Genomic DNA, 144,179 nt, shown 5'->3' with positions numbered 1-144,179 from the left:
CCCTTTTTTCAATTGTACAATAAAAGTAATATACCACACAAGCATGGATTAGGCCAGTTTTTAAAAAGGGTGATCGTGGTTGTATCTTTATTTATCGAGGCATATCTATTTTATCTGCGTTCAGCAAAGTCTTTGAATCTGTTATTCGTTTACCTCTTATGGAAATGGTGAAATCGTGGATCATTCCTAATCAGCATGGCTTTATGGCTGGCCGCTCCACCACTACTAATCTTATCGAAATTGTTTCCTCAGCACTCTCAAATTTGGACACTGATTTTAAAGCTGCGTTTGATAAAATCCCCCATTCTCTGCTCATTGCTAAATTCAAGAAACTTGGTTTCTCTCGTTTCTTTCTTGAATGGCTTCAATCATTTCTATCGAATCGATTTTGCTGTGTTAAATTGAATGACGTTTTTTTCTTATGAGTTTCATTGTTCGTCGGGTGTACCCCCCGAGCTCAAATGTGTTGTCTCATAATTATTCATTAAGCCCTGTTATATTAAATCGTGTTGATGTCATTCGTGATCTTAGGGTTCTTCTTGATGCAAAGCTGTCATTCAATCATCATATTGAGCGCACTATTAACCATACCATTAATATTCCGATCTCATTGTACAGTCGTCAATTTGTACGACTTAACAACATGCCCGTCATGGGTTCAAGCCCCAAATAGACCGTGCCGCCATACGTAGGACTGACTATCCTGCTATGGAGGGTAATCCAAAAAAGTCACTGAAAGCCAACCCCACAAGTGGTACAGGCAGGCCTTGACTGACAACGGTTGTTGAGCCAAAAGAAGAAGAAGAAGATTTAACCATGCCAATAGTGTACTTGGAATGATTTGTGCTATGACAAATGATGTGCGTGACCCTATATGCCTTAAAGCCCTTTTCTGCAGCTTAGTCCGCCCTATTTTAGAATACGCTAGCATTGTGTGGTGCCCAGTCAGCTCGGTATGGATTGAAAGCGTTCAACGCAGATTCACCCGTATTGTCATTAGGCGTCTTTTAGGGCATTCGGGTGCTTCTCTTCCCCCTTACCCTGCACGATCGTCGCTCTGCTTCTCAAGCTTTGCTTATCAGCGGTTTGCTTCGGAACGAGATTGATTGTCCTTCACTGCTTAACAGAATACCGCTGTACGCGCCTGCTCGCTTTCATCAACGCCGCGATTTCCTTCAAATTCCATCGAGAAGAACGCTTTATGGCACCAATGATCCGTTTTTTCGATCCCTCCATCGCTTCAACAGTGCCTCTGGTATGTTTGATTTTCATAACCCCCCTCAATCCCTTCGCCCCCTCTTCCTTCAGTTCTTTGACTCCCTTTTTGTTTCCCCATCCTAATTTCTTTCATCTTACTTGTGTTGGCTGTGTTGCAAAATGCTTGTTGTATAGTATATGTTTGTCTAGATAGATTTAAGTATTTGTTTGTGAACATTCGCGAACGTTTCGGATATGATTTTGCGTAGGCTGAATATTTACCGATGTGTTTGAATTTCCAAAGTGCAAGAGAAAGTGTATTCATTATGTTGCCCTATTTATAATTTTTCTATGATTGCCACTCACGCGAGTGGCAACTCACCCGCTACTCATCATTTCCTACCGTGCTCATTCTCACTTGACGAAACTCACTTTCGTCAAGTTATCATTTGACATCCAAGCGAAGCGTCAACAGTTTGTTATGTTTAATTTTAAGTTTAAGTCAGTAAGTTTCCCTATATTTAGCCCTCTGTGGCAGGTATCTAAATCTAAATGTATCTAAGTAAATAAATAAATAAATAATTTAGGGACGCAAACGGCATCCGGAAAAATAATCGAAAGGCCGGCTGTCAAGATAACAGTAATTGACGTATCCGCATGAAAGTGTTTGCAATGTTTACAAACACTGGGGGCCAGTGTTGACGCCGTCAACCGTCAATTCGGATGCAAAGCCTCCTTGCACGGATCACGCGATAGAGGGCGCTGCCGGTCGCTTCGAAATCAATCGGTTTATCGAAAACCGACCAGCGACGGCACGAACCGAAGCCCTTAGGGGGAATGACCGGCGCAGCAGGATGACGTGCAGATTCCTTCGCGCACCCGAGCATACGCACGTGATGTTTTAGCGCCAACTTGTGTATTAGAAATAACCCAAGTAGCAACCGAAGCCTTTTTCTCCCAGTTTCAACCCCCTCATGTCCAAAAACTGCCTTCGCTCACTATTCCTATCCCATTTCTACATTCTACAACGTTTGTTGCGTTCTCGCTCATCAGGGTGTTAGTCAATTCTCTCTTGCCACACGAAGAGAATTCTCCTGCACACTTCGTGTGTTGGATTCTACCCATCCCTGTTGAACACACGTCATTTTCTTTCATCGCACTCATCAGGGTGTTTGCTCTTTTCCATCCAAGCCAAAGAGCGACTTCAGTGTGCTCTGAACCGTGGACGTGAGAGTGTGTGTTTGTGTGCTGCGTGAACTATTTTTCCTGCGTGAAACACTTTCCATACTGCGCCATCCGCGGTGTTCTTTCTGCTTCATCGGAGGACGAATTTTTATCATCTAATTGTTTGGGTAAGTGTCCTTTTCTAAGTGTCTAGTGATATGTGACATTTATTCTAATTCTAATATTATTTTAATATGCAATGTTTTGCACATTACAAGTTTCAGATGTGTGCTGCTACCGCTAGCTGTTCCTCAAACTACTTAAAAAGTGTGACACTTTGTGCACAGGCGTTCTAGTTTCAAATGATCCTCGAGCACAAAGGTAAGTTTGTCACATCTTTAAATGAAGTGTAATCTTTTTAACAAAGTGTGTCTATTAATTGTGTATTTTCATCAACAGTCTTCATACAACACCACTGTTGAGGCGCGCCAAATCTGATGACATCTTTCCTGATCCAAGCAGGCTGAACACGCGCACCACCGCGGGCTCCAGCGTGGTGTGAAGAGGGAAGAAGAAAAGACAGAATTGGAAACAGCCGCACCAGGCTTCCAACCACCGTGTGTGTGTGTATGTAAGTATGTGAGAACACATGTGTGAATCCTCTTGTGGGAACTGCAAAAAGAAGGGAATAAAGAGTGTGAAGCAGCTAGACTGCCGCAACCAAATCAAGAGAGTGAATTCTCATTTCAATCCGAAAAACTGGGAGAGAGTGATGACATGCGAGAGAGAATGAAACTAGAAACACGAGAGAGAACACGAAGCGCTTTCGGGTTTTTTTCGCCTTCGCGCACATTTTGCTTTATGCGCGCGAAAAAGTGAGCCTTGATCAGCGCGATGGCTCCCATACAAAAGCCTTCGGCTTTGCTATCTAGGAAATTATACACGTTTCTAATTTCGGCTAAAATACGTTTTATTGATTTTTGGGTAGAAAGAATCGGTTGCTTCGCAACAGCAACCGCCCAAGCGAGTCAACACGCTCGAAAGTAGCAAGGAAAGTAGAAATGAAGTAGCCTTCTACTTCCCTTCTACTTTTGTTGCTTAAAATCAGAAGAATGTAGAAACATGTGGGTTCCAGGAAAGAGCAAAAAATGAGTTCTTGAGTGTACACACACGCACACGCGACGACTCACGCTTACGTTCTTGTTCTACGCCCCTCCCCCTTCTCACTCGCCCCACAGATCTATTTTTAGATCATCACTCACTTCCATCGACGGCGGTCGACGTGACCGATGTGTGTCGTCGCGTGTGTGTTGTCGATTTGGTCAGAAAAACTTTTTCTTCACACCAAATCTCTGACATAGAGCGTCGGCGTACCGATTGAACCATCGCGACTTTGATCAGTGCGCGTGGTTAAAACGACCTTTTGTATTGTGTTGTACGTAGCGTGCGCGCCAAAATTTTAAGAGTGCGCGGAGAGTGAATGTGGTTTTTGGGGGTGGGGGAATGAGATACAGAGACAAATTTCGCTGCACATTAACACATACATTCTCACTGCACGGGTTGAACTGCGAATGCTCAGTTCTGAGAGAATATACTCGAGCGCTCGCGCATGTGTGCAAGCAAGCGCGGTATAGAGGATAGAGGGAGACAAACGATTATTTTGCTCCAAGCTTTCTACTTTTGTCCCGTTGGGCGTTATGTAATTTTAACATTGTTTCAACACGACAATAAGACTTTCGGAATGAAGGAAATCGTACACAAAATTTCATATTGATGAGATGCACTAAAGACTGGTTGCAATAAATTTATTTAAAGTGTTGCATGCGACTTTGCGATGAGAGAGCATTTGACTTTCGCCAACGCAAAACATGCAATAGAAAGTTTTAAATATAGCGAAACAGCTCCATGAATTTTCACGAGATAGTTTTTTTGTTATGCTTCCCTACCAACATTAAACGGCTTTGAAGGCATTCAAAAAGCATTTAAGGCCTTAGTCGCCTTAGAAGGCGAATAAAGGTTTCAACCGAAACTTTCACGGCTGTAATGGGTTCGCTGTCCGAATAATCCGAATCTACGTAGGCGTGATGTACAGATAGGTGAACGCACTTTTGAAGTCGTCCCAGAATTCACCTATCTTGGGTCAAAGGTCAGCAACGACAACAGTATGGAAGCTGAGTTGCGCGCAAGGATGCTGGCTGCCAACCGGTCATTCTACAGCCTGAAAAAGCAGTTCACCTCAAAGAACCTGTCGCGACGGACGAAGCTGGGACTATATAGCAAGGTCTATTGAGGATAGAGGTCGAATTATAGCTTGTTTCTGGTCTGACATTTTGAATCCTGTTTTGACAGTTCAGTAAGAAAGTGTTTACAAATAATTGCAGCAGATGGGTGCTGTTCTTTTAGCTCGCATTTTTTAGTTAAAATACAGAAAAAACATGTGAAATAATACAAATCGTGCGTATATGTAAAACTGACTATGTGGTTTATTGCTTTAGGTGTTACAAACTAAACTTTTATTTATCGCAATCTTTCCAGCTCCGTGTTACTCGTGCTGATAACTTCATATGCAGCTTCGTGTACATATCTAGCTCCATGTAATCACAGGTCACGGAAACTAACTCCAATAACTTCCAAAAGCTCCAATCCTCAAATCCTGCTCTTATCTCACTTTTTCTTTCTCATTGGCCTGCTTACGATTGAGCCCAGCGCCGTTGAATGGCCGGGACTACTATTATTTTATCAGGAGGCTCGATGCCTTCAGCGTCCATCAATGCAGGCATCCGATCACCGACAGACCTTGCTTAGCCTGATTCCGGATCCACCTAGTACCAAACACAGGACCGACCACTTTCTTGGAGGGCATTACTACGGCATTTTCATTACATGCCCCAGCCATCGTATCATAGGCCCTGACTACCGTTAGGATATCCGATTCACCGTACACCTCAGAAAGCTTAGCATTGTTGATTTGTATGGCATTAGTTATACCTAAAAATTGGAAGCAGTTTGTAATCAGGATAATGGTTTACCTTCCGCAAGAGTGTCAGGAAGCGGTGAATTGTGCCATATGCTTATCATTAACCTCGAAAATTTTACTGACAGCGTATAATGGTTAACAACTGCGCGTAGCTGTAAGTTTATACCGGTTTTATTTATTTTCTAATTTATGATTCCATACGTGGCCACGTTAGGAAGATTTGCCCAGGAAGGAACAAACTGCTTAGATATATTGGCAAAAACTGGTGCGTTTTAGCTCATCTTGAGAATAGGAAAAAAGAAGTATGCAAAATAATGCATTTCTATGAGATACTCATCGTAACCAGTGGCGGATCTACCGGTAGACGGACTAGGCGGTCGCCTGGGGCCCCGCCGATTTAGGGGACCCGTAGTTCTGAAGTCTATAGTATGCCGTATGGACAGAGTAATAGCGGCAATGGCCCCGGAAGGATGGACGTTGTGGCCCCAAGGCTGGCAAATCATTTTCACCTCCCCCCCCCTCCCCCCTCCACTGCCAGCAAATTTTAGAGCCTGTGACTGATTATCGACTGACCCCCTAGAACACCATTTACAATTGACAGGGGGCCTCAACTAGTCTTACCGCCTAGGGCCCCCGACACCCTTAATCCGAGCCACTGATCGTAACACCTTAATTTTGGATCTTCCATTACTTACTTACTTACTCTTTAACAAAATGGTAATTTTTCGGATGAGTGAGTGAGAAAATACAGTTGGTGAACGGGTAAAGTTTCTTGATTGTTTTTGCTTTATTTGTACATTTCAGTGTATTGGTAACACAATGCACTTTCATGCATTAAATAACAATTTAAAAAGTTCTCATGTTTTATTACCGTATTATTCTAAATAATTTCTAATACAGCGGAATACCTTACGTGCTAGCGTTTTTGCATGTTTTAATTCAGTGTTTTACATCAGTGTGAAATCCTTAAATATACTGACAAACCTTAACAAGTGATTTACGATTATAGATCATATTGTTGTTACAAAATGGTTATTTATACATGAAAATGAGGTAATGTGGACTATTTTACATATTTGCTATAATACATTTCAAAATATTACGGGTTATTAAAGCAAAAAATCAATAGTTCATTACAATAATACAGAATAAAAAAAATAATACGTGGAATACGGCAGGTCCGTTCTTATTAAATATAAAAGAGCATATCAGTATTTTCTTACTACAACGATTCATCATGATCTATTTAAATATACCTAATTGAGAACCCCATGAAGACCATTGTAGTGTGATGTAATTAATTCTGGGGCATTGCAGACGATGAAATGAAAGCAAACTAGATCTATTCGGCGTTATGAATCTTCTTGTACATCTTCTAATCTTTTGGGGAGTACGATAGATACGGGCTTAAACACATGACGGGTATGTTCTTGACTGTACCACCAGACTGTCCCAAAAAATGCACGATAAATCACTCATTCAAACATTTACAAGTATTAGGACTGAAACATTGAATCAAAAACCGGTAGCCAATTACAAATAACCAAAAAAAATATTATAAATGGATGCAGATTACTACATAACACAGATTAATAAATAAGCATCACATATGGTAGCCTTCAGAATAAAAAAATGAAGTCTGTTTAATGGATAAAACACAAGGAAAATCTATGTATACGACTACCAACAATTTGATTATACTAACAAACAAATAAATAAATAAATAAATAAATAAATAAATAAATAAATGAATAAATAAATAAAATAATAGATAAAAAGATAATTTACATAAACTAACTAGCAAATATCTTAGTAAATAGTCCAATAAATAATTAAATAAATACTATCGGCATTAACACAACAAAAATAAAACAAATTAATTACATGTCTCATTAATTGATTTACATGAGAATAGATAATGTATAGACTAGTTCAATATTTTTCTCATTTTTTTTGCGCCTTTTCCATGTTGATTTACATGTTTTCGCTTGCTTTTCATGAGATTTTCGGTCCTACTTTTTAAATTAAGGAAGCGCATTCTAACAATCATTCTTTGTTTGGCAAAGGTCCGTATTATTTCGACTGGTAGTTCGCTTATCTGGTTTTGAATATTTTTCGCAATTTTGGCAACAATTTTTTTAGTCTTACTAAAGGTACCATCCGGATGCATTTTTAAGAAATTTTTTTCCATTCGATTACCTAATAATAAAAATGTAGGCGATGGTTCAAACAATCCTCCTGCGGACAAATGTTGCACAAAGGTAGGAGGTTGACTATAACAATGGTCAGTTGTTAATTTAAAAGTTTGGACGCCTAAATCTAATTCTGGATACTTAGTATTATATTTATTAGCTATGTATCCCATTACATATTGCAGTCCATCACTTTCTTGAGCTGATTGCACATTGCAGGTACTACTGACTGTACTTATTAAGTCCGACTCTTGACTACACTCTTCAATTGCTTGGCAGATTTGATTTGTTTTTTCCATGACCGAAATATCTGGAACAGATTGAGGGACATCCGCTACAGAAAAAACTGTTGCAGATAGAAACTCCTCGTGATGCTCATGACTATTCTCTACATCATCATTTTTTAGCTCTGTATGATTTTTCAATGTAGTCGGTGACTTACCAAGAATCATCATTCGGATTCTATACATGCAATGTAATGGAGATGGATGGTCGTGTACGCCTCCGATTTGGCGAAGTTGAGAGAAGAAGTTCTCCAAAACATCCTGATTAAGCTGTAAACAAAAATAAAACATAACATTGGTTGACTGAAATCTTTCACTATTGTTCAATACTAACCTTATAAGTAGAGATATATACGATGCTGTGTTTTTTTCTCATATCTTCGTACAACATTTTTAGCGATGTTATGTGCATCAAAAGAGACTTTTGAAAAACTTGCATCGATTTTTTCCCCAATGCTGTAATGTTTGACATCAGTTCAAACATGTCACTTAATGCTGCTAATTGGTTTTCATTTGCATTAAAAGATTTTTTGTAATGAAGTTTAGCACATGGAGAATATGAGTTAGCTGCACTAAACCACATATCGACTTTCTCTATAAATGAGGCTAACTCTTGTGCATCACAATCATCAGGAAAGTACCTTTGTAATGCAATAGCAGTGGTTCTGGATAAAACTTCGGCCGCTCTTCGAACATTTTGACGTTCTTGAGGAGTCATAACCAAATGATTTTGTGTTAGTTTATGAACGGGAGTTAATTCAGCTGCATTTCTATAAGCTACCAGCTCAAACAATTTATCTGCCTTTATCAACTTATTGTTATATTCAAAACCAGTATCTATCAACCAATTTCTTATTAGTTTTAACAGATGAGGAGCATCAGGAAAAACATATATATTGCACTTCGTTATTGGATGACTGAAAAAAGGATGACAGTAGTCATGAGCACCTAAATCTTTCCAGCATCCAATATTAGATTGGCAATTGTCACTAACTATTGCAACAACGTTTATCTTTATAGCATAAAGACGTTTGATTAATTCAAATAAAATTTCTTTGGTCATTTGTTGGTCAAAACCAATAAAAACTGGCTGCTTCCAATTTTTGAACAATCCTCTTGCCATTACTACTTGTAAATAATTGTGAGGACCGAGAACTTCATCAGAGGCCGGATCATACTCTAAAATTCTATTCACTTTCATTTCATCGAATGACAAAACACATTCCCGATGACACTCCGGCAGATCAACGGTAATGTTTTTTAGCAAATTAATTACATCATTTAAAATTCCTTGCTTGAGGTTCAATGTTCTTCCGTATCGTTGTAGTGTTGAAATTGATGCTGCAGGGAAATTTAAATCATCTCTTAAATACTGATATGCTCTTTTTCCTAAATCACGAAGTGTAAAAAATTTACTTAATTCTGCTTTAGTCCATCTAACTCTTTTACGTTCCTCAGTAATCAGATCTATTTGATTTGATGTAAGCGTATCTTTTAAAACATTTTTCATTCTGGTTGTGAATTCGTTTGGTGATATAGCAACATCTTTAAATTTATTATGATTAGTCTTTAAAAGTTCAATTTCTTTTTGGGATTGTGTAAGTTCTTTGCTGACGATTTCAAGCTGTTTTGATAAAAATGTATTAACCTCTAATAAGTTGTTACATTTCTCTTGTGTTTTTTTAAGAGTTTGATTTAAAAGTTCAATTTCTGTTTCATTTTGTACACAATTTTGGCATTTCGCATGTGTGATATTATCTGATGGTAGATCGTCATCATGATGTTCTACAGATGTATCGATGCGACCCTCGTCCGTTTCAATTTGTTGTACTACATTGTTAGTACTACATTGTTGTACTACATTGTTAGAAGGCTCACGAGCTTGTGATTTTATCACTGACGGGAAAGCTAAATAGAAAAAGGTAAGAATGAAATAATTAACGAATTGAAATATATTTGCCTCATATTTATGTATTTTTTATTTAAGAAATATTTGTTACATTTTATTATATGTGAATAACTGTTATTGTTACAATTAAGCGCTTAAAGTTATGTATAATAGTCTTTGCAGACAAATAGATGATTCAGCAAAATATTACCGTTTCACTTATCTACGTTAATTCCCATCCGTTATTTATCACTTTCGAGCTTAGAATAGTAATATTTCAATCTAAGCTTTTGTTTAGTGCATCATTGAAGAAAAGAGTCTTAAATTATTATAATTTTTACCTTATATTTGACTTATAATAACTTATTATTATTATTATTATTATTATTATTTGTATAATAATTTGTATAGTACCAGTTAAGGAATAAAGCAGGCCACACCATTCATACAAAAGCAATTGATACACACTTATAGAAAAGTAGGTGAATCAAGAATGCATAGCAACTAATCACGCAAAAAGCGACTGTTTATAACTTGTAACTTGTAACCTTCTTTCGCAACGATTACCTTCTTTAACTATGTTTGAAGGCCACTCTGGCGAGCACGAGTTCACAGCTACTACATGGCGACAGTATCCAAAATCAAAGTTACTTCGATGGCATTAGGAAAGGCAAGAATTTATGTAGTTTAAATATGATTTTTTCATTTGCAAATATACTACACAATGGTGCGTAACAAAGTGTGCTTCATAATGAGTCAATAAATAATCTGATACACACAGGAAAACTGAATCAAGTACCAAAAGAAGACAAGAAAATTGAATCAAACCCAAAGCCAACGGCTTCGCGAGGAGTAGTGGGACTGCCACTTGAATCAACTTCCACATTTTCTCTTGCAGAAAAATCGAACAAAAACAAAAACAACGTTTCAAATGGACCTTCTGCTAAGCCTTCTGCTACAATGGAATTGAACAGCAACGATACCGTCATGTATGTTGTATTACTGCATAAGACAATTCATTCGATGGTGAACTGGCGGACAAACCATCGATTACCAAAAATAAATGAATGTATGTGCAGATCTATATGAACATCGAAAAGTATCGCACCGGAGCGATTCACGGCGGAAGCATACACGGTAGGATTTTACGAACAAATCAATCGCAGGATTTTCAAAAGAAGCTCTTTCCTGTAAAACCTGCGTTGAACGGATGTTGGAACTGAAAATAGTACTAAAATCACATAAAGTAAAACAAAACTTCGGATGTGGTGGATGACCTGTAAGAATATATGTTGCGCACATTCTAATGAAGCAACTGGGAACAACGAAGCAAACAAAATTTAAAACGGTAAGGGTTAATGGCACAATTTGAGGAGGAAGTTTGAGAAAGCAAGATGTGTGCAATGATGTAGATCAGTGCTCTCCAACCTTTTTAGGATCGCGGACCACTTGGCTTGAAAATACATTTGCCGCGGCTCACATCTAATGAGTGCATACTTTTTTTTAACTTTACTTAATGTTTTTGATCAAAAATACGTTTAAATCTCATTTCAGATATGCTTGTTGAAAATTTTATAATGATTGTGTACTATAATCCATAGTATTAAGCTTTTCTTTTTAAAAAATAATTCTTTCGTGGACCACGTCTGTTAACGCAACGGACCACAGGTTGGAGACCACTGATGTAGATGATGTATGCAGATCATATTAGTCTTTGCGAATCGTTCACGATAATTAGTCCTGGTTTTAATAATAAACTTGATTATTTACTTTCTGGTTGCTTATCATTGCGTTCCTAATAACTCGTTCAATACTTAAAAGTCGGAGTAACCTTATGGTCTACGAAGGAAAACATGAACTCGATTCGGAGTAAAACATCGACGTTGGGCGAAACGTCGAAGAAACAGCAGCTACATGTATGAACCCTTCAAATTTAGTAACTTTATCAAATGTATGCTTATATTAGTATAGATTAGTGTGGGACATTACATGAAAACTTACCAGACGGCTTAAGCTTTTTTAAAAATTTTCTATTAGCCTTCGAAGGCGAATTGATTAGCTGGTAGTCAGTTTTGTTGAAATGTGCTGAACATAAAATGCTGCTTATCGATGGCACCCAAGCTTCCTCTCGTTGACAAAATTCTACCCATTTGCGTAACAGCGTTGGGTCTGTTGGAAATTTATGAAAAATTACATCCAGACCCATTTTTTTCACTATGTAGCGGCTGTGTTGGCAAAAGGATGCAGCGCAGGTTGACATGATGCACACTGAAATAGCAAACATAAATAAGGCTTGTTGCAGTAAAACACATAATAATCAAAAATTTACCTTTTTAGAAAGCCGTGTGATGTACTTAGATCAATATAAACGATATGCTTTGTACAAATTTAGTGATTTTTCACAACTCTATTGCGCGACACAGATTTACAATGTTTGTTTCTACACGAGTCCACATCCACATGCCGTAGGTCTGAGAACATAAACAACCTCTTACCGAACTGTCAAAATTTTCCCACAGCTGCTTGTCAATTTCAAGGTGTTATAAATGACAAGGTTAAGTTGTTTAGAGCAAAATGACATTTCTCAACTTGACATTTCTCTTCCGGGGGCTCCGGTATAAAAATCGGGGAGGGCTGGTGCGGGGTAATGAAATTTGTATGCAGAGAGTGACAGATGTCCCCCACAATGTCGCCCAGCAAAAGCGATAAAAATCAACCTTCTAAATACATTATCCTTGGTCAATTTACACTGGATGCTTTAACCTCTATCCTCAACTAACCTTGACTCACAACGCTTGATGAAGTTAAGCATGGCATCAAGGAGTTTGATCTCATGCACCGTGAGCTTCTCACTTCCTTCAACTCACTAATGAACAAGCTCAACTCTCATCTTGCCACGCATACTACTACATCGAGTGCTCACCATTCCGCGATTCCTGCTACGCACTCAACGACCACGATTCCAATTGCGGCCTCTAAGCTCACCCATGAAGCTGTTGGTGAGAATCCTTCCAAACGTCGATTGATGGATCGCTCTCCCGACCCATCGCCTACCAATACCGTTACACGCGCTATGCTGTCATCGGGCACAGGGTTGTCCTGCAATAATATTACGACCGTTCCTGAACGCCCACCCCGTACTTGGGTCTTTATCTCCCGTATTGCTCCTGATACTCCGATTGAAGCGATCCGTGAAATGGCCTGTTCCAACATAGGGACAGACGACATCTTGGTATATAGCCTTGTACGACGTGACCGGGATCTTTTTACGCTCTCCTACGTATCTTTTAAAATTGGTGTACCGGATTCGCACCGGGCTATTGCTTTGGCTGCTTCAACCTGGCCTCGCAGGATCTCTTTTACGGAGTTCATCGACCTTAATCCCCGCTCCGTCAATGTTTGGCGACCCACTACTGTAGCATCCCTTGCACCTTCTGCGCCTATTAATCGTGAATCGGATCATCCTTCCTCGCCACCTTCTATCAACCACACGACACAACTGCGAAACGCTGATTTCACTATTTCGCCCGGTCATGGTACTATGAGCTTGCCTTATACGCAGTACTTTCAGCAAGCGTAAACCGGAAGTATTGTTTTTGCTGAGGAGAAAGAATTAGCGATAGTCCAGAAGAAATTATATGCTTTTGTAAAACGAACGCGACGACTTTCCAGATAATTTTACAAGTATATTTATTGCCGAAAGCTTAACCAACGGTGAAACAGTAAAAAAACTTCTGGCTCGTCGTACGGTTAGAATAGAAAAGAGCCGCCGCACTCTGTTTCTTTCCGTACATCCGCCTTATCCTTTCCGTTCGCATTATCCGTGTGTTATCAAGTATCCGTTTATCTTTTACACCGGGCAGTCATCAATACGCGTTATTATTATAACATCGAACAGTTGCCAGACTCGTCGCAACATTCTCCCCTCCAGTGAATTGTCGAATTCACTTTCCCTATGGCTGTACCGGTGTCGTTGCTGTCCCTATCCTAATCTTTTGGTTCCACGTCTGTCTTGTCTGTCCTTTCTCTCGGTTCGATATCCAAGATCGCAATTTTAACGGCGGGTCGTTCTAATAATCCGTTCGCGGTTTGCACTAAAGCTTGCCTTACTTGTCCGTCCTTTGCTTTAGTGGTTTGAATCACGCGCCCCATTGGCCAGCTATTTCGGGGGAGCGTATTATCTACGATCACTACCAAATCTCCTTCTTTAATTGGGCGGCACGGATAAAACCACTTACTCCTCCGAGTGAGTGATGGAAGATACTCGGCGATCCATTTCTTCCAGAATATATCTGCGTAAAGCTGTGCTGTCTTCCACGTGTTTCGTAGCATGCGGGGTGTGTCGTCAAAGTAGATAGGAGGTTTAGACCTGTCGGGGCTTCCAAGAAGAAAGTGGTTTGGCGTCAATGGGGCGTCCATTTCACTGTCGACAGGGATGTGAGTCAAAGGCCTAGAATTGATAATCATTTCTATTTCTGTTAATGTGCTCTGTAGAATGTCATCGGATGGCCTTCTTGGGAGATCGTATGCGGCGAGGACTTTCTTTACCGATTGTATCAATCGTTCCCAGCAACCTCCAAAATGTGGCGCTGCGGGAGGATTGAACACCCACTTGGTTTGTGTACTGTTGAACTCCGTCATAAGCTCATTTTCGTTTACATCTTTCATAGCTTGTTGTAATTCCCGTGATGCTCCAATAAAGTTCGTTCCCCTGTCACTTATAATCTCGAGCGGTGTACCCCTTCGCGCGATGAACCGTCGCACTGCTAGAATACAAGATGATGTAGTTAAGCTGTGTGCAACTTCGATGTGTATACCTCGTGTGGTCATACACGTAAAGAGAACTCCCCAACGCTTCTCTGCGTGACGTCCTACTGTAACGCTTATCGGCCCAAAATAGTCTACACCCGCGTAGGAAAAAGGGCGTTGACAGGGCAGGCGGCTAATCTAGCACGAGGAAGATTACCCATCGGCGGTGGTTCTGGTTGCGCTTTCCGAATCTTGCAGTGTTGACATTCATGGCGAATACGGCTGTATTCAGCCAACAGATGGGAGGTATAAAAACATGATCTCAGCTCATTTATTGCCGTGCTGTGGTTATGATGACGATACCTTCGATGGAAACTATCCAACAGTAGTTTTACTGCATAATGTCGTCTCGGTAAGATGATCGGTTTTTTGGTATCTTCACCAACCCATGTACACTGATCGATTCTTCCCTGCATTCTTACTATCCCGTTCTCGTCCAATGTCGGGTTAAGCTTGTACAATGGACTTGTTTTCGCTAAAATGGACTTATGATGCTTATTTACTTCCGATTTTTCGAGAAGACGTATGTCTTCATGGAATGCTTCTAGCTGAATTTGACGTATCACGGAATTCTCAGCTGCAATAAGTTCGGTTTGGGTGAGTGGACCAGTATCCTTTGATATTCGGCGTGCCTTTCTTTTAAGATTTTCACAAAATCTCCGAACATATGCCATGGCTCTAAGAAGCCGTTCCCAACGCGAAAAACGGTGAAAATTCATGAGGGTTACACTCTGAGAGTGATATTGCAATTGATGGCGTATTTCTTCCAACGTTTCACCTACTGGTTTATTTTCAAAAGCCCATAATTCTTTCGGATTCCAAAGGAATTCTGGACCCCTAAACCAACGGCTGGTAGGACTGAGGTCTGGTGAACGCTGCCACTTCGTCCCGTCATCAGCAACATTTATTTTTGTTGCAATCCAATTCCAATCTCTTAAATCTGTTGTTTCCAGAATCTCACTGACTCTAAATGCTACAAATTGACTGTAGCGTCGATGGTCGGACTTTATCCAACTCATAACATTGCGTGAGTCCGTCCAGATAAACTGTTCTTTTATGTTAATACGATGGGAGCCTCGTATAACATTTGCTAAACGGGCAGCAATCACTGCTGCTTGTAGCTCTAATCGGGGAATTATATTTTAGTGGAGTGGGAGAGATATTTTAGTGGTGCAACACGAGTTTTAGATCCGACTAAGGAACTTTCAATAATCCCATTTTCTTCAAAGCGAAGCTACGCCACCGCTGCCATGCCTGTTTCGCTAGCATCACAAAACACATGAAGCTCAATTTCGTTGCTACTACTCACTGAGGTGGATGACCGATAACATCTTGGGATACTTATGTCTTGTACTGCAGGAAGAACCGATAGCCAGTACTGCCACTTCTCAGCTAATCTTGTTGATATTACTTCAACCCAGGAACTCCCTTCACGCCAGATTTCTTGCAGAATGACCTTTAGATACATAAGAAAATTACCTATCAATCCGAGTGGGTCGTATATCGACATGAGGACCTTGAGAACTTCTCTTTTTGTAGGGGTTTTCTTTTCAATCAAGGACGTAAAGTCTTGCCGGGTTGAGATGTTGAAGACGAATGTATCCTTTGCGGTGTTCCACCACATTCCTAGAACCTTCTCTGGGGTTGCCTCGGTTCCTATTGAGACGAGATTGTTTACAAAATCGCCCTTTAGTAATGCATTCTTCACGTTGTAAGAATTAGTCACCCAGTTTCTTACATTAAATCCTCCTTGTGAGTGTATGAAATGTACCTCTCTGGTCAATCTGATGGCTTCTTCATCGGTTTCAACGCTCGCGAGCATATCGTCAACATAGTGCTCATTCTTAATACATTCCACTGCTCTGGGATATTGGTGCTCGAATCGCTCAGCATTTAAATTTTTAACATAGTGAGCAGTGCTGGGGGAGCACACCGCACCAAAACAATTACTGTTAGAACGTACTGTTGCGGAGGGTCGTCAGGTTCACCATCGTTCCAGAATATTATCTGGCTACGCTGGTCCTGTTGCTTCATTTGTACTTGAAAAAACATTTCCTGAATATCGCCGCAAATTCCAACCTTGAATTCACGAAATTTGTACAATATGGTTTGCAGATTAACTAACAAGTCAGGGCCTGAGACAAGGAACGAGTTTAGGCTCACCCCGTCTGACTCTGCAGCAGCCTCGAATACGATACGTATTTTTCCCGGTTTATTAGGGTTCACCACAGGGAAAATTGGTAAATACCAATCATTTGGATGCCTCTCTAAGGTCTCGTCGGTAGTTAGCTTCCTCAAATAGCCCTTTTGAACGTACTCTCGAAATTTTGTCGTCATTGCAGTGGCTAGTTCTGGGTTTCGCCTCAACTTTTTCACCAGACAGGTATGCCGTTTTAAAGCCATATTTTTACTTTCTGGTAGGTTAATATCATCATACTTCCATAGAAGGCCAGTGTTATATACACCTCCGATATTAAATACACACACATCAAATGTACAGCAACCGGGCTTTACACACCCAAGAGGTACAGCAACCTTGAGTGAAAGATCTAGAGCGGTTGGCGGTCTTGCTATGTGAGAGGAGGTAGAAAAAGGAACAGGGTAGAAGAAAGGCAACGACGAGAAAAGACACACGTGTGAAAACCGAGGAGAAATATAAATTAATTAAAAGCTAACTAACAAAGTCACAACAGTTTGGCGACGAGATAATGAACCCCAACAACGATTCATATGCTGCAGCAACTGCTCCGAAACCCGAAGGAAGGACAAGTGCATCTGTGCCGGCAACGGTACCATCGGTACCGGTTCCACCACCAAACTTTGCCATTGACCCATTTGATAAAAGGAAATCAGAATGGAAGCGATGGGTAGAGAGGCTGGAAACCGCATTCCTGCTATACGGAGTAACAGAGGAACAGATGCAGAAAAACTTCCTTTTGCATTACATGGGTCCGGAAACGTACGACATCATCTGCGATAAAGTTGCTCCGGATTCTCCAAGGAAAAAAACATACGGTGAGATTGTTTCAACCTTAGATCCGTTTTTTAGCCCGAAGCCACATGAAATCGCAGAAAACTACCGTTTCAATTGTCGCCGACAGGGAGACAAAGATGCTGCTGTTGCAGGGAGACAAAGATGAGTATCTGCAGAAGGCGTTGCGGAATCAATTGGTCTTCGGGATTAAACGTGGCGATATCCGTGATCGGCTACTGGAGAAACGGGATCTAACGCTGGACGGAGCACTGGAAATTGCTGTGAGTATGGAGCTCTCGCGGAAGGGAAGAACGGAGATCGAAGGCGGATCTTCTAGACAAGAACTACATGCAGTTCATCAACCGCGAAGAGATAACAAAGGGCCAAATATTGCAAAACAGAATGCTACGGCAACCAGTACTAGTTGTTTTCGTTGTGGAGATAAAACGCACTTAGCAAATGCGTGCAAGCACAAACGCACTGTGTGCTCCTTTTGCAAGCTGCAAGGGCACTTAGCAAAGGTGTGTTTAAAAAAGTCTGCTTCTACTAAAACCGACACACGGCCGATAAGAAAAACCCATGCGGTACACGCAAATTATGCTATTAACCACCAAGGAACAAACAATTTACAGATCCGAGATATTTGTTCGGTGGGGGAGTTTTCGCGCTGTCGGAAATTTATGCTGGACGTTTTGGTCAATGGGAAAAAGATAAATTTTGAAATCGATACCGGTTCGCCCGTCAGTATCATTAATGCTGCACTATATAATATATGCTTCCCTACGACAAAAATGCGTAAAAGTGACACAGAGTTAGTAAGCTATTGCAACACAAGCATCAATGTGTTGGGTATATGCGATGCGTCAGTGACGCTGGATGAGAAAATTCTCAAATTGCCATTATACGTCGTAGAGTCAGAAAAACATCCACTATTGGGTCGAGAATGGCTTAAAGAGATGACGTTGGATTGGAATAGTATATTTTCAAAGAGCGATATTAATACACTTGCTAATTATACAGACTGCACGACTGCTGCTGCTTCTACTTCTTCTTATCGTGCACCCTCTGCATCTTCGGATACGTATACTTCTGCTGCTGCTCCTGCTTCTTCTGATCGTACTAATCCTTCTGCGAGCGGGTCTGCTCCTGTTTTACCGAATAAAGTGGCTACCTTACTGCAACGTTACCCACAAGTATTTGATTCTTGGATTGGTCGAATTTCAAATGTGCAAGCAAACCTTCGCTTAAAGGAAAACGCACAACCGGTGTTTATTAAGGCACGGAAAATACCCTTCAATTTGATGAAAACAGTGGAAGAGGAGCTGAATAAACTTGTGATGGAAGGAGTGCTTACGAAGGTGGATTCCAGCAATTGGGCAACACCTATAGTTCCAGTAAAGAAATCGGGCAACCGAGTTAGGATTTGTGGTGACTACAAACAAACTGTGAACCCTAACCTCGTCGTGGACAAGCACCCACTGCCGACTGTGGACGAATTATTCACTTCCCTTGCTGGAGGAACAAAATTCAGCAAAATCGTCCTCGTCCAAGCGTATTTACAACTAGAAGTCGCGCCTGAAAAGATGCCCGTACCGAAAAATAAGGATGAAGTTCGATAATTTATTGGCTTAATCAATTACTACGGTCGATTCTTTCAAAACCTGAGAACAGTTTTGTATCCTTTAAACAATTTACTAAAAACCGACGTACCGTTTAAGTGGACAAAACAATGCGAAGATTCTTTCAATTAGGTGAAAGAACAGATGCAGTCCGACAATTGTTTGGTACATTATTCGCCTGAATTACCACTACTTCTTGCTACAGATGCTTCACCCTACGGGGTAGGGGCTGTACTTAGCCACGTGTATCCAGATGGTTCAGAAAGGCCAATACAATTTGCATCGCAAATGTTAACACGTGTGCAACAAAAGTACATGCAGGTGGACAAAGAGGCTTACGCCATTGTATTTGGAGTTCGTAAATTCTTCCAATATATATACGGTCGAAGATTTACTTTGCTAACCGATAACCAGGCGATCACAAAAATCTTCGGGGAACATAAAGGTTTACCTGTTATGTCTGCGCTTCGCATGCAACACTATGCTACCTACCTTTAAAGCTTCGACTATGCAATAAAGTTCCGGAAATCCTCTGATCATGCTAACGCCGATGCGTTTTCGACAAATCCTTTGGCCGTTAGTGATCCGGATAACATGATCGAGGAGGCGGATTCAATAGAACTAAATCAGATAGAGACCCTACCCTTGACCGCTGCTGAGCTTGGACAAGCTACTGCTGGAGATAAATCCGTTCAGATACTAATGCAAGGTATTAGACATGGTCAACAGGTAGAAGGAAAAGATCGTTTCGGAATAGAACAAAATGAATTTTCCTTGCAGAAAGGATGTCTCCTTCGAGGAATCCGAGTTTACGTGCCTGCTACTCTTCGGGAACGTGTCCTACAAGAATTACATACTGCTCATTTCGGAGTAACTCGTACTAAATCCTTAGCAAGAGGATTCTGCTGGTGGCTGGGCATCGACAAGGAGCTAGAGGCTATGATAGCCAATTGTGCAGACTGTCAGTCTGTACGTGCCGAACCACCAAAAATGAGCCTACACTGCTGGGAAACACCCAGTGCACCATTCCAGAGGGTTCATGTAGACTATGCGGGTCCGTTCATGGATTCATATTTCTTTATTTACGTAGACGCATACAGCAAGTGGCCTGAAGTGCAAGTCTGCAAGAATACGACTGCAGAGAACACAGTGAACATGTGTCGCGAAATATTTAGCAGATTTGGTATACCATCAGTCCTTGTAAGCGATCATGGAGTCCAGTTCACATCGACTGTATTTGAGCAGTTTCTGAGAATGAATGGCGTTGTACACAAAATGGGAGCGCCATATCACCCCGCCACCAACGGTCAAGCGGAACGTTACGTACAAACCATAAAGCAGAAACTGAAGGCGTTAAAGTGCTATAAATCCCAGCTGAATCAAGAACTGTGCAACATCCTACTTACATACAGGAAAATGATTCACCCATCTACTGGTAAATCGCCGTCAATGCTGGTGTTTGGACGTCAAATTCGCTCGAGACTGGATCTTTTACTATCCAAAAACAATATACCAAACAATCCTGAAATTGCAGTGCGTCAGTTTCGGGATGGTGATAGAGTGCGTGTGAGAGATTTTTTGTCACAGATTAAATGGAAGTTTGGAATCATTGCAGAAAAGGTCGGTAAACTTCGATACACTATACGATTGGACGATGGACGGATCTGGGAACGCCATATCGATCATATAGCTGGGGTCGGCAGTAACCTACGAGGAAAGCAATTGGAAACTTCAAGCGAGGAGGAACTTGCGGAAAGCAACGAGCAACCACACTCCCACCCCACAACGGTTACCCCAGCTACGAACAGAATTTCATTTGAAGATACGGACGGTACTACTACTACAACTATAATGGTACCAGTAGCTGATCCTTTGTACGCTCCGAGTACAGTGCCCAGCAAATCAGCCAATACCAATATAGTACCCAATGTTCGGCGCTCAACTCGTGTTAGTAGACCTCCCAACAGGTTAACGTTTTAGATTGCAACTCTCAAAACTTATCATGAGGAGAAATTTTTTTTTACGAAGGGGAGAAGTGTTATATACACCTCCGATATTAAATACACACACATCAAATGTACAGCAACCGGGCTACACACACGAGAAGAGTTTAATACACCTCAGATGTTTAGATACACACACATCAGATGTACAGCAATCGGGCTTTACACACCCAAGAGGTACAGCAACCTTGAGTGAAAGATCTAGAGCGGTTGGCGGTCTTGCTATGTGAGAGGAGGAAGAAAAAGGAACAGGGTAGAAGAAAGGCAACGACGAGAAAAGACACACGTGTAAAAACCGAGGAGAAATATATATTAATTAAAAGCTAACTAACAAAGTCACAACAGCCAGTTTCAAAGCGAGTGTCTCGTAAGTAAACAGTTTTCTGGAGAATTTTTAAAGCACGCTCTTCCTCAGTTGATCTAACATGTTTAGATGAGTGGTATATTCCGAGCGAGTCCAGTGCAAAGTAATTTTTAAGAGTCTTATCCAGGTCGCCATAACATGAGCAAACGTGGACATTTATATACTCCGGACCATTTCTGCTAGTGGCAATTGATGCTGCACCTGCACAGCTTGGTCCATACACAACCCAGCCGAGGCGAGTTTTGGATGCTGCTGGTTCGTTTTTATTTCCCTCAACCGTTGAAAGTGATCGCGTTAAATGTGAGTTATCCATGCCGATCAAAATACGGGGCACCGCGTTTGTGTACGGTGAAATAGGGAGTCCTTTCAGATAGTTGTATCTAAAACCCATCTTGGATGGATTAAGTGATTGCTCTCATAGTCCAAGTCTTTTCACCGTATGTACGTTATTCATCGAATAAATTGTTGAGTTTAAATCCCGTGAAACCCCGATCACTGCCTTGATTGACTCATCTTCAAACCTACTTTGGTTTCCCGTCCACGATAGACAAAGTGGTTGTGGGGTACCATCGAGCCCTAGTTCTTTGAACAGTTCATGTTCTAAGAAAGTCCCTGATGTACCATCATCAAAGAAGGCAATCACTTCTATAGTTTTCCCTCTACCATGGAGAACCACGGGAACGTACCTAAATAGTACGACTTCGTGTGAGCCTGAGTGAGTATTACAGGTTTCTGCTTGACGTGATACAGGATGATCTATCTCGTCTCGTGACGTCTGAATTTCTTCTTGGTCTTGTGAATTAGGGTGTGTGGTAAGATAGTTAGGGCGATTAATTACCTTGCTTAATGGTGTTGCTGTAGTCTGCGGTGTCCAGTGTAGAAGCGAATTGTAGCGTCTCGAGCATCGATTGATTCCGCAAAATGTTTTCACATGGCAGTGATGAGTATGTTTCAAAAGGCAGATACGGCAGATTCGGTGGGATTTTATCAGATTCCACCTTGAGTTGACGGACATCTTCAAAAAGTTTGCACACTTCTCTAGCTTCGGACAGTTCCCTTCATATCCTCGACAATTTTCTGTAAAGGTCTCACCTGCACCCGCTTCTTTAAAATCATTATTTGTTAAATGAGCGTTACATTGTTCATACTTGCGGTTATTCTGACGATCGGTATTGCTTTTCTGTTGCCCTTCGTAGCTGTTACGATAATTTGTATTTGGCATGTTGTGACCAGGTTCAACTCCCTTGCAGGCTGCCTTGGTAAGTTTCTTCATCCACTCATTAAACTGGCTCAGGGTTGGTTCTCCTAAGGCTTCACACTGGTAAAACCAAGTTAGTTTCACGTTAGCAGGTAGTTTACCCACTATCTCATCTAGTTAAGCGTCGCCATTGAGATACTCCACCAGTCCAGAAGCACCCATTGCTGCGCACAGGGTCCGCACTGCGTATCCATAATCTGCAAGCGATTCGAAATCGTTCGCCTTCGGAGCTGGCATTGCACGAATCTTACTCATGAGAGCCTTAACTATGAGCGCTGGACGTCCATAGCGTTCACGAAGTATCTCGATGGCTTCAGGAACACTCGATGGGTGATAGAGACAACTCTCGACAGCATCAAATGCCTTGCTCTTTAAACACCGTTGAAGACGCAACATATTCTCCTCATCACTGCACATACCGTTCGAATAGTCATAGCTGGCGATGAATACTGACCACTCTTTAGGGTTGCCGGAGAAGCTAGGCAATTCCCAGCTGGTGCAGTGGTGCGCAGACACCTGGCTTTGATTAATGACTTGTTGACCACTGAAGCCGTGCCACGGATGCATATGTTCCTTATCGAGCCGGATATCACTCTGCGAGCCCGAAACGGGCCTCGGGTGATGCGTTTGAAGAAAACGACGCCTTTCTTCTTGCCGAAAACGCTCGCACTGTTCTTCCAGCAATAGTCTCTGTTCAATTCGAAACTGTTCCCATCTTTCGTCGATTCGTCGCAGCTCGTTCTGTAGATTACTCGCCGAACGATCCATATGCACATCACGCTGATCTAAAAATAAACGCGATTCATATGCGCCACGCGCACTTAGGTTTGGATACATAGGATACTCACTCGGTCGCTGAGCGTTTAACGCTCCATTACTTGTGCACGCGTTCCGAGTGTAGGCCTGTGCACGAGGATCAGCATTCAACGTAACGTCCGTCCGAAGGGTAGCTGCTGCACAAGGGACCCGAAGATGTGTTGGTACTCGATGTGCACTGTTTCTCGGATTAATGCCGTCGGGTAGAAGAGTGCTCGATGCTGCCTGATACCCTTGTTGCGTCGATTGCAGACGTTGTTCAGGATGCCCGGCGATTTGACCCGTAAACATTACTTCACTCGAGCGATAATTTCCCGACGCCGTTTGATGCTGTTAGCCGCCACAAGGAGCTCGTGTGCAAGAGTACATTTGCTCATTATGCTGAGCGGTATTCGATGTAAACCCATCCGGATAAGTCGCATGCATTACACGTGGCTCCTGGAACCTAACCTCAACTGGCCGTGCTACTTGTTCCGGACGGTATGCGTGTGGCAAATACGGGTTGCGTAGCCTGGCTTCCATTGTTGAATTAGCATTTGCCTCCGGTAACATATTACCCTCACAAGTTTCAGAGGTATTGTAATTTTCAGGCGGCACACGTAAGTTAATTAAGCTCATCTCGCCAGGTTGAGAAGTGCTATTCGTTGTTAGTGGTGCGTGTTGTTGAGCAAGCCACGTTAAGCCGGGTTGATGAGCACTGACTGCTTTGTCATTTCGAATGGTTGCGTTTAACGCAGGTGGCTCCAAGGGGTTCACATCACCCGGTCGGGTAACACTTGACGCCACATTTTCCGAATGATTTGTGCACGTCGTGCAAGCACTTGCAGCTCTTAGAACGCTCATTTGATGGGCACTCAAAACTGTGTTTGAAACACGCGCGTGAATCCTAACCTCGTCCGGTTGAGAAACACAGATCGCTGCATCAGTCGGGCGGTCGATGTGGGGCACGTGGAAATGTGGAGACTCCTCCAACGTAGCGTTAGAATTCACAGGCATGTTATGATTTGCAGGACATACAACGCTCGTTTGATGGGCACTCGATGCTATTGGTGGAACACACGCGTGAAACCTACAGTATCGGACATTAAGATAGGACCCTTTTTTTTCAATGCACCGTGCACTTGTTTTGCCACGTTACTTGTGTTTGTGTGTGTGTATGTGTGTATGTGTGTGTGTGTATGTGTGTGAGTGTGTGTGTGTGTGTGTATGTGTGTGTGTGTGTGCATGTGTGTGTGTGTGTAGTAGTAGAAAGAGAGTGTGCTTTTTAATGTGTATTAGCAAGTGCGCGGGTTTGTGTCTGAAAAACATAGCTTGCCATGATGTCATATTGCGTTGAAAGTATTCTTATTATGTGTGTTATCATGTGAAACATTGTGCGTTTACACTTGGATAAAAACTAAAGTTTGCATCGACAGCAGCGCTTGTTCCTCGGACGAAAACGCAGGTGTGCTGTTTCATGAATGTGAATGCGACACCGGTGCGAAATGGACACGCGCACAATAGCAATGAACTCGGCATTCCCTCACAGGTGTTTCTCCAGTGCACGCCATTGAAAGGCCTTCGTGCATCTCTGCGTTGCACGTTGTGTGCGAATGGTAAACTTTGTGCGTGCATTGAGCTGGCGCGCAGTTATTCTTTTCAATGGGCGTTTTGTTTCATGAGCGCGGCAGTATTCTTTTCTCGATTTTGAAGGGAAGACGCTTACTCGCGTACTCGTTGATAGTTTTTATCCATGCGATGTTTTTGCTGCTCCAAAACGATGTAATTCATCGCGTATAGAAGTAGAACGCAGGCAGAGCACGGGATCAGCCGTGTCCAAGTTTTTAACCAGTGCGTTCTTGACGGTCCAAGCAAGCAATGTTAGTAACAATGGGTCGAGGTAAACGTTGTACCGATCATCAGCGCCATATGTAAAAGCGAATGGCTGCTGCTGGCATTAAGCGCAAAAGGATCGAGTTCGTAATGGAACGATTGCGCACTTTTGTAGCAAACGCGCTTCGGACAACCGAAACGTGCTTAGACAACTGAAACGCGTTTGGACAACCGAAACGCGCAAGTCAACCGGACGTCCTCAGAAGACCACGGCGAAAGAAGACCGTAACATTGTTAATACATCGAAAACACACTGATCGCGAGGGCGGTGGTCCTGCTTATCACACCAAAAACCTAACCCAAAACACAAAAAAACTACTTACAAATCTATTCGAAACGACCTACTTGTGAAACAAACACACACATCAATACACATTCAAACATACATCCACACACACACACACATGCACACACACATATACACACACACACACACACACACACACACACACACACACACACACACACACACAAACACACATACACACACATACACACACATACACACACACACAAGCACATACAAACCACACATAAACTTGACCCAACGGGTGCACGGTGCGTTAAAAAACCAATGCCCTATCTTTCTGTCCGATACTGTAACCTCGTCTGGTTGAGGAACACTGATTGCCGCATCTGTCGAGAGGTCGTTGCGGAGCGCACGGAGATGCGGTGAATCCTCCAACGTAGCTGTAGAGTTCGCAAGCGGGTTAGACTCGTTTACGAAGCAGCTGTCTACCCGTTGTTCGCCGCCGTTGGGTGGCCGACCCGTCACAAAGACAGACACATCAATTTCACTACGGCGAATCTGCTCTTCACGCGGTACACTTGCCGGTTGTGACATTTTAATTCACAATAGAGTTCGTTTGAAACAATATTTACCAGTGGTTAACACTCTCTGGTTAAACCAGAAGTTTTTTTACAATGTTGCGTTGAGCAACAGTCAAGCGAACGCGACGACTTTCCAGATAATTTTACAAGTATATTTATTGCCGAAAGCTTAACCAACGGTGAAACAGTAAAAAAACTTCTGGCTCGTCGTACGGTTAGAATAGAAAAGAGCCGCCGCACTCTGTTTCTTTCCGTACATCCGCCTTATCCTTTCCGTTCGCATTATCCGTGTGTTATCAAGTATCCGTTTATCTTTTACACCGAGAAGTCATCAATACGCGTTATTATTATAACATCGAACAGTTGCCAGACTCGTCGCAACACGGCTGATCCGGCTGAAGATTCTCATGAACTACCGACTTTACCCGAATTGATGGAAGCTAACCCTGCATCTATTACACACAATCTGTCCGACTCTCTTCCGCCGTTAATAACTTGCAGCGAAAGCACTCCCGGCGCATCTCGCTCTCTCATCCCTTCGATCGATCGACTAAACATCTACTATCAAAACGAAGGAGGAATGCGCACAAAACTAGATGAGTTACGCTTCTCTCTATCTGAGCTTGATATGGATGTGTTGGTGTTAACTGAAACATGGCTCGATGGCTCAATTCCGTCCTCTCTTGTCTCGGATGATGTGTATGTCATCTATAGTTGCAACCGAAATTCTCTCAACAGTAACCGCTGTAGTGGTGGTGGTGTACTCATTGCCTGCTCTTCCGTGCTGAACACGTCAACTCTATCACTGCCGTTCGACTCGCTGGAGTCTGTTTGGACAATTGTTAAGCTTCGAAACCTTGCAATCTATATCGGCGCCGTTTACATCCCACCCGATCTGCGTTCTTCCGAAGAAGTCCTTGACGATTTGCATGGGAGTGTTAGTTTCGTTGCTGGCAAACTTAAACCAAATGATATTATGGTATTACTTGGTGATTTTAATTCACCATGACTCTCCTGGCAACCGTCGGCATCGTGCGTTAATCACTTCATTCCTACTGGCGTATCTCGTGAAAATGTTTCTCTGCTTGATGGAATGTCGGTAAACGGTCTGCTGCAATTATCTGGCATAAAAAATATACGTGGAAGACAATTGGACCTTCTATTTGCCAATGCTGCCTTCTTGGAGCGCTGCTCCCCCGTCATAATTGTTCCCTGTTCCACTCGTCGCGCTAGACAATCATCATCCTGCTCTTGAGACAAATGTGCTACTTGCGCCCTGCATCCTCTCAACGAATACCTACGGCTTGTATGTTCAATTTTAGGAAGCTGGACTACCAAAAGCTTCATCGTATTTTAGTTGATACCGATTGGTCCTTTATCGATGCTGACTGTGACATAAATCAAGCTATAGCTGCGTTTACTAATGTAATCACTTCTGCCTTCCCTTCCTGCTGTTCTTTCCTTAAATCCGCTCCTAATCCTAAGTGGTCGAACAGAGCTTTACGTCTATTAAAATCCGACAAAAACCGCGCTCAACGCGCCTACCGTTTAAATAATACCTTACACCAGGTATGTCAAACTAGCGGCCCACGTGGACAATGAATGCGGCCCGCGAGAATATTTTAAGAAGTGCTGTAAGAACTGCAAACCAAAAATCTCTTCTTACTATTTGTCGAAGTGTATTCAATTTTCCAGAGAAGAACAATCATTGTGTCGCTATATTTTTCTAAATTAACATTAATTTTCCCATATCGTCTAACAAACTTAATCTGCATCTATGTCTAAATTGTAAATTATCGTAATTTAACAAAAGTATTCATAAACAACGGGTTCTTGTTATAAGAAATGAATATACCACCAGAACATTTGGGACTTGGAAATTAGCAAAAACTAATGTTTAAACACGATTTATTACAATTTTTCTCTTGAACTGTCAAAAAATTGCAAGCAAATATTTTTGTTATTCATCCAGCGATGGATAGCTCGGATTGCTTATAAAAAAAACTCGCAACAGGCAGCTAGATTTCCCCTACCTCAGTGAAAAAGTGGGATTGAGCGATATTTTCTAACATAACTGCCGTGCGGGAATGAGACAAATAAAAACTATCCTAAACATTTAAAAAAAAAGACCACAATAAAAACTAACATTGCAAATTTTTAAATAAGATACGATTGCAGATTTTAAGCGAGGAGTACAAAAAGTCAATTTGTTTAGCAATAATGATTTTACAGTATTTTATATAAATATTGAGGAATATTTTTTACTCTCAACTTTGCGACCCGCGAATCACTGAAAATCTGTACTTGCGACCCTCTGATGAATTGAGTTTGACACAGCTGCCTTACACAATCTTTGTGTATATAAATATGCGGCTAATGCTTAGGTCTTACACGCCCTCTGACGTGATATCATGTAATTCAGTCGTTGTAAGCGAAAGCCTAGTAAAATCCGCTTTATCCAAACTTAAAACTTCGTTTTCACCTGGCCCCGATGGCATCCCTGCCTGTGTTTTGAAAAAATGTGGCAATACCCTCACTCCTATTCTTACTCGTCTTTTTTCTCGCTCGCTTAGTGTAGAGAATTTTCCTAGTCAATGGAAACTGGCTTGGCTTGTTCCCATTTATAAGAAAGGTGATCGCACACTAGCATCAAACTACAGAGGCATTTCTATAATTTGTGCGTGTTCTGAAATCCTAGAGTCAATTGTCCATTTATCTGTAACGCCTTGTGTTAAAAATTATATTTCTACGGAACAACACGACTTTATACCCCATCGCTCTGTGTCCACCAACCTAATGTGTTTTTTGTCTTCTCTATATCATAACCTGTCTGTAAGCAAGTAGACACTGTCTATACCGATTTCAAAGCGGCATTTGACAGTATACCTCTATCATTACTTGTTGCTAAACTTCGAAAATTAGGTTTCGGTGGCTCTATATTGGCGTGGTTCCACTCCTGTCTTGAGAATCATTCATATGCAAAATCTGTGGCTCATTCTCTGAATGTTTTCTTAGTTCTTCGGGTGTCCCACAAGGTAGTGTCCTTAGTCCCTTACTGTTCATTCTCTTCCTCAATGACTGTAATTCGATCCTTCCTCCTAACGGCTTCTTGCTATATGCGGATGACGTTAAAATTTTTCTTCCTGTATCTTCTACAGCTGATTGTCTAGTCCTTCAATCCTGGCTCTGTAAATTCTCTACATATTGTGCTTCTAACGGTTTAGTCCTGTGTCCTGAAAAATGTTCTGTCTTGTCTTTCTTCCGATCCTCCACAAGTATAACTCATGCTTATAGTGTCTGTGATGCCCTTATTCCCCGTGCGTCCTTGTCTAAGGATCTTGGCGTCTTCTTTGACCCGAATCTTTCTTTCAAGGAGCACACGGACTATGTCATCAACAAGGTCAACAAAAATCTTAGTTATATTTGTCGCATGTCCACTGAAATTCGTGATCCTTTTTGTCTTAAGTCCCTTTATTGTTGTTGGGTCCGTTCCGTACTAGAATATGCCTATGTCATCTGGTCTCCTGTCCAACTATCTCTGCTCCAAAGGATTGATAGGATCCAGAGACGTTTTACAAGAATCGTATTTCGTAGGTCGCTGGGTCATCACTCTATTCCGCTTCCTTCGTATGACGATAGATGCACACTATTAGGCCTTACCAATTTGGAGCACCGCCTCTCAGTCGCTCAGGCTTCTTTCGTTGCTGGCATATTGCTCAATACGATTGATACTCCTTCACTTCTGTCGCGCTTACATTTGTATGCACCTTGTCGCACCTTACGTTATCGTTTTCGTCTCCAGTTACCTATATGTCGTACACGTTTTGCTCGCAATGAGCCTTTTGTAAGAGCTATGTCTTTTAATAGTACTTCAGATCTGTTCGATTTCAACCTATCCTATCCTGTCTACCGATCCCACCTTCGCTCCTTTTCCGTACCATAAACTCCTTCCAACTCCTTCGTGAATAATTGTATACTATAGTCAGTAAGCACTATTGCTGTTACCCAACATGGCCGAGCAATTAATAAAATAAAAATAAAATAAAAAATAAAATAAAAAATATCGCACCCGGGAATAAAAGCAACAACACAAATGATCTACGAAAGATTCGTTTGGCCTTCCATGCGCAAAGATTGCAAACATTTCGTCACACACTGTTTAGCATGCCAAAAAACTAAAATCATACGTCACAATCACACTCCGATAAATCATATAAACGTACCAGATCACAGATTTTATCACGTTCATATCGACTTAATATGCTCATTACCACCATCAGCAAGGAATCTTTATTGTCTAACAATGATAGACAAATTCACTCGTTGGCCCGAAGCAATCCCACTTCCTAACATGACTGCAGAAACTGGTGGGGGAGGGGGCGGCAGAGGGTGCAACTGCCACCGCGACTTGGCCAAGGATGGAGGAAGGGGAAGGAGGAACAAAACGGTGAAAAATTCGACCGGAATTGCCACAGGAAAGGGAAGGAATAGAACCTGACTGGTTGTTGGACGTGCCGAACTAACCAGGTCGAGGGAGGGGGAGGAAGTGACTGATCGTTGGACTAAGCCGAACTGATCAGGTCGAGGGTGGGAAAAGGAGAGGAAGCGACTGATCGTTGGACTATGCCGAACTGATCGAGTCAAGGTGAGAGGATGAGGAGGGGCCAAGGGGGGAGTGAGCAAATTGACCAACTGCGCCAGAGAGCGCCCAAGAGTGTCCAGCTGTAGCTACTCGCCAAGGACTACCGAAGGATTCTAGGGCTGTGTCGAGTTGAGGATATGAAATAAATTTCGACTCCGAACAATTTGCCTTTTTCTCTCTAATCTCGTTTGGATTTATTTCTGCGCATCCTATGGACTAAACACAGACATGCGCTTCTAGCGATTGTTACATTTGATTACAAGGTTACAAATTACATCATGGCTCCTTATCGAAGGAACAGTGGTAATCTGCCATGATGTTAATTTTCGCATCGATTGGTAGTCCTGCAGGTTGCATATCTGCAGGCGGATATTTGTTACAAATCCAACATCCTGCCACCTAAAATTTCTAAATTTTACTATCGGTTCTATATGGTCTATTTCAGGAATCAGACATATTTTGGTTATGGGTCTAGTCAGTTCCCTTTCTTTGTTAGTCTTGATAGTAACTACCCGAGTGACACCATCCTTTCCTGGATGGATTTTAGTAATCCTAGCGAGCGGCCATCTAGAAGGTGGAACATTGTCTTCATGAACAATAACTAACTGCCCTTCCCTTATTTCATCATTCCCCTTATCGAACCACTTGCTTCGCGTTAGCAAATGCTGCAAGTATTCGGTATGCCAACGTTTCCAAAAACGTTGAAGTTGTTGTTGGATAAGCTGCCAGTGGTTGAGTCGATTGGATGGAATCTGCGAGACGTCAATCGAAGGTAGCAGCTGCATATGGGACCCAGTCAGGAAGTGCCCCGGGGTCAGAGCTGTCAGGTCGGATGGATTGTCGGACATCGGAGTAATAGGGCGCGAGTTGAGACATCCTTCTACCTCCGTCAGTATCGTCATCATATCTTCGAAGGTATACAAAGAGGTGCCCATGGTACGGAGAAGATGGTACTTGGCTGATTTTACGGCTGACTCCCAGAGTCCGCCGAAATGGGGTGCGCGAGGAGGGATAAACGTCCAATCGATGCCACGCTCCAGGGTCCAGGAGTGCATCTTGCGCTGATGTTCATCAGAATGAAGGAGACGATAGAGGTTGTTGAGCTCGTTGGAAGCTCCCTTGAAATTGGTCCCGTTATCCGAATGGAGCTGGGACACCAGACCTCGACGGCCTATCGACGTAAGGCTGCAAGAAAAGCTTCGGTAGTTAAATTGGAGACGAGTTCGATGTGAACTGCCTTTGTTGTAAAACAAATGAAGATAGCTACGAATGCTTTTGTGGGTACCGCTCGACGGTGTGCACCCTTGACAAAAACAGGCCCACAGTAGTCGATGCCGCTTATTGAGAACGGCCTGGAAGCAATCACCCTCGGCGGTGGTAAGTCACCCATGAGTGTGGTAAGCATCTTGGGTTTAGCTCGGAAGCAAGTTAAGCATTGGTGATAAACACGCTTTACCAAATTTCTGCCACCGATGATCCAGTATTGTTGCCGAATTGTATTTAGCATGTGCTGTGGTCCAGCATGGAAATATTTGAGATGATAATAATTGGCTAGCAACACTGAGTAGGGATGTTTGCTTGGTAGAATTATGGGATGTTTTTCGGTTTCGGGGAGAATCAAATGTGTGAGTCGACCTCCGACACGAATGAGGCCATCAGAAGATATGATAGGATTAAACCATTTCATGCAGGACGATGACGATACTGAGAGTCCTGCCTTTAATGCTTTCAGTTCTGCCTTGAAGTGGCTTTCTTGTACTAGACGACATAAATATAAATCAGCTTCTATTATGCTTTGCACTGATAGAAGCTTGCTGGGAGGAATTTGCTTGCGAAGTATTTTGTAATACTGAATCCAGTAGCCAATCATGCGTCTAAGGGTAAATAAAGATGAGTATTTAGTGAATAATTCATGCACTGGTGGCTCAACTGCTACGTGAGCTAGTACGGGTTGCGATCGTCTTTGTTGTTCAGCATCGACGTTTTCTTGTACCGTAGGAATTAATGGCCAAAAATTTTCTGAGCATGGTAGCCAGGTTGAACCCTGCCACCATTTTGTGTCGTTGATTAATTCAGAACCAAAGCAACCGCGAGAAACTAAATCTGCCGGATTGTCGCATCCTGGAATGTGTCGCCAGGAAAATCCTTTGGTCACTTTTTGTATATGAGAGACACGATTTGCGACAAAAGTTTTCCAGCTCTGTGGTGGAGATTGTAACCAGTGATAAACGATCATTGAATCGGTCCAAAAGTAAACATTCGAAAATGTTGGAATTGCTTCCTTTACTTTCGCAAATAGATCGCTGCCTAACTTTGCTGCGCACAGCTCTAGTTGGGCAATAGTTAGTTTTTGGCTAAGTGGAGCTATTTTTGACTTAGAAGTCAATAGTTGTGAAGTGATGTTTTCTTCATCATTGTCGTCACGGATGTAACAACAGGCGCCATACCCCTTTTCTGAAGCGTCACAAAAAACATGTAATTGCACATTATGAATGGATGTATGGACAGCTGCTCGAGGAATCTGAAGGTTACAAAGAGGTTCAAGGTGTTGTTGGAAGTAAACCCAAGCTTGTTGTAGATCCGACGGAAGTTCATCATCCCAAACCCAGTTCTTCCCATCTGTTTTCTTTAGCTCCCAAATCTGCTGCATTATTTGTTTCGCCAATGCCTTTACAGGATCGATGAGGCCTAATAGGTCATAAATTTTAGCAATTGAAGAAAGAACGAATCGTTTTGACAGGTTGTGAATGGTTTCAGGAATGTTCACCTTTATGCTAAAAGTGTCCGCACGGGGTCGCCAAATAAGTCCTAGGGTAGTCACATGTCCATTGACGTCGTCCGCAGGCATTGCGACATTTTTGATGTTGCCGATTTCAATCAGCGCTTCAGGATCGTTTGAACACCATTTTCTGAGGGTGAACCCTCCCTTTGCCAACAGTGTTGTTGCTTCAGTGTACAATTGTTGTGCATCAGTAATCGAATCAGCTCCGGAAATAAAATCGTCCACATAGAAGTCGTCCATTCTTTCTGCCGCTTTTGGAAATTCTTTCCCATGATCAATTATAATCTGTTTCAAAGCTCTTACAGCAAGGAATGGAGCTGATGCTGTTCCGTAGGTGACGGTGTTCAGTTGAAAAGTTCGAATTGGCTGATTTGGAGAATCTCTCCAAAATCTACGTTGCAGTGGGCGATCTTCAGGGTGTACCCACACTTGCCTGTACATTTTTTCTACATCAGCGATGGCTGCAATGATATGGGAACGAAAACGTAGTAAGATTGTAAACGATTCCTGTTGAATGGTTGGTCCAACCATTAACGCATCATTTAGAGAATATCCAGAGGTGGTTTTGGCAGACGCATCGAACACTACTCTGCATTTCGTTGTCGTGCTTTCAGCTTTGAACACTGGATGATGTGGGATGTAATATTCCACCTGGTGTGATACAGCTTCATGTTCGACAAGACTCATATGACCAAGTTGTTCGTATTCGGTCATAAATTGAACATAAGCTGCTCGTGTCTCTGGTTCGCGCTGCAATCTACGTTCAAGGGAAAGAAATCTACGAAGGGCCATCGATTTTGAATCACTCAAAGCATGCGCTATGTCTGACTTTACTGGTAGTCGAACAACATAGCGACCTTGTTCGTCACGCGTTGTGGTATCCAAAAACGAAGTCTCGCAATGTGTTTCTTCTTCACTCCAGCCGGAGCTGGTTGCCGATAGTTCTTCTACTTCAAAGAATCTTGCCATAAGCTGTTCTATGGGTGTTATGCATACTGCACTCATAATAGGTGTGGACACATTTGTTGATGCCACCTTTCCGCTAACCAACCATCCTAGTTCGGACTCTTGAAGGGAAGGAAGTACGTCGTTGATTTTCAAGCGACCACCCTTAATGATTTCTGCGAAATGCTCGGCACCCAGTATAATATCAATTTTTCCTGAACAATAGAAATTAGGTTCTGCAAGCGTGATGGCTGATGGTAATAGATTCTGATTGAAATTGACATTGTTACAAGGTAGATTAGCAGCGGGTTTTTTAGCACTAAAAGTTCTGTTGTTGTTTTATAATTAGTGCAACGGGAGTGTATTGTAGTGCGGACTTTGCTTCGCACAAAGCTATCGATGCTGCCTCCTATACCAATCACTGGTATTTCTACTGATGTTTTTTTAATGTTTAATAATTGAGCCAAATGGCTCGAAATGAAATTAGATTGCGAACCGCTATCTAAAAGTGCTCTAGCTGGATGTGTTTTTCCTGTTTTGTCTTCTACATAAACAACAGCAGTGGCGAGCAAAACAGTTGGCTGTGTTGTGGTGTTTTGCATGCTGATCGTTGTAGATGTAGTTGGATGTACAGGCTCTTTATGCAACAGAGTGTGATGCCTTTGCTTGCATTTGCGACATGTATATTTCGACTTGCATCTGTTTGCCGCATGATTTTTACCAAGGAAATTTTCGCACCGTGCTAATTGTTGAACACGATTTTATTTTTTCGTGAACAGATAGCCCAATAAATACTGGACATTTATCCAGCCAATGGCGTTCTGAGCATAGCTCACATGAGGAGAAGGCTGAAGATACTGGTGTGTGTTGCGCTGGTACGGCAACGTGTGCCCGAGTCTCTTTATTGCTTTTGCAGTGGCTCTCAGGTTTGCACCTTTCCAGCACTTCACATTGAGTGGTGAGAAAACTTAATGTGTTGTCAAGATCTGGAAAGTCATGGTGAGGAAGTGTTCTTTCCCATAATTTGCGCGTTTCAGGATCAAATCGTGATGTTAACAGATAGTTAATTATCAGCTTGCTTAGTGTATCAGGTGCCTTGTTCATATTTTTCAACCCATTAATATAGTGTGTGCACATTTTAAGGAGACTGCGTAATTCCTTTGCAGATTCACTGGGAACGTGTGGCATGTTGAGCAGTCCCTTAACACTTTAAGCGCCGTATCATATAAATTCGCATGACGGTTTTGCTCACCGTTCAGCTTTGCATCTGACGCTCAGTGATTCTCTTGAGAACGAATGAGGTAGGAAAGAGAGAACGAGAACGACATGTGCTACGCCGCTTATCGCAATGAAACAAAAGAGTGATAACAATCGCACGAGAAACTGTCGCTCTCATCGCTCTCTTGCCATGCGCTAAGTGCTCACTCAAAAACTGTGACGTCAGGCTGGCGGTCAAAGTGTTAATGAGTTCGTCCACTATTACGCCCGCTGCGCAAAGCGACGGAAGGCGTTATGGCGTTCTGAGAATTTTATCATGCCTTCCTTTTCTCTCCAACGGCAAATTAGTCGAGCAGCTCGTCGAGCTGCCCGTCCCTGGCTCCGCCTCATACCCCTCGCCTGAGCGCGCTGCCGAAGGTTTGGATGTGTTGGTGCGTCAGACGGCCAATCGCTGTCAGCCATCGTCCGTGCTCTTTCCCTCCATAGCGCCATCTCTTTCTCGCGTGTGGTCAATGCTCATGAGTTGCTGTGGCGCTTAAATGCCGTTAACAAACATTGCGGCGATTAAGTTGCATTTTCACAAATCAAACCAAAAAAGCGCAATGAGTTTAATCGATGCAATGTAAAAATGATTACGGAATCGCTAGCGCACGATGGAGGGTTTGCTGTGCAACGCGCAGAACCATAATTCGCTCTAACACGTTTCTAACACTAAGCTTTTGCTTTCGTCTGTTGTGGATTAAATAGATATGCTAAGCATCCTGCGCATGTGTGTATGCAAAACTGTCGCCAAATGTAATTTCTTCCGGAATGTTATAATCCATCGGTCAAAGAAAGGAGGGATGAAAGACGGAAAGACGAATTGAGGCCCCTGAGGAGGGGGTACTGACATACAGCTGTTGGAAGATTGAACAGTATACTTAAAATGCCAGCGGATGGGGGTGGGGGGTGGCCATGGGACCCCTACGATCATCGGTCACAGGCCCTAAAATTGCTGTCGCCATGGGGGGAGGGGAGGTGCAAATAGTTCTCCAGCCACGGAGCCCTAACGACCATCTTTCCCGGGGCCTTTGTCGCTAATAATCTGTCCACTTGTAGACATACGGCATACTACAGGCTAGAAATCTTCGGCGATCGCCTAGTCCGCCTACCGTTAGATCCACCGCTGGTTCATGACGGTGTTTTTTTTTTTATCGTGGAGGTGCATCCTTCCCCCTGCCTGCTGCGTATGCACCGGGCAGGAGACAGTGTGGCAGTATGCAAGTTGCACACTGGATAGGAGCGGGCCCGCGGCACCGCCATCATTCCAGACATCTGCATGCCCGTCGTGGGTTCTAATCGCGTATGAACCGTCCGCCGTAGGAAGGGCTGACTATCCGGCTACGTGGTACTCAAGTCCTGAAAAGACCGACATGATCGCGTAGGCCATTACGCCAATAATAAGAATAATAATAATAAGAAGAACTTAGCATAGCAGTCCACACTCGGGGATGGTTTTTGTTTTGACTTTGGTGCTGCCGGGTCTACCGCTGTGGGGCGACAAATGCATGGAATGCACTCGACCAAAACATGAACCTACCCATCCGAGCCCATTCCAAGGCATTGCCGGTCAATCGGCGTTATGATAATTACTCCAAACCAACAAGCCATCTGATTCTGGACGGACAGGTGCAGCACCATACGCGCACCGTAATAAACAAATCCAGAATCCTCTTTTGTAGGGATTCAATTCAAAATGTTGTTTCCACTTGCGTCCGTTAGCTCAATTAGAAATAAATGTACAATATATCACACGCACGTTTGCTTAGATCGTGTGTCTTTTTAATACCCCCAACAGCAGAGCCGATCGCAAAGATGTCAATACCAATGGTTGTGTTGTCTCTCAGGTAGCGAGATCGAAAATGCGTGGACGTTGTAGCCGCAGCGGATGAAAATCTACGCATCAGAATAAAATAGTTTTGGGGTTTCCAAACGCACGCACACACACAAACACACAAACACACAAACACGCGCGCGCAAACTCACACACACACACACACACACACACACACACACACAAACACACGCGCGCGCGTGCACACACATGCATGAACGCGCGCACGCCAGCACGCACGCACGCACACACACACGCACGTACGCGCGCCCGCGAGCATGAAAGCGCGCACGCCAGCACGCACCCACGAAAGCGCGCTCGCGAGCACGCACCCCCGAAGTCGCGCAAGCACGCACTCCCCCCCCCCCCCCTTCCCGCACGAGCGAGTACGGCTACCTTATCGGTAGAACGGCTGGTTCAGCTATCTTGTAGCGCGTCCTCATTCAAAGCGCCGGGCGGGGTGGGGGATCGCGGCATGATAGAGAGAACGGTCACTTTCCCCGCGCTGTGTGTGTGCGTGTGTGTGACGAGACCCAAAAACGCGAGACAGATTTCGGCACATTGAAAAAAATATATTTTTTAGTCACTATACACTGTGCTTCATGATGCTTAGACGGTCGTTGAGGCATCAAACATCTTCAAATTAAAAAAATATTAGATTAGTGTTAGACGTTCTCCTACGCTTGTTTTAAATAGGCTTCTTCACCCTCAACTGGCAGGGGCATCGAATGGTCTCATCAGCAGCGGCACGAAATAAAATAAACCATCAATACACCGATAACACTTTGAATCCCAATCCAGCTTCTCCCACAGCGTCTCAAGGTCACACACAAATTGATAAATGCTAACACCCACCAATAACAATACACAACCGCAATGCACATATGAGTATCAACGCATACACCGCAACAGCCAATCAGCTGGCGGCGGAAGGCACGGGCTGAAGCGGCAAGTAAGGCAAGGCAGGGCGAGGGAGGGAGAAGAAGCGGACAAAAAAATGGGCGCCATTATTTTTTTAAATTTTTTTGACCATTTTTTTTTGCTCCGCCGCCATTAATAGTTCGTCCATTTCGCCAACAGATGGCGCTAAACTTGCTCGACCCAGCGCAGGAATCGCTGAAGTCCAGCGCGGGGAACGGGCCAAAATCTGCGCTGGCCAGCGCAGATTTTGGTACATTTTCTGCGCTGGAAACTGCTCGAATTTGCGCAGCGGGGAAGTTTGCAGTCGGGCGTGGTCTTCTGGTTCACGAATAACACGAAAAATTTTCGCGTCATCTGCGTACAGTAGATGATTATCAGCCGGAAGGATCAATGTCGCGTCGTTGATGAAAAGAAGGAACAGCAAAGGACCCAGGTTGCTGCCCTGCGGGACTCCAGAAGATGCATGCACTGGACTTGACATGTACGGGCCTAACTTCACAGAATATTGACGATCTGTAAGGTACAATCTAAGCCACATTATCATAGGGTTTGGGAGACCAAGTAAGTCGAGTTTCGCTAGCAAGATGGAGTGCGATACACTGTCGAATGCTGCCTTGATATCCGTATAAATAGCATCTAGTTGTAAACCGTTATCGATAGATTTATGGCATTTGCTAACAAATTATAGTAGATTAGTCGTTGTAGATCGCCTGGGTACAAAACCATGTTGATTCACACTAATATAGTTGCAGGCCGAGGCCAACAATGGCTCGTAGATTAGCATTTCGAACACCTTTGCACACACGCTGAGTGAGGTTATGCCACGATAGTTTACAGCATCATTCTTAAAGCCCTTCTTGTAGATGGGTGTCATCCAGGAAGATTTCCAAGTGGCAGGAAAGGTTTCACATCTCAGGGACTCCTTAAAAATCTTCATCAGCGAGGGAGCAAGCGCCGAAGCACACCACTTTAGGATAACGGCCAGTATACCATCTGGGCCAGGGGTATATGAGGATTTGACACGTTTGATGGCAGAGATGATCGTATCGACAGTGATGACTGGTAGCATAGGGAGCAGTGCACCAACAGGTGTGTTAGAGAGAGCATCGGCCACATCTTCTGGACCAGTAGTTTGAGAAGCGAAGTTGTCCTTGAAGCGCAAGGCAAACAATTTACACATTTCTGGCAGGGAACAGGCACTGTCACCGTCATAACGTATAATGCTTGGTAGCCCAGCAGATTTTCGTTTTTTGTCCATATAACTCCAAAAGCGCCTAGGGTACTTGCAGAGGGAACGTGCAGTTTGTTTCAAATAACTTCGGTGACAGGATCTATTATATCGGCGATAGAGAGAATGAACTCTGTTGTAATAAAGACGTGACGTGCTGTTTCGTTCTTCTCGTTGATCAGAATAGGCTTTTCTTTTTTCTTTTTTTGATGCATTTAGTGTGCGATCAGCCCATGGTGGTCCACGACGAGGAATTTTAACAGGAGTATATTCAAATATAGCAGATCTCATGAACTCACGTGGCCCGTGTCTGTGCTCCATCGCATGCGATTTTATCTCACGTGCTGTCAAACGCTTTTTCGTATAGTATTGCGATTAATTGGATGATTTGAATAATATAACGATTATGAAAAATTAATTTGAGATTGTTCCTACAAAACACCACACATTTAGTTTGACAGATAAAATCGGATGCGGCGTCCGACGAAATCAAAATTTTTTGATTCCGTCGTACGTCGAAATCGCACGTCCGACGTTATCTGTCAAATCCAAGGTGTTATAAATGACAAGGTGAAGTTGTTCAGAGCAAAATGACATTTCTCGACATGACATTTCTCTTCCGTGGGCTCCAGTATAAAAATCGGGGAGGGGTGGTGCGGGGTAATGAAATTTGTATGCAGAGAGTGACAGATGTCCCCCACAATGTCGCCCAGCAAAAGCGATAAAAATCAACCTTCTAAATACATTATCCTTGGTCAAATCCCATATAAAATTTTGACAGGCCATCCGAAAAAATCGCATCCGATGGAGCACAGACACGGGCCTTAATACGGTCATACGAAGCCATAATGAGAGTTTAACCATCTGTTTATAGGAGGGGGATTCAGATCCATTCTCCTTTTCTGTGTTCTCTTCTTTGGTTTACAGATTACGGCTGTCTTCTTGTGACTTTTGAGTTTTCCGTTATATTTATATTAGTTTTTTTTTCGTTGTATCGGTTTGGTTTATGTATTAGTTTTATTTGTTTTTTCGTTTATTCATATATTCATTTTAATTGTTATGTAGAGTTTTTGTTTTGTGATTGAGTTTATTTTAAATATTTATGGTGAAAACTTTTTTGTACTTCCCAAGTGCCACAAATCCACTAAACAACCATTAAACGGGTTCTAAACGACTCTAGCTTTTAATATTAACGGAACATAGAAAGACTTCGTTTAACAAACGGCAAAAAACTCATGAATTCTAAAAATAGCAAAAAGCTGGTGGCGCCATCTGTTGGTGGGATACCCAACCAGTTGAGCTTCCTTGCTTGGAGGAGAGCTTTCTCATTCCCTTTGTATTGTTGTATGGTTTCGCATTGAAGTTATGCATCGCTAGAACTAGAACGGCGATACGATTGTTTAAATACTTAACTCCAATGCAAATTTATGAAATGCAAAAAGAGCAAGTGAAATTTGAATAATGGTGTTGATACCCTTGTATCTGACCACATGACCATTCATAAAGATTTTTACTCGAGAAGTTAGAAGGCTATATAGGTCATGATAAGATGAAATTTTTCGAAACACATTGTTTTATATTTTGGACTTTTTACACCTTTATTACACATATTAAATAATACAAAACACAATATATTGTATGGGGCCGCGCGCACGAGCCGCACCGTGAGCCCTACCGGGAGCCCTGGTCGACCGGTAGCCTGTTACACACTCCTGCGTAGCGCAACTGCTACGGCGAATCCAGGGCTCGGCACGTCTATCCACAACATCTCCCCCTTTTAATAACCGAAGGGTCGAACCGACGCGGGTGGTATTCCACAACGGAATACCAGCGTGGTGACACCCTTCGACCGATGGTACGTAGTGGGGCCCGTGATGCTGCTGCGCTCATGTTCCCGGGCGGCGGCGATGATGCCGCGTTCGCGTTCCTCGGGTTGCGGCTGTTGTTTCTGGAGCGGCGGCGATGAAGCCGCGTTCGCTGTCCTCGGGTCGCGTCTGCGATGATGACCTATTGTCCCGGGGCGGCGGCGATGATGCCGCGTTCGCTTTCCTCGGGAGCGTCTGCTGTGGTGCACCGTTGTCCCGGGGCGGCGGCGATGATGCCGCGTTCGCGTCCTCGGGTTGTAGCGTCGCTGCTACGCCTGCCGGGAGGTGAGGGTGGTGCCGCGATGAAACCTTGCACCGGCAGGGCCATGACCGGCGACAGCAATGGCCGGCCACAGCGATGGCGTCTCCGGCTGGACGTGCTAGGTTTGCTGCAGGTGAGGCGGAATGTGTCGTCGCCTATGATGCGAGGCTGCTGCGTTGCAGCCGAGGCGACTTACGTGTCGCCGTTGGTGATGCGGATGCCGATGATGAGGCGGACTCGAGCCTTGGCGGGATTGCGACCTCGCCGATGATGTGCTGAGGTGCGGCAGCCGAATCAACTTGCGCGTTGCTGTTGGTGATGCTGGGCTCGAGCTGCGGCGGGATTGCTGCTTCACCGATGACGTGCTGCAGGGCTCGAGCCGGGGCGGAATGTGCCGTCGCCCTTAATATGCGGCTCAGTGGGTGGTGTGTAGCCGGCTGCCCAATGCAGCGGTCGCCAGTGATGGGACAGCAGTTTATTCAAATCAAAACTCCTTTATCTTTTTTATGGCTCATAGAAAAATTCTGAAAAATGTATACAATACGTGTAACATACAGTTCTCAGAGCTTTTGGAGCCATTTTGCTGTGAAAATTTTGTAAAGTACTGGAAAAAATATTTTTCACATTTTGTAATTATTTTCAAAAAAATTCTGCCAACTTTGAAAAGCTATAACTATAAAACGGTAGCGAGTTGAACCAATCTATGCACAGTTATAGATACTGCATTAGTTTGTTTAATTTTCATCAGAAAATTGCATCAATATTGGATTACCCATTCAAAAGTTATAAGCTTCCAAAGTTGCTGGCTACCCGGGTAGCCCGGTTGCCTGGAATAGGGGTATTGAAAAATTTAATTCTAAAAAACAGGTTAATTATACTCAAAAAATTCTACGAAAAATTCCAGTGAAAGATGGCTGTGGATTACACACAAATTCTAAATTTCAAGTCAATCGGATTCCTAGAATCAGAGAAATGAGCAATCAAAATCGATTTGGCTACCCGGGTAGCCGGTTGCCTGGAATAGGGTTAAAAGCCAGAAATATTAGAATTTTCTGCACAAATCATATCACATAAATGATAAAGTGTATAAAAGTATTAATTTAAATCGAAAACTGCGAGTAATAAATAGTATTTTAGTTAAAAAACGTGAAATTCGACTTACGCGGATATTCGAGTTACGCGGATTCGTCGGGAACGCAGAAACCGCGTAACTCGGGAACAGACTGTATATTGAATTGAGCAAACCTATGGAAGCTGTGGAGCTTTCGTTGTTTATGGATATTCGATTATCAAGTCGTTTAAGCTTAATCTGTGGCGCTTGGAAACCCTGTCCACTCATGAGCGATGAATGAGTTCCCTGATACAGCTGAGTCTAGGTGGATGAATAATATAGAATTACAAAATAAATTCACAAAATAATAAAATAATAATATTCACTTTAATCTATGTTTTAATGTTCAATGAGAACTCGCAAAGCTCAAAATATATTTTTAAAGTATATTTAATCGAAAAAATAAGGTAGATAAATTATACTATCAAATTAAAAATGTAAACAACGTTTGAATGAAATACAGTAGAACGTCGATTATCGTGGCGAACATTTAAAGCGGTAGTAAAGTTCGTAAACGTTATTTTTGTGCAGCTACCTAGTGTCTAGTACTATTTTCGAACTTCATGAATAGCTGTTAAACCTACTTAAACCAGTTAGTTGATGATGAAATTATATTTTAATATGGATTAATCGAATGAATCATAGTAAATTGTTGGAAATACCAGTGAATTTTATAACTTTTATATGAATTTGACATTTAGGGAACTGGGGGTAGTTTCGACACCTTAAGGTTTTCCTCTGATTGCAATACTTTTGCCAATGTAAACTTACTAGTAGACATCGAAAAAGCTTTTTTGGTGTATTACACTCTTGAAAAATTTTGCCGAATCTCGGTTAATTTTTACCGAGATCTGCACAACTGAGATCTCGGCAAAGATCTCGGTTAAATTTCTGTTGCCGACATCTCGGTTAATGTCATTTTGTTTTGACGTTTACGTTTAACCGAGATTTTCGGTTAGAGCAAATCGAGATTTCAGCTAAATATAAAAACATTTTATTTTTATTTTAGTGATTTTATTTGCGTATCAAATGGGTTTTTTTGATGTGATGGAAAGCGTTGGGACAGGCGCCGATTCAACCGCCGGATGGGGCACAGCGTTTGGATGTGGTACCGGTACAGGAAAATGAGGCGGACAAGGAGCGGGCACTGGTACAGGCACGGTTCTGTAAAGCGGGCAGAGTGAAACAAGTCTGAGTGAACCCTTTTTAGATTTCTTGTGATCGAGTGTTGATACTTACCTCGTGTAGGTGACCGGAAATGAATCCTGGAAGTCTGAACGGTCTGGCAAAGGTTGAACCAACCGGATTAGCTTCCACATCTGATCCTTAAATAGGGACTGCTCCGAGCGACGCTCTGAAGAGCACCGGTTGCGTGCGCTGATGGAGTTTCCTAGCCCCAACCCTGCTCTATACCTGTGCTCGATCGCACGCTACTGATTCTCGTTTTTTTCACGCTGAGAGACTCATTTTCACTTTTTTTTTACATTTTTTATTTTACAGCACTACATCACTCCGAAAGGTTTTCGTTTCATTAGCACGAGATTAACAGAATGGCGAATGACAGATAGAATACCGAGCCTCGGCTAATCCAAATAGTAAAGCTGAAATCTCGGTTATTTTGACGGATGAACTCGTTGTCAGCTGTGTTAACGTATGTGCTTGGCATGTTGTGTTGCCGAGTTTCGGTTCAAATTTTTATTTAACTGATATTTCAGTTTTAAATGGTACTGATTTTCGGCTACTGGGTTTTTTCAACTGACATATCAGCTAGAATCGAAAGAGCCGACGGATTTCGGCAGTTTTTTTAACCGAGGTCGTGAAATATTTTTAAGTGTGTATGTACCATCTTACGAGAAACTACGGTTCCTGGATTGATTTTGATAACATTTTGATAAAAATAAAAAAGTGTGTTTTTTGTTGCGTCACGACTGCAGTGCGGGTAAGTTCGACACCATGATGGGGTAAAATCGACACCTTGGGGGTAATTTCGACACATTGGTTTTAGCGTTCAAAACAGCAAACTCTGATGGGCTGTAGTTTTCATTGAAGTTCAACAAAGTATTTCGTACCAATTTTACGAAAAATTAACACAAAACAGTATTGAAATATACGAAAAAATGAAGATACAAGCAAGAACAAAAATTTCATTTCAAATAGCATCGGACCAGACTCCATATAGTAGAAGCTGCGGCGATAGCATCTGGTTTACGGAATAATTGGTTAAGATTCCTTTAAAAAAATAACCTGGCCATCTTCCAGTAATCTTTTTCTTTTTTTATAAAATCGAAGGGTGTTCAATTTTATTTTTCTCAGCCAACTCGAAAAACAAAAGGTGAACATCGGTCAATGTGATTCCAAACCAGCGACTATTTTTTTCTTCAGTTAAGCCTACCCGTCCTAAAGTAAGCCTAAAATACGGTCAAAGCCATAACAATATTAACAAATGACGCCACAATTCCTGAAATTGAAATAACGCCACAATACCTTAAGTCCCAGAAGTAAAAACTTACATCGGCTGTCAATCAGCACCACCATGTGTTTATTTTGTTGTTTTTTGACAATTGACAGGTTTCTGATCAGTGAAATGTGACTCAAATATTCGAAACAGTTGACATAAATAATATGTATAAGTTTTTTGTCTTCAAAAAGTTCTATAAATACAAAAACGGCAAGGTGTCGAACTTACCCGCAGTGTCGAACCAACCCCGACTTCCCCTAATGGATTATTATCCGTGGATATCGATTAACCGGCAACCGTTCGGTTCCGAGCTGCCCGTATAATCGACGTTCTACTGTAAATCAAGGTGGATTTAAAAATATCAGGTGGTGGACTCAAGCAAGGTGTGTTAATTAAGGAGGTGAATTGTTAGCGCGTTTTCCGGGCGCCATCATTGAGTATTGTTATGTCAAATCGCATACAATTTTCTATACCCCCCTCCAGCCCTCCCCGATTTTAATACCGGAGCCCCCAGTATTGTTATGTCAAGTCGTGAAATGTCAATTTGCTCTGAAGCACTTCACCAAGGTGTATGGATATTAGGAGGTGAAGTGCTTCAGAGCAAATTGACATTTCACGACTTGACATAACAATACTGGGGGCTCCGGTATTAAAATCGGGGAGGGCTGGAGGGGGGTATAGAAAATTGTATGCGATTTGACATAACAATACTCAATGATGGCGCCCGGAAAACGCGCTAACAATTCACCTCCTTAATTAACACACCTTGCACTTCACCTCCTAATATCCATACACCTTGGACTCTAGTGCATTTTGACAATTTGTCACTTGACGTAAGGTCCCCAGGATTCAAACTTTGTTTACATTTATTAAATTTGTTCATATAATTTATCTACCCCATTTTTTCGATTAAATATTCTTTAAAAATATATTTTGGACTTTGCGAGTTCTTATTTAACATTAAAACGTACATTAAAGTGTGTTATTTTGTGTCATTCCGTGAATTTATTCCATATTTCCTTGTGTATTCGACATTTTTGAATATAAAAACTAAGATATCTTTTTTTTTAATTTTCACATTAATTCCTCATTATCTACAATGCGGCTACAATGCGGACAATTTACGTGAGATAAGAACTCTTACTCACATGATTTTAAATTTCGTGCATAAAATAATCAAATCTTTTGTTAATATATCTCATTTTTTTCGATAAAATCAATAGACACACAAAAATGCACGTAATAACAAAGAAATCTGTTTTTATTGCCTTGCTTTGTGTGCAAGGCCATTATCCACTACCTGATATTTTTAATCCACCTTGCTGTAAATAAATACAGGTTTCCCCCGAGATACGACTGTATTTGGGACCGAAAAAATGTCCCAAAGCAAGGCGTAAGTCGAAGAAGTCGTATGTCGAATATATATGAATTTAAAGATTATAACCGAAGTTGAAGTGTTGGAATTTATGATATCGTGTATTTTATTTGAAATAACGTTCGATAATGTAATAGTAATATTTAAAAAACCGTATACAATATAGATATTCAAGATAGGGTAGTTGTGGAATCTTTGGAAATGTATGTATAACGGTTATCAGCCCAGATATTCAAAAAAATACATCAATTTCTTGTCAATGACAACTTTTAACACTAGAACCGCCGGACTTTTCAACCTTACTAAAACCGCCATATGGGACAATTTTGTCCCATTCGTTATGTGTACATATTTAGACATGTTTATTATTTCCTAAGGGTTTCATGTGGTAAAATAATTAATAAACTCCAGGTATAATAAATCTTTATAAGACGACGAACCAGTGCTACTAATAAAATTGTGCTAGAGTGTACGGTAGAATGCTTTTATGGACTAGCCGATTGAATATAGCGAAAACATAAGCACGTAGTAAGCAAAAGTAAAAGCACGTATGTAGTTAAATACTTTCGCGCACTTTTATTGTTCTATTCGTATTGACATGCCTTGTCACAAAATGCGTACACGCCAGTGCTGCCAGACTTGCAGAAGCACACCCCTCACTCGTTGACAGCAGGGATGCCAACCATCACAATTAAATTTGCTTATGGGACAAAAATGTCCCATATGGCGGTTCTAGGATAAAAATGATTTTTTTAAAGAACCATATGGAATATAATTATTTTTATTAGTGCATTCGAAAGATCGTTCAAAATAAATAAAAGTCAGAAAATTTCAATGGTTTGTCACGACGGCAAGCGGAATAACACACCTTTTTCGAGTGCAATGGGACAAAAAAGTCCCATCGGCGGTTCTAGTGTTAACTGTCAAAATCAAAATCGTCGTATCTGCGAATCGTCGTAACTCGAGGGGGTCGTATCTCGGGGGACGCCTGTAAATCCTGAGGACCTGGCGTCAAGTGACGTGTTGTCAGAATGCTCTAGATTCCAGCACCTGATATTTTTAATCCACTGAGTATTTTCCTCCGTCTAATAAGGCCTTTACAGGGTTTTCCAATTGAGTTTAGACTAGCCGCATACTTTTTTTGAATAGTCGCAATAGATTCTTGACTAGCATCCTCTATTTTTGATTACGAGCAATGGATTATTGACTAGGAGCAATTGATTTCAGCAGGTCCCTGCATGACAGCCTAAGAGCGTCGCGTTTATAGCACCCGGTGTGACAGATCGGCTTGAATAATAATCTGTGGATAAAATCTAATTTCATCCGCTCATTAGTTTAAAGCGTTTGTTTTACTGCTATATATCATCCACAAAATAAGATATATTTTATCTGATAGGTTTTTGGTGCTATTGTTTTGATTTTATGAATGCACAATACAACACAAAAGCACTTAACGGCTGAATTGAAATATGCAGTAGTGAACCCACAGGCATAACCTAACCAAAAGCTAGATTAAGCAAGTTTTTCAGAGTGACCATTTATAGTTCTATCGATTTTCGATCAAATATCGGTTTACAATTGAGCACACTAAAACTCAGTTTTTCTAACCAAAAATCAAATATTTTTCTAAGTATTGATCGTTTAACCATAAAATTGGAGTTTAATAAAATTTATGAGTGAATAAAATGTTGTTTTTACTGAAAATTACCGAATTTGCTTTAGATTTCCTACCGATAACCTCTAAAAACAATCTGGTCACTCCGCGCCAGCAACCGGTCTGCTGAAATCAATTGCTCCTAGTCAATAATCCATTGCTCGTAATCAAAAATAGAGGATGCTAGTCAAGAATCTATTGCGACTATTCAAAAAAAGTATGCGGCTAGTCTAAACTCAATTGGAAAACCCTGTATATGCGGATTCGAAGATACGCCATTTTTTAAATTTGATAATTCCTTGGGCAAATTGTATTGATTTGACACATCAATTGTAAAATGCCAAATAATTTTTCTTTTGATTGAATGTAAAAAATCATTTCAAAAGGATTAAATTGGTTAAATTCAGTCAGAAACACATAAAAATATTAATTAGGTGGCTAAGACCCCCTCTCTACTTGTAAATTATACGAAAATTAGTGATATTTTGGCTGGAAATCACAAGATTCGACTTACGCGTAAATTCGAGATACGCGGTATTTTGCGGCCGTTTTCGGTCCCCGTTAACAGTTTTCTCGGGGACCTCCCGTATTACTTTATTTTTATTCCCGTATTATATCTTATCTTCGCAGGGTGTGCAATACCCTTCAATAGAATTCTCCGATGAGAGTGAGCCTTTGTAGAAAGGGTTGTGATCGACACGTGAGCAATCCGTTAAGTATTTTCTCTTTGTTATAAGATGGTGAAGACATCCCCGAAATGTTAAAATTTGCACTTTCATCATTCAATAAGCGATTATTCACTACTTGTTGATAGAAATTTTCAAGGTCGAATACAGATCGCTTTTGGGCAAGGTTGGCAGTGGTATGAAACATGCTTTGTACAAGTTTAAGCATCGTTGCCATCGGTGTGTCCTCCTCGTTTCCATTCTTGTCTTTAGTTGAAGCGGAGTATCCTGTGGTACTATAAGATTGTACTGTTACAGGTGTAAATTCTTCCTCCGATTTTTTCATCAACAATATTTCCGACACTTTTTTTGTACTGCTGCTCTTCGCTTTATTCGAAGAGGCAGCGTTCGTTGTAGCTTTATCCACAGGCAAAAGCGAAAAAGCGGTTGCATGATTGATTTCGTCTTTGAATGACTGTGAAAATTGTTCTTTGATTGACTTCATATGATTCGTTTTTGATATAGATTCGCTTGAGTACATATTTTTTGTTTTAATTCCTCTCGAAACGCTCTCAGTTTCCTCTATTTCTCGATTTATCGTGTTGATAGGTAATTTTGTGGTAGCCATCTTTTCTCCGCCTTTTAATTCAATCTTAACATCAGTCATTTTAGGTGGCTCTTTAGGTTCTGTAATCATCCATTCATTTTTTTTATCTTGTCTATTCTTTGTGTTGGACAAGTATTGTTGACCTTTTGCAAAAAGCAGTTTACCTCTACGTTCTTTTTTATTCATTTGATTTTCGACAAGCGCGTTAGCAAAAATATTGATATGTCTTGCTTCACAACAGCGAAGGGCAGTAGGATCCATTGGATGGGCTTCCGTGTTGAAAATGTATCCCCCGGCACCTACCACACATTTGTGTTCCTTTGTGACGCCATCGTTCAATATTGTTTTTACGACATTACCAATGCTTCCATCATTATGCAAAACATTATTCGGATCGAATAGTAGGTAAAGATATTTTGTGGTTTCTGCTAAAAAGAACGATTCCATTCGATCCTCCTGTTGATGGGTCAGAACGTTCCGTATAGTCGCATAGCCGCAAGGCGTCTTCGCACTATGCTCTATACTTTCCAGTATATTTTCACCTACCTGTAGTAAAAATGGATCGCTTGTTGCGCGATAAAGATACATAACAGATTCGATTAACTCTGGTCGCAAAGGATAATTTTCCCGATTTGCACCTGCTTCTCCTGTAGGAATATTGTAAAACTCTGGAAGAAACCCATACTGCCGCCACACAGTTTGGTAGTTGTGTAGTACCTTTAGGGCTTCCTTAGTATTGCCATACAAAGTCAATAAGCCTGGCCAGTATGCCTCTAGCGATTGAAACACAGGTAAGGTGAGCTGACCTTTGCTCATACTCACCCAAACATACCAATCCTCTCGTTTAAGGTAACGATCAATCGATGCCTTACTTTCGAAAAAAGTCGCCATCAAAGCAGGGTTTTCCAATAAAATTGAGCCCTTGACCAAATATTCGAAATAAGAGTCCACTCCAGCTCCAATACCTGCATCCTGTGCTATCCACCGACCTGTTTGTACATCGATATGATTTCCGTATAGTCCTATCGGTGATCGGTGTTTGTACAATGCAGACAAAGCATTCATAGCCACGTCTTCATAGACAGGATTCCCCGTAAGTCTGCTGAGGGTTCCAAATTCCAGTATAAATGTTCCGATGCCGGCTGTGCATGTAACGGTTGTTTCTCCATACGGTACACCGTGTCGTAGATTTACTGTCCCATACGGCATACCAGTAGCGGTATCAAATGCAGGAAGCAAACGTTGTGCAACTTCCTCAGCGATGTCTAGGAGAGGTCCTTGGCAAGGCCATCCAGGTTCTACGAGCCCCATTGATTTTAAATCGGCGTGATTAGAAAGCAGGTGGGCAGAAAGCAGACCCCCAATAATACGAATATTGGTCTCGAATACCGAAACGTTAATATCTGCATCAAATGATCGACCTTGCAGCATCTGTACCACGCGTCCAAATTCTGTGTAATTACCCATGACTGCTAATGTATCCAGAGCATCGATCAATGTCAATGAATAACTACCCCAAGTGTCGATACCATCGCATGATAATGGACGCAATTCGTCGTACGGGGCAGCGTATTGTAGATAGCCGTCGTAGGCATGCTGAAACATTTGGCGAACTTTTTCTCTGAAAAAGGATACAATGATTTCGAGTGTTTTCTTCCAGTTAATTATCCACTTTTTAAAACAAGAAAATCTTACCGCATGCGGTACATATCCGACGATGAAAACTTTCGTAATCCATGTGCTTCGGAGACTAATCGGAAAATTAACCCAGTTGTACAACACCACACCAAAACCACCAGTGCCCGCGGAGGACGCTTAGAACAAATTATTTTTCGAGTATTTTTTTTTTCTTCTGGTAGTTGCATTTCATTCAATAACGAGGAAGAACCAATTTACAAGAAACTATAAATAATGTAAAAAATCGTGATCAACCAATGTACAAATATACCTATTTGTTTACATTAATCAGGGCCCTTTGACAGCCTGGTTATACCGACGTCACAGGAGGCGTAAACTCAAAAAGCGAAAGGCCACGTGAGTTAGCGCGTGGCCACGGAGCTGAAAAAATGTTGAAAAAATTTTCAACTTTGTCAAAATTGCTTGTCAACTGCAAAAAAGAGCTTTTCTCTTGGCCGCACCAAAAACATACACAAGAGCGAAAAAAAGCTCCAACATCTGAATATCATCGATATTTTGTTTAAGAAGCACTAACTAGGTACATACATCAATTAGAATCATGCATTATTGCATTATTATCATAACAATGGGTCACAACTGCGCCAAATAGCTGTTTGTTTACGCTTTTTCACGAACGTCAAATTTTGTCAACTTTTGTCAATCTTTTTTCCTGGCTGCTCCAGGTCACAAAATTTTGACAAAAGCTCAAAAAAGTGACAAAAGCTCACATTTTGAAAAATTTGTCAGCATTTTGTCACTAAGCGAAAGGCCACGGGAGTGACAAAATGCTGACAAATTTTTCAAAATGTGAGTTTTTGTCACTTTTTTGAGCTTTTGTCAAAATTTTGTGACCTGGAGCAGCCAGGAAAAAAGTTGACAAAAGTTGACAAAAGTTGACGTTAGTGAAAAAGCGTAAACAAACAGCTATTTGGCGCAGTTGTGACCCATTGTTATGATAATAATGCAATAATGCATGATTCTAATTGATGTATGTACCTAGTTAGTGCTTCTTAAACAAAATATCGATGATATTCAGATGTTGGAGCTTTTTTCGCTCTTGTGTATGTTTTTGGTGCGGCCAAGAGAAAAGCTCTTTTTTGCAGTTGACAAGCAATTTTGACAAAGTTGAAATTTTTTTCAACATTTTTTCAGCTCCGTGGCAATGCGCTATAAAAGTTTACGTTTGATACGGACGTCACACGAAGCGTAAACTTTGGCGTAAGGCCCGTGGAAACGCTCATCGGATGCGATTTTATCGGACGAGATTTGTATGGGATTTGACAGATAACGTCGGACGTGCGATTTCGTCGTCCGACGTTATCTGTCAAATCCCATACAAAAATTTGACAGGCCGTCCGATAAAATCGCATGCGAAAAAGCGTTGCCACCGCCCTAAACTGGATTTGAGCCATACAACCCTGAAATCTTTTATTTATTTATTTACAGTGGAGCGCCGTTTATCCGGGCTTCTCGGGACTTGGCTTCGCCCGGATAAGCGAATAACACGGATAATGAGTCAAATCATATAAATTATCACCAATTCCTGGTTATTTTTTGGAAATTTTTCTTATTTTTTGATAAAATAACCCAGTTTTTATTAACTTCATGTTTTTCGAAAGAAAATTTGCCATGAATTAAAGTGTTTTTTGTTATGACAATGTGCTCTTATTACCGCTTTTTCAAATATCCTCCTCATAACCCAATGTCACTTTTGTATTGAACTGTCATTTCTCAACAGCACGGATAAACGGAAAGCCGGATAAAAGGTACCCGTATAAACGGCGCTCCACTGTATTTATTTATTTGAATCAGACAGGAAGTTTACGCTCTCCCATACAAATCAAGCGTAAACTTTTTGAGTTTACGCCTCGTGTGACGTCCGTATGACTTGTATGACAGAGCGTAAATTTTCTGTCAAAATATTAAAGGGTTGCAAGGTGTTTTACTGTCCAAATAGACATACAGCGTCAGGCCCGGGTCTATGCTCCATCGGATGCGATTTTATCGGAAGGCCTGTCAAAATTTTATACGAGATTTGACAGATAACGTCGGACGTGCGATTTCGTCGTACGACGGAATCAATTTTTTTTGATTTCGTCGGACGCCGCATCCGATTTTATCTGTCAAACTAAATGTATAGTGTTTTGTAGGAACAATCTCAACTTAATTTTTCATAATCGTTATATTATTAAAATCATCCAAATAATCGCAATATGATACGAAAAAGCGTTTGACAGCACGTGCGATAAAATCGCATGCGATGGAGCACAGACACGTGCCTCAACGTCGCGCGCGACAAAAAGTAGCTCAATTTTACAAACAGAGCTACTCGTCTCGCGTGACATTTTTGCTTCACCCGAAACAATCGAATTATCTACTTTGTTTACAAGCCAGATTAATGCCAAACGCAAAAAAATAGATTTGAACACATTTTAACTTATTTTTGTGTGTTTTGAAATAAAAAACAAGTTGTTTGCCTTAGTCAAATGAGCTACTTTGATATACACGGAATGAAATTTTGAGCAATTTTTCATCGCTTGTGACGTTGCCGCTCTATGTCTATTTGAACGGTTAAGAGCGTATGTCGGGGAATACCTGTATATGTGTCCGCCGATCAGCTGTCGTTGGTATTTTGTTTGTTATTAAGTGTTGATAAGTTCAGCGTGTGATTTTTGTTTTTTTAGTTCGTAGAATATTTCCATTGCTTTGAAAAATGATATAATCGTAAGGCATCAACAAGTGCACGAAAATTAGCAACTTAACACGGTATTTAAGTTCGTCGGCAAATGTTATGCCAAATTATAACACTGTGGTGTTTTTCTTAATTGCCGTCGTTGCGTGACTGGTATTTTGCTGATATCAGGGTAGTATAGATAAGGGTAGGATTTATGTGGTTTGCTGTAGTAGTTGTTTAAAATAATGAGCCTCAACGAGCCCTCTTCGTTTGAATCTGCACGAAATGCTGAAGCAGTGAATAAATCAGCAAGCCAAACATCCTCGGCAACTACAACTCCGAATTCAAGCAACAGTTTAATAGAACCATCAGAAGATTCTTCCTTGAACAACGCCTCAAGTTTATTTTACGGAGGAGAGTGTGTCACACTTACAACTGAAACGGTAAGCAGTATGCGTATCGAAATTTAATGTCATAATTTATTATCGTTATGTATCCTCAATTTTAACAATAATAAAATGTTTGGCAAGAAACAATAATAAATAAACTAACATTTTAGAGTGCGTCCGGAACCCATGCGGAAATTTTAGGATGATAACTCACATGCTTTCATAGATTCACAAGCAGTAATAAATGTATGTTTGTTTCTTTTATTTGCCAATTCGCTCTGCAAGCCGAAGGAATTATTTATTCTTCTTCGTCTCTTAAGGGGGTTGTATCGGGGTTCGGCTTCAGAGTCTAGCTTCCTGGGCACTCTAAAACTAGTCCGCAAATGGTGTTGTCGATAAAAGAAGAAACCGCCTATCTTGAATTTCTGCGTAAGTCAAACACACTTAAAATACCGACCGCGGTTAACACGTTCAGCAGGCTGCCAGGCCCCAGAGCTTGCCACGGAACTTCCTCGTATGTCGGTGACAGGCCCTGGGACGTGCTTTTGATCATTTGCTAGGGAAACACAAACATTGTGCACAACTGTACTCTACCCACCCACGGTTGAAAAAAAAAACTCATCCTGCACACAACTGTATTGATGAACAGAGTAGTTTTGAAATTATAGCGAAAAAACTCAATTTTTCTACATATATTTCTGGTTCTAAGTCTTCTGGTTGCGTTCAAGATGCCGGCGGAACGGAAAGTGTGTGAAAATCAGCGCCGGGGTGAACGTGTTCAGGGCAGTGGCAACGCTTTTTCGCATGCGATCCAAGTGCCACAAATCTACTAAACGACCACTAAACGGGTTCTAAACGGCTCAAGCTCTCAACCTAAACGGAATATAGAAAGACTTCGTTTAGCCGACGGCAAACGACTCATGCATTCTAAAAATAGCAAAAAGCTGGTGGCGCCATCTGTTTGTGGGATATCCAACCAGTGCACAATGGGCAGTTTAGAACAAATTTCGGCATAAAATTATTTTTGCAGAAATTGTTAGTTTTTATGATATTCAATGTCAAGTTTTATGATATTAAATAACCTTAAATTAAATTATTATTTTATATGTAGTTCGCATCCATACCACCAGGTGGCGCTACATAAAATAGTGTTTTAATGGTACTTTGAATAGTTTTATTAATTTTGAATGTGTTTTTCTTTTATTTGTTGTTTGTAAAGTATAAACTATTTTAAAATATACTGTAATGTTCCTGTAATGTGATCGAACGTACGCGGGGGCCGTCGAGTTCTATGTTTGCGAGAAGTCAGTTTTTACTGACATGAGACGAGGTGGAGCGAACTGTTCAAAGCGGACTGGTTGTCTGCGTACAAACGGCGCCCACGGGCCTGCCTACGCCCGAATGAATACAGAGCCGATTGCATACGATTCTATCTTTACCACTAACATGAGAGGGACAGCCCAACCAACCAAACCGAGCTCTTTCGAAGCAAATCCTTCGTGATGAGCGAGAAAGCATGTCACGCATCTCACGTGTTGCCATGCGAACAGCTGCGCGTGTAGATGTGTGAGTGCGCGGAGAAAATTGATCGATGACGAATGGAGGAAGGGGAGGAGCTTCACTCTGTCGAAGCATCTGAAGTGGGACCGAACGCTCTCTACACATTTTGCGAAGAATCAGTTTAACTCAAACGCTTGGCAAAGAGGATATACTACTTTGAGGCACTAAATATTTCAGGCAATGGAGTCGTGGTCTATTAGTATTAGTATAAATTATTTCCCTTGCCCCATTTATGAATTAATTTAAAGGAATAAACATTAATCTGAGTAAACTTTCAAAAATCACTTTTAGCGAAAAACTTTTTCCAAATGTGTTTTGAAATTCTGAATCGATCTTGTAAAGACCGTTTTTTCGTACAATGCGTACTTTTAAGATATTTGAAAAGTACGGTTCATAGGGTGCGCGGATGATATACTAGCAATGCTATTACAATGAAATGCTATTCCGCTCTATCAAATTTCCAGCTAAGCGATTTTGTCTGTTTACGTTAGAACCGCTCCATTATTATTGCACCTTTTACGTCCTATTACGCGCGAATTAGCAAATAGTTAAAGTGTTAGGCCCGCTTGTGTTGAACAGTAGATCCACCAAGTACCATGTTTCAACTCTCTGATTAAATGTCACGTAATAAATAAATCTAATATTTCTCCTTCCAATTACAATTAAACACATAATCACTGCACATAAGGTAGGAAGATAGATCAGAGGAAGAGGAGGATATATAAAGGATCAGAGGAGGAGGAGGAGGGCTATAATAAATACGTACGTAAATAAATAGGGGACAAGGCGAGCGTGTGAGCGAACGCGCGGGGCAGCAAACGAGAGAATTTTTTCTTTCTCTTTTGTAGCATTTCGGCTAAACACCCGAGCTTAACTTCGGTAGGAGCTGCTTATCAAAGTTGATACACCTTCGGTAGAGAACTTCTATCGAAGCTATATCGAAGCAAATTTACTTCGAAAGAGCACGGTTTGGTTCGTTGGGAGGGCTTATACCCCGAACGTACCCGAAAGGTATGCATGCTTCACTCATCAGGATCTAAAGGCAAGGACAAGGCAAAAGAGACACAGAAAAGATTCCTCACGGCTACACATGTCCTCTAGACGCGTTGTTTATGCGTCTCGCTCGGTATCACAGTGGCATACGGCAGGTAAGCAGTACAAATGCTGCTACCTGATACGCACACATGTTTAACGAACCCAACTATTCGGGAGGGCTCGGTAAAGGTCGGATTTACCCGACGGAGTAGCCGGAACGCAAAGGCGCAGACTTTTTCATGATTTTGTATGACTTCGGCTTTTTTGGACCACGCGTGTAGGCGCTGTCATTGCGTGCGAACAGACGGCGTCCACGGGCCTGCCCACGCCCGAATGCAGAGCCGATGGCATACGATTCTATCTTCACCATTAACATGAGAGGGACAAGGCTTATACCCCGAACGTACCCGAAATGTATGCATGCTTCACTCATCAGGATCTAAAGGCAAGGACAAGGCAAAAGAGACAAAGAAAAATTTCCTCACGGCTACACATGTCCTTTTGATGCGTTGCCTTTGCGTCTCGCTTGGTATCACAGCAGCATACGGCAGGTAAGCAGTACAAATGCTGCTACCTGATACGCACACATTTTTATCGAACACAACTATTCGGCTCGGCTCGGTAAACTTCACGAGGACGCCGGAACAAAAGGGCGCAGACTTTTTCATGATTTTGTATGACTTCGGCTGTTTTGGACCTCCCGTGTAGGCGCAGACATTCCCAGCCAACAATTTCCCAAGGCGCCCCGTGTAAAAAAATTTTACTTTAAGCTTTCCTTAAGTTTTTACACTAGCAGCAGCTAAAGTAAAAACTTTCAGCACGGCACAAACCGACGCACACATTCAAATGCTTGGATTGCTGGTCCTGCTTACGCATACATTTGTATTCATCCCTCCCCTTATATTTTCGGATTGCTGGTTGTAGTAGTAACGCTTTTTCTTTTTGCTTTATGCACACTTTCGCATGCTATTTATTGGTGTTACTCTTTCCACATGCGTTTTGGCACACTCACACTCTGTATACGGCAGGATGCTTCACCCCTTCCAAATGCTGCGGTTGCTTTCTGTTACCCTTCCTCTCGTTCTTCATTCTACCCTCTGCGCTAGGATATCCTCGACTGGTGCTGCGCGTGTTCAGCCGGCGCCTGTCTGGAAATGACGTCACGGACTGGTGCTGCGCATGTTTAGCTGTATCCTAGGCGTCCTTGAAGTGCGCTCTTCTACGAAAGAGCTGTAATGAAATCTGTTGATGAAAATTAACCAATAATTAATCCATGTTTTTTATAACAAACTAAACAATATTTTGCACATAGGATTATAGCAACGCTTACCTTTATATTTTAAAACCGGACACCGATTTCCTTCCGTCGATCGTTTTGCGGGATATTGGCAACCGTCGATTAACATGCGCGTGCACTGTAACTTTTTAGACGACAAGCGTTAGTTGAATGTATCCATTGAAGCACACACGAGGATAAGAAACTTACCTTAGACATTTACAAGGATAAATCATTCCATAATTGAAGAAGAAGGAACACGGCACAAAACGTAAACGAGCAAAGTACGGGGCACAAGAAATCACACATCACTCCAACACATCCTTCCACAGTGAAAGTTCTGGACAGACTGAGGATGCCTAAGACCCGGATGAGCGCGATAGCAGAAAAATCATGGGAGATCGAGAGAGATGTGTAGTCTCGGTTCAGCGGAACACGCATGCAGATGCATGCGTGTGTGTCACTCGAAGGATATCGGTTTCCCCTTCTCCCGTTTTTCGTTCATAGACCACACGATCGGCGTTGTGCCGTCCAAAATCTAGAGAAAAAAGACATGCTCTCTCGCTTTGGCACACAGGAAAGTTTTCCAATAGCTTCGGTTTTGCTGGTTGGGTTGAACCCGGCATTTGATCGTCCAGGCGATCATGGAAACTCCAAAGGGGTTTCCCTTAATTGAAACTCGAAATAATTTGGGTAGGCGAAGATTTTTAGGAAGTGTAACGTCCTCTCTTGGCAGTCTGAACGAATCTGAACCGCCGTGATTATTTATCGATAAAATATATTCGTTCGGTGCAATTTCTTACAATTTGGGTCGCTGTTTTGTTTTGTTTGCTGTTTGTGGCAATTACTTGTTTTTGTTTTGTATTTTACTAAGTGAGGTGTTTCTATGTTGTTTTAATTTATAATGTGTCTGGAAGGGTGTGAGGTGTTTTTGTCGCTGCGCGCTTATGCTGCAGTTTTGATGTATTGCGCCAGAAGGTTTCAAAAGGGTGTTTTCGTCACCACGCTTGTACGTACGCCATGTGTTCTCGGTGACGATTGCTTTTGCTTATGTTCCATGTTTCGGTTGTTTTTGTATGGAATGTGTGGCCTGAACTCTTCGGGTTTGTTGCCCTGGTCTGATTTGCTGAATGTGTTATAAATGTGTTACAATAGTGTGATTTGTTACCATGTGTCTTATAGCTGATAGTGTGGTTGATAATAATGTAGTTTATAATATAGTAGTAGTATAGTATACAAGTTTTTATTGATTTAAAATTTGTGTACAGTGTACAATGGATACTCTTGTAGATTTATAATGGGTTCGAATTCGTTTTCTTTCCTCATTGTTTGAACAGTTTAGCTAGCCCTGCCAAGTTGAATTTTTAAACTTTTTTTTGTGTTTAGGATTGTCGTTGTTTTTTTTAATGAAACTAATCCTAACTAACCTATTTTAATCCTACATTAATCCTACGACCTAAGCTATATATTAATGATGAATCATTCATTAGGATTAAAATGATTTTATGTTTGATAGAACTATAGTGCAAGGTGTTGTACCAAAGAATTTTCGTTCATTTGATGTATTGCCTGGATATTTTGTTGATATAATCTTTTACTTTAGATGTTTTTGTTCTTGAGTGCAAATCGCTAGTTCTGTACCAAGGTGGGACGTTGAGTATTATTTTAAGTAATTTGTTTTGACAAACTTGTAGTTTTTTTATATGAGTTTTGGCACAGTTTTTCCAAACTGGAGTTGCATACGTTAGCAATGGTCTGGAGCAAGCATAATAAAGCAGTGTCTTGTTATGTGTGTTTAAATTTGATTTTCTATGCATGAATGGATACAAGGTTTTCAGGGTTTTTTCTACTTTATGAATAGAGTTTTCTATGTGGGTTTTACTACAGAATTTACTATACTTCCTAAGTCCCATGTTTAAAGATCTGACTATTGCTTTAGGTTGTTTAGAAGATGCTGTAAGGGAGAAATCATCAGCGTAAAGGTATTGTTCGCAATTTTTCATGAAGGGTATGAAGGGTAGTTGTTAGATATTAGTTTGAACAGTAAACCCTGATGCCAAATAGTATCAAAGGCTTTTTCACCATCAAGTAATACTAGGCCGGTTGATTTCCTTGTCGATCGATTTTTTAGAAGCTGTTGTTTTAATCTATCTATTTGATATGTAGTTGACATGGAAGGCCGAAAGCCGAATTGGTATTTAGGGATGATGTTATGTTCATCAGTAAACGAGCGAAGCCGTGATGATACTATTTTTTCGAATATCTTTCCTGTGCAGTTGAGTAAACTGATTGGTCTATAGTTTTCTGGTTTTGTTGAATCTTTACCGGGTTTAGGTATTGCCATTATTTTCGATTTGTTCCATATTTCTGGGAAATATCCAAGCCTCAGACAGCTATTAAAATTATTGTCAAATAAACAATGGCTTTGTTAGGTAACCTTTTTAATGTACCTTTTAATGTTTAATGTAACCTTTTTTTTTTGGTTCTGAGTATTTTAAGTAACCTTTTGATTTCAATGGGTTTTACCTAGCTGTCATGAGTGAGATTATTTATGTTTTGCCTATTTAAAAAAGTTTGATTTACTGATAGCACTTTTCGTTCTATCGGGCTATTCAAGTTGAAAGTAATTTTATGGGCGTTTTAAAATTTCTCTTTTAGTGCTTCGCATTTCTCTTGCGCACTCGTTAGTGTTTTGTTTTCTAACTGTAGTGAAGAGATGGAATATTTTTTGTTTTTTATAATTCTAACAAATTTCCACAACCTATTTTTATCTTTATATCTGTTGATTTCAATTAAATTCTTATTCCAATTAGAATTCCGTAGGTTATTAAGTTTAAGTTTAATTAAATTGCATAGGCCATAATAAATTCTTTTAAATTCTCTATTTCTTCTATGTCTTTGCCATTTTTGACGATACATGTTACGAATTTTGATTAATTTTAGAATGTCTTCGGGAATAATCAAGTTGTATTGACCTGGAATAATAGTAGGGACAGCCAAATTGTGTGCTTTCATTAAGGTTACGTTTAGTTTAGTAATCATATTGTCTATTTGCCTATGATTAACTCTAGAATTATGATTGATATAAGGCAGATTTAATTTATCATTTATATGATTTTTAAATGTTACCCAATTTGCTGCTGCATAATAATAAACACTGTGTGGTGGCTTAAAGCATGGTGCACTTTTTTTAATTTTGAAAATTGTTGGTAGGTGATCGTAGGTTAAGTTAGTTAAGGTTTTAGGAGTCGAGATGTCATGAGATTATTAGAGAGAATCAAATCCAAAGTAGACGGTAGTCGTTTCGAATCGGAAGGATAGAACGTAGGTGAGTCAGGGTAATGCACGGAACATTTTTGCATCAGATCAAAAAGGATTTTTCCTGAAGAGTTTGTTTTGCAGCAATTCCAAAATCTATGATTTTACTGCGATTTGCACTGCTTCCATTACTCTAAGCACAGGCGTGTTTACTCTATGGTGATCGATATCTTTTCTAACTAAAATTGTAACCCCTCCTTTTGCACTGGTAGTTCTATCAGCTCTATGTATAGCATAATTATTGACACAAAAATTAATCTCTGGTTTTAAAAATTTGTCTGTAACGGTCATGATGTGAATGTTGTTCAACTTTAAAAAATTGGCTAGCTCTGTTTTTTTTTTATTAAGAATGCTATTTGCATTCCAGTTTACGAATCTAATCTACTCACTTGAATCAATCATCGGGAGAAACAAAATTTGCTGACTACTTCGAAGATCGCTGTGACGTCTTGTTTTGATTTACATTTTTGTAATCGGTTAAACACTTCTCCCACAATTGGGGCTATTTCGTTCGGTGCAAACAGGTCATTGCTACTTGCTGTATTTCCATTGGACCCATTAAATGGTGTTTGTGTGGGATGGTTTGGTGCGGTCTTGTAACCCGCTACATTCTTGGTTTGTTGCAAAACTAGATGTGTGATTCCCATCACAATTGGCACATTTTAGTTTGTGATCAGGAATTTTGCCATCACCTGTTGACGAACTCGCAGTGAGCGGGCAGTTACGCGATTCATGCTCACCGGCACATTTATTGCATTTCGCCCCATGATTACAGTTATCTGCTCCACCCGTCCGGCAAAATGAGTGTATTTTTTGAGTGATTTGAGTACCGTCCCCCGTTAGCAGTTACTCTTGGAGGAATGAGTTACACCCTCGCGCGAGCCCTCCCCCTCCCCAACCGTAACGCACGGTGCGCTCTGTAGTTCTCAATGTGTTTGTGTTCTTTCCAGTCATGCTACGAACACATCTAAAGATAGTTGTTTCTTTCGTTTCTCGTTTTCTTTCATGCATATACACGATCGCAAGTACGCACTTATTCTAACAACAAACACAAACACGGTCATTTTTTATTTCATTAAACACTTTATTGAAACATAAAGAACACTTTCACAACACATTCAGAATCTATCATACTCACGAATGGCGTCATACTGCAAAGTACCGGGTCGAGCCAGGCTGCGAGAAACTTGTCGACAATCTGCGTTGCCTCTGTTCAGCAAATTCTTACCTGTCGATGCACGCACTGCATGTGCGTCTGTACACACTGTTCACTTCACACTTGATCAAAACACACCGGCGCACGAGACTTATAACGAAATGCGCATCAACGCACAAACACTGCGCGCGGGACTTAGAACGAAACGCGTACAACCATCTCCGACAAAGCGTCGCGCTGTGCTGGTGGTTTTGTACGCGTAGGAGGGGGGACATACGGAGCGATGGTTCGATGCTGTAGTGTAAGCGAGACAACACGATGTGACGAGCAGCTCGAAGTTGTTGAGCTCGCTGAAAGAAGACACACACATTCACAGACGGCTCGTCAAAGCACGGTATTTGTATTGGTGTTAGTGAAACGCGCGTGTAAAACAGAATGCGAACTCTCTTCGCAGCGCATTTCTCCTTGCTTCCTCAAGCTTCCTCATACCCCTCGGCCAGAATCACTAAAAATTTGGGGTCTCATTGTTTGCGTGGTTACCTCGTGTAGGTGGCCGGAAATGAATCCTGGAAGTCTGAACGGTCTGGTAAAAGTTGAACCAATCCGATTAGCTTCCACATCTGATCCTTGAATACCCACCGGTCACCAGCACTCAGAGATCCCTTGAATAAGCGTTTGAATAAGAACTTGAATTGGCGAAATTATTCAAGTGATCCGTCGGGTCCCGAAGCCGAAGCAAACCCGAAGCCGAAGCAAAACCCGAACGGGGGTCTGCACGAATAGTCGTTTTAATAGCCCCCTCCCCTTTTTCGCAGATTTTCTTTCTGAAATTACACTGTGCACACAATTACATCAACACAATTCGATTTATTGAAAATAATATTAAACTAACAAAAATCAAAATCACTTTCACTACAAACTTTGAACTTAATTCCAAATCAACGCACATTATAAAAAAAAACACTTTTAACACTCGCACAACGAATAAAATCACAAAATTGCCATTTACTGCTCTTCCTCACTGTTGCTCCTGGCTCCTCTCGCTGCACTCTACGGGTCACCATCTCCAACACCACGACACAGCCACAGGTTTTGTTGTCGCCGTTCGCCGTGAAACACACATGAAATGGAAGAAAAATGATATTAATTAGAAGCGGGGATATTGGTTGATCATTTTAATCACTTTTACTTACCTTAAATAAGAAAAATCTCCATTTTTACGGGATTTATCCGTTGACCACCAAGCGCTGAAACACCACACAAGCACCAACCTCACTGAACTGAAAGTAAAGCCTACTGCGTTTATGTGTGTATACGCTTCTGCCAAGCCAACCGCGCCGTACTACGTGTGTAGCCAAGTGCGTGTGTGTGTATATTGCACCACTGGACACAGAACACAAATCTCACCGCACAGCAGAGCGTGTGTCCCCAAGTGTATGCATGTGTGTATTTGTACCACTGAATTCTGAACGTCCACCACACAGCATGTATCGCCAAGTGCGTGGCTGTGTGTAGTATCACCGTGGACTGCAGAAAACTACCTGCACTAGAACAGAGCCAGAACAGAGCTAGAACAGAGCCACAGGTGTGGCCAAATGTGTGCATGTGTACTGCGCCACTGAAAGCCAGTATCGCACCAGATTACGGGTGTCGCCTTGTGCGTGCGTGTGTGTTATTGTCACAGCACACTTGAGTGTTCATCATTTTTTCCGTTTTTTCGCTTGAGCCACTCGATTACGTTCTTCGCTGATTTTGGCAGCGCACGAAGGGGGTTCGGTTTCAACTTCCAACAACAACAACCACTCGAGGGAGCTCGTGGATACTCACGAAGGGAAAATCACTCAAATTAGAGCGAGAGACAGATAGAAAAAGTGAAAGGTCAATATAAAATCTTCGGCTTTTGACTGTTGGGTAGGCGCGACAGCGATGAGGAGCAGCAAGTGCTGTGCGGATTTTAATTTTTCTTTGTGCGAGTGTAAAAAAGTGTTTCTGAAATTATGTAAGTTAATTTAGAATTAAGTGCAGTGGTTATTGTGCATGTGTTGTGTTTTTTGTATTTATGTTACTAAAATATTCAATAAATCGAATAATTTTGATATAATGGTTCGCACTGTATCATTTTGGAAAGAAATTTTGGCCAAAAAGGGGGAGGGGGCTAATTAAACGAAGGTTCGTGCAGACCCCCGTTCGGGTTTTGCTTCGGCTTCGGGTTTGCTTCGGATTCGGGACCCGACGGATCACTTGAATAATTTCGCCAATTCAAGTTCTTATTCAAGCGCGTATTCAAAGGATCTCTGAGTGCTGGTGACCGGTGGGTAGGGACTGCTCCGAGCGACGCTCGGCTGCGTGCGCTGATGGAGCTTCCCAACCCCAACCCCGCTCCATACCCGTGCTCGATCGCACGCTACTGATGCTCGGTTTTTTCGCGCTGAAAGACTCATTTTCACTTATTTTTTTACACTTTTAATTTTACATCCCAACATCATTCCGAAAAGATTTCTTTTCATTAGCACGAGATTAACAGAATGGCGAATGACAGATAGAATACCGAGCCTCGGCTAATCCAAATAGTAAAGCTGAAATCTCGGTTATTTTGACGGATGAGCTCGTTGACAGCTGTGTTAACGTATGTTCTGGGCATGTTATGTTGCCGAGTTTCGGTTCAAATATTTATTTAACTGATATTTCAGTTTTAAATGGTACTAATTTTCGGCTACTGGGATTTTTCAACTGACATATCAGCAAGAATCGAAAGAGCCGACGGATTTTGGCAGTTTTTTTTAAACCGAGGTCGTGAAATATTTTTAAGTGTGCATGTTTTAGGATCGTTAGTAGAAAATAGTAGTTAATCCGCGTAACAAATTTATTCGGACTAACTATTCACTATGTAACGGGTCATTGACCGTGGAACATCCATGAAATAGGATTTAGCATAATTATTGCACAACAATTGCAGCTTAATTATTGCAGAATCATTAGCAGCAACACACGCAAATGATACAAATGATACTAATACAAACACTCCTCCTACACCACATCATTACACAAATGCATACAAAGAAAATTACACCTTTCAGCATAAGCTCTATTTTTGAATATTAGTGTGAATATTTGTTCCACTACAATAATCACACTAACAGTAACCTACTTTGGCACAGATGACTGTCTACAACGAAACAAATAACGCGCTTTAACCATACCAAAAGCACAAATAAGATGGGAGCTAAGCAACACACACTTCACACTTCGACACACAGCAGCATCTTGTTCAGCGAACATTTCGTGCGGAAGACCTCTCTCTCTCTCTCTCTCTCTCTCTCTCTCTCTCTCTCTCTCTCTCTCTGTCTCTCTCTCTCTGTCTCTCTCTCTCTCTCTCTCTCTCTTTCTCCTCCATACTCCTTACACACAGCAGCATCTTGTTCAGCGAACATTTCGTGCGGAAGACCTCTCTCTCTCTCTCTCTCTCTCTCTCTCTCTCTCTCTCTCTCTCTCTCTCTCTCTCTCTCTCTCTCTCTTTCTCTGTCTCTCTCTCTGTCTCTCTCTCTCTCTCCCTCTCTCTATCTCTCTCTCTTTCTCCTCCATACTCCTTGCTAAAAACACACCGTCTAAGATGGTCTGGATGCGTCACTTAAACATGCCCAGAGCGTTTTCATCCTCCGCTTGGATAATCCAGGACTCGTGTCCATAGAGGGCCACTGGGCGAATCAATGTGCGATATATCTCACATTTCGTGCGGACTCGAAGTCTTCTGGATGTCAGCAGTCGGTGAAGCCCATAGTATGCAAGATTCCCCTGCACAATGCGTCTCCGGATTTCGCTGCTGATGTAATTGTTAGAGGTAACGACCGTCCCGAGATAGCAGAACTCCTTTACTACCTCGAGGTTTCCGCCGACAACTAATACACTGCTTCCCAGATGGTCTGAGTCCCCGGCAAGCAGGTACTACGTCTTCGTCGCATTGATTCTAAATCCAATTCTTGCCGTTTCGCGTTTGAGTCAGGTACGCCTCACACATCTTCGCTATTGTCCTGCCAATGATGTCATCCGTGAAGCCAAGAAATTGGAGAGACCGGTAGAGGATCGTGCCACGGATGTCGTTGTCTAGCCCCGCGCTTCCAATCACACCTTCCAGACAGGGATGTACCAAATCGGTTATATTAAATTTCGGGAATGAAAATTTACGTGTAAAACCAAGCATATGGATGCACGAATTTCAAGTGATTCCAGTATAACATATATTAAATGTAGAACATAGAAAACATTAAAGTTACAACTCCTAGCATAAAGCGCTTAAGCACTTGTATTACTGATGGGTGGGTCAATTCAAACTTACAGGGCCGGAGCCATCCGTAAGCGACCCGGAGTCGTACGAGTCGACCCGAAAGATACATTAGGTTCAGTTGGTGTAACGATTCCGGTAGGTGCAAGACACCATAAACGACTTCAACCCAACGATGCACCAACGATTTCGGATGGGGTCGGGCAAAGGTAGGATCAATCCGACCGTTGGGTCCAGCTAGTTTGGGTTGACTCGAATTATCAGTAGGTGCGAGAAGTAGGTTGAATACCCTACCCGAACTCGCACTCGATGAAAATGAATATTTTAAGACTGTGTATCACTTATAACTTCTCTTGCAAACAAATGAAAAATCAATCGTCGGTCGCATCAAATTGCAATGTCAACGTCCGGTTTGGCCAGTATAAAACAACTTGCCAACATAATTGCCAAGTTGCTTTCCAATTGCTTCCATTTCTTCCATTCCACACCCCCTCTCCTGAAACCCTAAATTTCTCAAGCCTATTATCCACGAAAACGTAACAATCCTGTAGTTATTAAATATTGCCAAAATCATATTGCATTGCCCTGTAACCGGGGCAAACTAACTAGTCACTTAACAAGAGTATCTGCCATGGGTTGCATGATTATCATATATATGTTTATATGTTTATATGTTTATTGATTAATCCATCGGGATCTTGAAGATCCTACATGAATGTACTTAAATTAGTGCTTATAGACTATGTAAGGTACATAAATCGATCTGGGAGAACAGGTGCACAAGAATAGAAAATGTATTTTGAAAATAAAATTATTACGTAAGTTGTGTCCTGAGTCTATCTCTAAAAACATTCTGTGGCATGTTGAAATCAAATAAATCAAAGTTATTTATGAAAGTTCGACACATAGCTGACATAGGATCAGACTGGCCAAAACGAGTTCTATAACGAGGGACGGATATGAATTGACGTGTACGTAGATTCCTAGATGGCGCGTTAAATTCTATCGTAGCTAATAGAGTAGGAGCATCAATGTGGTGGTTAAGTAGTCCTGATATAAAAAGGCATTTAGCTATCTCACGGCGCTTTTTCAACGACTGAATCCCTAAAAGCAGACACCGGGAATGGTATGACGGTAACACATCGCCCTGTCGCCATGGTAAGAGTCTTACAGCATATCTAGTCGCTTTTCTTTGGATGGCCTCGATTCGGTTACTCCATTGTTCGATACAGGGGTCACTAACAATACTGCCATATTCTAACACAGATTGAACGTAGGCACAGTAGATGGTTTTTATGGTCATAGGATTGCGGAAACCTTGCGTTGATCGAATAATCCAACCCAGTAGTTGGTTCCCTCTAGACACTATATTTTCTAGGTGATCGTTAAATGTTAAACGTGTGTCGAGAATGATCCCAAGGTCGCGGAATGTATCGGTGCGTTCAACGGATATGTTATCGATCTGGTAGTTAAATCGTGTGCAAGACCGAGAACGGTAAAAAGACAAAACACAACATTTTTCGATACATAGCACCATTGCATTATCACGGCACCATATGCTAAACAGGTTGATGGCGTGTTGAAGATTGATGCGGTCATTGGTATCGTTGATAGGAGCGAACGGATTAACGTCATCGGCAAACAGAAGAAAACGGTGTTTAGCTAGCAATTGCCCTACATCGTTTATATAAAGAATGAAGAGCAGCGGGCCCAAATTGCTGCCTTGAGGCACCCCTGAGGTGCCAAGCACCTCTCTAGATGTATGATCGTTTACCTTGATCTTGTATGAGCGTTCTGTGAGGTAGGAATGCAAACACTTAACTATTTGTTCCAAAAACCCTAACTTCTGCAATTTGGCGATTAAAATGTCGTGTGAGATGAGGTCGAAAGCAGCTTTGAGATCGGTGTAAATAGCATCCACTTGACCTCCGGAGTCGAGATTACGTTTGCAGAAACTAACGAATTCAGTGAGGTTCGTTAATGTAGAACGTTTGGGTACGAACCCGTGTTGGTTATCCATAATGTAATTCGATGTAGCGGAGAGCATAGGGCTGTAAAGCAGAAGCTCAAAAGCTTTTGACACCGCACAAAGTGATGTGATACCGTGAATGTTTGAAGCACTTGAGCGATCCCCTTATTTAAATATTGGTACCATCCACGAGGTCTTCCATAAGCGTGGGAAAATACCGGAACTCAGTGACGTGTTGTATATGTTTGTTAATACAGGTGCTAGGGACTGATAGCATTTACTGATGATGAAACTCGGAATGCCATCGGGACCAGGAGCTGTAGAGGGTTTAAGGCTTTTGAGGCACTTTTCTACTGTATGTATATCAAACGTAGGAATGGTGTAATCAATCATGTTTAGAGGTGTGTAAGATGTGGCCCTTGAGATCACCGTTTGATCTACAATTGGGGTGGAGAAGGCATCGGAAAATCGTTCAGCGAAAATGTTGCAAATATCTTCGGGTGACGTGCCCACGAAATCATTATATTTCATTGTGCTTGGAATTACGTTTGAGCGTCGTCTGCTGTCAATGAAGCGCCAAAATTTTCGGGGATGTCGGAGAAGGTACCTTTCGATTGAAGATATATATTGCTTATATCTTGATCGGTTATACTGACGGTATGCATGTATCGCGTTGTTACGATTTTCCCTAGTGATATTACTTCTCATAAAACGATGTCGACTAATGGCTTTGTTTTTGGCTCGTTTGAGGATGATAAGCCTGTTATTAGTCCATGCTGGAGAGCGTTTCTGGTCCATAATTGGTGTACAGGATTGTAGAGCATCTTTCATGAAAATCGTGAAGGCATGAACAGCGTCGTCAACAGATGGAAAGTTGGAGCAGTTAAAAGTAGAACCGAATAGAATTATTCTTTCCTCCAGTTCCACGATATTAGCCTTTGAATAATTTAATCGTTACTGATATGTGTTGCTTGGATGGGAGCTAGACGCATGAGGATCATAGTGACGTATTGACCATTCGAGTGCAGGATGATAATTGTCGAGCTTGAGCAGGGCCGGTTCGGATTTCGACATGGCAGAACAGATCTCAGCGGCGTTGGAGTTAGCAAAAATTAGATCGAGTTGTCGGTCCATGGAGTTTCTAACGTTGCTTAATTCATAAAGGCCGTTTGCTGCCATACCATCGATGAAAATATGATTATATCGAGACTTAGATGACGGTTTATAGTGCATGAAAGTGGAGCGCAATGGTACATCCTCGACAACGGCTGGATTGAGTTTGGACCACGTAATGTCCCATTTTTTTTAAATCTCCAGCGACAAGCAGGAGATTGTGATCTCTCATGCGTGAGGAAATTTCGCGTATACTTTCCAGATGTTTGTTAACAATTATGTCGTTATATGCGATGTACGGTGGAATATACATGGCACCGATATAAACAAAAATATTGCCCAATCAAATTTTGACCCATAAAGAATTTTGTTCCATAGTTCGATCCGTCGGTGGAATTTCGCAAGATGAAAGAGAGCGAGAGCAGGCTATTAGAACACCACCACCGATGGAGAAAGTGCTGTTGGTGGTGGTTCTGTCGCATCGGTAAATAGAATAGCGATCGTCGTTGAATAACTCATTGTTTATGTTATTGTTCAAACAGGTTTCAGTTAATATTACGATTTTGTATTCAGTTTCGGAAAGTACTAGTCTAAGATCATTCAGTTTTTTACGCAAGGCTCGAACATTTTGGTAGTACATCGGTAAGTATGTTGTTGTTGTGTTGTTGATATTCAATTGCTATTCATCTGACGGACCGGCTTCCGTAGAATTATCAGTCCGTTTAGTGTTAACTCGTCGCGGTCTTTTTTTAGGAGCGGCTAAGCATTCTGGAGGAGATCTGGTAGGTGTAGTGATGACAAGCATTCGCTCGTTGAGATCCTGCTGTGGTTCAGTTGTAAACAAACCTGCATCTGTAGTGGTCATAGCAGGAGAGGAAATCGTACCAGGCTGCGAGTGCATATCTGTAGTGGTGGTTGATATCGGAGCGCTTATTCCGGACCGTGAGAGTGGATTGTGATTGTGATTAGCTGTCTACAGCGAGAGTGGCAGGGTGATCGTGTGTGAGTTGATGTATCGAGTTAGTATCGATGACGGCGCGTAGCCGGTCTCGTAGTACAGTCGTCAACTCGTACGACTTTACAACATGCCCGTCATGGGTTCAATCCCCAAATAGACCGCGTCGCCATACGTAGGACTGACTATCCCGCTATGGGGGGGAATCAATTAGTCACTTAAAGCAAAGCTCACAAGTGGGTACAGACAGGTCTTGATCGACATCGGTTGTTGAGCCAAAGAAGAAGAATGTAACTGATGGGGCGAAACGTGTAAAGAACAGCCACATACGCGTATCAGTGTGTGGAATGATATCCAGTGTATCTGAAGCAAGCGGTGATCCCGATCCTCTTAGTAGTGGTGTTCTCGGGTTGTTAAGTGGTGTTTTGTTGATGTAGGATGACGGTTTGATTGCACTTACACTAAGTGAGGCCGCCAAAGATGGGAACTGTGTTTGTGTTGGTGTAATGGTATCGGGAACATTGTTAATTACTGAGTTAAACATTTCGGGTTATGATGTTGCTGGATTGCGAGGAATGGGTTGTTGAGTGGGTAAATCGGTTGAGGTGTGTGATGAAAGCAAACAGGAACGCATCTCATCCTTCAGCACTTCGAGGAGATCGCATTTAATAACGGCAGTGATTTGTTTTGGCAGCTCACTATGGAGGCTCGCTTTAAGGTCGGCAATGCTGGACGATAAGTCGACAGTGGTGTGGGTGTAAGGGGTAGACGACCTAAGCACAGCCGAACGCGGGTCTCTATGAAACTTTACACAAGCCTTACATGCCCAAAAAAGTTGTGCACAGGACTCTATAATAGCGGACAGTTCGTCAGAGAGTCCACTGCATGTGAAAAGAAACTCGGCATTGCACCTACCCTGCCATTTCACAATTCGATCAGCAGGTACAATGTCGTTGGCACAAGCGGCGCAGATACCGGCCATTGTAAAATGGTACAGCAATAGTTGAAATGGGGTATTGATTGTAGAGCAGGAAAAATGATTGTAGGTGATTGCAGATGAGCAATTTCCGACTGTTAATGAAAACCAGGTCTTGAGGCAGTCAGCACAAGCAAGCAAGTTGCGTTAGGGATAAGTTTTCACTGAATAATTTTATAAAATATCGGAGCGCAAAGAATCATCGACCAGTCACTATGACGTTTGACGTTTGAGGCTGATGATGATGAAATGGGCCACAACAACTGTGCTTAGGTAATGGTCTATTGCATTTGCGCACGTTTCGTTACATTTATTTTCGTCCTATATTTTGTTTTGCTTGTCAGAAAAGACCTTAAAATTCTTCCAAAAATATGTTATCAAAATTGAAACATTTTTTACACGTTTAAATCTACAAAATCGAATCTTTTGAAGCTGTGATTGTTATCATTATTGAGGCGACAAATACAACACCTTAGCCTTACCAAGCGCCGTATGTGAAAAGCATCTGCCCATTTTGCCCCAAGCGTAACTGCCCATTTTGCCCCAAGCGTAACTGCCCATTTTGCCCCACGTGAAGCATTTTTGTATTTTTTGTTATATTAGTAAAAATACGCATTCAATCGTCTTGCTTTCTTCAGACAAATTGTAAAGAAATATCATATCTTTAAAAATATATCATGGAAAACTTCAACGCATCCCTGTGACACTGGTTTAAGCTTATTTTCATAGTGGCAAAAATTACATCAATATGCTACTACTAAACCTTACTTTGCATTTTTCTTGGTTATTTGTTATGTAAGGGTTATGAAACTTACATGGTGTTCATAGAACACTCTAATGAATACATTTTGAGCATTGGAAAGTATCTTTGTAGTCAATTAATCCTTAAATAGATTGTGCCCATTTTGCCTCACATGCCCATTTTGCCCCGCTTTCCCCTAACTTGATTTGCAAAAAAAAAAAATTAATGTATTGGTCCATAATTTATCCCGATGCCATCAAAACAAATATTTTTTTTTGAAATAAGAACAAAATCAAATAACATGAATTTGCAAAAAAAAATTATTGCAATAATATAATCAGCGAAGAAACGATTCTGGGAAATCTAAACGTATGTTAATATTGGGGAAAGCAAATGTTTAGTTGCGATTTTACAATGTTACAATTGTACAATGGCTCGAAAACGATCAGCTTTCGAGAATTATGGGCGTTTACAGGCCCCGGCTTCTTGATGTCTATTGCTTATCTGGATCCGGGAAACATCGAGTCAGATTTACAGAGTGGAATTGTGGCAAAATTCAGCTTGCTATGGGTGCTACTTGGAGCTACGCTGCTTGGCTTAGCAATGCAACGATTAGCAGTGAAGTGAGTAGACCTGCTTATGCCATACACAATATGACCTCACTGGTTCCGTTACGATTGCGAGCCAACTAGTTTGCATTTGCATTCCATAGTTGGGTTGTTTGACATACCGCGAATGTGATGAATAAATTAAAAACGAAACAAAAAAAAAAAAAAATTACATCAATATGCTACTACTAAACCTTACTTTGCATTTTTCTTGGTTATTTGTTATGTAAGGGTTATGAAACTTACATGGTGTTCATAGAACACTCTAATGAATACATTTTGAGCATTGGAAAGTATCTTTGTAGTCAATTAATCCTTAAATAGATTGTGCCCATTTTGCCTCACATGCCCATTTTGCCCCGCTTTCCCCTAACTTGATTTGCAAAAAAAAATTAATGTATTGGTCCATAATTTATCCCGATGCCATCAAAACAAATATTTTTTTTTTGAAATAAGAACAAAATCAAATAACATGAATTTGCAAAAAAAAATTATTGCAATAAAATGATCAGCGAAGAAACGATTCTGGGAAATCTAAACGTATGTTAATATTGGGGAAAGCAAATGTTTAGTTGCGATTTTACAATGTTACAATTGTACAATGGCTCGAAAACGATCTTATACTAAATAACCATGATTATTTGTTTAATGTTAGTTGTGTTAGTTATTTAAATAGTTTGCCGTTTTTAAGCAAATTAATGTATTTATAATAACGTTTTTACTCAGTGAACAAAAATTGCAAATTGAATAAGAATAAAGTTGTAGTTTTGGCACTTACAGCCGTTGTTGATTATTTCCAGACTAATTTCAGCTTTCGAGAATTATGGGCGTTTACAGGCCCCGGCTTCTTGATGTCTATTGCTTATCTGGATCCGGGAAACATCGAGTCAGATTTACAGAGTGGAATTGTGGCAAAATTCAGCTTGCTATGGGTGCTACTTGGAGCTACGCTGCTTGGCTTAGCAATGCAACGATTAGCAGTGAAGTGAGTAGACCTGCTTATGCCATACACAATATGACCTCACTGGTTCCGTTACGATTGCGAGCCAACTAGTTTGCATTCGCATTCGATAGTTGGGTTGTTTGACATACCGCGAATGTGATGAATAAATTAAAAACGAAACAAAAAAAAAAAAGGTTCATAAGGCCGCTGGCAGACACACCGAACAGTCATCGTACCGAAAAAGTCTGACAATCGAAAATAACGCTTGTTATTGTAAACAAACAAAATATGAGTTTTTTTTGTCCTTAATTATGTTGAAAATAACAGGAATACATAAGTTTTACTTATGTTAAAATGTTGTTTTGTGCTGCAGAAGTATACTAACAGCAATTTCGATAGGATTTCGATCAAGGACGGGTGGACTGAAATCGATCGAATGAAAATATGAGGGTTATAATGCGTTATATTTCATCTGTGATTTTTTTCGTTACGGTGGATTTTTGGTGTGTCTGGCAGCGGCCTAAACCTTTGTGAACTAAACTGAAATTCATCGCAACGGCTATGCTTCATCAAAACACCATGACAACACCATGACCATGACATGCCGATGTTTTTTTTAAATCCACCTTGGATGACATCCAAAATATTGAAGTGCCATCTTGAAAACAACTGAACTAAAAAGTCAGTGAGGTTATACCACCGACAAACCGACGTGACACTTCGAACAAAATGAGCTTCAAAAGTTGTCTCCTTATTTGAAATGAAAATACGTTAAACACTAGCGCCATCTCTATAATGATTCGCTTACAACACTGACACAGAAAAGAAACTGCTAAATCCCCTTTTTGTTTTTCTTCGCAAATTCCAATGTGTATTGTTTTATGTACTTCTCACATCTTTTGCATTGATTTGGAAACTTACAAAATGATTTTCCTTGGTGTTTTGTCCAATAATTCTCACAAAATCGTGCCTCACACTTCCTTCGCAATTTGTATTTAGAAAAGTTGTTTACATCGAAGCAGCAGTGAACAGAGCTTACTTTGACAGAAGTGATCGCCTCACTGGCAAATGACAGTACTTTCGTGTGGGACACTTTTGTAACGCCAGTGTCACGTCGGTTTGTCGGTGGTTATACTGCATATATTAATCCTTTTTTTTATTAAGAAAGATCGGCTTTGGCCGTATTGTTTATTATAATCCAAGTTTTTTTTATTCAGTAGGAACGGTCCGAGGAAGGCCATGTTGCTTAATATATTAATCTTTTAAAAGCTAAAACATTTTGTTTTTTAGAATTGGTGTTGTAACCGGATTGGACCTAGCTGAGATGTGCTGTAAGCAATACAAAACAGTCCCACGTTTGATACTTTGGCTGATGGTGGAAGTTGCTATTATTGGATCTGATATGCAAGAAGTAATTGGAACTGCAATCGCAATCTACCTTCTCTCGTCTAAACGGTAATTTTAATACGATTACGACGCATAGTTTTGCTTCACATAATGCAAATATGTTTTTATGTACATATATATCTATACCATTTCATATTGTTGAGGACTCGAAATCTTCCTAATTTTAATACTGGAGCTCAGTATTGGGTGTACAACTTAAAAACCGGAATTTTTCAGCGAAATTTTATGCTTTATTGTGGAAAAATCTGACAATATAATTTATTCGACGTATTGCCCGTCAGAAGCTATAGCATTTTCACATCTTTCAGGCAATTAATGAATTCCATCCCAAAAAAAAATTCAATTCAACATTTTCAATTTTTGGCTTGCCGGCCAAAAACGAATCGATCCAATTTCGGATGCCTTGCTCTGAAGTGAAGCGTATTTCGGTGAGGGCGTTTTGCATCGAGCGAAATAAATGAAAGTCAGCCGGAGCAAGGTCCAGACTATAAGGCGGGTGGGTCAAAACATCCCATCCACTATTTTCCAAATAGTTTTTCACGGGTCTTGCAACATGCAGCCGAGCGTTGTCGTGATGAAAAATTATAGCCTCGTGTCCGGTCGCATATTCCGGGCGTTTTTCGATGATGGCACGATTCAAACGTATTAATTGTATTCGGTACAGGTCACCTGTGATCGTCTGACCCGATTTCAACATCTCATAATGTAACGGCCGCTTCTGATCCCACCAAATACATAGCATAACCTTGGCACCATGGATATTTGGCTTCGCCGTTGATTCGGCTGGTTGGCCGGGCTTCACGTTTGACTTTTTGCGCTTGGAATTGTCATAATGGATCCATTTTTCATCCCCAGTCACGATCCGATGCAAAAATGATCTTCGATCGAAATCTTCTTATGGCGCTCAAGCAGCATTTCAGACATACAGAAGCGCCGTTCAACGTCTCTCGGCTTTAACTCATAGAGGACCCAATTACCTTGCTTCTGAATGTATCCGGCTGCTTTCAAACGTTTCGAAATGACTTGCTAAGTCCCTTCCAACGATTTACCAAGTTCGTCTTGTGTTTGACACGAATCCTCATCGAGAAGCGTCTCTAATTCTTCGTCTTCAAACTTTTTTGGTTGTCCTGGGCGTACTTTGTCTTTGATGTCAAAATCGCCACTTTTGAAGCGTTGAAATCATTCAAAACACTTTGTTTTCACTAAAGCTTTCTGTAGCATTTTTTTTTGTAAAAAAATGACCCAACATAACCTCCCGAAAATGCTTTTTCTCCAATTTTCGAAGTTATTCATCGTGAAAAATTATAATGATGCACACAAGATACAATTGTTTTGTAGACTGATTTTGAAAGCTGTTAAATGTACCTTCCAAATGATATATATATATATTATATTATATTATATTATATATATTAGTTATATTAGTTATATATATATATATATATATATATATATATATATATATATATATATATATATATATATATATATATATATATATATATATATATATATATATATATATATATATTGTAAAATTACATAAGTCTTAAAACACGTCTTGTCTCTCTGAATCTTCAACGTAGATTGGCTTTTCTTTTTATCGATCGTGATTTTATCGATGGTAATGGGCCTAAATGATCAATATGTAAAGTATCAAATGGAACAGGAACCTTTGGAATACTATGCAAATTGCGTAAATTTTTTCGTGCTGGTGCAGAATAAACAATGCATTTCAAACAATTGCGTACAAAATTGTGTACGCGCATTTTCATCTGAGGAAACCAATATTGACTGCTTATAGAACAACAGCATTTCTTCACTCCTAAATGACCTAGCTTTTCATGAGCATTTCGAATAATATTATTTATCAATTCATTGAGTACAAAAAATAGTTTTTTACATGAAGGTGAAATTTTATAAATCACGCCGTTTTCCAATACGAATCCTTCAACTGGTTCTAATTTCAGTTTCATTTTCAGCTCCTCTACAATAGGGTCTCGTTATTGAGCAATCCTCAATTGTCGGTCAATATCGATATCGTCTGTGATAGCACCTACTTGTTTTCGGCTCAAGGCATCTACATGGCTCATTGAGCTGCCTGGGCGATGGGATATTGAATAATTGTAATCTTCTAAGAACAAAGACCATCGGGCTATTTTAGCAGAAGAGTTGCGGTTCTTTAAAGTCTCTACCAAAGAATTACAATCAGTTATAATTTTGAAAGGAATACCATGTAAATATGTGTGGAATCGTTTTAAGGCATAAATTATTGAGAGTGTTTCCAACTCATAACTATGAAGTTTAGCTTCATCTGAAGAAGCAGTCTTCGAAAAATATGCTATCGGATGCAGTTTACCATCTTCTTGTTTTTGAAGTAGGACTGAGCCAAAACCTACCGCACTCGCATCGCAATGGAGTTCTGTTTCACGAGACGGATTATAAATTGCTAGAACAGGGGAGTCAATCAGCTTGTCTCTCAAAGTATTGAATGCACGTAGACAATAATCATTAAATACGAATATTGCTTTATCCTTTAACAAATTACTAAGTGGTTTAGCTATGGTTGAAAACGAAGACACAAATCTACGGAAATAAGAGAAAAGGCCCAAACAACGCTGAACTTCCTTTATGTTCCTAGGTACAGGATAATTTTGAATGGCCTGAATATGTTGATCACTTGGACGAATACCTTTTGGATTGGCACGATATCCTAGATAGTCTAACTCCTCATATACAAATTTACATTTATCCATTCGAAGTTCAAGACCATTATTTCGCAATGTTCTTAATACGTCACCAAGTATGCACAAATGATCCTCTAGGTCGACAGATGCAATAATAATGTCATCCAAATATACCACAAGCTGTCCACTGGCTATAAACTTATGCAACACATGATTTATAAATCGCTGAAATTGGGCAGGAGCGTTTTTCAGTCCGAAAGGCATTTTAACATATTCGAACTGTCCGTCTGGGGTTACAAAAGACGTAAACTTTATCGAATCCTCATGCATATCTATCTGGTGAAATCCACTCTTCAAATCCATCAAGGTGAAAAATCGCTTACTGCCTAAGTGTTCAAGACACGTATCAATAAGAGGCAGAGGGTAATTATCTCTAACAGTTATTTTGTTTAAGGGCCGATAATCTACACATTTTCGGATTTCACCGTTCTTCTTCCGGACTAAGACAAGTGCGGAGGCATAGGGAGAGCTGCTGGGACGGATTATACCTTTTTGTAAAAGATCATCAACTATATTTCTAACTTGGTTTCGTTCGGCGATGGATAGTCTTCTCGGTTTGCTATAAATGGGAGTGTCGTGAATCAAACTTATTTTCATCGCATGACCTGTTTGTTCAATTTTACTTCAAGGATAAAGAGTGTAATTTTCCGATATTATTGTTTTTACTATTTCAATTTCATGTGGCTTTAGATGTGAACTAATGTTTAGCTTGTCGTTAGGTTCTACCATGCAAATAACACACATTTCTTCAAATGTTGTGTTCAAGTCTTCGTAACTACTAGACTGCCGACGATTACCGATTTCTTTCGAGAGAGTATCCTGTCCGCAAATGTCCGTTTGAAATAGATTCACCGAAGTTTTCGAGGGAACGTCATCAGAGGACACAGCATTCATTACAACGGGACAATCTTTATGTTCAACCCAATTCGTTGAGGAATCTTTAAAAATATGAAATGAGCGCAGCCGTGAAATCACAAGTGGTTCTGGTATGATTTGTGTTTTTCTGTTTATTTTCATTAATGCCTTGGCAGAATATTGATATGGTAATTCACACAAATACACATTTAATTTTTCCAATAAATCTCTACCTGCAATTATTGGCCATGCAATTTCTTCTTCTGGTAAAATAATGAGGGTATGTATTACTGTTCTGTTTCGGAACCTTAGACGGCATTTTTCTTGGCCAAGCGATGTTAAATGTGTATTTCCTAGTCCTCTGTATCCAGAATTACATGCTCGATCAAGAAACATCATTGGTACTATCGATTTGCTAATAAAGCTCCTCGGGCTGCCGGTATCAAAAAGAGAACACACTTGTGAAACACTACTCTGATGCTCATTATCAATATCAAATGCAACACTTACCTCTTGTTCTGAATTTACAATTTCCCTGTCCTGTGTAGTGATAGCAGCAGAAGTGTTCTTCACCCGATTAGGGCAGTTCTGATAACTGTGACCCATTTGATGGCACAAAAAACAGGATCCTGCAGGTCGACGAGGTGAAGGGCAGGAACTTTGGTAGTGACCGATTTTGGAGCAATTGTAGCAACGGATTTCTTCTATGGCGTTCTTGTTCTTGGCCACAGAAACATTACGGGGGGATGTCGACGATGAAGCGATGTTCACTCGTTGTACTGAGTTCTGTTGAGGGCGTATCATCTCGTATTTTTTCAGCATTTGTTGAAGTTCTTCGATGGATTTGGCTGAATAACGTATAGCAGCGGTGTTTATGGGATCACCAATGCCATCAATTATTATGTTGATCAATTCTTCCTCGACGATTTTATCTCCGGCTATTTGTTTCATTTCTAAAACATATCTTGCTACTGACTCATTGCGGGAAAGCCGACGTGTTCTCAATTGCCGGTACACGTTTTCAATTGACGGAGTTTTAGCGAAGGTTTTAAGAAGCTCCTCTTTAAGCTCAGCGTATGTTTCCACATCGATTGTTTTTACGAACAATGCTGCAGTACCCGTCAGCAACCGACGAGCATTGTAGAATTTGGTGATTTCATTCATTTTGTAAGGAAGAAACGCTCTTTCCAATTCACGTAGCCATTGCTCAATTTGGTCTGAATTGTCACCACTAAATTTATCGATAAATTCTTCGAATTTAATTATCATTGGTGATTGTGTAACAGGCTCATTACTGCGTGTTTCTAACTGCTTGATTTTTTCTCGGAGCTCGAGAATTTCAAGTCGCTTTCGTAGGGAAGCCACTTCATCTTCGGGAGTTACACAATGTGATTCGTTCTGTGAGCCTTGGTCGATTTCAATATTTGTTGCGATGTCTCCACCCATTTCGGCAAGTGCACGTTTAACATCAACCTCCGGAGGAGCAGGAGCACTGATGTTTTCAGCATGTTTTCCACGTGTATCGGCCATCGTACTCTTAACCTCAATCTCTGCCGGGACAGAAGCACCACCAACAACGCTGGTGTATAGCTGGCGAATTTCGCGAATGGTGGCAGCGGGACGTATCGAAATTCCAGCATTTTCAAGGGTGCAAATCATTGTATCTTTTGTTTCCATTTCTGATCAATTTTCCACGGTTGGATCCCACTTCTGAGATGTAAAATTACATAAGTCTTAAAACACGTTTTGTCTCTCTGAATCTTCAACGTATATTGGCTTTTCTTTTTTATTTTTTGACAGTTCATATGACATTTTATGTCAAGGTTGTTAGAGCGAGACGGTAATTCTTTACACAGTACTTAAACTAAAGGTATGATCTCTGCCAAGGTGGCCATATTATAAAGATGGGATTTTGTATATTCTACAATATATATATATATATATTTCATATCCATATATATATACACATATATATATATATATATATGTATATATATATATATATATATATATATATATATATATATATATATATATATATATATATATATATATATATGTATATATATATACACCTACTGTTATTACGACCGATAAGAAGAATCGAAGCTTTAGTATAAAATCATAGAAATCATAGTAATCGTTGTTTTGTACTCCTTGGATTGAATTCTTGTTGGAATTTTGGAAATTCTTCTATTTTTAATTAAAACGAGACATTAATTTTATCCCGCGGTGTGAAACCGGGTAAATCAGCTAGTATATATATATATATATATATATATATATATATATATATATATATATATATATATATATATATATATATATACATATATATATATATATATATATATATATATATATATATATATCTATATAGATATATATATATATATATATATATATATATATATATATATATATATATATATATATATATATATATATATATATATATATATATATATATATATATATATATACTAGCAGGCCCGACAAACTGAGTCACCAAATGTCTAAGTGCTGTTACAACACAACAACAATCCTGCTCTTTGTATGGCAGTTAGAAAATCATTATTAACTTATGTTAAGTGTAACATCTGAACGATTTTTAAGTCTAAAAACCTATTCTCATACCACCATAAGGTGTGTGCAAAGTTTCGTTGAAAATGATCCAGCCGTTTCAGAGGTTGCGCAACAAACACCGTGACACGAGATTTATATATACATATAGATATATGTATAATCCAAATTCAAAAAAATTTCAACTTTTGGGGCAAAAGAGCCACCTCACGAAAAACAGACCAGCAACAAATCATGTTACGATACAGTTTGTGATGAAAAAGGGTTCATGGGTGACTCAAGACATACAGGAATACTAGCGCCACAAACGTAACAATTTCCAATTATCTAAGAAATAACTTTATTTTAACCAGTTGGCCGTCTTGCCCCATACGAGTGTTACTCTTAGGAAAAAGACGTAAAATGGTTATGAGATTTAAATCGGCTTTTGACAAACACGTTTTAGTGAGTTATAACATGAAATAAATGCTTAAGGTGGCACACTTGCCCCAAATTCCGCTACAATTAAGAAAACAGTGTATCTCCGAATCCGCGTATAAGAGCTACCGTGTATCTCGGGGACTACCTAACAGTAACTAAGTAACTGTATCATGTATCGGCAATGTACAATAAATGTTCGCTAACTGGGATGCTTTTACTCTCTAGTTAGCGGACGATGTTCGTTCCTGGAATGAAATTGATGGTAATAAAACCAGCTTCATCTATTTGGCGTAACGTCCTAAACATGCCGGCCTATACAGATACAGGCTTCCGAGACTTAATTCATTACCACGGAGCCGTATAGTATAATCCTTGCTACGGGGGGACGGTCCATTCTGGGCTTGAACCCAAGAATGGCCAAACATTGATTTGTCGGTTTGATTGTTTTATTTAACACTTTGAATGCCACGGCTATCATATATGATAGCAAACGTAATGTTAAGTTCGATTTGGGTTGCGAAGGGATAGACCAGCGGTGCTGGCGAATTTAACATCACTCGCGGGGTCGATTTGTCAGTACGAAGCAGAGTTTCATATGATTACTAGAAGCCATCGGGGCTTCAGGTAACGAGTTGACACCAATAAATTAACTTAAATACAAATCTGAACTGTACGATCGTACTCATTCGAATGAGTGCGTAGAGCGTATGTACTTGAGTGCGTGAGTTGTCTTATCTTGCATCTTTATTTATACGATGTATTTCTATTCGGTTCGATTTTGCGTCTACTTTCGCTTTCTAGTTTCTGTCAATTATGAAGATCAGTTCTTGGGTTTACATATTATTAAGTTATTTATTTGTGTATATATAAATATGAGTCCACCGAATGTTGGTTAAACTCTCTTAAAAATAGAAACAAACACAAATGGCCGAAACTTGCGGACATATTTGATGTACTAGCTATTGGACAAAGAGTAGACGCTTCCTAAAAATATTGATATTCTCGTGAAACTCGCAATGTTCGAACAAGCTGTTCAAGGCGCTGGTTCATGCCTTTATTGGCTCGAAAGATCCGTATCCTGTGTACCTACATTGCGGTCTTAAAAAGTATCTGTACCGTTTTGTAGCCTATGGACGCTTATATTCAGTTTTTGGAGAATTGCGGGCATCAATGTTGCCATGAAGCACTCCAGCGGTGAACAGCACTTGCGCATTGCTTCTCCTTATCGCGAGTGTCTCTAACCCGAGAAGTAAGTAACGTGACTCGTAGGGCGGTAGTGTGCCTGCTACGGCAAAAGCCGAAAAGCGTAGCGAGTAAGTTTTCTATGCACAGACTCGAACCTGTTCTTCCAAATCTCCGTGTGTGAACATGACACAATACTACAATACTGCAAGATTGGCCTGACGAATGCAGAATACAACGTTTTAATACAAATAGGATCGTCGAATTCTCTCGTAATTTTAAAAATTAATCCTAGGGTTCTGTTTGGCCGTCTAATGATCCCCTCGTAGTGTTGTGTGAAACAAAGCTTGTCGTCAAGCATTATACCAAGAATACTTATTGCAGAACTGCAGGGCTGTTACAGCTAGCGCGGATTTTGCGTTTCGCGCGGATCTCGCGCGTTTTTACTCTTCATCGGTGCGGATTTTGCGGAAATAAAAAAAATGTACAAAATCGTCATTATTTGGTAAAAACTCGAGAAGGTTTCCGAAACGGAGGTATTCTCGAAAAAGAGGTTATTTGGACCATACACGCAGTAATGAAGAATGAATCGTTCAACTCTGCTGAAAAGGACACCAAGGTGTTACGCGCGATAGCGCCAAATGATTTGAAGGGGTTCAGTTTGTATCGGCAGAAAATGACCGATATGGTCAATTACGCTATCGGACCATTCTTCAGGGACCTTTTCTTGAAGGATGTGCGGGGAGAGTATTATTTGCAGTTGTTCGATGAGACCGAAGGAAACAACAGACTCAAGGAAATGGAAGTGAACGTGAAATATTTTTCGAGCCACCTGACGAAGTTGATGTTCTTCCATCTGAATTCCGCTTTTCTCGGTAAAGCTGATATTCTTCTGGGCAAAATTCTCGAAGGACTGGAAGCTGCTAAACTCCCTTTAGACCAGCTTGACCATGATAAGCCGGGATGGCCCAAAGAAAGAGGATTCCAGCTAGTTGACACAGGATCATGCCCAGCCCATATCATACACAATGCTGTTAAGTATGCCTTGAAAGAGTTTGGGATTGAGGTGTTTGAGTTGGCGAAGGTAGTTTACTACTGTTTTGACGTACAGTATCGGACAGAAAGATAGGGCATTGGTTTTTTAACGCACCGTGCACCCGTTGGGCCAAGTTTATGTGTGGTTTGTATGTGTTTGTGTTTGTGTGTGTGTGTATGTGTGTGTGTATGTGTGTGTGTGTGTGTGTGTGTGTGTGTGTGTGTGTGTGTGTGTGTGTGTGTGTGTGTGTGTGTGTGTGTGTGTGTGTGTGTGTGTGTGTGTGTGTGTGTGTGTGTGTGTGTGTGTGTGTGTGTGTGTGTGTGTGTATGAGTGTGTGCATGTGTGTGTGTGTGTGGATGTATGTTTGAATGTGTATTGATGTGTGTGTTTGTTTCACAAGTAGGTCGTTTCGGATAGATTTGTAAGTAGTTTTTTTGTGTTTTGGGTTAGGTTTTTGGTGTGATAAGCAGGACCACCGCCCTCGCGATCAGTGTGTTTTCGATATAAAGTGTAACACAACTGTGAGCCTTTATTTCACTTTCAATTCCGCGACGATACACACAGTAAGCCGAGCCAGAACCTTCTGATCTGCTCCGGCCGATCGCGGCTTTTTATATCCTCCTTGACCCTTGCGTGAAAGAGAAGAAATGTTCTCATCCTTGTTCCTAACGAAAGTTCCAGAACCGTTCCCTGTCTCTAAATCTCGCAAACCGTTCACGGTCTCTACACTACTCCCCCCTAAATTCGCGGAGTGAAAAATTTACTTTCCTATCTACTCTGTTCAGTTGGTATGCTGGTTTGAGCCTATCAATTGATACGGACATTTGCTTACCATTTCTCTCTATCACAAAAAACTTCCTGAGTCTCTTTACCACGTTGTAAGGTCCTTCATATGGCGGTTCGAGGCCTTCCCTAACCCTATCTATCCTGACGTACACCCTGTTGCATGTTTCTAATTCCTTAGCTGCGTAAACCTTTGTTTCTGTGACGCGAGGTGATGTCGGAGATACTTTGCTAAACGCGTTTCTAAGCCTGGTTAAGTAATCAGTAACCTCAGGAATATTTTTGTCTGATGGTGAAACGAAATCTGCTGGTAACCGCAAAGTCTGTCCGTATACTAATTCGGCCGGAGTACATTTCAAGTCTTCCTTATAGCTAACTCTGATTCCTAACAACACGAGAGGTAATCGTTCGGTCCATCGTTCAGAAATATCGTTAGCCATCAGTGAGCCTTTTAAGTGCCTGTGAAATCTCTCCACAAGACCATTGGATTGAGGATGGTATGCTGTAGTCGATATATGATGACTTCCTAACAGTTTAGCTAGCTCTGTGAACAGTTTTGACTGGAATTGTCTACCTCTATCTGTTGTTATGTGAATAGGACAACCGAATCTTGATACGAATTCTGACACCAATATTTTGGCTACCGTTTCTGCTGTAATATCTTCTATTGGATAAGCCTCCGGCCACCTCGTGTATCTATCTACAACTGTTAAAAGGTACGATTTGTTATCGGAAATTGGAAGCGGTCCTACAATATCAATGTGAATATGATCAAATCTACCAGCTGGAAGATCAAATTGTGCTAATGGTGAGTGCATGTGCTTATTGATTTTAGCCCTCTGGCAATTTTCGCAAGCTTTGGTCCATTCTGCTATGTTTTTATTCATACTAGGCCAGAAATATTTTGATGTTATTAATTTCCGCGTGGCTCTAATCCCGGGGTGTGATAGATTGTGTTGATCCTTAAAAACGGAAAATCTTAATGGTTCAGGGATGTAAGGACGGTTGATACCTGTTGATGTCTCAAAGTATATACCTTGGTTATTTACGTTTAATTTGTTAAGTTTATACCTTGAATCACTTGATTGGTTTTCTAAACATTTTTTCAGCTCTATATCATGTTTTTGGCCCTCTACTAATTCCTCATAATTGAGAGAATTTATGGTACTAGCTTCTCCTACGCGTGACAAAGTGTCAGCAACAATATTGCTATCCCCTTTTATGTATCTGATATCCGCAGTAAACTGAGAAATGTAGTCGAGATGTCTAGCCTGTCTTGGAGTTTTCTCAGCTTTTGATGAAATAGCCGTTGTGAGTGGTTTATGGTCCGTGAGAACAAAGAAATCTCGCCCTTCTACAAAATACCGGAAATGCTTAATTGCAAGGTATATTGCTAACAATTCCCTATCAAAAGTAGAATATTTCTGTTCTGCTTCGGTCAATTGCTTCGAGAAAAATGCTAGAGGTTCCCAACAACCGTTATTCTCTTGTTGCAGTACTGCACCGACCGCGACATTGGAAGCATCGGTTGTGATATTTAACTGTGTGTTGTCTCTCGGATGGTTAAGCAAAGTAGCGTTGGATATGCTGGATTTTAACGCTTCAAATGAAGTTTCGCAATCTTATGTCCAGCTCCATGGAAGAGTCTTTGATTTGGAGTACATTGCTATGTGCTTATGTAAAGGTCTCATAATTTCTGCGATACGAGGGATAAATCTATGGTAGTAATTGACCATCCCCACGAACCGCTGTAATTGTTTTAGTGATGTTGGTTGAGGAAAATTCGTGATTGCTTCGACCTTATCCTTAGTGGGGGTGATGCCCTGACTATTAACCTTGTGGCCAAGGAATTCTATCTGTGGTACTCCAAAGACGCATTTGGGGTGTTTTAGTTTTACATCGTTTTCGGACAATCTTTTCAGAACCTCCCTCAAATGAACAAGGTGTTCTTCCTGTGAGGTGCTTCCTATCAAGATGTCATCGATGTAAACATATACATAGTCTAGATCCTGGAAAATTGAATTCACAAAACGTTGAAAGGTTGGACCGGCATTTCGTAAACCGAAAGGCATTCTTAAAAATTCAAAAAGCCCAAAAGGAGTAGTAATCGCTGTTTTGTACACATCCTCTGGAGCAATCGGTATCAAGTGATAAGCTTTTATAATATCTAATTTTGAAAAAATTGAGCAATTATGTAAATTCATGGCAAAGTTCTGAATATGTGGAATTGGGTATCTATCGGGTATTGTGGCAGCGTTTAAACGCCGATAATCCCCACACGGGCGCCAATCATTGTCTGTTTTAGCCACCATGTGCAATGGAGATGACACAGGTGAAGAAGAAGGACGGCAGATGCCCAATTCCATCATATGGTTTGAATGTGGTGGACAATATGATGTTTAATCGGTTTGTTGAAATCCGGGGCTTCCATTAAGGATGGAAATTCCTTCAACAAATTTGTGTAAACATCAGAAACCGCAAACAATTTTGGGGACGGAGTATCAACTTTGGCTATACTCGCTTTGGTAGATAAAGAGGTGAGTGGATCCACTAACCGTTTGTTACTCAGATCAACCAATAGACCATATCGTTTGAGGAAATCTGCCCCAATGATCGGATGGTTCACTGCAGCAAGCACAAAAGTATGTGGAAAAGAACGACGTAGCCCCAAGGACACCTTTAAGAATTTTACTCCATAAGTTGGAATGGGAGTTCCGTTTGCTGCAACTAACGTATCATTCGATTTTGCTAAAATGCCAAAAATGGAATTAGGAATGACAGAAACATCGGCCCCGCTATCTATAAGAAATGTTAGCTTAGACTCTTCGTCATAAAGAAAAAGGCGGCTTGAATTAGAAAAAACACTCACAGATCCCGCCGTATCTGCAGCGTTTATTCGTTTTTTTGCGCGTCATTGTTATAGAAATTACATGGCTCAACACATTTTGTTGCCGCACTGCCAAACTTATAATGATACCAACAAAAAGGTTTTTTAGGTGTTCCTACTTTGCCGCGAGAAGCACTACGATTGCGCATCCGATTTCGTTCAATCGATCGATCACGGCTGCGAGAAATTCGCATCTGTTCCATTAAGCCTTTTAATTCCTGGACCTCTTTCTGAAGGGCAAATACCTCACTATTCTCGTTGCTTGACTCTTGTTTAACGCTACATGCATTCACCATCGCCCCTTTTGATGCTTCCCATATTTTGTCCGCAATAGGTAAAATCTCTTTAAGGTTAGTTTTCCCTAGTGAAATCATGGCTATTTCTATTGATTTTGGTAGTCGCCCTAACCATAAACGAAAAATCAACTTATCTGAAATGTCACTGGATGATCCTGCAAGCTGCACGAGACGACGATGAAATTCCGACGGACTGCTATCTCCCATCTCGGTAAAGAAGTTTTGTAAGGTTTTGTTTTGTAGTTGTAAAGAAGTTTCGAGATCCGCTGCTCCTCACTAATCGATAAGCGCGTCAGCAAAGCTTCCTTCAAATGCGTATACCGGTTGTGCGCAGGAGGATTCTGGACGATGTCGATCACTTTCTCCAGCGTCTCGCGCGGCATGGCGGTTAGAAGATGAGCATACTTGGTGCGCTCGGTTTTGGTTCCCGCGTTTTCAAACTGAGCCTGTGCTTGAATAAACCATGTACTTGGTGAGTTGGTCCAAAATGGTGGCAGCTTCACAGCACTGATCTCCATCTCATCTCGGATATTCTGTGGTGCGGTAGGTGGCGGCACGCGGTTCGTCATCTCGGATTGAGGTGTCGTCGATGGAGTTGCGAAATGTGCCTCCTCTTGAGCCGCAACCGACGCGTTCGTCTCGTCTCCGAGTTGTGGTTGATTTGTAGCCATGTTTCTGTTCAGATCCTTTTATATCGCAAAGGAATAACGCTCCGAACGAAACCCAGACGAATGTGATTCTGATAAACCACGATGATTGCTAGTCACGGACCTCTTGATGGTGTGTGTAACATTTACTGCAAGATGGTGCGTGTGTATGTGGACGCGTTGAAGAAACGTTTCTATCACCAGACTTGTGCTGGGTGTTGGTGTGTGTCGTTGTGGGGTGAGCGTAACCGGATGACGTGTAATCCACAAAGGATTCTAGAAAATAATCCTGCTCTCTTTTTTCACTAGAACTCACACGCAATGTTTATTTTCCGTACTTTTGAACATACTTCAGCACACGCCCGATCGCGATACAACGTACGTTTTATTCGCGCTTGTACTACACATGTACGGTCACGACGCTCACGTTAATTAGAAGGCTGGCGTACTATACGAAACAAATCGCCACGTTGAATGAATCGTAGATTTAGTGTTCTTAACAAAGAGTGTGCGATTATGTGATCTCTCTTGATCACGTCGGGGTCACCAATAAAGTGTAACACAACTGTGAGCCTTTATTTCACTTTCAATTCCGCGACGATACACACAGTAAGCCGAGCCAGAACCTTCTGATCTGCTCCGGCCGATCGCGGCTTTTTATATCCTCCTTGACCCTTGCGTGAAAGAGAAGAAATGTTCTCATCCTTGTTCCTAACGAAAGTTCCAGAACCGTTCCCTGTCTCTAAATCTCGCAAACCGTTCACGGTCTCTACAGATATATTAACAATGTTACGGTCTTCTTTCGCTGTGGTCTTCTGAGGACGTCCGGTTGACTTGCGCGTTTCGGTTGTCCAAGCGCGTTTCAGTTGTCTAAGCACGTTTCGGTTGTCCGAAGCGCGTTTGCCACAAAAGTGCGCGATCGTTCCATTACGAACTCGATCCTTTTGCGCTTAATGCCAGCAGCAGCCATTCGCTTTTACATATGGCGCTGATAATCGGTACAACGTTTACCTCGACCCATTGTTACTAACATTGCTTGCTTGGACCGTCAAGAACGCGCTGGTTAAAAAGCTGGAAACGGCTGATCCCGTGCTCTGCCTGCGTTCTACTTCTATACGCGATTAATTACATCGTTTTGGAGCAGCGAAAACATCGCATGGATAAAACTATCAACGAGTACGCGAGTAAGCGTCTTCCCTTCAAAATCGAGAAAAGAATACTGCCGCGCTCATGAAACAAAACGCCCATTGAAAAGAACAACTGCGCGCCAGCTCAATGCACGCACAAAGTTTCCCATGCGCACAGAACGTGCAACGCAGAGATGCATGCAGGCCTTTCATTGGCGTGCACTGGAGAAACACCTGTGAGGGAATGCCGAGTTCATTGCTATTGTGCGCGTGTCCATTTCGCACCGGTGTCGCGTTCACATTCATGAAACAGCACACCTGCGTTTTCGTCCGAGGAACAAGCGCTGCTGTCGATGCAAACTTTAGTTTTTATCCAAGTGTAAACGCACAATGTTTCACATGATAACACACATAATAAGAATACTTTCAACGCAATATGACATCATGGCAAGCTATGTTTTTCAGACACAAACCCGCGCACTTGCAAATACACATTAAAAAGCACACTCTCTTTCTACTACTACTACACACACACACACATGCACACACACACACACACATGCACACACACACACACACACACACACACACACACACACACACACACACACACACACACACACACACACACACACACACACACTCACACACACACACTTACTCACACACACACACACACACATACACACACAAACACAAGTAACGTGGCAAAACAAGTGCACGGTGCATTGAAAAAAAAGGGTCCTATCTTAATGTCCGATACTGTACCATCCAAGTGGGAAGAATTCAAAAAAAGTGGCAAGGAAAAACCAAAAAAGTTCTTAAATTTGGTGGAACACGTTGGGTAATGTTAGGCAATGCACGCTGGTCCTACTAGCGAACATAGACGAACTTTTTGCATTGAAAGCCAAATTTACTCACTCGGAAAGGAAAAAAAATAGTTATTATGAAGAGATTATTGTTAGGATACTGTCTATAAAAGGTATCAAGTCCGTGATTCGGTTTGTTATTGAGGTGTGCAGTGATGCCGAAAAGTTAATTAAATTTCTGGAAACCAATGATTTCGTACTTTTTCAAATTTACGAATATATAAAATCTTTTATGTCGTGTTGGTTAGCAAAAATTTATGAAGTCGAAAAGCTAGAGTCTATTTTTGAAACTAAACATTTGGACTTAGACAGTGGTTTAAAAGAAGTTGACAAGATAATTTTGCCCAGTTATTTATCTAAGTATGAGACAAATGAACAGGTCATAACCACTGTTAAAAAAGGTATGAAAAAGTATGTGGTAAACTTAATAACATATTTGCTTGAGAATAACATTCCCCACGAATTTTATTACCATCTCGTTTCACACATGAAACCTACAAAGGTTTTCTCCATTAAAGCAGAGGAAAAAATGTTGAAACTAGCTGAAAAGATCGGTTTTAAACTCGACAAAGTTCGTGTTTTTGAAGAAATTGCGGTACTAAAAAATTTGAAGCATTCCCTTCCACATTATAATGATGGTTTGGAGTTTTATGCTGTTCTTTTCCGGCAGCATAATTTCATTGAACTCAAAAAACTGTTCCAAATTGTCATCACCATTTCCCATTCCAATGCTGAGGCTGAACGACGCTTCTCGTCTTTCAAATTGGTGATGACAGAAAAAAGCTCATGTATGTTAGACGAACTCTTCAACCATCAAAAAAACATAATCAATGGAATGCAATTTTTCCACAATGATGTAGAAAAGTTTATTCCACCAAAGGAATTATGATTAAAAGCTAAACTTGCTAGGCAGACACACAATGAATAAATTGAAAAAGAAAAACAAGAAAAGAAGAATGCAGATTTAGGATTGAGCAGCAAGAAAAAGGAAGTTGAAGAACAGAAAAATGTAGTTCCCTGATTCAACAAAAAAATGCCTGATTCAACAATTATGTGTTGCTTTCGTATAAGCGCGGAGTTTAAGTTTTGGCGCGGATTTTAAATTTTGGCGCGGATTTCGCGGTTTTTAAATTGAGACTTCTGTAACAGCCCTGGAACTGCGTTGTAAGGCTTGTTCAGCGGTGGCATGATTCCTTATAAGAGGGGTACGTGCACGAGTAAACGACACAACAACACACTTGTCAACGCAAAAACTTAACGCATTACGATTACCCCACACATTGAACTATTCTAATGCCACCTGAAGGTTTGCTGATTCATTTACGGTAGAATACTTTTTATGTCATCAGCATACATTAAAAATCTGACATTGTGCAAAACTATTGAATATTACGTCTGTAAGGTTTCGAGGTGTAACACAGAATGAACATTTATTAACACATAACCAAAGGTTACTCCAATTCGATGGTTACTATTCTAACATCCCCCCTTAATCGAGAATTGGCATAATTCCAAGAGCCTCTCGACCAGTTTCAAACTTGCTTATAGGAAGTACCTTAGTTAGCAAGTCTGCTCCTTGATTTTCAGAGCAAACATGTTTCAGCTGTATTAAATTTCTTGCGATGCTCTACACATCCCAACAGTTCTTTTCGAAACCCGTTCTACCAAACAGCTTCTTGAGTAACTGCTGAAACTGCCATGCATTCGGCTTCCGTCGTTGAAAGTGCTACTGTTGATTGTTTACGGCAATTCCAGGCAACTGGGCCTCCAGACTGCTTCATCACATAACCAGTGATAGAATGACGGTTGTCTGTGTCATTGCCCCAATCTGCATCACAAAAACCTTCGAAATTTCCATCGCTTGTACTGTTGTACATAAGCTTCATGGTTTTCGTCCCTTTTAAATAACGAAGAATTCGTTTCGCTGCAATCCAGTGGGCTTTTCCAGGATCATTGCAGTAGTGACTCACAGCATTCACAGCAAAACTTATATCTGGTCTAGTTCCTTGAGCCAAGTACTGCAAGCCACCTATTAGTTCCCGGTATGGTACATTTTCCATCTGCTTGCGCTCTTCTTCTGTCTGTGGACTCATCTGCTTGGACAGTTTCTGTCCTGGATCTGCTGGCGTACGCACAGTGTTACAATCTGCTACACCATAACAATTCAAAAGCGTATTTTTGTATTGTTCTTGGTCCAACATTACTACGCCATCCGCTCTGGTCACTCGTATTCCAAGAACTTTGTTAGCGAGACCCAAGTCCTTCATTTTAAAACGCTTCGTCAGCTGTTTCTTTAAATTCTTCTCCCAGCTATCATTGTTCGAGCCAAGATCAACAAATCATCTACGTAAACTGCTACTATAAGAACGCTTCTATCATTAATCTTATAGTACACGCAAGTATCGTAAATAGACTGCTTCAACCCAGTGCGTTTCAGCTCAGCATCTAGCTTCAAGTTCCATACTCTACTAGCTTGCTTCAGTTCATATAACGCTTTGTTCAGTTTACAGACCTTGTGTGGTGCTTCTTTACTCACGAACCCTTCTGGCTGCTCCATGTATATTTCCTCTTCCTCCAGATCTCCTTGGAGGAACGCTGTCACTGCGTCCATCTGCAGTATCTTCAGGTTCATTTTGACAGCAAAGGACATTAAATATCGCATGGTAGCCAATCGAACAACAGGTGCATATGTCTCGTTGTAATCGACACCTTTGACTTGAGAGAAGCCCTTTATAACTAATCTGGCTTTGAATCTCTCCACCGAGCCATCTGCATTGGTTTTCACCGTATACACCCACTACGATCGTAAGGCTTTACGACCAGCAGGCAAACTCGTCAGGTCCCATGTTCGATTTTCTTGCAAGGCATCAAATTCGGATTTCATAGCTTCTTTCCAACGGTTGCTATCTTCACTGGAAACAGCTTCTCGATACGTACTAGGTTCATCAGCGATCACCGAAACTACGGTACAGGATTCACCAAAATCTCGCATCGTATCTGAAAACTGTGAAGAATTTTTAACCGCGGCACTGCAATTCATTACGAAATCCCGGTACTTGCCTGGGGTAATGCGCTCCCTCTCACTGCGCCTTACCAACTTGTGTGGGTCCTCTATTTGTGGAGGGAGCGCGGCAAGCAGCTCGATTGGTTGATGATGTTGAACAGCTGCTGCTTCATCGCCATTAGCATCATCGTACTCTGAATCGCCGTCATCGTCGTCAATATCATTTCGATCTTCAATTGTCTCTTAAAGTTCTTCTTCTTGATGCTGTATGACAGGCTGTACATACAATTCTCCAAGATCTACTTCAGACGATGATTCTCCCACCTCAGGAGCTCGATTCGTTGCACACTCGTCCAGAAATATGACATCCCGACTGACGATGATTTTCTTCGTCTTCGAGTTGTAAACTCGATACGCCTTGGAACTGCTGCTGTATCCCATGAAAATGCCATACTCGGATTTGGCATCCCATTTCTGTCTCTTCTCTTTCGGAACATGACACATCACCTTTGCTCCAAATATACGAAGATGCGCCAAATTCAGTATTTTTCCAGTAAAGGCTTCTTCAGATGTCATTTGCAGTCCGATAGTTGGTGATCGGTTGATCACGTACGATGCCGTCGCAACTGCTTCAGCCCAAAAACGCTTCGGCAGATTGGCATCACACAGCATACTCCTCGCCTTTTCTACAATTGTCCTTTTCATACGTTCCGCTAATCCATTCTGCTCCGGAGTGTATGGAGCGGATGTCTCGTGATGAATCCGGACCGACAAAGGAACTGCTTCATTTCACGATTCATATATTCCTTCCCATTGTCTGACCCGCTGCGCAAAGCGATCAAAAACTTCTCAAACTCAAACTGCAAACATGTATCACAGCGCATGACTGTGAAATATTTCGCTTTCAAAATTGTTGCAAATTTATAAATGAAATATTTCGAAATTTACAGCGCTGAAATTTTTCATTTGATATATTTCTTCGATCGGAATCCAAGCGTTTTCCCTGACATTTCTGCTCGCTTTTTCGATCGCTTTTGGCGGAAAGCGATCGAAAATCCGAGCTACAAAACTGCTCGATTTTGTCGTGTGCCCGCTGCGCAAATTCGAGCAGTTTCCAGCGCAGAAAATGCACCAAAATCTGCGCTGGCCAGCGCAGATTTGGCCTTGTCTCCCGCGCTGTTCTTCAGCGATTTCTGCGCTGGGTCGAGCAAGTTTAGCGCCATCTTCTGGCGAAATGGACGAACTATTTATGGCGGCGGAGCAAAAAAAAACGGACAAAAAAAATTTAAAAAATTGGCGCCCATTTTTTCGTCCGCTTCTTCTCCCTCCCTCGCCCTGCCTTGCCTTACTTGCGCTTCAGCCCGTGCCTTCCGCCGCCAGCTGATTGGGTGTTTGTGGTGTATGCGTTGATTCATATATGTGCATTGCGGTTGTGTATTGTTATTGGTGGGTGTTAGCATTTATTAATTTGTGTGTGACCTTGAGACGCTGTGGGAGAAGCTGGACTGGGATTCAAAGTGTTATCGGTGTATTGATGGTTTATTTTATTTCGTGCCGCTGCTGATGAGACCATTCGATGCCCCTGTTAATTGAGGGTGAAGAAGCCTATTTAAAACAAGCATAGGAGAACGTCTAACACTAATCTAATATTTTCTTAATTTGAACATGTTTGATGCTTCAACGACCTTCTAAGCATCATGTAGCACAGTGTATAGTGGCAATAAAATATTTTCTTTAATGTGCCGAAATCTGTCTCGCGTTTTCGGGTCTCGTCACACACACGCACACACACAGCGCGGGGAAAGTGACCGTTCACTCTATCATGTCGCGATTCCCCACCCCGCCCGGCGCTAGGGATGAGGATGCTACAAGAAAGCTGAACCAACCGTTCTACCGATAAGTTAGCCGTAATCGATCATGCGTGGAGGGGGGGGGGGGGGTGGTCTAAGGGGGGGGGGGGGGGGGGGGGGCGTTGGGGGGAGTGCGTTTTTGCGCGACTTCGGGGGTGCGTGCTCGCGAGCGCGCTTTCGTGGGTGCGTGCTGGCGTGCGCGCTTTCATGCTCGCGGGGGCGCGTACGTGCGTGTGTGTGTGCGTGCGTGCGTGCTGGCGTGCGCGTGTATGTGTGTGTGTGTATGTGTGTGTGTGTGTGTGTGTGTGTGTGTGTGTGTGTGTGTGTGTGTGTGTGTGTGTGTGTGTGTGTGTGTGAGTTTGCGCGTGCGTGTTTGTGTGTGAGTTTGCGCGCGCGTGTTTGTGTGTGTGCGTGCGTTTGGAAACCCCAAAACTATTTTATTCTGATGCGTACATTTTCATCCGCTGCGGCTACAAAGTCCATGCATTTTCGATCTCGCTACCTGAGAGACAACACAACCATTGGCATTGGCATCTTTTCGATCGGCTCTGTGTTAAAAAGAAACACGATCGAAGCAAACGTGCGTGTGATATGTAGCACATTTCTTTCCACTTAAGCTAGCAGACGTATGAATTCATACAAAAGAGGATACTGGATTTGTTTATTTCGGTGCGCGTATGGTGCTGCACCTGTCCGTCCAGAATCTGGTGACTTGGAGTTGGTTTGGAGTAGTTATCATGACGCCGGTTGACCGGCAATACCTTGGAATGGGTTCGGATCGGTAGGTTCATGTTTTGGTCGAGTGCATTCCGTGCATTTGTCGCGTCACAGCGGTAGACCAGGGGAATCAGGGTTCTGCGCGTTGCACAGCAAACCCTCCAGCGTGAGCTAGCGATTCATTAGTCATTTTTACATTGCAGCAATTGAACTTATTGCTCTTTTTTCGTTTGATTTGTGAAAATACAACTTCATCGCCGCAATGTTTGTTAACGGCATTTTTGGCGCTACAACAGCTTGCGAGCATTGACCACACGCGAGAAAGAGATAGCGCTATGGAGGGAAAAAGCACGGACGATGGCTGACAGCGATTGGCCGTCTGACGCACCAACACATCCAAACCTTCGGCAGCGCGCTCAGGCGAGGGGTATGAGGCGGAGCCAGGGACGGGTAGCTCGACGAGCTGCTCGACAAATTTGCCGTTGGAGAGAAAAGGAAGGCATGATAAAATTCTCAGAACTCCATGATTTCTTGCGTCGCTTTGCGCAGCGGGTGGGTTTCTTCGATCGGAATCCAAGCGTTTTCCCTGACATTTCTGCTCGCTTTTTCGATCGCTTTTGGCGGAAAGCGATCGAAAATCCGAGCTACAAAACTGCTCGATTTTGTCGTGCGGGGATCTGAGACGCTTAATTTTCTCACCCGTCTGATTCTCGGCAAAGCTCTTAAAATGTTGAAATGCTTCTAAAACTTCAGTATTGGTTTTTAGAAAATAAACAAACGCTTTTCTGCTCGAGTTATCAATAAAAGTGAGAAAATATCGACTTCCTCCTATCGATGCTGTCTCCACACAAGTCGTAATGAATCAGCTCCAACACACGGTTCACACGTTGTCCCTTGGAATGAAACGTTTGACGATAGTGCTTACCTTGTATACAGTCAGTCCAAAAAGTATTCGTCTAGCTGAATATTTTGCAGAAAAAGGCGAATTATGGCCGCAATAGGCATGGGGTGGTAAAAGTATCATGGGGTTTGATAAAGGGACCATCAATACACACGTTTTGCTAAAAAATAAGCAATTAAATAGTTCTATATCAACCAAAATACATAAATAAATACATACATACAATACATAAATACAAAATACATTTATTTTGTGCTGATGTTACATTGTACCGTGATGCTTTATGTTATTATAAGTTTAGTTTATAAGATCAGTGATAAGGCCAATTATGGCCAATCACTTAACATTTACAAATAAACAAATAAACAAATAAACAAATAAAAAACTAAAAAAAGTCGTTTGATGGGCGCGCAAAAAGTATTCGTCCATCAGTCTTTTGGCGTAATATGCGTAAGAAAACAAAGGTTATGGAGTCAAAAAATGTCCTGATCTTGTTTCTTATTGCATTTATGACTATTGGTGACTACTTGCACAACGCAAAAACTTATTTGAACCTTTAAAAGGCGTAGTTTTGACCCACACATCCTCCAAGACTTGTTCCAATTATTCGCTGGTAGAGAGATTGCATTTCCGGGCCAAGTGGCCAAGTTCCATTGAAAAAATGGCAACTGATATCATATTGAGAGTCTATTAAATCATTTTCATCAGTTTAGTTTCAGCTGGTTTGGTGTTTCGGGTAAATGACAATGCTCTGTATGTTCTCCAGCTTGACTGTTTTTGAAACATGTGGTATTTTTTTAGTACAATTTCTCAGAACTGGCACCCAAAGTACTTAAAAACAGCAAGAATTTATTTCTCCATCTCGTCTCCTATCAATTTGAATCATTTCTCTAGCTCACCTTTCCTCCATGAGCCCTGGTATAATGACATCATGGTGCTACCGTTACACGAGATTTTGTTGCTGCATCTTAGTAGACTGTTTTCGCTACAGTAGACGTCGACCGTATGACCTTGGCGATTTAAACATGTTTTAATATGTTAGTAGAGCCTAATTTAAAACAAATTTCTGAATTATTTGATGCACCTTGACAGATTTGGCCACTTTCTGTGTATGGAATTATTCAAACAAAACATGTTTGTAACAACTCACTCATTCAAGCTATTACATGACCAGCTACGATGAAATGCAGCATGACCCATCAACCAATCGTGACCCATATATTCTCCTGACCTTATTGGTCATCACAAAATGCACTGATTCTTTCGTAAAATTTGATTTTTCGGACATTAAACCGCTTCTTTCGTTATATTAACCGTCAAGGATGGCTGCTTACATGGCAATTTGTCACACAATTAGTGTCAGAAAAATAGCCAAACTCTGATCAAATGAAGAAACGAGGCCTTCCACAAATTTTGTAACCTTCAAAAATGGATAGGATAGGTTATGCATAAGTTAAAGATACGATTTGCGCCTTCATGCTCCAGTCATTTAACTCCCCCGCTTTTAGTGCCTCTCTGACCGCTTGAAGTGCAATTGAAACAACAGAAATGCATTATTTTAGAGGGAAGTCACCTGCAGATTTATAATAATACATTTAATTCACGTCTACGTAGAGTTTGTCCAGCGTAAATAATTAAAAAGCTAGATGGACGAATACTTTTTGCGCGCCCATCAAACGACTTTTTTTAGTTTTTTAAATAATTTAGTTGTTATTGCACTATTTTAATGCTCATTTTTAGCAAAACGTGTGTATTGATGGTCTCTTTATCAAACCTCATCATTACTTTTATCGCCCCATACGCATTGCGGCCATAATTCGCCTTTTTCTGCAAAATATTCAGCTAGACGAATACTTTTTGGACTGACTGTACATGGTAAACACTGTATTCCATTCGTCACGTTGAATTCAACACCGCTTGCCATGTTACCAAGCCGTTTCATACATCCAACAGACATGTGACACAGCCTACGATGCCAAAGTTGAAAGCTGTCATCCATCCGGCTGACCATGTTCACCGATGATCCGGTTGCTCTTTTCAATCTGTACAAACCGCCAGATTCTTGACCGATCGCAACCACTTCGTTAGTTGGACTGACCACCTTACACGTCTGTTTTCGGAACGTCACTGTGTAGCCCTTCTGACACATCTTGCTAACGGATAAAAGATTCACTGCCAATTCCGGTACAAACAGGACATCGTTGATCGAAATTTTACACGTTGATCTTCCAACATCTGCCGATACGTTCACCAAACCTTTAGCAGCCACTGGAACAGCAGTGTTGTTGGCTATGTTGATGCTTGACGAAACATTCTATGCATCAACCAACAAGTTGCCATTTCGGCACAAATGGCAATCCATTCTTCCTCCGCTGCTGCAGGCGACTGACATGCATTAAAAGCTGCGAAAAATGCAGCATGACCACTGCTGCTGTGCTTCTCTTCTTTTTTCTTGTCAGATGATTGACTCGAACACTGAGATGCATAGTGGCCCAATTTCATTGCATCGGTAGCACTGTATACTAGATTTAGATTTATCGCTACGCTTCTTCATCGTCGATTTCGAGTTGCTCAGGAATGCTTCCACAGCCTGCTTTTCGCTCGAAACTTTCACATCTTACAAGATTTTCGCTTTCACTATATCCGCCGTCAGTTTGATTCCGGATGACTCCAGGCCAAGGATCATAGGATCGTTTTGCTTTGGCAAGCCTTTCATGAGCAAACTGGCCAACCAAGCGTCATCGACCTTAAATCCAACTTCTGCCAACTGATGACTCGTCGTGAACAACTCATTCACATACTGCTGAGTCGTTTGACAAATGATATCTTTATCTCGTTCAGCTCCAACCAAACGAATACCTGTGAGCCGTCGCAGTAGACCAATCTTCCTGGTTGATCCACTATGCTCGAACGTGTTCCGAAGATTGTCCCACGCCTCTTTCGCATGTTTAGCATCCCGCACCAGTCCGTATATGCTTGAATCGATGCTGAGACATATTGTAACCAATGCTTGCTGGGATATTTCTTCGCTCACTTCCGGTTCACCTTCAGCTAACTCCTTCACTGCGCACCAGATCTTCTTCTTAATCAGGACCATCTTGGTGGCGAAAGACCAAGAGCTATAGTTTTCCGATCCTCGAAGTATTTCCCGCAAAGGCAGATAAAATGATCCTCCTGCTTGTCTCGGATTCGTCATGCTTCACAAAAATGCTTTCGACATTTTTTTTTATTAATAGAACCGTATCTTGAGTATTTCTTCAAAAACCAGATTCGTAGCCTGGGCCCATAACCTATTGAATATTACGTCTGTAAGATTTCGAGATGTAACACAGAATGAACATTTATTAACACATAACCAAAAACTACTCCAATTCGCTGGTTACTATTCTAACAAAAACAAATGCTACATCATTGACTTACAAGACGAATAATAACGGTCCTAGATTGCTCCCTTGAGGTACGCCTGACGCACAACTAAATGACTTCGAGTGTAATTCTCCAAATTTTTATTTTATTTTATTTTATTTTTATTTATTTTTATTTTTTTTTCATTTTTTTATTATTTTCCTTTCATTAATTAGTTCATGTTAGTGTCACAAGATTCAGCACTTATTCTTTACAGAGTGTTGTACTTTGCGACGATTTTCTGCGTTAATTTAAGGTCTAGCATGCTTTGAAAATTGTTTGCCACGCTATCTGATGAAGGAAAATGCTAACTTATAATCTACGCTTAGTATATCCTAATCTAACTTAATCCTAAATTGTCCTATTTCCTAAATTCGATTGGGCAATTAGCCGGATAGTTCTATGTTCAGAAGTGGAACATTTGTTCAGGAAATTTGATGTTAATTTAAGGATTTCTTCCTCAACTGGAATTGTCCTGCAGAGTTTGTACAATGTCCTATTGCTAGTGTACATGTGGACTTGTGCTATCATCCTCAGAATCTTATTTAGCATCACCTGTATACGTCGGCGATTTATCCTAGCGCATGATCCCCATACTGGACAACCGTAGAGGACTGCTGGATTAATAATTTGGTTGTAAACTGACTGACTGTTTTCAAAGGAGAGTTTGGATCTTCGCGAGATTAATGGGTATAAACTCATCATGAGCTTATGTCTCAGGTGTAAGACTCTCTCCACTTGACCGTGAGAGAGCATCTTACGATCCAGTATAAGTCCCAGATATCTCACATTTTCAGTCCATTCAATCGGAAAACCATTGATCAACAATCTGGTTTGCCATGTTGGGATCAAGGATTGTTTTAGTCGATGTGGCACAACCATGGCACAACCACGAATCTTCCAGTTAGCAGCATACTGCACAAAGGTGTCCAAGCAGGACTGTATTCGTCTTCTCATTTCCACCAGAGACCTACCTTTTGCCGCGATAGCAGTATCATCAGCAAACAAGAACATCGGGCTACCATCAGGGAGCATCGGAATATCCGCAGTGTACAATATGTACAATAGCGGTCCCAATAAACTACCCTGAGGCACACCAGCCGAGACTGGATGGGAGTCCGATAATGTCGAGCAAAGCGCTACCCTGAAAGTTCTCTGCTGCAGATAGCTCGAAATAAATTTTACCAGATACATAGGAATGCTAAAGGTGACAAGTTTATGAACTAGTCCATCATGCCAAACATTGTCAAATGCCTTTTCAACATCCAACATTGCGACCATGGTGGACTTGCTCACCCTCTTATTCTGTTCGAAATATTGTTTTAACCTAAGCAACTTATGTACAGTAGAGTGACCAGATCGAAAACGAAATTGATCTGAAGGGAAAATATCTCGATCTTCAACAGAAGCCTGTAAAAGCCCGCATACAATCCCCTCAAAAAGTTTTCCCAGCGATGGAAGCAGGCGGATTGGGCGATAGCTCACGGGGTTTTGTATATTTGTATATTTGTATATTTATTAAATGATCGACGGACCTCATAAGCTCTCTCGAATATACAATAGGAATATAACATAAATAGTCACACGCTTTACAATAACACAATAATAACAACAATAACAATTACAAGGACGCTAAAGATTCTGGCGAGAGGCGCGAAGTAAATTAATGCTACTCAACACATTTGCCATCGTCATGCCGGGCTCATAAGCATCAGATTCCGCATTCAGAGCAAGACATATACGCAAAAACGGGTCTCGGGAGGCGAAGGCGGTCCTTGTCTCTGGGATGGCCAGCATCGCCCGAGGGCGGAGAGTTCTTGCAGGCACGTACAGCTGTATCGACGAGAGCAAAACCGGACAATCGATGCTACCATTGAGAAGCCCAACGATAAAAGCCAGCCTAGCATTTCGTATTCGGTCGTCGAGTTGGGGTAACCCGAGCAACAAACACCTTGTTGTGTACTCGTTGTTGCTGCCCCACGAACGGAGCGCGAAACGGGTAGCCCTACGCTGGATGGACTCCAAGCGCGCAACCCCCCGAGGAGAGGAGGCCCACCACACAACGCTGCCATACTCCAGCATTGACCGAATAAGAGCACAATAAAGAGTTTTGGTGCAGATTGAGTCAGAGAGCTCGCGAGTCATGTTAACGACTAAACCTAACAATTGACTGCATCTTGTCACAACGTGATCAAGGTGTTGCTCAAACGTGAGTCTCGCGTCGACGAAAACACCCAAGTCCTTGACACAATCGACTCTCTGCAAAGTTTGCCCGTTTAGCGTGTAGTCGAAATGCACTGGAGAGCGCGAACGGCTGTTGGTGATGGTAACGCACTTATCAACACAAATGGTTAAGGAGTTTCGCGTGCACCAGTTATCGAATTCTTCTAGTGAAGCCTGGAGTATGCGATGGTCGTCTGGTCCCTGGATTTGCCGAAAGATTTTGGTGTCGTCCGCATAGAGCAGGTGATTATCCGCAGGAAGGATCGTGGAGACATCATTTATATAAAGGACAAATAGTAAAGGTCCCAGATTGCTGCCTTGAGGAACGCCAGAAGAAGCACGGAGGGATCTAGATAAATGGGGCCCCATCCTAACGGAATAAGTGCGGCCCATTAGGTATGATCTCAGCCAAGCAACTAGGGGATCTGGGAGGCCAAGTTTGTCGAGTTTTGCTAGTAATATGACGTGAGATATCCTATCGAAGGCGGCTTTTAAATCGGTGTAAATGACATCTACTTGAAGGCGAGCATCAATGGATTTATGGCAGCTACTGACGAATTGCATAAGGTTTGTGGTTGTTGATCTGTTAGGGACAAATCCGTGCTGATTCGGGCTGATGCAATTGCGGGCAGAGGCCAGTAACGGTTCATAAACAAGCAGCTCAAGCACTTTTGCAATGGCCCCTAGCGATGTAATGCCGCGAAAGTTAGAAGCCTCATTCTTGCAGCCTTTCTTATGGATTGGTGTTGAGACCTTCCAGGAGACAGGAAAGGTGCATGAACGTAGTGATTTCTCGAAGATTTTTACTAGTATCGGAGCAATCGACGCAATGCACTTTTTCAGGATCACTGCCGGGATGCCATCAGGGCCGGCGGTGTAGGACATCTTTAGGCGGTCTATGGCGCGGGTGACTGACGAGGTATTAATGACCGGAAGCATGGGACGAAGTGCATCTGCGGGTGTGTTAGTAAGTGCAGCATGAAGAGCCTCGGGGTGCATGTTTTCAGAAACAAAAGTGTCCTCAAAACGTGTAGCAAACAATTCGCACATATCTGGGAGATTGCAAGCTCGGTTCCCCTTGTAGCGGATCAAACCTGGGAAACCGGAAGATTTGCGCTTATTGTTTGCGTAGGTCCAGAAGTGTTGAGGATGCACGCGCTTTTTTTCTATATTACGTAGGTAGCTGCGGTGGCAGATTCTATTATAACGTCGATAAAGTGCGTGGACGCTATTGTGGTAAACCCGCAAAGCGGGACACCTTCGATCACGCGAGTTACGATATGCAGCACGTTTCGCTCTTTTCAATGTACGTAGTGTGCGGTCACCCCAGGCCGGACCTCGATGCGGCTTTTTGACGGGGACGCATTCGTTAAGTGCCGTTTGCATAAACTGAGAGAAATCATCGACAGCATGTGTTGTATCTTTGTAATTAATGAACAGTTATTTATCGTAGTTCACTGTATCATTTATTTCTGCCTCAATTGCTTCCTTGCTCGTAGGCTTCCCTTTTTGTTCTCCCTGACAGTTCTTCTTCCGGAACCCTCCTTTTATCCCAAGGTTTCCACACTGTAAGGTAAACATATACCTTGCCCGTGAAGTGTCACATTCTTGTCCCCGTTGTACACAACAGCATGGTCAAGAGTTAAAAAGTTCGAGCAGTCAAAAGATTCGTCAAATTGTGATATCAATCTCTCGAGCGTAGGCAAATTAAGACGACTAATATCGAGCCGCCTTTCCGCAACATTGGATGGTAGTTGGGCGGTAGGAGTATCAATGTTGAGATTGAACTCCAATGGTGGATGGTGGTGGTCGACCGGTAGTAGGGGGGTATCAGAGGTCCGTATGGACGATGAGGCTGAAGCAGCTGGCCAATTTGCATAAATCAGATCAAGAGTTCTGTTCAGATAGTTTTTGTTGTTGTTTAGTTGATATAAAGCGTTCAGGTGCAATCCGTCAATTAATTGGGCACATCGTGCTGATTGAGTATGAGGCTCGAAAAAACTAAAAGCCGTATCTTGTTCGACAGGTGCAGGTGACCAAGAGAGAGTAGGCTGATTAAAGTCACCGATGAGTAAAAATCTATCATCCGGATTGTCGGATCTTTTCCAGGTTTGAGAATGGGCACCACCTTTGCACACTTCCATGCACTCGGGAAGTAACCCAGCTCAAGACATCTCTGGAAGATGTTTGTTAGTAGGCAAATGGCCTTATTCTGTAGATGCTTTAGGAGTATGTTAAAGATCCCATCAAACCCCGGGGCCTTCATGTTTTTCAGCCGCCTCAACGCTGAATGGATCTTCCCAGTCGTGACTCTACTATCTCGAGGAATCGATGATTGTGTCTCATCAACAACGGACAAGCTGTCATCTACTTCAGCCTCAAAGGGGGTTGGCATATTTAATCCCAGCATGTGTGCACTGGCGAACTGCTCTGCAAGAGCATTTGCTTTCGCTTCGGGTGTGACCAAGATCAGGTTATTAGAGGGACGAACCAAAGGAGGAACGGGCTTGGGCCTGTTCTTCAAAACCTTGGCCACTTTCCAAAAGGCTGGGGCCCTTGTATCTAGTCTCGCCATTCCGTGACCAAAATTTTCATTCCGTGCCACCTCAAGACGGGCAGATATTTGCCTTGCAATACTTGCAGCTAAGCTCTTGAAGGACACATCGCCAGTACACTGATACTGGCGCCTAAGGCGGCGCTCTAGCAGCAATCGAACACGAAATCCGACACGAACAAACCCATATAATCATATGGAGGTGCACTGTCAGACATAAACAAACAAACAATACAAACAATTTAAATCCCATACATTTTTGATGTTCGATGTCGTGTTCGATTAGTGCCAGAGCGCCGGGTAAGCGAGACAACACGATGTGACGAGCAGCTCCAAGTTGAGCTCGCTGAAAGAAGACACACACATTCACAGACGGCTCGTCAAAGCACGGTATTTGTATTGGTGTTAGTGAAGCGCGCGTGTAAAACAGAATGCGAACTCTCATCGCAGCGCGTTTTTCCTTGCTTCCTCAAGCTTCATCATACCCCTCGGCATGAATCACTCAAAATTTGGAGTCTCATTAGCTGGCATCGCGAAAGAATTGGTTTAAAATTAACAGTCGTTAAAAATTAACCAGAGTCGTTTAAAATTGCTAAAATTTGGCATCGCGAACACATTGAGTTCATTTGTTAATTTTAACGACTGGTCATATGCTGCCATTAAACAAACTGTCAAGAGCGTATGCGATACAAATTAACAGTCGTTTAATTGTATTGCTTGATTTTTTCACCGTGTTTGCCTATATGCCATTTCGAGCAGTCGTTAACTGTTTTGACGATCGTTTATTTTAACAGGAATGAGAAATGAACTCGGTTAAACCAAAATGAACTTTAAACGACTGTTAAAATTTGTTCATTTATTCGCGATGCCGGCTACTGTATTTCGCTAGCGTCACTCAAATCACTCAAAAAATACACTCATTTTGCCGGACGGGGTACAGTAACGGACATTAAGATAGGACCCTTTTTTTTCAATGCACCGTGCACTTGTTTTGCCACGTTACTCGTGTTTGTGTGTGTGTATGTGTGTATTTGTGTGTGTATGTGTGTGTGTGAGTGTGTGTGTGTGTGTGTTTGTGTGTTTGTGTGTGTGTGTGTGTGTGTGTGTAGTAGTAGAAAGTGAATGTGCTTTTTAATGTGTATTTGCAAGTGCGCGGGTTTGTGTCTGAAAAACATAGCTTGCCATGATGTCATATTGCGTTGAAATTATTCTTATTATGTGTGTTATCATGTGAAACATTGTGCGTTTACACTTGGATAAAAACTAAAGTTTGCATCGACAGCAGCCCTTGTTCCTCGGACGAAAACGCAGGTGTGCTGTTTCATGAATGTGAATGCGACACCGGTGCGAAATGGACACACGCACAATAGCAATGAACTCGGCATTCTCTCACAGGTGTTTCTCCAGTGCACACCATTGAAAGGCCTTCGTGCATCTCTGCGTTGCACGTTGTGTGCGAATGGTAAACTTTGTGCGTGCATTGAGCTGGCGCGCAGTTGTTCTTTTCAATGGGCGTTTTGTTTCATGAGCGCGGCAGTATTCTTTTCTCGATTTTGAAGGGAAGACGCTTACTCGCGTACTCGTTGATAGTTTTTATCCATGCGATGTTTTCGCTGCTCGACAACGATGTAATTCATCGCGTATAGAAGTAGAACGCAGGCAGAGCACGGGATCAGCCGTGTCCAAGTTTTTAACCAGCGCGTTCTTGACGGTCCAAGCAAGCAATGTTAGTAACAATGGGTCGAGGTAAACGTTGTACCGATTATCAGCGCCATATGTAAAAGCGAATGGCTGCTGCTGGCATTAAGCGCAAAAGGATCGAGTTCGTAATGGAACGATCGCGCACTTTTGTGGCAAACGCGCTTCGGACAACCGAAACGTGCTTAGACAACTGAAACGCGCTTGGACAACCGAAACGCGCAAGTCAACCGGATGTCCTCAGAAGACCACGGCGAAAGAAGACCGTAACATTGTTAATATATCGAAAACACACTGATCGCGAGGGCGGTGGTCCTGCTTATCACACCAAAAACCTAACCCAAAACACAAAAAAGCTACTTACAAATCTATACGAAACGACCTACTTGTGAAACAAACACACACATCACTACACATTCAAACATACATCCACACACACACACACACACATGCACACACACATACACACACACATACACACACATACACACACACACAAACACATACAAACCACACATAAACTTGGCCCAACGGGTGCACGGTGCGTTAAAAACCCAATGCCCTATCTTTCTGTCCGATACTGTATGATCTAAACCACACAATGAAGCTTTCTGGCAAACCGAGTTTTTCAGCTTTGCTAGCAGTATATCGTGCGATACACTATCGAAAGCAGCTTTAAGATTTGTGTAAACACAGTCCATTTGTTGACCTACATTCATGAAGCTAAGACAATCCGAAATAAATTGAACCAAATTTGTGAAAATCAAACGCTTCGGCATGAACCTGTGCTGTACCGAACTAATGTATCGTTGGGATGCGTCCAGTAGCTTATCCTGCAGAATGATTTCCAACACTTTAGCGGATGAACACATCGAGGTTATTCTCCACTAACTGGATCCTAGCAAATGATCGCCTTTCTTTGACAGCGGGGTCCTCCACGTAGTCTTCCAAAATTTTGGCACTGTCCCAGGAGAATATGGAAGCCGGACAAGCTGAACTTAACACGGCGCAAGAGAAGAGACACATTTCTTCAAAACTGCTGATGGGATTCCGTCGGGCTCAGGACTATGTTTGTGTTTATGTTTATGTTTATTAATTATAATTGTTTAAGCAATACGGCCTTTTTGGACCGTTACTCCTGAATTTAAAAAAAAATAATTGTTCGCCGTACGAATTAACAAAATTAAATTCTTATATACTATTGCTACACCTCAAAGCTATACCTCAAGGAGAAGGGATAATGGAGAGGAAGGATGGACGAGAACGGATGGAGGAGGGTGATAGGTGGAAGACGAATAGGTTAGACGAGGAATTGAAAATGCGTATTGCGCGCAGCAGTGGATCATTACGACCGACAGCTGTACGGCGAGGGGGAATATATAGGGGAGGACGAGTGCGGAGGGAACTAGAAGGAACGTAGAGAAGTATCGAGGATAGCAACTCATGCGCATCAGTGATGTGCATAAGAATATTTGCTATGAAAATTCTTTGCGCATTCAAACGGTGTGCTTCAATAGAGGGCAGGCCAAGCAACCGACATCTGTCTACATAAGGAGGCAGTGCCGAGTAACCGACTCCGAGGGATTTACTAAGAGTAAACCTAGTAAACGATTTCTGCAGCCGTTCTAGACGGTCAATATGGACCCTGCCGGAAGGTGTCCAAATTACTGAGCAATACTCAAGTAGTGGCCTGACCAGGGCACAGAAGAGGGCTTCAAACAACCTAGGTTGTGGAAGTCACGAGCAACACGTTTCAAAGTGCCAAGCGTTTTACGAGCTTTGCACACGAGCGTATCGATATGGTGATTAAAGGAAAGACTGGAGTCAATCAAAACACCTAAGTCCTTTACGGTATTCAAACGGCTGACGAGCACATTGTTGAAGGAGTAACGGTAAGTACTAGGGGAGCGGGAACGAGTGAACGAAATAATGCTACATTTACCTGGACACAAAGAAAGCAAGTGAACGTTAAACCAGGAAGAGAAATTATCAAGAATATCTTGTAGGATAGCACAATCGTCTGGAGAAGAGATAGGGTAGAATATTTTAAAGGTCATCAGCATAACACAAATAAACATTCAGGAGTAAGAACAGTGATAACGTCATTAACGAATAAGACGAACAACAAAGGGCTTAAAACGCTACCTTGAGGGACACCAGCATAAGCGGATAAAGGAGCTTAGAAAATATTATTAAACTTAACACGATAGGAGCGATTAGACAAGAAAGAATATAACCAAGAAATACAGGAGGGATGAATGCTCAAACGGGATAGTTTGTTTATGGGAATACGGGATAGTTTGAGCAAGGATGGGAAATACGATCGAATGCTGATTTGAAGTCGGTGTAGACTGCATCGACTTGTAATGAATTTTCCAAATTGGACGAGACAAAAGAAGTAAAACACATGAGGTTTGATGAAGTAGTTCTTTTAGAGACAAAACCGTGTTGTTGAGGGATTAACTGAACGGGAACTAGAAAGGGGAAAGGAATGAACGATGGACTCAAACACTTTCACTTCTTCTTCTTCTTTGGCACAACAACCGCTGTCGGTCAAGGCCTGCCTGTACCCTGTAGTGATGTGAGCTTGGCTTTCAGTGACTTATTGTTACCATAGCAGGATAGTCAGTCCTACATATGGGGGCACGGTCTATTGGGGACTTGAACCCATGACGGGCATGTTGTTACGTCGTACGAGTTGACAACTGTACCACCAGACCGGCCCAAACACTTTCACAGTGGCACATAAAAGAGCTATACCACGGTAATTGGTAATACACGCGGAATTACCTTTTTTGCAGATAGGTACAAGCCAAACTTGTTTCCACGTAGAAGGATAAGACGAAGAACAAATGAATAAACGAAATAGTTTTACAAGCAACGGAGCAAATGTGTGACGACATTTTTTTAGTCATGAGGCCGGAATACCGTCGGGACCAGGTTTATGTGAAAATTTTAAAGCGTTTAGAGCACTAAGGACCGATTCCAAATCAATAGAATTTAGAAAAAAGGCCGTACTAGTGGCAGAAGATGAATGCGAATATAATGGTAATGATAAATTCGTATGACTAATAGGCACAGAAAAATTACTCGAGAAGTGTTTACCAAAAAGCGAACAGATATCGGCTTCCGAGTTAGCGTTGGCTGCTCCGAGTGTCATTATAGAAGGATAAAGGGAGCATTTTCTGCAACTATTTACATAGGATCAGAATGATTTTGGATAGAAATGAAGTAAGAGTGGAAGTCTGCCAAGGTATAGATTATATTACGCACGGTTGTAGACACGGAAGGCCTTTGCCGCATATTTGAATACTCTGCGATGAAAAACAGAGCGCGTGCGTCGGTGATTACTGGGCGCTCAGGACCTGTCTCTTTGCAGGGGGTCACTGCATAAAAACATCTCCTTCATTCGTTTCTGTACATCATCTATAGCACTAAAAAGCAAATCGAGAGTGTCAGTATCGGTTCTAATGCCGGGGGGTAAATAGATAACACCGACATAGAGGGAATAGCTTTCAAGTTGAATTTGGATCCACACTGACTCAAGTGAGGAATGTGAAATATGTAATCTGGAGGATCTAAGATTAGTACTATAAGTACCCTAACTTCGCAAGTGAACGTACTATTAACGGATGAAAGATCACAGCGATATATAGAATATTTGTCGTCCGCGAAGAGCGAGGAAGGTATGGTTCGTCTAACCACGTTTCAGTGAGTATTATAATGTCGTGAGAGGCAATGGAAAGAAAGAGTTTCAAATCTGTAAGCTTCGTTCTAACATCGCGACGCCAATTTGTTCTTTGACGGAAGTCAAAACATCCGATACAGTAGCAGACGACCGACAGCGCGATAGATGCAGCCAGAATTTTGACGTTTCGGGAGGCAGGAACAAAGCGGCCTGAGATGGTGTTGCGATGGGTAGTGTACCAGAGAGAAGTGGAGAGGATGTTGCGTTAGACGGGGGAGAGCGGTCGACTAAGCGACGTTTCGCTGGATTGGTGAGTTCAGCTATAGGAGCATTTGTTGACGATGGTGTGTGTGATGTTCGAAGGTTGACCCAAGAAGAATGTGTGTTGGTGCGAACATTTTTAACTTGATCGAACGGTGAAATTAGAGCCCGTTTCATTGATTCAGATGCTGCTTCAAGGCGAGAGGCAATCTCTGAAATCAGTTGGGCCTTAAGGTCATCCCGCGCTGTTGTCATATCCATGATCGCTACGGAACTGCAGTCGCGACGATGAGCGGAGCACTGTGAACACAAACACAGGAACTGCGATCCTTCCTTAGTGAGCTCCTTCACCACTACTTCGGTCACAGCTAGACACGAACTATGGACCCATCGCTTGCAGAAGCTGTCATATATGTAGACGGGATCTTCGGAAGCGGCGGTACGCACACACGATAGACACAGGTCCGCCATGACAACGCACTCCGAGTCAATGAGGCCCTTTCTGACCAACGATCGATGATGATCGATAGTTGAGTTATAATGACTCTGAATGAAAATGAATTTCAACGGTCCCCCAGTGGACAAACTTTGGCTAAAAATGAACCAAAAACCTTCATCGTTGAATCATTGCACAGAATGAACTATCGGTCGTCATCGATCGGTCATTGGAAACCGCCTCAATAACTGCGTAAATACGATGCACAATTCACTTGAAAGTAATGCAGTGATCCACGTAAGAATATCGGGTAGAGCGTGAAACGAGCTTAACGTATGTGTTCTGATTCAGAATAATAGCATTCGATCGCGATAACCAAGTATTTAACTAGGTGAAATGAGGAGTGGCGAAAACGTGCCTTACTGTGGGAAGGTGTGAATGTTGGCCTTGAATTTAGACAACGTAAATTGCACTGTATTGGTATCGATGTTAAACAATGGTAAATCAATACAGGGTTTTTCTAGCCAGCTCAACATTGGAAACGAAAAATTAAATTTCGTAAAATACATTTCAACAATAACAAAGGAAACTCAAATGATCTGTCATTGGTTGCTCGGAATATGCACGACATTCATTTGACAATGTTGAATAGGAGTTTTACGGTTTGGTAATGAAGCTTACAATGTTGAGCTGGCTAGTGAAACACTGTAATATTACAGGTAGTGTTGCAAATTGCTTCTTCTATTCTGGTCTGATCATATTTACGAGGTTGCAAGGCATCGCGAAAAAAAGTTGCGTAAATTTCACTGAAGCCCTGTTCTGTAGTTGCTGTAGTATCATTTTAAGCTATTTCTCTAATCTGTACAATATACAAAATCACATCTGTATAATATGCCCACCTTGGCAGAGATCATACCTTTAGTTTAAGTACCATCTTAAAATATTACCGTTTCGTTCGAACAACCTTGATGTAAAATGTCATATGAACTGTCAAAAAAGTAAAATAAAGAAAAGCTGATCTACATTGAAGATTCGGATAGAAAACACTTGGGAACTTGTGACCTATGAAATTAACAAATCGTTTGCTTGTTTTTCTGTTTTGTTTTTACATAAGCCCAAAATGATTTAGGGCTCCTTCTGAGACTGGATTGAACTCGTAACGCAACGTAATTATCGTGAAGCATTCAGTTATCAGTTCGGTAACGTCGGGAAGCAGTGTGATATGAATTGCGATTAGCCTTGTTTTTTCATCGTTGATACCGTTGTAGCGCTGTTTTTTCATGTCTTTTCATCTGCCTAAGTAAGCGATTTGCCCAGGGAGGTTTTCGTGCTACGGCTTTTCTCAGTACTGTATGTTCAAGAATATGATTCATAAGAATATGTATGTTTCGGTAAGAACTACTATATTGTAGCTATTTTCCATAAGTACCATAAGGAAACTGTTTGTCTTTGATTTCAAATCACTAACGTTTAGATACAGGGTTTCTCAAGCCAGCTTAACATCGTAACACTATTTTTCGAACACGTTAAACGATTGTCAACATCGTTCATACAATTCGAATACGTAAACTCTTTTCGATTTGGTAACACTAGGTTTTGAACTCGTACAATCCCAACTCGAATCTGGAAAATGTATGTTAGCTGTCTTGTCACCCATTATGAATTATGAATCTATTATGAATCCATTTTTTGTATGTCGAAATATACCTTGTTTTTAAACACCAACTGTTTATCAGCGGCTCTACAGCCTAGCTTGCGAGTGCACTGCCTGCCCAAAATCCATGCAGAAAAAACCCAAATAACCAAATCGGCCTTAACCCACTGTAAAACCACTTCAAACCCACGTGGGTTAGTGGTGGTCGATTCAGTCGTTAACCCACCAAATTTTAGAACAATCGGAGCTGTCAGTTCTAATAAGATGTATTGACCTTGCCCACGCTTGGCCCACCTTTTCCAAACATGTTGACGAGAAAAAGATGGAGCAAGTGCGAGCTAAGGTCAATATGCCGAACACGATTTTAACACATTGATTACTTTAACTCATTCACTTACATCACAACATAACTTCGGCAATATTATAAATCTATAAACTATGCACTGGCCAGCGAAATGAAAGAGTCCATTTGCAAGTAAACAAACACACGCATCCACATCTTACACAAACATGTTTCACAACAAATGAACTTAAACACACAAGTTTCATTACTTCCTTTACACAATTAAACACATTTTGGGGTGATATATGTCGAGCAAATGAATTACGCGTGCATAAAAAAACTGATTTTAACAAACATTGAAGTGGCTGCTTCTGGAGATGTGTGGTTTAACCCACCAATCTGTCAGTTTTTTGGCTTTGTTCGATACAACTGGATTTTTAGTACAGGAAATTGGTGGCGTTTTCGGTATCTTGGTTATTTGGGAACTGCCCAGCTCGCGAGCGACCTACTGCTTAAAACCCATACAGGAAAAAACAGCCTAGCTCGCGAGCGCAACCCATATAACCAAGATACCGAAAACGCCACCAATTTCTTGTACTAAAAATCCAGTTCCATCAAACAAAGCTAAAAAACTATCAGTTTGGTGGGTTAAGTCACACGGCCACAGAAGCAGCCACTTCGATGTTGTTGATGTCAGTTTTTATGCACGGGCAATTTATTTGCTCAACATGTTTCACTTGTGTTAAAATGTTATTTAATTGTGAAAAGGAAGCAATTAAACGTGTGTGTTTAAGTTGGTTTGTTGTAAAACATTCATGTGTAATACAGGGTGTTCGAGATAAATTTGACAGTTTCTGAGGGAATAGGAAAGGAATTTTTATCAAATTTATGTTAAATATTAAAAAAAAAACATTCTACAAAGTTTAGCTTACCATGTTTGCCGCATTTTTTAATCGAAGTACCCCCTCTCCGCGTCGATGGCCGCCTGCACCCACTTCCAGAACCGCGCGCAAGCCCGGACAATCATGTCTCTGGGGATGGCCGCAAACACGGCGTTTATTTTGGCCACAATCATTGAGCCACTATCACAATCGTTGTCAATCATTGGTAAAAGTAAGGCTCAGCCCTCTACGTTACATTGGAGAAGCGTTACATCCCTTAAAATATTCCCAAGCAGCATTTTTACTACAGTTTTGTCATTCAGGCGACTGGCCAGTGTACATTATTTGAATAAAAAATATTTGAAATTGCGATGAAAAAAAATTAATTGCTTTAAGATGAATCGATTTTTACGAGATTTAATTTTTAAATAACAAGTATATCACAAGTTTAATATTTTTCATTGTTGCATTATGATTTATGAAAAATTTTCTGAAAGATGGAAGTTCATAAACATTCCAAAAGCTTTCAATTGGAGTAACATTTGCTATGATTAGAAAATAAAAAATATTAAAAATATTCATAAATAATTGTATATATGAAATATAATTATAACCTATTCAATCTATGTTTTCGGTCACTTTGAATAAACATTAATTTAGGTGCGAGGACTCGTTTTTAAAGTTAGGTTCATGAAGTTAATAAATTTTTGTATGTATTGCATTATCCTGCTTTATCAATGGCTGGGAAAACAAATAAATAATCATTTTTTATAAGTCACCCTTTCTTATGTATAAGATTTTTATTAATTATAATACTTGAAGTTGATACAACTCTGATTGCTGTTAAAAATGATAGCCTAATAGTAATAATATAATTTATTTATACTCATGAATTATCAATGAGTTTTATCTTTATTAGAGATTGCTGTTCTTTTTTATGTTTGTACAAAAATTGTTGCTTGTCTAATTTTCATGTAAAAATAAGCAATATTAAGACATGATGATCTATTAATTTGCTCATCCACGGCGGTTAAAACAGGTGTTCAAAAATACTGCTTGGGTTTGTGATAAACAGGCGTCAAGCGTAACGCTAGCGTAACGTAGAGGGCTGAGCCTTACTTTCACCCAATCATTTCGATACGTCAACTCAACCCTGAGATATAAACCCAAAGGCAAGGTGTCAAATTTATCTCGAACACCCTGTATGTGTATATGTGTGTTTGTTTAGTTGCGATCGAACTCTTCCATTTCGCTGGTCAGTGCATAGTTTATAGACTAATAATATTGCGGAAGTTTAAGTGCAGTGATGTAAGTGAATGAATGTTATCAATCGAAGAGTTAAAATCCTGTTCAGCATATTGACCTTAGCCAACCCTTGACCAAACTTTTCCTCAAAGCATTTTTGGAAAAGGTGGGTTAAGGGTGGGCAAGATAAATACATCGGATCGGAACTGGCAGCTCCGATTGTTCTAAAATTTGGTGGGTTAACGACTGAATCAACCACCACAAACCCACGTGGGTTTGAAGTGGTTTTACAGTGGGTTAAGGACGATTTGGTTATTTATGTTTATGTTTATGTTTATTTGTCTATCGATGGACAATAATGCCCTCTCGAACCATTTTAGCAATGTTTTACTATGAGTTCTTTACAATGGATTACAATAACATAGAACATAAAAATGTGCACTATGGAACAAAATTTAACACAGAAACACGATCATTAAACTCAGTTGGCAAAATCCTCGGCTCAAAAGCGTCGCTGAATGCGTTGAAAGCACGGCACATAAGTAGGAACGGGTCAGAGGAGCCAAATTGCGTTCTACGGTCGTCGAGGGCCAACATTGCCCGAGTCCGGAGCGGCCTGGCCGGAACGTACAGGTTGATGGCAGCCAGTAGTGACGGAGAGTCAATACGGCCGTCGAGAAGTCCCGTGATGAACGACAACCTGGCTTTTCGTATTCGCTCACTTAGGGTGGGTAGCCCGAGTAGTAAACACCTAGTCCGGTAATCGAGCCTTTGGTTCCATGAGCGAAGTGCAAATCGTGAAATTTTGCGCTGGATTGATTCCAATCGAGCTAACGGACGCGCTGCAGTTGGCCACCATACGATATTTGCATATTCCATCAACGACCGGATAAGTGAGCAATAGAGCGCCTTGGTGCAAGGTATATCATTAAGCTCGCGAGTCATATTGATAACTAGTCCTAGCATTCTATTGCTGGTGGCTACTACATGATCCAGCTGATCCTTAAATGATAGTTTTGTATCGAGCAAAACACCTAGATCCTTAACACATAGTTTTCGCACCAAGGACTGTCCATCAAGCGCATATTCATACAATGATGGGCAGCGAGAACGACTGAAAGTGATGACTTCACATTTATGTGTGCATAGGGATAAAGCATTACGGTTGCACCAACACTGGAACTCATGCAAGGAAGTTTGCAGTCGGGCGTGGTCTTCTGTTTCACGAATAACACGAAAAATTTTCGCGTCATCTGCGTACAGTAGATGATTATCAGCCGGAAGGATCAATGTCGCGTCGTTGATGAAAAGAAGGAACAGCAAAGGACCCAGGTTGCTGCCCTGCGGGACTCCAGAAGATGCATGCACTGGACTTGACATGTACGGGCCTAACTTAACAGAATATTGACGATCTGTAAGGTACGATCTAAGCCACATTATCATAGGGTTTGGGAGACCAAGTAAGTCGAGTTTCGCTAGCAAGATGGAGTGCGATACACTGTCGAATGCTGCCTTGATATCCGTATAAATAGCATCTAGTTGTAAACCGTTATCGATAGATTTATGGCATTTGCTAACAAATTATAGTAGATTAGTCGTTGTAGATCGCCTGGGTACAAAACCATGTTGATTCACACTAATATAGTTGCAGGCCGAGGCCAACAATGGCTCGTAGATTAGCATTTCGAACACCTTTGCACACACGCTGAGTGAGGTTATGCCACAATAGTTTACAGCATCATTCTTACAGCCCTTCTTGTAGATGGGTGTCATCCAGGAAGATTTCCAAGTGGCAGGAAAGGTTCCACATCTCAGGGACTCCTTAAAAATCTTCATCAGCGAGGGAGCAAACGCAGAAGCACACCACTTTAGGATAACGGCCGGTATACCATCTGGGCCAGGGGTATATGAGGATTTGACACGTTTGATGGCAGAGATGATCGTATGGACAGTGATGACTGGTAGCATAGGGAGCAGTGCACCAACAGGTGTGTTAGAGAGAGCATCGGCCACATCTTCTGGACCAGTAGTTTGAGAAGCAAAGTTGTCCTTGAAGCGCAAGGCAAACAATTTACACATTTCTGGCAGGGAACAGGCACTGTCACCATCATAACGTATAATGCTTGGTAGCCCAACAGATTTTCGTTTTTTGTCCATATAACTCCAAAAGCGCCTAGGGTACTTGCAGAGGGAACGTGCAGTTTGTTTCAAATAACTTCGGTGACAGGATCTATTATATCGGCGATAGAGAGAATGAACTCTGTTGTAATAAAGACGTGACGTGCTGTTTCGTTCTGCTCGTTGATCAGAATAGGCTTTTCTTTTTTCTTTTTTTTAATGCATTTAGTGTGCGATCAGCCCATGGTGGTCCACGACGAGGAATTTTAACAGGAGTGCATTCACATATAGCAGATCTCATGAACTCACAAAAAGCCTCTGTGGCATCGTCAATGGTTGAATAGTCCGAACAGTTAAAAGAATTGTCAAAAGATAAAATCAATTGCTCCAATTTTGGAAGCTCAACACGAGCATAATTCAGCCTTTTATCAGCATCAATGGCTGTAGCGATCGTAACTGGGGCTACGTTGTCCAAATTAAAGTCAAGCGGAGGGTGGTGTTCGTCAATAGTAGTAAGGGGATATTCACAGACACGTATTGAAGAACATGTAGATGTAGCTGGCCAATTTGCGTAAATTAGGTCAAGTATTCGCCCCGATGAGTTAGTATTGAAGTTAAGCTGGTATAGTCCACTCTGATGCAAACCATCAACGAACTGGACACTGCGCGCGAGGCATGCATGAGGCTCATAGAAATCAAAAGCAGCTCCATTTTCCTCTAACGCCGATGTCCAGGATAGCGTAGACTGGTTGAAATCACCAATAAGCATGAACCGGTCTCTCGGACCAAGAGTAGTGCAGATATTAGCAACGAAGTCGATCAATGCACTTATTTTCTCCTCATTCATGCTATGGTTAGGAGGCAGGCAGGCAGCGGCAATAAACAAACGGTGGTCGCATAACTGAATACATACGCAAGTGAGTTCTAACAGTTGCGGCAACGTAGGAAGCACATAAGAGAGAAGAGAAACGTTGCATGCAATTAAAACACCACCCCTACGAGAGTGAGAGCTGTTAGTGGCATCCCGGTCGCATCGGTAAACACGATACTCATCTCCTAGAAGGAGAGCGGTGGGAATACAGGGATCGAGCCTAGTTTCAGTGAGTACCAATACATCGTATTCCGTCTCAAGAACCGACAAACGGAACTCATCGGCTTTAGAACGCAGGCCACGCACATTCTGATAGTACACAGTGATACAAGCCGCTCGATCAGTGGGTGCTTGTTGCATAGTGTTACTAGGCGCTGTGGTGTTGCAATTGAGCGAGCTTATCGTAGAAGGTGAGTGTATTGTGTTTGTTGTCGAAGGATTTGCTCGAGCCGTATGCGCAAAATATGGGTGCGCTGCTGTAGTGCGGTTACTTCGGAAAAAATTGAACCAGTGTAGTTTGAAGTGTTTTTGAACGTGACGTGGACGGAAGAGTGGGTGAAGCGAGAGTGCAGTTCATATCGGTTGGTGATTGTTCGGTTTGTGTTCGTGCGGGTTCATGGATATGTGCAGGTGAGTATGGATTATTGTGGGGATTATTGTGTTGGGTACAAGGCTGCTGTGGTGCCGGTGAGTGTTGAGTGCGAGGCTGTAGTGGTGCCGGTGTCTGCTGAGTACGGGGTTGTTGCGGTATCGGTGTGTAAGTGTTCGTGTGTTGTGTTCGTGAATGTAGAGATCGCGGTGGGAGCGAGATGAACTCACGCACACCGAGCCCGACCGGCCAGGAGGCTGCGTTAAGTGCCTTACTACTGACCTTGAACGATACAGCACTCAATGGGCTAGGAACCGTTCCTGCTTTTAGCAGACTAAAAGCAATTGCGTCTGCAGTGTCCAACTGCAAACACACCAACGAGACAACTTGCTCTATGGTGACGGACGCAGCCAACCTTGAAAGATGCAGCCATAAATAATCGGTTCTTGGTGTCTGTGAAACAGTTGGTATTGAAGCGGAGGTTGTATTAGTACCTGTGATTATTGGTGGTAGTGAAGGACGATCGATCCGGTGAGTGTTGTTTGTATTTGTGACGTTTGAGATTGCTGCACTGTCAACAAACACGGCAACTGAGGATGCAACTGCATCACGAAATAATCTTCGTCCTTTTCCGTTTGCTAGTGCATCTGGGAGCAATTGATTGCTATGTTGCAAGGATGCCGAATGGGCCGTGGCGATTCCGGCAAAGCCATCCCGAATCTCCTGTATTACCGGTGGGACCAAGCTAGCCTTCATGGCATCAACAGCAGCTGTGAGGGCTGCCTGAAACCCAACCTGCATACCCATGCTACGCATTGATCGCCTTGCTACGCGGATTCCCGATGGCGTTAGTACACCCAATGCAACTCCAGTGCAGGGAAGCCATCCGTTTCACTTCGTCGATGACCGATATAGGCACCTTAGTGCACGCCAGTTGGTATGTACCCTCACAATATAGGCACGTAATTGACCCTTCAACCGGGCCCAGTGCTTCAGAACATGCATAACACACATCCTCCATTTTAGATGCCGCTGCAGATGAACGTCGAAGGGGCCACAAATAAAAGCCAAATATATCGCGAACACGGTGGTTTTCGTCAGGAACACGATGGCAGGGTCACGAGACTACACTTATGGACACACTAAAACTTGTGTTGATTATAGCAAAACCAGATTACACCAATAAAATAGCGGATAAATGCGGAGCGATAGCAGTAGACACGCTATGTTGACAACTGTCAAAGCTGAGCTGAGCTGATTTGGGAATGCCTATCCAAAATTCATGCAGAAAAAAAAACATACTGGCTCGCGAGTGCCAACTTGCATAGTGAGAGGATCAAGTTAGCTCGCTCGCGTCGCGTATACCTGTTGTTGTCTTTCTCTCACAAGTGGATGTCATACAAATTGATTCTGGCGCCAATGACTGTTCGCGGTTGGCGGATTCAAATGTGTGCGTTAGGATACAAGCTCGTGTGACAAAATTTAAACAAAATTGGCGTTTCATGCAATTTGACCCGGGAAATGTTATCCAAAACTAGTATTACTAGAAAACCTAGTTTTACCCAACATAGTATTAGATGACGATTTAGTATCATAAATTGTAAATATAGGTGGTTGAGTTAACATTACTTTTTATGTGTTAATATTATTGACGTTTATGTGTTCATATCATTGACGTACCCCATACAGTGTTTTGCCCTGGGCTGTAAATTTGTTCTCTATTTCGATTCAATCGTCGCGTAGGGGGAAGGGGAAGGGAAATAAAACAATGATAATTACACATTTTGCACATAATCTTTTGTAAAGCAACGGTTTACAGAATGGACCAAAATTATTTTCTTTTATTAACTTAAATTGATCTCTAATACAAATCTCGTGCAGTGGACCGCCGTTTATCCGGATACCTTTTATCCGGCTCTTCGTTTATTCGTACTGTTGAAAAGTGACAGTTCAATACAAAAGTGACATTGAGTGCTGAGGAAGATATTTGAAAAACACAGATTTAAGAGCATATTGTCATAGCAAAAATCGCTCTAATTCATAACACATTTTAAATATTCTTTTTAGAAAAGCATGAAGTTAATAAAAGCTGGCTAGTTTTTACCAAACAAAAATACAAATTAAAAAAAAACTCCAGAATTTGTAATAAAAAATATACTTTGATTTACTATCCATGTTATTCGAGTACCCGGGCGAGGTCGGGTCTCTAAAAACCCGGGAAAACGGCGCTCCTCTGTATATATAAATAGAATAGCATAGAATAGATACAGTATATGCCAGACAGACCGTAAAAAACACCGTAACGAAAAATGTCGTTAACACTTGCAAGCTGAACGGAAAACTTCAGTAAACAAAAATGTGAGCTGTATCTTATATTACTATTATCTAAGCAAGCATATGTGCTTGTTTTGGAACGTAAATCTGCAAATTTGCCAAAGCGAAATTGCATATCGGTTTTAGTATTCATTATTATTAGTATTAAATAATTAAAGTATACCATATTGAAACATCAACTGATATTTGCCATAATCCTGATTGCCGTAACAGAGCTGCCAACATCATCTGTTTGACAGATAAACAATGCGGTGTGACGCGCCTAAAGTGCGCATCATTATCTTCTTCCTTTTTCTCTCACTTGCTTTGAACTATCATCAGCTTTAAGACGTGAATAAACTCGATCCTATTATTTTGTATTGTGAACGCTCTGTAATTATTCATTTATTGTGCAAATACCTCTGCCCAACATACCATCTCTGCTTTGTCACTTGGGATGTTTGTGACAGCATCGTAAACCGCAAGGCTTTCAGCTGAACATGACGAAGTTTGCGAAAAGTATGTCCGTCCTGCTCGACATTTATTTTACTTTAAGCTTTTTTATTTTTTTATTTAAAGAATCTTTTTTCTATACAGTGATTCGTTGAAATGATTACTAACATCCTCTTTGCATTTGCAAGAAAAAAAAATATCATTTTAAGTCTCCAACAACATAATTTACGCTGTAAGAAATGTTCTAATTCTAACTGCTAAAACTATGGCCGAAAAAAGTGTTTATCCTTAAAACCCGCTTTCATCCGTGGTCACTGGCGCTATAAAGCTATTGCGATTGCGAGGCCTCATGCGAGATCGTAAACTGCTCGAATTTATTATATGGATATTCAACGCTAGTGTAAACCGCACTTAACACCGCCCGCACTACAAAATCGATCAGTTTTTGAACTCGGTTTTTAGTTCGCTTTCCGCCGAAACCGATCGAATAAGCGAGCAGGAACGTCCCCGCTACCTGCTGCGCAAATTCATGCAGTTTCCTGCGCAAGAAATGGGGAAAAATCTGCGCAGGTTTAGCATCTTTTTTTGGCGAAAAGGACGAACTATTTTAGGCGGCGGAGCAAAAAACGGTAATTTTTTTTTAAATATAGGCGCCCATTTTTTCGTCCGCTTCTTCTTCCTACCTCACCCTGCCTTGCCTTACTTGCGCTTCAGCTTCAGCCCGTGCCTTCCGTCGCCAGCTGATTGGTTGTTGTGGTGTATGCGTTGATACTTATATGTGCATTGCGGTTGTGTATTGTTATTGGTGGGTGTTAGCATTTATTAATTTGTGTGCGACCTTGAGACGCTGTGGGAGAAGCTGGATTGGGATTCAAAGTGTTATCGGTGTATTGATGGCTTATTTTATTTTTTCCGCTGCTGATGAGACCATTCGATGCCCGTGACAATCGAGGGTGAAGAAGCCTATTTAAAACAAGCGTAGGAGAACGTCAAACACTAAACTATTTTTTTTAAATTTGAACATGTTTGATGCTTCAACGCCCTTGTAAGCATCATGTAGCACAGTTTATAGTAGCTATAAAATTTTGTTTTTAAATGTTCCGAAATTTGTCTCGAGTTTTCGGGTCTCGACACACACACGCACACACACACAGCGCGGGGAAAGTGACCGTTCACTTTATCATGACGCGATCCCCCACCCCGCCCGGCGCTAGGGATGAGGATGCACTGCAGGATAGCTAAACCAGCCGTTCTACCGATAAGGTAGCCGTAATCGATCGGATGCGGAAGGGGAGGGGGGGTTGGTGAGGGGTGCGTGCTCGCGTGTGCGCTTTCTTGGGTGCGTGCTCATGTGTGTGTGTGTGTGTGTGTGTGTGTGTGTGTGTGTGTGTGTGTGTGTGTGTGTGTGTGTGTGTGTGTGTGTGTGTGTGTGTGTGTGTGTGTGTGTGTGTGTGTGTGTGTGTGTGTGTGTATGTGTGTGTGTGTGTGTGTGTGTGTATGTGTGTGTGTGTGTGTGTGTGTGTGTGCGAGCTACAAAGTCCATGCATTTTCGATCTCGCTACCTGTGAGACAACACAACCGTTGGCACTACCATTTTTGCGACCGGCTCTGATGCTGGGGGTATTAAAAAGACACACGATCGAAGCAAAAGTGCGTGTGATATGTTGCACATTTATTTCTAATTCAGCTAGCGGACGCAAGAGGAAACAAAACCTAAATTGAATACATACTAAAGAGGATTCTGGATTTGTTTATTACGGTGCGCGTATGGTGCTGCTCCTGTCCGTCCAGAATCTGGCGGCTTGTTGGCTTAGTGTCGGTATCATGACGCCGTGCGACCGGCAATGCCTTGGAATGGGTACAGCTCGGTAGGTTCATGTCCTTTGGTCAAGTGTATTCCGTGCATTTGTCACGCCACGGCGGTAGACCCAGCAGCAACAAAGTCAAGATAAAGTCGTCCCCGATACGGATGGCACTTCAAGTTTCTTTGCTTATTATTATTCTTGTCATTACGGCCTACGCGACCGTGCAGGTCTTTTCAGGACTTGAGTACCAGGTTGCCGGATAGTCAGCCCTTGCTACGTCAGACGGTTCATACGCGGTTAGAACCCATGACGGGCATGCAGATGCGAGGAATGATGACGGTGCCGCGGAACCGCTCCTATCCAACGTGCAACTTGCATACTGCCAAACTGTCTCCTGCTCGATGCATACGCAGGCAGGGGGAAGGATGCACCTCCACGTTAAAAAAAAACACCGTCATCAACAAGCGGCGGACCTAACGGTAGGCGGACTAGGCGATCGCCGAAGATCTCTAGTCTGTAGTATGCCGTATGTCTACAATTGGACAGAGTATTAGCGACAACGGCCCCCGGAAAGATGTTCGTTAGGGTCCCGTGGCTGGAGAACCATTTGCCCCCCCCCCACCCTCCTCATGCCGGCAATAGTTTTAGGGCCTGTGACCGATGATCGTAGGGATCCCATGGCCGAAGCCCACCCCACCTCCCTCCCTCCGCTGACAATTTAAGTATACTGTTCAATCTCCCAACAGCTGTGTGCCAGTATCCTTTCCTCCCGGTCATCAGCTACCATTTACAGGGGCCTCAACTCGTCTTTCCTCCTAGGGCCCCCGATTCCCCCAATCCACCACTGTCATGAACACCTTCCTTTCTTTGACCGATGGATCATAACATGCCAGAAGAAAACACTTTGGCGAAAGTGTTGCACACACACGCTCACTCACACCCATGCGCAGAAGGCTCAGCATATCTGTGTAATCTACTACATACGACAGCAAAAGCTTAGTCATTTGTACTACTGTTAGGAGATAAAGGATTCTGAAGATTCGAAGATTCAATCCCTAGAAAGATGCGATCGGATCAGATCCCGTTTGTAGGATTTGAATCCCTAAAAGATTCCTTAGCAATTGGGATTTAATTGCAATTCGATTGGGATTGGGATTCGTTTGCGATTCGATTGGGATTCTCATTGGGATTGGGATTGCGATTCGATTGGGATTGGGATTCGTTTGGGATTCGATTGGGATTCTGATTAGGATTGGGATTGCGATTCGATTTCGACTGGGATTCGTTTGGGATTCGATTGGGATTGTGATTGGGATTCGTTTGCGATTCGATTGGGATACTGATTCTGATTGCGATTGCGATTGGGATTCTTATTGCGATTGAAATTAGAGGAGGTCCCCCTAGCGATTCAAAACGCTACGTGGGTTGCTTAGAGTCAGAAAAATGTAGAACATGTGGGTTCCAGAAAAGAGCAAAAAAAATGAGTTATCGAGAGTGTACAACACACACTCACACACGCGACGACTCACTCACGCTTACGTTCTGTTCTATTAATTATTTGAGATGTTTGTACTGAATAAACAGTTTTAAACCTTTTCAAATGGTATTTCACGTTCGATCAATACGGAAATTATATGGTATTTCATACAGGGTTTCGAATCATATAAGGGAATAGTTCAATCACTTAGGGGAATGTTGCAAATCGGTAGGGGAATATTGCATGCAAGCTGTGGATGCTTGCAATCACTTAGGGGAGTTTTGCAATCGATTAGGGGAATGTTGCAAGCGTACTGGGGAGCTGTCATCAGACGGTGGGTGCCGGTGATATTTGATATTGAATAAAGATCCACGTATCTCACGGACCTGTACTAATTATGGTGTAAGTACTGAAAAGTTAAATAATTTGGAATAAAACAGAACGACCTTTTATTCCAGCTTTATCTAATTCGTAGGGACCCCCGCTGCAAACTAGAATAAACCGCTATACGATATTGGGATTGGGATTGGGATTCGAAGATTCGAATCCCAACGATTGGGATTCGAATCCCTTCTGAGATTCATTTTTCCCAACACTTATTTGTACGTGAAAATGCAACTTCATCGCCGCAATGTTTGTTAACGGTCTTTTTAAGCGCCACAGCAACTCAAGAGCGACCACACGTGAGAAAGAGATAGCGCTATGGAGGGAAAAAGCACGGACGACGGCTGACAGGGATTCATGACAAGGTGAATTTGTTCAGAGCAAAATTACATTTCACTATTTGACATAACTGTTCTGGGGGCTCCGGTATAAAAATCGGGGAGGGCTGGTGCGGGGTAATGAAATTTGTATGTAGAGAGTGACATATGTCTCCCACAATGTCGCCCAGCAAAAGCGATAAAAATCAACCTTCAAACTACATTATCCTTGGTCTGACGCCCCAACACATCCATACCTGTCACAGCACGCTTAGGCGAAGGGTATGAAGCGGAGCCAGGGACGGGTAGCTCGACGAGCTGCTTGACAAATTTGCCGTAGGAGGGAAAAAGAAGGCATGAGAAAATTCTCCGAACACCATGATTTCTTCCGTCGCACAACGGGCAGCGATGGCGAACGTGTGTTCGGTGTGAGTACGATGCTGTGCTTTACGTTAGGGGACGCCCAGTGAGGTTAAAAATCTAGTTTGCTTCTGCGTTCACTATTTCGGGGCGATTTCCTCTGTTAACCTTCGTTTCTATGACCAAAAATACACCCTCATCTTTATGACCACCTACCCGGGTAGGTAATACATTATATAAGGGAATTTGTATTTTTATTAGTCAAAAAATGTCTTATTTAACTTATTCTATGTAGCTATAATAACAATACTTCTTTTTAGTTTATAAATTTATGAAATATGGCTTTTAGTTACATAAATTGAATGCATAGCAATTAGTTCAACTGACACTAATACACCGCCATGTCTTCCCGACTGTCGGGGCAATCATTTCAATCTATGTGACTTTTGAAGAATATTAAGAGCTAGAAAACTTTTTGAATAGATTCTATAAATATAACTACATGCATTGCTATACATATCATTACAAAATTAGCGACTAATCGAAACCAAAATCCTTTATTGTATGTATTACCTACCCGGGTAGGTGGTTATAGAAGTAAGGGGTAAAAGTTGATTTTATTTTTTAAAGCACATTTTAAAAAATTGAAAAATTCTGAATTTTTTACCACTTTTGCAAAACATGTTTCTCTAGGCATTCTATTTTTTTGCATCGATTCGATAATCCAATAGAAAGTTATCATAAAAAGAATAAGCAAAACATACCCGGGTAGGTGGTTATAGAAATAAAGGTTAAGCTGCACTTTGCACTTACACACTTTTTACGCGAAATCACGTCGAGGACACCAATGTAATACTCCAGGTATAGTTGAGAATTTAAATTGTATTTATTCAGATCCTCGCGTCCGTTCAGCCTGGCACTCATATACACCTACAGTAACTTATAGTAACGCTATAACGTAGCATAATATAGTTAGGTGAATTATTAATTAAACTATGGCGTTTCACATGTAGATGGCGCTGAGCACCACATCTTAATCAAACTTAACATGGAGAACAGTCACTCTCAAGTAGAGTCATGAGGATCAATCATCTACCTCACCACTCAATTTATCCATGCAACCCATCCGCCCAAGGGCTTGTGTTTCCCCGTATACTCAAGTTTGGATAATTGAGCGACATATTAGCGTTCTGTACGACGGAGTCGTAGTGAGTAGGAGTAGGGGATGGAGAGCCTATGTTAACCTTCTAGATGATTCGGATCCACCCTGTATCGGTGAACCATTGCTATAACACTTCCAACAGAACTAGTACGCCGCTACGCTATTCCTCGAAATGTAACAACATGTAGTTGTAAGAACAACATGTCCGTCAAGGGTTCAAGCAACGAATATACCGTGTCCCCATACGTAGGACTGACTATTCTGCTATGGTAACAAAAAGTCACTGAAAGCCAAGCCCACTTCACTCGTGGGCACAGGCAGGCCTTGACCGGCATCAATTATAGTGCCGAAGAAGAAGAGAAGAACAACAATTGTAAACCTCTAACGATAAACTATTGATAATTATCAAATAAAATAATAATAACAAATTTTGTTTTTTTTCTAGAATACCATTATACATAGGGGTTTTGATAACTGTATTAGATACACTTTCCTTCTTGTTTTTGGATAAGTACAAACTGAGACGCCTGGAACTATTGTTTGGATTTTTGATCACTACAATGGCTGTATCGTTTGGTTATCAGGTAATCATTTTTCAAAACGTATAAAAGAAAATGGAACATACGTAAAACATAAATCACATGATTTTTTTTGTGCCATAGTACATCGTTACTGATATACCGCAAATCAATGTAATTGAAGGAATGTTCCTTCCTTGGTCTTCTGATTACCGCCCCGGTACACTGCTGCAGGCTGTGGGTATAATCGGTGCCGTTATCATGCCGCACAACTTATATTTACATTCAGCGCTTGTAAAGGTAAAACATATAGATTCAGTGCTGCCCGACCAAAGATTTGAAATAATGGTAGAGTTTTTTCTTTTCTTTTTAGTCTCGTACAATCAATCGAAACAATGTTAAAGAAGTGAAAAAGGCAAATCGTTATTACTTTATAGAAGCATCGATTGCCCTTGCTGTATCCTTTGTCATTAACGTGTTTGTTGTGTCCGTGTTCGCTCATGATGTGTATGGAAAGACTAATCAAGACGTGGTAAGTAGACTGCTACTAAACTTTCAAAAGGCGAGTGCTTTAAAACTTAGTAAAAAATATAAGCAGTAGTTGATAATTTAGTACCCACTACATGATGCAGTTATAAAATTTCAAATAACTTTATAGATTGACGCTTGCAGTAATTCATCATTTGCGGATGACATTATATCTGCATTTATAGCAAATAATTATACAGCCGATATCAACATTTATAAAGGCGGATTAGTACTTGGATGTTTTTATGGTGGACTATCGATGTACGTGTGGGCTATTGGTATACTAGCAGCTGGACAAAGTTCTACTATGACTGGCACATACGCAGGACAATTTGCTATGGAGGTAAACTTGGTGATCGTACAAAGAATTTATTAATCTGACACGACATTATTTTACAGGGTTTTCTTAACCTGCAATGGGCACGTTGGAAGCGTGTATTGTTCACCAGAACAGTGGCAATCATGCCTGCGTTTTATGTTGCTTTCTTCAGTAGATTGGAAGATTTAACTAAAATGAACGATATATTGAATGCCGTGATGGCTTTACAGCTTCCATTCGCTGCGATACCTACAGTCGCCTTTTCTTCAAGTTTAGGTATGTTGTTTTATGAATAATATTTTCCAAATATGTAATAGTTATGGGTCCGTTTTTTTAGGAGTCGGATTGATCCGATTCCGGGCTTAGTCGAATTGATCCGATTCGAAGTGACTCTGGCTATTTTGAGTGGGGAGAGGTTTGGGCATGCATCGGACTCATTGAGTTCACGATAAAACGTCGATTGAGCTCGTATGAGAAATTTTTTATAACATAAATATCGGGGGAGGGGGGACTGATCGGGAAGGAAGATTCCAGATTGGAGACAATCAGACACAATCGGATTCTGTATCTTTGTTGCGGAATCAAATTCGATTTTGATACGGAGTCGCACTCTGTTTTTTCCACGATTCCACTACGAATTATCCGTCTCGAACATGTAATATATCTTTACTTAATGATTGCTATCTCTTTTCTATATATCAATAGCATTGATGAAAGCAGACTTTGTGAATGGCAGGTAAGCTTATATATTACACCTTATGTTGTTAATTATGATATAACATATTTGTATACCTTTCCCTTTTGCAGACTTGAAAAAATTATCTCTATCACACTCAGTTTTACTGTTATTGGTATAAACCTTTATTTTATTGTGGCCAATTTAGAGCAAGTAAATTTAACACCTTTGATGATCTTTGGCGTTGGTAAGTTAATCAATGCTTGAATGATTTAACATTAACACAGACATATTAACACAGACAAATTTCTTGCGTTTGTTCCAGTTTTGTTCGGTATGTTTTACATAGCTTTTAATTTGTATCTTCTATTGCATATGATGGTAAATTTAGGAAATAAAGCAGTAGCTTCAAATTGGGTAAGTTTCATTATTTCGTGATATATTGTATAAGATATACTTCCTCCTGAAATAAAATAGAAAAACTTTTTCTTTCTTTTTTAGGTTATAAAGCGGTTTGTTTTGGATAATAGCCATTTGTTTTCAAATCTGAATGGCAATGGAATATAAAGCGTAATAATAAAGAAATGATTTTTTTGCAATAAACAGAATGTACTAGATGTGAGTAGAAACCGTACTAATGTGAGATATTGCGCCTAAGTAGTTACAATTATGATTTTTTTTTTGTGTTATATTTTTTAATGGATTCATAACGTATATTCTTCTTCTCTGGCACAACAACCGTTGTCGGTCAAGGCCTGCCTGTACCCACTAGTGACATGAGCTTGGTTTTCAGTGACTTCTTGTTACCATAGCAGGATAGTCAGTCCTACGCATGGGGGCACGGTCTATTCGGGGCTTGAACCCATGACAGGCATATTGTTAAGGCGTACGAATTGACAACTGTACCACCAGACCGGCCCTAACGTATATACAGCAACTGAAAGTAAAACGTATTGGGTTATCCATTCAAATAAATTAGTTTTGAATTATAAACTGTTAATGAAATAAAACATAATTTTACGTTTCCATCGTTCATCAACTGTAGTTGTCCTTTACCCAATCAACAAAAGGAAGTTATTGGAAAACTTTCCTATGTGCCAAAACGAGAGAGCATGTCTTTTCAACTAGATTTTGGACGGCAAAACGCCGCTTGATTAGCATGACAAAAAATTAATGCATAACGAAATACAGGTGAAGAGGAAACCTGTATCTTTCAACACGCTCACATGCATCTTCATGTGGATTCCGCTGGTCCATCTACCCATCGATCTCGATCTGCCCTATTTTTTCTGTTATCCCGCTCATCCGGGTGTAAGGGATAGTCAGTTTGTCCAGAAGTTTCTCTACTAAAAGATATGCTGGAGTGATGTGTCATTTTTTATGTCCTCCTTCTTTCCTCGACTACGTATCCTTCGCGCAATTTTCCTTCTGCTTCACTTGTGATTTATCCTCGTATTTTTTTAAAGGTAACTTTGTTATCCTCGTGAGTGCTTCAATAGGTACATTCAACTAACTGTAATTGTAATTGTAATTGTAATTATTAATTTCTCGTTTAATGAAATGAATGTTCCTCGATTCAAGGAATTTTTGTTTTTTGTTTTTTGTTTTTTGTTTTTTGTTTTTTGTTTTTTGTTTTTTGTTTTTTGTTTTTTGTTTTTTGTTTTTTGTTTTTTGTTTTTTGTTTTTTGTTTTTTGTTTTTTGTTTTTTGTTTTTTGTTTTTTGTTTTTTGTTTTTTGTTTTTTGTTTTTTGTTTTTTGTTTTTTGTTTTTTGTTTTTTGTTTTTTGTTTTTTGTTTTTTGTTTTTTGTTTTTTGTTTTTTGTTTTTTGTTTTTTTTTTTGTTGGGATGAATTTTCGCTAACCGCCTTTGACACGGTCCTGAAACTATATTTCAAACATATTATAATCTACACGATCACGTTTGATTTCACTTTTTCACTTACTTTTCTCGTCCCTTTACTTATCTGAATATTAACGCTTACTTATTAATCCGTGTTACTCTTACGGCTTTGTATCTGCTCCTTACTCCTCGCTGGTTGGATAGCTTCCCCCGTTTGGAGAAGACTTTCGTCTCGTCAGGGGTGTTCAAACGCCAAGGGTGTCGAACGGTTTCGTCGCAACATACCCCCTCCCGTGAACTCTCCCTACTGGTGCGAAGGAGCTTTTATTGGTTGGGTTCACCTACTGCAAGACATCCAAAACAGTAAGCCTGCTCGCTGATCGTCGTTGTAGACCGTTCGACGTGCGCACTACCCAAGGACGCAAAAACCGACGGCGGCCTGTGTAATCTGGGCTCCCTACAAAGCTCTCCACAAAGCTCTCGTTTGCAGGCATGTCGAGAGCTTCGCCACAGGCGCCCGAACCATCCGTCACGCACACATCTAAACGTTCTGGTTTCTTCAGCCGCTCGCGCATACCAATGTGTTTGCTCCACCCCCTTTTTCGGATTGCTTATAGAAATGATGAGGCTGTTCACATTTGCTTTATGCACACATTCGCATGCTGTTTATTGAATAATATCCCTCTCCCTTCCCACATGTGTTTTGGCATACTCCCGCTGTGTAGACGGCAGAACGCTTTCCCCCTTCCAAATTTACCGTTCTTCCTCCTCTCGTTCTTCCTTCCTCCTACTGCACTCGGGGTACCATCCGTGCTGCGCGTGTTCAGCTGGCTTCAGTTTCGTGATGACGTCATGAACAGGAGCTGCGCGTGTTGAACCGGCTTCTGTTAAGTAATGACGTCCTCACCGGGGGCTGAATGAAGCAATAATGAATGTAAGTAGTATGTATTACTATGGAGAGTTTAGCGTAGAGCATTAGATCAACACTTACCTTAATATTTTAAAACTGGAAAACATTTTCTTTCCGTCGCTCACTTTGAAGATTGTTGACGAGGCTAGCAGGTAGTCATTGATAAATAGCGTACACACCTGTAACTTTTTAGACGCCAAGGGTTAGTTGAATGTACCTGCACAAGCACACAGCAAGAAACTTACCTCAACAATTTGCTAGGATAAATCATTCCATAACTGAGGAAGAAGGAACACGGCACAAAACGTAAATGAGCAAAGTACGTCGCACAAGAAATCGCACCTCACTTCAGTACATCCTTCCACAGGGAAAGTTCTGGACAGACTGAGGATGCCTAACACCCGGATGAGCGCGATAGCAGAAAAATCATGTTGGATCGAGAGAGATGGGAAGACTCGGTCCAGCGATATCCGCTGGTAGATGCATGTGTGTGTGACGAACGAAAGACTTCAAACCCCGCTTCCCCCGTATTTCATCCATAATTTTTTGTCACACGCACACACCTCTGCACGGGCGGCGGTTTGCCGTCCAAAATCTAGAGAGAGAAGACAGGGCCTCTCGCTTTGGCACACAGCAAAATCTCTCAACAACTTCGGCTCTGCTACTTGGGTAAAGCCTCTCTAACTATCCCATCTTTTCCTGGTGTGAACTTTACTATTTTCCCTCTGGTCCATTGGTCTTTTGGTGTAGTTCCTATTATGATCACAAGATCTCCTATCTTCAAATTTTCGACTTCTTTGAACCATTTACTGCTTTTTGTAATGACCGGGAGGTATTCCTTAAGCCACCTTTGCCAAAACTGTTCGGTAATATACCTCGCTAGTTTCCAACTACTCCTGAGTGTTGCTTTCTGCTCTACTTCAGGTGAAAGTATTTTTTTTTTGTTCCGTTCGAGTTGCCTAACAGGAAGTGGTTTGGTGTTAACGCCTCTTCATCGGCTGATTCAAGCGGAATATACGTTAAGGGTCTGGCGTTTATCATTGCTTCAGCTTCTAACAATATTGTTTCTAACGTTTCATCATCTGGCTTCCGCGTTGTGTCTATTACTGTACTGATTGCCGTTTTGACTGACCTAACGATTCTTTCCCATGCGCCACCCATGTGTGGTGTTGCAGGTGGTATAAATATCCAGTTAGTTGTTTGGCTTATAAATGTAACTGGAAGTGCGCTACTGATCCCTTCTTTAATTTCGTTGCTAGTTCCTTGAAAGCAAGTCGCGTTGTCAGACCAAAACTCTATGGGCGTGCGTCTTCTAGCAATGAATCGCTTTACTGCCATAATACACATTATTCTGTACTCAGAAAATAAACTACTTCTAAGTGCACTGCCCTCACTGTTAAGCACGTGAAGAGTGCTATCCAACGATTTGCATTATCTCGACCAACACGCACTAGTACTGGACCGAAATAATCCACTCCGGTGTAGGTAAACGGGTTGGTGAAGGCTGCCAGGCGCATTTTTGGGAGGGAAGCCATCGGTGGCGGCTTCGGATACCTTCTCATCACTCGGCAGTACGGGCATGCATCGGCCACCTTCTTTACTAATGCTCGTAGATTGAGGATGTCAAAGCATTGGCGTATTTCGTTCACTACTGTCTCCTGTTTGCATGTCGATACTGGTAGTGGTACCAACCTACAATAAGGAACGTAAGGTGACTATATTTGGGAAGTAAAACTGGGTACTTAGCTGCAAAGGTAGCGTAGATTGATGCACCGATCCGTCCTCTCATCCTTAGTACACCTTCTTCGTCCATGAAGGGCCACTTTTTATAGATAGGACTGGATTTGCAGACATTCCCGTGCCGTTCGTCCGAGCCTCCAAGTGTCTTGCTCAGTTCCGTCACCTCATCTGGGAAGGCTTCGTGTTGCGCAAACTTCCATTGCGCCAATTCTGCTTTACGCAGCTTGTCCTGCTTGAGTATTCCAACTAGACATGGGCAAGAAGAGCGGGAATCATAAAGGCCGGGCTACATTGATCGTACTCTCTGGTGTAATTTTGATTTTCACTAGCGCATCTGGCGGCGGCTGGTGGAAGCTTTTTTTAGTCGTCGGGGGAATGGTCGTGTTGGATTTCAAAATTAATCAGTTTTTTCACCGTTTTTGATGCAAAAACTGCTGAAATACTTGTAAAACATATTTATCTATCAATTACAAAGCTTTTCCAGTCCAATTAAAGTAAAAAACATGGAAAAATAACGTATTTTCTGAAGCGGCTCCAAATTGTTTGGCAAAATGCTTCGGTCAGTCGCCGCCAGATGCGCTAGTGAAAATCAAAATTACACCATAGAGTACGATCAATGTAGCCCGGCCTTAAGGTTCGCTCGCTCCCATTAGAGAGCGGGCGCTCGCCGCTCTTCATTTCAGAAAAATATGATTCGCCCGCTCGCATAGAAAAATATAAAAAAAGCTCGTTTAAAACTAGTTGCCCCGAGAAAAAAATAATCAAAATCTATAATACTGTTGGGCTTATACGGAATGTAAATAGTCGCATGTAAAAAAATCAAATATTTTTATTGTGGTTAAAGCTAATACTCAAATTAACGTTTTAAAAAAAAAAAAAAAAAAAAAAAAAAAAAAAAAAAAAAAAACCTTACAAGCTACTGTCGTCGACCCACACTGCCTATTCAAAACACACATATAAAACATCGTAGAGCGCGAGCGCATCGTATGTGCAAAACACACAGAAAAAAACAGCCTGGCTTGCAAGCGCACTGCTTGTCCAAAATACGTAGCGAGAAGATCAGTGTAGCTCGGGAGCGCACTGCCTATCCAAAATCCATGCAGAAAAAAACTGCCTAGCTCGCGAGCGCACTGCCTATCCAAAATCCATGCAGAAAAGAACAGGATAGCTCGCGAGCGCCCTGCTCATCCAAAATACGTACCCGTCCGGCAAAATGAGTGTATTTTTTGAGTGATTTGAGTACCGTCCCCCGTTAGCAGTTACTCTTAGAGGAATGAGTTACACCCTAGAACGAGCCTTCCCCCTCACCCCACCCGGAACGCACGGTGCGCTCTGCAGTTCTCAATGTGTTGTGTTCTTTCCAATCATGCTACCAACACATCCAAAGATATTTGTTTCTTTCGTTTCTCGTTTTCTTTCATTCATTGCCACGATCGCAAATACGCACTTATTCTAACAACAAACACAAACACGGTCATTTTTGGTTACATTAAATACTTTATTGAAACATAAATTACACTTTCACAACACATTTAGAATCCTTCATACTCACGAATGGCGTCATACTGTAAAGTACCGGGTCGAGCCAGGCTGCGGGAAACTTGTCGACAATCTGCGTTGCCTCTGTTCAGCAAATTCTTACCTGTCGATGCACGCACTGCATGTGCGTCTGTACACACTGTTCACTTCACACTTTATCAAAACACACCAGCGCACGAAATGCGCACCAACGCACAAACACTGCGCGCGGGACTTAGAACGAAACGCGCACAACCATCTCCGGCAAAGCGTCGCGCTGTACTGGTTGTTTTGTACGCGTAGGAGGGGGGACATACGGAGCGATGGTTCGATGCTGTAGTGTAAGCGAGACAACACGATGTGACGAGCAGCTCGAAGTTGTTGAGCTCGCTGAAAGAAGACACACACATTCACAGACGGCTCGTCAAAGCACGGTATTTGTATTGGTGTTAGTGAAGCGCGCGTGTAAAACAGAATGCGAACTCTCATCGCAGCGCGTTTCTCCTTGCTTCCTCAAGCTTCCTCATACCCCTCGACCTGAATAACTCAACATTTGGGGTCTCATTGTTTGCGTGGTCCTCATACCCCTCGGCCTGAATAACTCAACATTTGGGGTCTCATTGTTTGCGTGGTTGAGAGAGCGATAGTGCAAAAAAAGAGGGAGATCTAACCTACAGCGCACATGCAGTGAGTATTCTCATTCGTGCGGTTGAGCTAAGGCAAATAGGACTAACGGGCCCGTGCAATTAATTTATAATTAGGGAATAAAGGATTTCATTTGTTTGTGTCAATGCAAAGTAATCGTCTTCATCATTGTAGTTAACGTCCATGCATCCGATATAAAAGAAGCCAAAGCAATCAGAAACCGATTGAAGATTTTAAAGCTCGCAGGCCACAGCGGGCACTAAGCACTGTTGCGGAAGGTCAGTGTTTTACGAACAAGAGCCCAACTGAATAGAAAAGGACTGTTCGAAGGGGAGTGGTTAGTACTAACATGTGATCGTCCTGATGATAGTTTTAAGAGTTAGTTCATTTTGTCAATTAATTATTGTTTAAAATACGTTCGTGTAAAATACATATGTTTTTCAATGATAATAAAAGGTTAAGGCTAAATATGTAGAGAGAAATAAATATAGAAACATTAAAAATAAATAAATAAAAATAAAACATAGTCCCCCGATCCTGTTAGTATACGATCGTTAGCAATTGACGTCGCATTCCAGCTAGCACCACGAGGAGGTAGGATTCGGAGTTCCAAGATAGCGGTTGCATAATAATACTTCCGCTTCCTGGCATTAGCTAGCCAGCTAGAAAGAGCTCGATGAATTTAAAGTGTTTCAAAATACGAAGAACAATATGTTAATACTTACTCAAACTCCTGAACTAATTGGATGGCACGCAAGATGGTAAGGAAATTGTTGGGCTGGGCTCGCTTAAGCTGGTACTCGCGTATATAGCGGAACTTGGGGCAAGTGTACCACCTTAAGCATTTCAAGTTATAACTCACTAAAACGTGTTTTTCAAAAGCCGATTTAAATCTCATAACCATTTTACATCTATTTCCTCACTTATAAATGAGTTTCGCTTGAAAAAAGTGCAAATAAAACAGTTTTTGAAGCGTTTTAAAAAGGGTCCAAAAAGACGTTGTTTTTTGGGCTATGGGGCAAGAGTGCCACTCGTATGGGGCAAGAGTGCCACTCGTATGGGGCAAGACGGCCACCTGGTTAAAATAACCGTATTTCTTAGATAATTGGAAATTATTACGTTTGTACCACTAGTGTGTTTATTCCTACATGTATTTAGTCACCAATGAACCCTTTTTGACCACCAACTGTACCACAATATGGTTTGTTACTGTTCTGTTTTTCTGGTGTGGAATCCGCTCACAATAGCGCACCATTCCGCAGCACGCTACAACAATGTTAACATTTTTGACAGCTCGCGCCTATGAAAGATGGTGGCACACTTGCCCCAAACAGAGATGGCACACTTGCCCCAAAAGTTGTAACTTTTTTGAAATTGAATTTTTCAGTGACAAAAAGAAAGTTTTATTCAACTAACCGCACAAAAAATTTCACGTTTTCTCAGCTATACGGTGGTGTAAATATTTTCTCGGTTGATTGTTCGCATGATTTTTGAGAGCTTATTTGATTGGATTAAAAAATTATAATATTCTGCTCAATTTTGAAACTCAACATAAATCAGTTCAAAACAATGGGAAATATCGATTGATCTATATGAAATTTGGCTCAGTATACCCAGTCATTGGAAAGCAACCAACTGTATACAAAATTGATCATTAAACTAAATTGAATTAAACTTAAACCGATTCTCAATCGGGTTGAGGTCTGGACTCAACGCAGGCCACGGTAGAACTTGCACATCCTCGTTTGCCAAAAAACATTTAACTAATCGCGATGTATGCTTTGAGTCGTTATCGTGCTGAAAGATGAAATGCTCTTCGTCTCCGAATTTTTGTCGGGCGTGTGGCAACATCTTACGACGTAGTATGTTTCTATACCCTTCCGAGTTCAGTGTCCCTTTGATACGGAACAAAGGACCCGGGCCGTGCCAGGAGAAGCAACCCCACACCATTACGTGGCCGCCTCCGTGCTTTAGGGTTTTTATAGTATTTTTTGGATGATACGCCTGTTTAGGAAGGCGCCAGACGTATTTAGTGCCGTCCGAACCATCCACTTGCCCCAAACAGAGATGGCCCAAATTTGCCCCAAAAGTTGTAACTTTTTTGAAATTGAATTTTTCAGTGACAAAAAGAAAGTTTTTTTCAACTAACCGCACAAAAAATTTCACGTTTTCTCAGCTATACGGTGGTGTAAATATTTTCTCGGTTGATTGTTCGCATGATTTTTGAGAGCTTATTTGATTGGATTAAAAAATTATAATATTCTGCTCAATTTTGAAACTCAACATAAATCAGTTCAAAACAATGGGAAATATCGATTGATCTATATGAAATTTGGCTCAGTATACCCAGTCATTGGAAAGCAACCAACTGTATACAAAATTGATCATTAAACTAAATTGAATTAAACTTAAACCGATTCTCAATCGGGTTGAGGTCTGGACTCAACGCAGGCCACGGTAGAACTTGCACATCCTCGTTTGCCAAAAAACATTTAACTAATCGCGATGTATGCTTTGAGTCGTTATCGTGCTGAAAGATGAAATGCTCTTCGTCTCCGAATTTTTGTCGGGCGTGTGGCAACATCTTACGACGTAGTATGTTTCTATACCCTTCCGAGTTCAGTGTCCCTTTGATACGGAACAAAGGACCCGGGCCGTGCCAGGAGAAGCAACCCCACACCATTACGTGGCCGCCTCCGTGCTTTAGGGTTTTTATAGTATTTTTTGGATGATACGCCTGTTTAGGAAGGCGCCAGACGTATTTAGTGCCGTCCGAACCATCCACTTGCCCCAAACAGAGATGGCACATTTGCCCCAAAAGTTGTAACTTTTTTGAAATTGAATTTTTCAGTGACAAAAAGAAAGTTTTTTTTCAACTAACCGCACAAAAAATTTCACGTTTTCTCAGCTATACGGTGGTGTAAATATTTTCTCGGTTGATTGTTCGCATGATTTTTGAGAGCTTATTTGATTGGATTAAAAAATTATAATATTCTGCTCAATTTTGAAACTCAACATAAATCAGTTCAAAACAATGGGAAATATCGATTGATCTATATGAAATTTGGCTCAGTATACCCAGTCATTGGAAAGCAACCAACTGTATACAAAATTGATCAATAAACTAAAGTTTTCAAGGAAAAATGCTTGGTGGCACTCTTGCCCCGTATGGCACACTTGCCCCAAATTCCGCTATTCTATTAATGCTCCGCGGTTTGTACCTTTAGATCTTAAAAAGGGCTTGACCCAGCGCCATACAGGGTTTTCAATGATATTATTGACATGTTCAGCGAGTTGTTGATTCGTTCGGGCATATAATTGACTCTTTCATCGAAATATTGAATTGTTCGGAAGCAGGCGTTGACATGTTCGACGATACTATTGAGCTCTCGATTGTTTTGTTTACACCCTGTGCCGAAGCGTGTAATTTTTCATTCTTAGGTGTCCTTTTATTAGCAAATAGCCATTCCCCAAGCTTTTTATTACATACATTAGTTAAAACCAGCATATTTTTTTCGAAAACTGTTTGCTTACCTTCTGATGGGAAAGATCCAAGCTGCAGTCCAAGGGGTACGAAAGTGACAGCTCTATAGTATCGCCGAACTTGTCAACGCCTGCTTCCGAACAATTCAATATCTCGCTGAAAGAGTCAATTATATGCTCGAACGAATCAACAACTCGCTGAAAACGTCAATAATATCATTGAAAACCCTGTAAATTCTCGATGGTCTGTGTGTGTATTACAGGGTTTTCAATGATATTATTGACATGTTCAGCGAGTTGTTGATTCGTTCGGGCATATAATTGACACTTTCAGCGAGATATTGAATTGTTCGTAAGCGGGCGTTGACAAGTTCAGCAATTCTGTAGTGTTGTCATTTGTTTTGTTTACACACTGTGCCGCAGGGTTCAATTTTTCATTCTGAAAGTCCTAAAAGTAGCTAATAATCATTCCCCAAGCTGTTTAATTCATGAATTAGTTAAAACAATCATATTTTACCGAAAACCGTTTGTTTACCTTCTGATGAGAATGATCCAAGCTGCAGTCCAAGGGGTACGAAAGTGACAGCTCTATAGTATCGCCGAACTTGTCAACGCCTGCTTCCGAACAATTCAATATCTCGCTGAATGTGTCAATTATATGCCCGAACGAATCAACAACTCGCTGAACACGTCAATAATATCATTGAAAACCCTGTAATGGATCGCTTGGGTCGACAAAATTTTCGGAATGGTTGATCATCTCGTGCTCGTATCCTTTGCCGTCCAATCCGATGTAGGCATGCCAACCATCCGTCACAATTGTCGTTCCAGGGGCCACATTGTTCATTATGATGCCCTGCAAGTTGCCAGCTTCGTGTTTCTGAACCAGCTCCAGAAAAATCTCCTTTGTCTCCCGACAAATACCACCGACCAGCCAAACCTGGTTGTTGTCCGCGATCCGTCCTCTGTGGTACTTCCGTTTGGTAATGACGGACTCATCGATCTCCACTGTGAGCCCTTCGCCTCCGATCTGTTGTCGGTGGGTTTCCACATATTCAGCGCTTATTTCACGGAGTATTTTGAACCATTTTAGAATGGCTGTCTTACCTACAATGAGATAAAAATAAAACAAAAAAATATTAATCAAAACCGAATGATTAAAAAAATATATTAAAAATAAATTACCGGCTGCACATTCAGCTTCCGCAACCATCCGTGTCGTATTTCAAGACCACTTGATTTATTTTTATTTTATTTATTTATTTATTTTAATTATTTTTATTTATTTATTTATGTTATTATTTATTTATTTTATTTTATTTATTTATTATTTATTACAATATTTATTTTATTTTATTTTTTTCATGAATCAGACTGACCAAAGCTTTTTGCAAGCTAGTTCCATTTCTCACACAACAATTTTGGTAGATGATAGAACACCTTCTGTTAAGACGGAAGCACTTTTACCGTATCCATCACGACAAGCAGCACTTTCTTTCTTTTTGGCTTAACGACGCGACCATGTCGACCTATACAGGCTTTCGAAACTGATTTAGTACCACGCTGCCGGATAGTTGATCTTTGCTATGGGGGGATGGTCTGTATGAGGTTTGAACCCATGACAGGCATGTTATTAGGTCGTACGAATTGATGACTGTATCACGGGACCGCACAGCGTTGCACTTTCTTCCTATTTATATCGTAACAAATAAATAATTGGTATGCTTTATTTCCGCTATAGCCGACATACGTGGTCATGCTAACGTTATGTATAAATGTTTACAAGACATATTCGTATCACCAAACCGGCTAGTCAATCACTGGTTGGTGTGTTCTGCGCGAGGGAATAGAACTACGTCCAACCTATATAGATACCAACTGTCTGCCATTAGGGCATACGGAATGATTAATATTTTTTCCTATTCCAAATTGCACCGTCATGTCGCTAGTTGAATATGTCATCTAAATATATAGCCGAACAAATTATATTACAATAACATATCATCAAAAGCAAAACATTAACTCTATCTTATCGTTGCACCGAAAAGTGCATGGCAGCGCCGAAATTAATATAGCCATACCCTTCTACGCTCTCCTTTATACAGAACTGAGGTACCAAAGGTACCACGAGAGGCTGGTCACGGTCTTGATCATCATAATGCAAAACCTATCAATTGCACTCATTCAATACAAAGACGATCCATAACTTAAAAAATATTTTGCCATATTTTATTGTTAATAATTGAAATAATAGCAGATGTTGAACATGAAGAAAGTATAATAACATTTGAGTGAACTCACAAATAACAATTATCATTACTTATCATTACACTAACGCCTTTTTCATATTCAATTCAAATACCACTACTTCTTATAAGAGATAGGGTTTAAAAAACTAAAAGGTACAGGTACACTGGTGGACATAAAAATAGGAACTTTTTTCTGTGACCGAAAAACATAGTTCTTGTCGAAAATATTTGGTAGCCCTGAAAAGGACTGTTTAAGTGGTTGTTGGGAGGTGGTGTTGCGGTGTTCCACAGAGCGGAAACTTATTCTAACGGTCAATGTGTTGACCGTTATTCGCTATCACTTCCTCACAGCGTAGGGCCATATCGCCGATGAGGTTACGGCATTCGCTTCTGTCTATGCGTTTCCACATAGCCTTGCAGCGTCTCCATAGCGAATCGGCAGAACGTGCATGCTTGTTCTTAAGCTGACGCTTGAGAGTTGACCACAGATTCTCAATCGGGTTGAGGTATGGACTCAACGCAGGCCACGGTAGAACTTGCACATCCTCGTTTGTCAAAAAACATTTAACTAATCGCGATGTATGCTTTGAGTCGTTATCGTGCTGAAAGATGAAATGCTCTTCGTCTCCGAATTTTTGTCGGGCGTGTGGCAACATCTTACGACGTAGTATGTTTCTATACCCTTCCGAGTTCAGTGTCCCTTTGATACGGAACAAAGGACCCGGGCCGTGCCAGGAGAAGCAACCCCACACCATTACGTGGCCGCCTCCGTGCTTTAGGGTTTTTATAGTATTTTTGGATGATACGCCTGTTTAGGAAGGCGCCAGACGTATTTAGTGCCGTCCGAACCATCCAGATTGATTCTGGACTCATCCGAAAAAAATATTTAGCTCCACCAAAAGATGGATGCAGCTAAATGCTCTTCGGCAAACCGAATGCGCGCTTCTACGTGGTGCGGCATTAGCTTACGAACCTTTCGTGGTTTCCGGGCACAGAACCCACCGGCGTGTAAACGGCGCGACACCGTTTTCGCCGAAACTTGCAATCTAAGCTCCTGCTTAATACGATTGCAAGTTTTGAAAGGGTCCGCCTTGATTATCTCAAACATCTGCGCGTCAACGTCAGCCGTTGTTTTTCGCGGACGACCCGTAGCCTCGCTACGAATGGCGTTGTCCACAAACGTCCGCGAACGGCCGAACGCCTTGCAGATGGTTTTGATAGGCACGTTCTCACGATACAAACCCTGAATATGTTTCCGCTCCTCTGAAGTGCAGTGCTTTCCGCGACCCATGATGAACTTGTGGAATTTTCAAATCGCAAACTTTCACCTTTACCACTGAATGAAGAATGAAGCGCAACACGGTTTGGATCTCTTTTTATACTACCGAAAAACGCTGCCGTTACTCAAAACTCAGATAAGTAGTGCACCACAAATGCAGTGCACCACAGTATAAAAGGCAAACAAACAGCGATTGCAAATTCAGTACGCCTCGAACGTTAGGCGAAAGAACTCCGCAAGAGCCAAAGCCTCTCTAAACCATACTAACAACAACATACGCCTCGATCTGTTGGCGATAAGAGGCCAACGAACTCCGCAGGAGCCAAAGCCTCTCTAAACCATACTAACAACAACAACAACTGTTGGTGATGACACACCTATTGCACGCAAAAAAACACACAACAAATTTTTTTCCTATATTTTTGTCCACCGGTGTACAGTATCGGACAGAAAGATAGGGCAT

The 144,179-nt window shown here is 41.5% G+C and overlaps 2 protein-coding genes and 3 long non-coding RNA genes across 8 annotated transcripts; 3 read left to right on the top strand and 2 right to left on the bottom strand.

Moving 5' to 3' along the window:
* The first annotated feature begins 3,363 nt into the window (after window positions 1-3,363).
* LOC120959308 (uncharacterized) lies at window positions 3,364-6,566 on the top strand. Its single transcript, XR_005752162.2, has 2 exons — window positions 3,364-4,815; window positions 4,897-6,566. It is a non-coding gene; the product is annotated as an uncharacterized LOC120959308 (long non-coding RNA).
* A 42,553-nt stretch (window positions 6,567-49,119) lies between these two features.
* Window positions 49,120-51,851, bottom strand: LOC120957439 (ER degradation-enhancing alpha-mannosidase-like protein 2). Its single transcript, XM_049610060.1, has 2 exons — window positions 51,550-51,851; window positions 49,120-51,475 (listed from the first exon to the last, which is right to left on the bottom strand). Exons 1-2 carry the CDS (start codon window positions 51,717-51,719, stop codon window positions 49,228-49,230), a joined length of 2,418 nt encoding a protein of 805 aa, XP_049466017.1. The 5' UTR covers window positions 51,720-51,851; the 3' UTR covers window positions 49,120-49,227.
* A 2,277-nt stretch (window positions 51,852-54,128) lies between these two features.
* On the top strand, window positions 54,129-131,088 carry LOC120955073 (protein Malvolio). Of its 4 annotated transcripts, XR_007452696.1 has the most exons (13): window positions 54,129-54,648; window positions 74,382-74,566; window positions 75,815-75,979; window positions 128,458-128,596; window positions 128,675-128,830; window positions 128,904-129,062; window positions 129,189-129,401; window positions 129,458-129,653; window positions 130,083-130,113; window positions 130,185-130,300; window positions 130,379-130,470; window positions 130,555-130,671; window positions 130,807-131,088. XR_007452696.1 is itself a non-coding variant. In XM_049610068.1 (12 exons), exons 1-12 carry the CDS (start codon window positions 54,451-54,453, stop codon window positions 130,618-130,620), a joined length of 1,716 nt encoding a protein of 571 aa, XP_049466025.1. In that variant the 5' UTR covers window positions 54,129-54,450; the 3' UTR covers window positions 130,621-131,088. The 4 variants fall into 4 exon arrangements, 3 of the variants coding, with proteins under 3 accessions (XP_049466025.1, XP_049466027.1, XP_049466026.1); XM_049610068.1 differs by having other exon boundaries at window positions 130,555-131,088; XM_049610070.1 differs by having other exon boundaries at window positions 54,540-54,648; window positions 74,362-74,566; window positions 130,555-131,088.
* A 1,441-nt stretch (window positions 131,089-132,529) lies between these two features.
* On the bottom strand, window positions 132,530-132,965 carry LOC125907497 (uncharacterized). The gene is made up of 2 exons (XR_007452716.1): window positions 132,884-132,965; window positions 132,530-132,805 (listed from the first exon to the last, which is right to left on the bottom strand). It is a non-coding gene; the product is annotated as an uncharacterized LOC125907497 (long non-coding RNA).
* A 32-nt stretch (window positions 132,966-132,997) lies between these two features.
* On the top strand, window positions 132,998-136,857 carry LOC125907501 (uncharacterized). The gene is made up of 2 exons (XR_007452721.1): window positions 132,998-133,108; window positions 133,170-136,857. It is a non-coding gene; the product is annotated as an uncharacterized LOC125907501 (long non-coding RNA).
* Window positions 136,858-144,179: the final 7,322 nt, after the last annotated feature.

Source organism: Anopheles coluzzii, chromosome 3 (genome assembly GCF_943734685.1).
Source record: "Anopheles coluzzii chromosome 3, AcolN3, whole genome shotgun sequence".
NCBI classification, from domain to species: domain Eukaryota; kingdom Metazoa; phylum Arthropoda; class Insecta; order Diptera; family Culicidae; genus Anopheles; species Anopheles coluzzii.
Note: the sequence above shows the minus strand (reverse complement) of the source record. Positions and strands in the feature narration are given on the sequence as shown.

Bases quoted from the DNA above. Each gene is read 5' to 3' on its own strand.
- LOC120955073 (XM_049610068.1), top strand. From the start codon at position 54,451: ATGAGCCTCAACGAGCCCTCTTCGTTTGAATCTGCACGAAATGCTGAA. The intron at 128,831-128,903 runs GTAAAACATATA...TTTTCTTTTTAG, and splicing joins TACATTCAGCGCTTGTAAAG to TCTCGTACAATCAATCGAAA. The intron at 129,402-129,457 runs GTAAACTTGGTG...ATTATTTTACAG, and splicing joins CAGGACAATTTGCTATGGAG to GGTTTTCTTAACCTGCAATG.
- LOC120957439 (XM_049610060.1), bottom strand. From the start codon at position 51,719: ATGCAACTACCAGAAGAAAAAAAAAATACTCGAAAAATAATTTGTTCT. The intron at 51,476-51,549 runs GTAAGATTTTCT...ATCCTTTTTCAG, and splicing joins TCGGATATGTACCGCATGCG to AGAAAAAGTTCGCCAAATGT.